The following is a 144,179-nucleotide window of genomic DNA, read 5'->3' as shown; positions in this document are numbered from 1 at the left end:
GAGCTATAGCCATCCAGGCCACACATTGACTACTCTGGCAGCCAAGCTGCTGGACCTGACAGATGTCACGCCGTTGCCCTGGGGCCTCTCCCGGATCTGTTCTCTAGAAAAGAGATTTATTTCCTTGATGTTTTAGGACAGGAAGACTCATTTCTTGGAGGCCTGCCAAGAAGGGGGTGATCCACCCAGGAAATAAACAAGACCCCTTCCTCTCTCTCCGCCTTTCGTCTTTCCTGCTTCCCCGTGTCAAGTCCTCCCAGGGCAGCTCCCCCTGAGTGGAAGAAAAGTTGTCAGGATGAAAGGGCCTTGCTCGTGATGAACAGCTGCTGGCAGGACCCATGCAGGCAGAGGCAATATCAACTTAACTCCTTGTTCCCAGTTAGCCAGGGGCAGACTGCATCCAGACTTCCGAAGACACAGCTTTGCATAAAGCAGCTTTTTATGAACAGAGAGCCATGCTGACAGACTCAAAAGGCCACAGAATTTGCCCGCGCTTTTCTTTCTTTCTTTCTTTCTTTCTTTCTTTCTTTCTTCTCTCTCTCTCTCTCTCTCTCTCTCTCTCTCTCTCTCTCTCTCTCTCTCTCTCTCTTTCTTTCTTTCTTTCTTTCTTTCCTTCTTCCCTGCTGTACAATAGATGACCTAATGGGTCCACCCCAGGAAGTGAAAGGCTCAGACCTCTCTCTGTGTGCACCACTCCCTAACTGGGAGATCCTGAACAGCCTGACTGCAGCCCTATTTCCTCATCTGTACAGAGAGATAAGGATGACAGGCATCTGCTGGCGGTGTGCAGAGACATGCATGGCACCTCGCCAGTGTCTGGAATAGCATTCCAAAGCTGTCTTGGCTTGCATGGCCATTTTCATCATTATCAGGAAGAAAAGGGCCATGCTCCTGTAAAGGCATATGTTACAGATATGTTCTATATAGCTAGAAATTTCACAGGCTGGGTATCTCTAAGGTTTCAGGTTCTGTTAAATTAGTGCATGAATGAATCTCTGCCATGTTTTCCAATGCAACAAGAGTGTGATCATTTTTTAAAGGGAAAAACAAGATGCAGCTCAAGATAACAGAACAGTCAGATGGACAGAACGGGGCACAAGTCTGTACCCTGGTCAGCCTCAGACTCTCCTTCCCCAGTATCTCATGAAGTCTCCGGCCCCATCCTATAATCATGAACAGGATAAAGGTATCAACTCATAGGTGAAGCCAATCTATACATGAATAATTAACTGTTCATTAGTTTGTAGGTGCTACCAAAACACAAAGAGCATCCAAGAAAATCAACTTCAAAAAAGAACACTTTCCTCTGGGCTCAGAATTGGAGGCTTCAGTTCTGTGGTCATCTGGTCCCATTGTCTATGGGCTGCAGTGAGGCAGAACGTGGAGGGCTGACTCTGATCATTGACTTGGCTGGATTAAGGAACTCCTGAGGCACTAGGGAATCACACCTTTGACCTTTTCCTGGAGAAGACTGACTAAGAGGGCAAGACCTTCCTGAAGGTAGGGCAGACCTACAGTCCCCATGATCTGGGGACTTGAACTGAATAAAAATGGGAAAAAAAGAAAACCTTCTGGGCTCCATCATTCCCTCCTTTCTATTTCCTGGTCCACTGAGATGTGAGCCAGAAACCTCATGTGCCTGCTGCCACGCCTGCAACCCACTCCCACTGCCATGCCTTTGTGACGGTGACAGACTATACCCCCAAATCAAAACAACACCTTCCTCTCTCAGACTGGTCCTCCTCTGTTATTGGGTCGCAGTGACAGGAAATGTGATTAATACAGAGCATCATGGAGGGAAGGGGTGGGCGAGGTAGAACTCCTGAGCTCAGCTGGGGAACAGCAGGTGGATGGGGTGAGGTAAACTCTTCAAGGGCATCACCCAACCCACCTGGTCCAGCTGGCACATTCAGCTACAGAACATCAATAGACTGGTCCTTGATGTGGTCGGTTCCTTAATTATTCAGCCACTCCTCAACAACCTCAGACTTTGGGGGACATCTATATTACTTGGAGTTCTCCATAGGAACAGAGCCAACAGAATGGACGTATTATTACAAACAGAATCCACTATCATTATCCATTATACATAACAGGAACTGAGTGGTCAATGGCTGTCTTCACACTGGAAAGACTGTGAACCAGAGAGCTGCTCGGTCCATGAGGCCAGATGGCCTAGGGGATCTGGGAGAGTTGCTTGCCTTCAGTGGACATTGGAGGACTAAAGAAGCTGGACTCAAATATCAGCATAAAAAAAGATAGCAGCAACAACACAACAGCCAGAGTGGATACATCCACCAGCAAGAGGCAAAGGCAGGCAGGAAAAGCAGCCTGCTTTTCTATAGGATCTCTTTATAGCAGGGCCTCCTGTGGTGCCTCCCACTCCAGAGGAGTGTCTTCTCATTTAGTTAATCCTTCCTGGAAACACCCCCACAGACTTCTAAGAGACCTGTTTCTGAGTTCTTCCTTGATCCAATCGAGTTGACAACTGAGTTAATCATCATAGCATTCCAGATCCAAGCCATCATATACTCAAATAATTTTGCCTGCAGCACTTGCTTTGAGTCAATTTCAGATTGGTTATGATTGATGAAAGGGTTTGGTCTCCTCAGATAACTCAGCATTGAGAGTCTAGAGCAGTGGTTCTCAGCCTTCTTAATTCGACCTTTTAATACAGTTTCTTATGTTGTGGCTACCTCCCTTCCGCACCATAAAATTATTTTCATTGCTAATTCATAACTGCAATTTTGCTGCTATTATGAAATGCAATGTAGATATCTGATATTCAGGATATCTGATATGCCACACTTTTAGGATGGTGCTATCCACAGGTTGAGAACCACTAGTCTAGAGAGTTTTGTAGGAGGAAGACAAATTCAATAGCACTGGCCCCAGTACTTAGATAAACATCTCTCCAGCATACACTGTGGTCCTGAAGCCACTGTGAACCACATCACTCCAAACGAGGATGCTCATGCTGTCTGAGGAAGCTACTGTGAAAGCCTTATCCATCAGTGGTTTTCCTAAAATGTTGTGGGAGCTGCGGGCTGTGTTCCTGCTGCCCCAGCTCCTGGGCTGCCTGGCTAGCTTATGCCCCAAAATAACAACACACAAACTGTATTCTTTTAAACACTGCTTGGCCCATTAGCTCTAGCCCTTACTGGCTAATTCTCATATCCCGATCAACCCATCTCTAATAATCTGTGTAGCACCAGTCTTACCGGGAAAGATTCAGCATGTCTGACCTGGCGGCTTGCTTCATCGTGTCTGCCCTGGCGATGAGCTGCATGGCGTCTAAGCTCACTTCCTCTTCCTCCCAGCATTCTGTTCTGTTTTCTCCACCCACCTATGTTCTAACCTATGAGGGCCAAGCAGTTTCTTTTTTAATTAACCAATGACCTTCCTCCATCACTAAAAGAGCCAGATTAAGGAGAAACAAAGTGGTTTCAAGGAAAAGCTTCAATTAGAGGGAAAATAAAATCCTAGTATTGGTTATAGTCTAGATTGCCTAACTGGACAACAATCTCCATCTCAGCCAACACAGAGTGACTGTGGAGTGCAGGGCCAGCTTGACAGGCACCAGTAATAGCAGCCCATCCCAGTGCCACCCAGGAAACACACGTCCCTTCCACTCTGGACAAAGCAACTAGACAGAAAGCCAGTGAAGCAAAATACAGAGATTCTATTCTTTCTCTTTTAGTTTTCTTTTTCTATTCTTTTTTTGTTTTGTGTTTTTTTGTTTGTTTGTTTGTTTTGAGACATGGTTTCTCTGTGTAAAAAGTCCTGGCTGTCCTGGAACTCACTTTGTAAACCAAGTTGGCCTCGAACTCACTAAGATTCGCCTGCCTCTGCCTTTGCTTCCCAAGTGCTGGGATTAAAGGCGTGTGCCACCATGGGCCAGCAAAATATGGTTCTTATCTGGAAAACCATCAGGAATAGCAAAAGCAAGCTTCCAGATTCTGTGTTTACTTTTTGATGTTTAGATGATCAAGTGGGGACTTCCATCCTGTTGAACTTGCAGCATTATCCTTACTTGTAAGGAGATGGTTGTACCTAAGATTACCCAATTATGTTTTCATGAAGAGGTTTTAAAATTCTAGAGAACTAATGGTGCTGACTCAAGGAATTCTGGCAGAGGGACTGGAGAGATAGATGCCTCAGTAGTTAGTTAAGAGAACTTGCTACTCTTCCAGATGTCCCGAGCTCTGGGCAGCTATGCCAAGCAGCTCATCTCTAACTCCAGCTCCAAGAGCTCTGTGCCCTCTTCTGACTTCTGCAGGTAACAGTAGACACACAGTGTGTATACACACACACACACACCACACATACACTCAGTTGGGGACAGATAGAGACAGAAATATACAGGTAAATAAAAAGAAATACGTCTTTAAAAAAGTCAGATTAATTTGTTTTTGATTTTTCAACATTCATGATGAGTTAAGGGAGAAATAGAAAGCGAGAAGCTTAGGGTAGGGGCAGCAGAGGAGGGTAAACATGAGAAAGAAAATATAAAGGTTTCAAATGGACCGAAAGTCATTAAGCAGCTTGTTTTTAATTAATTGATGGTTTTGTTTGGCTGTGAGTATAATGTTTATATAACGTGTTATGCTTTTCACTATATTCTTAAAATATTAAAACAAGATTATAATATATTAATTATATTAATCTATAATAAGTTACCACCACACATTCTTATAATTTTTGTGGTGATAACTTAAAAAATAGAAATTCTTTGAGATTTTCATATTTTGGTTCTATTTGTCCTCGCCCTTAGCTCTCCCCATACCTACCCTCTTTACTCTCATCTCCTTACCCACCAAACTTCAGGCATTGCCTCCTCCCCCTCTGTCTCCTCCCCCTCCTTTCTCCTCCTCTTCCTTTCTTTCCACTTCCTCCTCCTCCTCTTCTTTTTCTTTCACATCAAGTCTAGTTTATGTTTCCAGCTACTCTTGAGAGTGGGACCTGCCCTACAGTACGGTCAACCTTCTTTTGTGATGCTGTCTTACATTCGACCGTGTGCATAAAACACAGTCTCTGTGTTCCGTTTGTTCAGTTAGTTTGCTTCCACGTCTTGGCTGTGGCGTGGAATACTGCAGTGAGCACAGTAGTTCGGATTTCCCCTCGAGAGCTCAATTTCACTCTTTGCAGCCATGTCTAAAGCACACATAAGCATTTCCCCAGGTGGGAAAATGACTTTGCACAGAAGATTTAAAAAATTGTTATAGTTGGACAGAAATTACCCCCAAAAGACCGATATGTTGAGGGCTTGGTCCCTACCTGGCAGTGCAGTTGGGGTGGCTGCCTCGTGAGGGTGCTGACTTCATCGGTGGATTAATCCATTGAGAAGTTCATAACTATTACCAAACGGGCTCTTAGTAGGCGTGGCATACTTGGACGACATGTTTATGAATGGTGACTCTTCTTCCTAGACACTTTTTCTCTTTAGTTCTCTCAGTGCCAGGAAGTCAAACAGCTTTCCTATATCATACACTTATGACCTAAAAACGATGGAGTCATGAACCGAGACTTAGAAAACTATGGATCAAAATAAGTAAATATTTCATCAAAGGACAAAAAGCTAGCTAACATACAAATACTTGTTAATAAATAAAAATATTTATGTGACAAGTTATACCAAGTACCACTCACCTTCCTGACAATGGAGAATGCATCGAGGGCTCCAAGTCTCTCTGGCTCCCGCCTTCTCAGACACGGTATCTCTATGATATGTGCTTTGCCATTGCTGGAGCCTCCAAACAGCTTCTCTTTTCGTTGTTGCCCTGTGTGAATGCTGAGAGAAGCCTGCAGCCTGACCCCCTCCTAGCTCTTGGGGAGTGGAGGATGCTGGAGGGTAAAGCTGATACTGCTTAACCACACCCTAGCAGGAAACTTTCTGGAAAGGGACCTCTCCTTTCAATCTCTCCTCTCCCTGTGGCAAGAGGAAAAGCAGGCCATTTGCACATGACTAATGGAGGGAAAGGCTTGCTGGAAATGTTTAATTTGTCTGAGGCAGAACAGACACTGAGAACACAGAAGACTTAGACAGGCCAGGCAAATCAAGAAAACCTCACGCCTCCCAACACTGCTGCCTTTCAATGGGTTCAACCTGGAGAAAATAGTAAATAAATAAATGGGTAAATCAATAAATCAATAATGAATGCTAATGTTGGGATAGGATTCCATTCAGAAGTAAGAGATTCTGAGAGCAGAACGTGAGACAGCAACCCCACTGAGGCCATCCCACCCCATCTCCAAGTCTCTTCTTCCCACCTTTCCATCAGCCAATGAAATTTCACAGAGAGAACCTGAGCTCAGAGATGGGACTATTTTCTGACTCATTTGTTTTCTTCTTTTGTTCCCCAGAGACAGACACCGAGAATTAATAATCCACAGACCCTGTTCTGATGGACCAGCGGTGAGAAGATCCATATTCCTGCAGAAAACGCATCAACAGATAGTTGCAGGAACGTGGGACGGCCCATGGATAGATGCATGCCTTTGGAGAGCCTTCCTGCCCATTACACTGATTGCCTGCAACACCCATTCCAACAGTTTCAGGACCAGTATTCATGTTCCCTTTCAATCCATGTTAAATTCCAAATAGCCCTGAATTCTTATGGCTATGGGGGGGAGTAATAAACTGACTACATGACCGCTCCATGGTATGCTTAAGGGGAAAGTTTTTATTGTAGACACCAGGGAGAAAGGAGTCAGCAGCATCTGGAAGAGTCCAGAGCAGAAAGAGAAAGCAGTAGACTGAACCTGAGCATAGCAAGCGGACTGGACCTGGCCAGGGAAAAAGAGGCAGAAACGGAGTGGAGAGTGAGGAGGGGAGTGGGTTTAGAGATGGAGACGAAAGGAGCTGACAAAAGAGCAAGCACAGCCCAAACAGCAGGGCTGTGAAGGAGGGAAGTGGAGGGAGGGAAGCCCAGAGCTGGAGAAGTTTAGGGGGAAGGAGGTGGGAAGAGCTGGGTACTTGCGACACTCGAGGAGCTTGGAGGTCAGCTCCCTGTGTAGACGGGCACCACGCATAGCCATTTGCCTCTTCTGCCAGTGATAAAGAAAATAACTCCTTTGGTAGAGAGAAACCAGCTTCACGAGTTCCTGAGGCTTTTGTCTAACTGCTAGAATTTTTGGAAATGGAGTTCCCTTTGGACCTGATTGGGGGCAGGGTGCTTTCCCAGCACTGTTTATTTTAAATTTCGAGGTATGATTATTTCTTCTTGCTGGTTAAAAGAATTTCCCACCACACTGATAATGCCAGAGAATCCACGGCAATATTCAGCATTCATAATTACTAAGATGGACATATTTTATGAACATTGTAGGGCCTCTAAATGATGGAGGAGGGTCATCTGTCTATCTGTTGTTTCATTGGTTAATTAATAAAGAAAACTGCTTGGCTTGATAGGCCAGAACATAGGTAGGTGGGGAAGACAGAACATAATTCTGGGAGAAAGAAAGCTGAGTCAAGCAGACAATATAGCTCTCCTCTCCAAGACGGATGCAGGTTAAGAATCTTCCCAGTAAGCCATCATCTCGTGGTGCTACACACATTAATAGAAATGGGTTAATCAAGATGTGAAAGTTACTCAATAAGAGGCTGGAACTAATGGGCCAAGCAGTGTTTAAAAGAACACAATTTGTGTGTTGTTATTTCGGGTATAAAGCTAGTCGTGCAGGTGGCCGGGCACCCACCGCTCCTTCTACAGAGTGTGCCCAAGACACAACATCTACATACCTTCCTATTAACGAGATCAAGTGTTGGGAATTTATTAGATTGGGTTTCAGAACATATTCAACATAGTTCCATCCAGCAACTCTGAGAAGTCTCCCCAATAACAGAGACTCTGAATGAATGGCTATTTGGCACAAAAACATTTGCTCCACATGGGCACGCTTCCTGAAGAATGCTATGCTTTTTCTTTTCTTTCTTTCTTTCTTTCTTTCTTTCTTTCTTTCTTTCTTTCTTTCTTTCTTTCTTTCTTTTTTTCTTTCTTCCTTCCTTCCTTCCTTCCTTTCTTCCTTTCTTTCTTTTTTGGTGAATACATTTTACTTTATCAGAAATTATACTTAACATAATTTCACTGTAGACAATGAAAATGCTTTCACAGACTCATGATTAGAATTCAACAAACTGCATACAAAATGTCCTTTTCAATTCTGTATGTTACAGGTGTTTTGAGAAGCAGTATTTTTACTGTCTATTTCTGCAATTGATTGTGGTTAAGACCCTGGCTCCACTTTTGTCTTTATCTGACTTCAGATTTTAAATATTAGTCCCAATAACAAAATATTTTACAATATTGAATTCGCTCTCTTTAAGATTTATGCTAATATGCCAATAAAGAATGTTGATATATCTACATTATAATGTATACATACATTATAATGTATACATACATAATATATACATATAATTTGTTGGTATACAAAAGAGTTTCAAAATAGCCCAGAATGGAGTATAGCAAAGATTTATTTATTTGTAGATAAACTCACTGAGATAGTCGCGTTCCACAGTCTTCTGCATGTGCTGGGAACTGGAACCTAATCCAGCAACCAAGAGGCTTACACATGCTTTCCATCAGTAGATGAGACCACGCCCAAAGTGGGCTGGTATCTTAAAGGCTATTGGCTGAAGGAGTTTCTACAACACCTCCCCCTTTTGTCTAAATAAGAGAATTATAAGCCTAATACAAAACAATATACAATAAGAATATCAAGTATTGACCAGGGAAAAGAAGAGGCAAGAATATACATAAAAATTAGAATTACAACCAGCATGAAAAACATCAAACAATAAACATATGTTAAATGTTTCAATGGTTATCCTATGCTAAGGAGTCTAAGTCTTATATTAAGTCATAAGAGGAAAGTAACTATGACTATCTAGTCTTCAACCCCATCAAATATCTGAGAAGAGAAATAATATTACTTGAGTAAACAGGAAGTGCAATCAATCAAAAGGTGTAAAAAATGCAGAAACAACCTGGGCAATCACCCAAAGTCTCATTTGCAATGTTGGGGCAACCAACTTTAACTAAGGCCTAGAATAACTGACAGACCATTTTCAGAGGCAGGAAAATTTGAAAAACAATCTTACCCTGTCTTAGCAAGGTTTTGCTTATATCCTGCTTGTCTAGTCTGGACACTGTGGATTTTGTTAGTAGTTGAGACAGGGGCAGTTGGGACAAAGGCCAGTTTTCTCAAGAATAAAACAAGCTCCAAGTGGAGCGTATTTGGTGTCCAACATTCTCTTGGGAATAGATTGGTGCTTCCAGGAGAAATGTCTTTCATGTCAAGAGAATCCTAAGTTATTTAAAAGTCATAATTATAGTTCTTTGAAGTGTTTGAAGATTAACCCTATGTGGAATACAATCTGTATGCATCTAAAGAACCTGATTGGTGTAGCTATAAGTATGACAAACATGGATGACTATTGACTTGTAATTGTTAATACTTATATAGCTTAAAGACTAAGACTTCATATTTAAAAAATTAAACAATCTTTAAACAAATGTGCAGCAAATGAGGACAATGACCTCAAAATGTAAATAATATATAAGTATCTTGATCAGAGATAGAAATGAATACTGCAATATGATAAATATATCCTAAAAGTGCATCAATATACAAAATGTCTTCAGCAGAGGTAGAAACAGGAATGCATACAATATGACAAAATAACTTTGCATATGTGCACAAATACCATAAACAGAAATAGGGGCATATTCAATATAACAAATATAATTTGAATTTGTATCAATATATGAGAATCTATGCCAATGTAAATTGTCTATAAATAATAGCTCATAGCTATTCGCTCTATTACTCATTATCATTATTATTAGTAGTAGTAGTAGTATGAGTAAGCTCATACTAACCTACCTAATATCCCATCCCATGTTGGGCACCATGTTTAAGTGGAGACTACTTGTTTGTTCCTGGCCACCCAGGTCCCAACAATCACACAGAAACTATATTAATTACGACACTGTTTGGCCAATAGCTTAGGTGTACTCCAACCTAGCTCTTATATCTTAAATTAACCCATTTCTATTCATCTGTGTATCATCAGGAAGCTGTGGCTTACAGGAAAGGTTCCAGCAGTGGTGTCTTTCTCCTTCAGCAGCTACATAGTGTCTCTCTGACTCTGCCTACGCTATATATTTCTGTTCAGATTTCCCACCTGGCTTCACTGCCAAGTCATTGGCTAAAACAGCTTTATTCATCAACCAATAAAAGCAATACATATACAGAAGAACATTCCACAAGAGTAGAATGATGTCCACTTAAAGCTGACACAGGTTCATCCCCCACCCCACCCAAGGTTACAGACGCTTAGTCAGCTGGTAGCAAAGCAACCCTGCCATGGCTGGTAATGTGCAGGTGCACTAAGATCACCACAGTTGCAGATTTGTGAGTCAGCACCTAGGCAGTGATGGGCTATGCAGTGACGCAGCTGCCTTGAAGGGGTCCCTGCTTCTGTAACCCTTCGCCCGTACTCCTAGAACTGATCTTGGTAAACTCATTGACTTATAAAGTTGGTCTATGGCGTGTCTTGGTTTAAATGAGAAGCATTCCCCTCTGGGGTAATGTATTTGAACACCTACAACCCAATTGGCAAGATGGATAGCACAGAGGGCCTTCTCAGGATGGTGGGATTATTCTGTATAATACTGTAAAGAATATGTGTCAATAAGCATCTCATCCACAGAAAGGAGACAGGGAGAAAAAGATTTGGCCCAGCACAGGCTTTTGAAACCTCAGGGCTTACTCCAAGTGACACACTTAGTCAAACAAGACCACACGTCTTAATCCTTCCCCAAAGAATTCCAACAACTAGGGGTTATGAGCATTGAACATCTCTGTGATACACTGTACACACGCCAAGGCAGAAGGAAAGCAGTTGGCAGCCCTGGCCAGTGCTAGAGAAAGCCTATGTGGAGGAGGCTTTGGGGTCACCAGGTAACCAGAGACTGGTAGAAGCCTCACAGTTGAGGCTGACTCACTTGTCCTGAGACACTCAACGAGTGAGGATGCTTTCCTGCTTTAGGAAATCTCATGGTTCAGGTCGCAGAAAAGGCAAGGATGGTACCCTTGGCCATCTTTGGGGACGTTTGGTGTGTCTTCTCACACACGTCTGGTCATCCTTGACCAGGAAAAGCCCGGTAAGACTGGAACAGGAGTCCTTTCTGGTCCCCCTAATCCACTGCAATCCCAGCCTGGCGGTGTGATCCTGTGAGAACACTGGGGAACATTCTTTATGCCCACTTTTCACCTCAGTGTGTGGTGATGGGTTGTTGCTGCCTCTCAGAGTTTCCACATTTAGAGCTCCTTCCTTTCTTGGTCCTTCCTCAGGGTCAAGAGGACCTGAACTGTCTATTTAAGCCTCTCAAATTTGACTACAGACGTCCAGACTTCATAGAGAAAGTCGTGTCCTACCTCCCGAAAGCTCTGAGAAAGGGGAAGTACGATTTTGTCAGTGCTTTCCTTGCTGTCTATCTCTTTTTCGCCTCCACCCGGGAGGTGCTGGAATTAATAATGGACGTGACGCTGTGAGTGACTACACCTGAGTTCTGACCCCCTCACCTCCTGGTTTGGTTTTAGGAGGACACTGCTCTTCTCCAGGGCCGTGTGCTCTCCTAGGAAAAGTACAACTGTGTCCTGGTAGAATTATTCTCCTGCCTGCCGCTTCTGACTAACATGGCATAGATTGAGGGCAAGGAGAGGAATCGAGTTTGTGATATTTACCCAAGTAGTGTCAAACACTACTCTTCCTTACGCCTTGAGCAAAGGCTTTTTTCCCATTTGCAAAGAAGGCTCTAAGGGATACGGTTATATGGGAAAAATGGAGCCAGAAAGGATCCCTGCAGGGGCCCAAGGAAACCCTGTAAACCCAAGAACCCTGAAAAGGGGCAGCTTGGGTTCCACCCGTTGAGTTCATGACCTTAAAGGTCTGTGACCAGAGGCTCATTCCCAGGCCCTCAGTGTGGAAGTCAGAAGAGTACAAAGAGCCCCCTGCACTCCAACCCACTCCCTAGCTTCTATTCCTATATGGGATTTAAGAGCTCCCTCCAGTTCTCTGGGTGGGTTGGGAACATATGACGTTAGCAGTGACACCTTCATAAAATGCCACAGGTATGGACCTCCCCGTGCTGTCTCTCTGAAGGATTATATTAGAAAGAGGTGAGTGGGCTTTGGGTGACAAGGGAGGTAAGGGCCCAGCTGCAGAACGGGAGGTCTGGGGTGGCTCGGCTTGGGGACTAAGCCGTTAGCGGTCACCTTCCTCTCGGGATCCCCATAAAAAATGGTACCAGAGACTTCACGTGCAGGTAGAGAAACGGAGATCTCCAGTGATGGCCTTGGTTCTGAGGAGCAGAAGGAAGGACGGAGCTCAAGGGTCTGAGGGAAATCCATGGCCACCACAGCGCAGTCCAGTTAGCCCTTTCTGTCCTCCCAGACACAGCAAGTGTGCCTGTCCACAGAGTCCTCACTCCTAGAACCAGAAGCATGTGGGCTGATGAGCCTTTTCCTCATCTGAGGGACTGCTCCTGTGCTGGTGAAGGGAGGCCAGCCGGGCTTCTGACTCTACTTCCTGCTAACCCGTTCTTTCCTGCAGAGACATTCTGCTCTTTCTGATCCACTGGATACAAAAATTGCCAGAGGATTTTTGGATGGTTCCGGATCAGGTGACCCTGAAGAACCTTGTGGACTTCCTGTGTTGGAACTTGCCTCTTAAGTTCTACCAAGTGGAGATCCTGAAGCTCATGTCACAGCTGGAGGCTCAGGAGTCCACGGGAATGCTTGAGGAAGATGAGGAGATCAGAAGTAGGTACCTTGGAAGGTTGGAGGAAGTTCCAGTCTTGGTTTCCACCAGGGAATTCTTCAGAAGCTTTGACCTGGAAGCAGAGTTGAACAGTGTTGTGGAATATTAGTTAAGATGTGTTACATTAGTTTATGCTGTAGAATTTACATTTAACGATGCCAAGATGTGGTTTTTATCTTTTATGTTGCATCTGTTTAACTCTATAAAGCCTTGTTACCTTGCCTGCCTGAAACACCTGATTAATCAAATAAGGAGCTGAATGGTCAGCAGAGAGAAATTGGTGGGGCTGGCAGGAAAAGAGAAGAGATAAGAGAAGAAAACTAGGGAGGAGAGCAAGGAGCGAGAAAATGAAAAGGAGAAGGAGAGAAGGATGCCAGGAGCCAACCACACAGCCACACAGCCACACAGCCACATAGCCACACAGTCACACAACCATACAGCCACACAGCTACACAGCCACACAGTCTCACAGCCACATAGCCACACAGTTACACAACCACACAGTCACAAAGCCACACAACCACACAGTCACACAACCACACAGCTACACAGTCACACAGCTACACAGCCACAGTCACACAGCCACACAGCCACACAGCTACACAGTCACAGTCACACAGCCACACAGTCACACAGCCACACAACCACACAGTCACACAGCTACACAGTCACTCAGCCATAGAGCCATCCACGAAGTAATAAAAAAAGAAGGATATATTGAATAAACAAAGGTAAAATGCCCAGAGGGAAAACGTTTAGACAGCATAATTTAAGTTAGGAAAGCCGAATGGACACAAGCCACACTAGGCCGTCCATTCATGAGAAGGACTACATCTCCGTGATTTATTTGGGAGCTTAGTCATGGGCTGCCAAAGAGTAAATTAAAAAAAAAAAAAAAAAAAAAGACCAAAAGCAACTACAGGACAGCAGTCAGGATACATCTTCTTGTAGGGAGAGGGGAGTGGGGATTCTCTGGCATGGTCAGGCCTTGTGTGACACACAAGGCCAGCTCTGGGAAGGCCACCCCATCCTGGAAGCTTCTAGGCTGACTCCACTAATGGTCCATCTCTTTCTGTCCTTAGATTGCAGGTTCTACAGGGCAGCAAAATTATTAGCCCCGATACCAGATGCCACGAAGATGCAAGAGAAGCTGCGTCCTAAACCACCTTTTGTGGCATGGGGAGACCTGACACCCAAAGAGGACACCAAGAGCGCAGATTCGGCAGTAGGGGGACCAGCTCTGCCCCAGGATGGACCAGAGCAGCTTAAACACACATCAGCTGATTCAGTAGATGTGATCGTCCATATCCCAGCGCCAGGGCACTCACCTGCAGCTGTGCCTGTTGTCCCACTGCCTGATGTTGATGTTTAGTTAGAGAAGCAAATTACCTACGGAGTTCCACCTGCACACAGAAGCTCTGCTCCTCTATACAGGGAAAATGTTCACGACAATTTCATTTAACTCTTTGTTAATTTTGGTATAACTTTTCATTGTTATATTGTTGTTTAATGTTTATTATTAATAAAAGTTTTCTTCCTCATTTTAAGTCATGGGTTCAGGGACAGGATGTCTATTCCCCAGTGTGATACAATCTACTCAGGTCAACTTCTAAGTGCAGCCCAGAGCCGAACAGGTCAGTCCTGGGAGGAGGACCCTCGCAGGCCATCCTGGCAACAGGGAAAATCAATCCATGGGTATGGCAGAAAATGGACAAGTAACTGCTGGAGCACAGACTCCAGTTGATCTTAACAATCAGAACTCAGAGTCAGGTATAGGGGTTGATGCTGCAGATCAGAGAAGCAGAGCGGCCAGCCACTAGAGGGTTCTTACCTCTGTGAGTGCTTAGACCAAAGAGACGAACCTGTCCTCAGAGGTCTAGAGACTGACTGCACTGAGCTCTTGGCTCTTCCTGCCTTACTATATTTGCTAATACACTGTGTATTTGAAAGTCACTAAGAAAGAGTGTGTGTGTGTATGTGTGTGACAGACACAATAATTGTTTCATAATTTATGTACATATAAATATTAAGCAATATAGGTCATTAATTATATATAAATATATGAATTATATATTGCGTATAATTTAAATTAATTAAACATATACAGAAACACACACACACACATATATATATATATATTTCAGAACAATGAAAGCTGGAATTTCTCTGTGTTTTGCTTAGTAAAATAGACAATAATGAAAATCATTATTCAGGATAAAGAGAATCATTTCAAATAGATAAAGTTTAACTCACCAGACACAGATTTTTGAAACTGGTCTCAAATAAATACTATAGAGGGTACTTAAAATCCACAATGGAATTTCTAATTATTGCTCTTAGTAGGTCATACAGAAAAATAGACATAAATGAGCTGAAAGGCTTGATATCCATCATAGGACAGATTCACCAATGAAAGTGTACGTGTTTTTCCTAAGCACATGGAGAACAGACGGAACAATCTGTCATAGTCACTACACATAATATTGCAGGCCACAGTGACAGCATGGAAGACTCTGGCCATTGTCCTATCAATGATGAGAACTGAGTTCTTACCCACTTGGGAGGAAAAGGAGGAAGGGCCTTCTTAGCATAGTGTGGACAAGGTGGACTTGGTCAGGACTCCTCATATCACATGTGGGAGGATCACTTATGCTCAGAGACAATAACTTCATCCCCAACCTTACCAGCAAGCTCTTCCTGCCCTTGGGAAACTGGAGCTGAATTGAACCCTCCTCTGAAGCTTGCAGAGCAAGCATCTTGGCATATTTCTACCGGAAGTATGGTGTGAGGACACACCAATGTTGTCAACATTTTTCCCTTTAACCATCTTGACACCTGGCTGTCCAATGACATGAAGGCTGTGGTTCGCAACTGGGTGCAGGGGCAGCCAGTTCTCACCTTTGAGAGTGGCCCCAAAAGTAATGTTACTCCGGAACAGCCGTGACTCTGCTCCGTGTGCCTGGAATGAGCAAAATGCACGTAGCAGAACTACCTGCCTTGCAGCGATGCAGGAATGCAAAGTGTGTGGCCCAGCATAGGGCTGCACTCCACAGGCCGGCCCTGGAACAAGACTGCAGCTGTATGTCCCTAGCCACAGGTCAAGAGTGTTTCTTCACTATTAACAAGAGGTAGGATCGGCTTGTAAAATGGTGGTAACAAAAAGAAGAAGAAATTAGGGTTGCTTTACATTGTGTATGAACCTGCCAATGTCCAACAGTTTACGACGCCTGGGCAAGATTATTCTAAAAGGATGTATGACTAGGGGAAATTGAGGAGGATGAGAATAGTGAGGTTCTCAAGAAAGGCTGCCCTCATCCTGGTGCACGCTGAGTCTAAAGCAAGCATCACCTGTCTTGCTGTTGCGTCGCTAGGGCACAGAGGGATTACAATGATGACGGCATGACATTAATTACACCTCCTCGCCCAGTGATGAGGCCTAGCATGTTGAGAGATATAAAAGTCACAAGGATAACGCCACAAGAAAAGATGTCAGCTTTTGTGGTCCCGAGGGTGGGCTTTGGTATGCAGTATCGGCTGCAAAGACACTGGGAGCAATCATTCTTCCGGGTCCTTTGGATTGTGGGGGAGGACAAGGCAGGTGTGGTAAACTGTTGTGAGTCTTCCTCTCGCTCGTCTGCGCCGGCAAGCAGATGGAATGTTCTAAGTGCCCACAGTTGTTGCCTCTGCTGAGAAGACAGGGTTGAGGAATGAGGGAACAGAGTGAAGGTAGCTCACCCCACATTGACCTGTTTGATAGTCACGTGCTCTGGTTCCTTATTCGTCACTGAGACAGATTCCATCACTGGTCCTGGCGAGAACATGGTGCCACAGACGCAGTCTCCGAGGTTTCTTCCAGAGCCCCAGGCACATTGATGAGGAGGCTAGCCCTGACCCACGCAGTGGGTGACATCTCGGGGATTAGACTTAAGAGGGGTGTCAGCATGATCCTTCCTGAGCAAGTCTTTCTTGTCCCAGACCCTTGCATTCAGCAGAAAGTTGTTTTGGACTTTCTGCTTAAGTAAAAGAAACCCTGTGAATGGGACAGACCAAAGGGGAACTGCAGAGCTTGCTTTGTTAATTGGTTTAGAACATGAACTCAGACTTATTTTTATTAACCTCCCTTATTTCCTATTACTCCAGTCTGTAGTACCAAGAGGCCAGAGTGGAGCATAGAAATGCCGCTTTCTCATTATTCTTGCTGTTTAACTTTTGTCTAATTTTTTTCAACACCTGTCATTGCTTTTTTGTTTTACTTTTTATCTGATGTTGCTCCTTAGCAACCCTATCCCAGAACCTCTTCTTCTGGGAGTCCTCAGGGTCTCTAACCACACACTCTTGACTTCCTTTCCCCTTCTTTTACTGTCTGTGCTTAGCACAGTGTCTTACACCTCACCATGTGTCCTTCATTCTCTCCTCTTCACCCATAGCCCTCTTGCCGGGGCATGTGATGGAGGTTAAGGAGATGTGGGGGGCACAAATGGAAGGGTCGGAATGTGTGACCTCTCTGATTTGTTTTGAATTGTATGGTGGGAACCATTTTTCTGGGCCCCTGACTGTGAGAGGCCTAATTTTAAATCTATAACTGTGTAAAAAGCAAGTTAAACTTGAGTATATCAAATGGCTAAAATTATTGTTGAAGCTCAAATATCCATATATTCTCTGTGAATACAATGTAATAAAAGAATTAACAGGGGAAAAATTCCCATAAACAAAACAAAAAGAGAAACAATGGACTGAGAAAAAAAAAATGTGTACTTCATATAAAAGAGAAAGATATCTCCAGAATGCAGAATGCAGAAAGAATAACTACAAAGACATTTAAAAAATTAACATATATGTTATATATACTTACAAATAAGGCATTTAGAAAAAGTAACATGTATGTGTTACTTTATATATGTATGTATGGACACATAAAACATGTATGTGTATATATACATATATATAATAACATGTTACTTTATATATATACATATAAAAATAACATATGTTACTTTATATATACATATAAAAATAACATACAAACACATAAATGTAGTCAATAAACATGGAAATCAGCACTTTTTATCAAGTAGGGAATTATATTCTTTATTTTTAAAGAAACAATTTATTAAGCTGGGTGGTGGTGCACGCCTTTAATCCCAGTGCTTGGGAGGCAGAAGCAAGCAGATCTCTGTGAGTTTGAGGCCAGCCTGGTCTACAGAGCGAGTTCTAGGACACAGAGAATCCCTGTCTCCAAAAACAGAAGGAAGAAGAAAAAGAAGAAAAGAAGAAGAAGAAGAAGAAGAAGGAGAAGGAGAAGGAGAAGGAGAAGGAGAAGAAGAGAAAAGAAACAACTAATGAAATCTGAAATAATAGGGAAAGATAAATATAACCATAAAATCATGGACAAGGCTACTTCTGTTGAAGTACAAACTTGATACTCAGAATACCAGAAGAAAAGAAGGGGAGAAAAAAAGACTTTTTAGTCTTTCTAAGCCCAAATACATTGGACATCAAAATCTCCTCGAATGGGTCAGCAGCCCCATGTTTCCTTTCACAGGACACGGACAGTTAAGGACCAGTGGATCTTGATGGAAACCCTTATAGGAAACAGGAGCCACGACAAACGGAAAAGGAAATCAAGAAGCAGAATGCCAAGCAACGTGGCAGAGTGACAAACAGCAGGTTCCCCGGCACAATTAGCCCTCACAGAGTCCCACCAGCAACTACGCACAGACAAAAAGTAAACAAACAAACAAAGATCAGTCAAAGCTAAGATTAGAATCCAACCCGTGTCAGCCATGTGGCCCACATAACAGAGCGATAATCACACAGAAAGAGAGACACGGTGTCTCGCCTTGACTCATTGCTTCCTTCTTTTCTTCAAGAAGTCAGGAAATGTGACAGGCTTTTCCAGAGACTGTGGTTCCTACGGAGAGGGAAAGAACTGCAGAGCAGCACCCAGCTTTCCAAGGACCTCCTGCTTTCCACAGAAAGGCTATTCCATGTCACCTCGAAGGAACATGGTGGGAAAGGCAAGGCTAGTCCATCTGGAGCCTGACAAAAACAAAAAGAAAAGAAAAACGTTCATGAATGTTACAACAATAAACAGTTTGTTCTCTACACCTGTGTTGGCGCAAGATCCGAGCTTCCCTGCAAGAGAGTATCCCAACTACACATCCAGGCTTTCTGCTCCCCAAAGTGCCGAAGGAAGTGCCACATAGGTCAAATTGCTAGGTGGCTTGCCTTGAGGACTTACACAAGGACCCCCTATGCCCCGCCCCCACCGTGAAGAAGAATGGCCTCCACAACAAATCCTGGCAAAGAGCAAGAAGTGATTGTGTCGTACCTGGGAGTTTAACAGAGCTCGGTGCAATATCCACTCCTGCTGCTGGATCCTGCCCAGGTGAGACAGTGACCACTGGAGTTCATTCTCTCGGAGAGCAGGAACTGGCTGCATCATTCCCAGGAGGAGAAGAGCATTCACAGACCACAAACTCGCACCGAGGCTCCACCTAGGCAGGAATTGAGCCTCAGTTATACATTTTTGCCCTTGGAGCAACTCTGTCCACTCGGTGGTACTAATGGGCCCTGGAGTATATTAGTATCTGGTTTGATCAGACCAGATGAGACTTCAGCGCTCACCCAGCAGCTCAGCCCGGTGGTAGACCTGGGTCGGTGGCCTATCTAGATAGCAACTTCTGGCCAGCTGTCCCTCTAAATCCAATAACAAGCAGCAACCCAACCACCCACCTGTCCATGGCTGCCATAATCTGGCCCATCCAGAATCAATCTAGTTAATGGTGAATCTCAAAAGGGCACCCATGAAAGCCAAAACAGGTGTCTTTTTTTCCCTATAGGCATCAGTGTAGGGATAGGAGGTTATGAAGATTTAGATCACCATGGCAACTCTAGAAGAACAGAGTTCTAACCATGGCCCTGAAGGAAGGAGATGCCTGAAAGGATACACAATTCAGAACAATGTTTTAGAGGCAGGCAGATTGCTGTGAGTTCAAGACCACCCTGGGCTACACAAAATTGATCCAGTCTAAAAGAGAAACAGTTGGGCAGTGATGGCTCACAGCTTTAATCCCAATACTTGGGAGTCATGCACCTTTAATCCCAGCACTAGGGAGGTGGAGACCCAAATGGACATGACTGGGTGGAGAGAGGAATCTAAGGTGGGAGGAGGCAGGAGCTCATTGCATTCATTCTGAGGATGAAGTCTGAGGATGCATTCTAACAGTGCAGTCTGAGGATGCAGTCTGAGGGGTCGTAAAGACAGGATCACCCCTTTGGTCTGAGCATTGGTAGAGGTAAGAACTCTAGCAGCTGAGTGCTCTGCTTCTCTGATCTTTCGCCCCTAATATTTTTACTATTTTTTATTATTAAGCTTTTATTATTAAGAACAATTAAAATTCATGCTACAAGAAACCACCAAGAGACCTAATCTATACATAATAGGATCTCTGGTACAGCAGGCTTGTCTCACCTCCTTTGGAGTCAGGAGGAAGAGGGGAGCCTGGAACAGGATCCAGTGTAACAGCTGTTGGTACAGCCCAGCTAAACTTAAGAATAAAGAACTTGGAGTTTAGGTAAGAACTGACATGAGCCCACAGAGGCTGCTGTCTCCTTGGCTGTGTGAGCAAACACAAAACAAGGCAAAGGGCCCATTGAAGCCTCCCTAAGATCCACCTCTTCCTCCTCCTCCTCCTTTTGGATTTCTCTTAATTTATAAAATAAAAAAATAAACTGCAGGAGCTGGAGATGAAACCAGGAGGTGGTGTTTTCCCAGCATGCATGAAACCTTGGGTTCAATCCCAGGTACAACCTAAACGTAGCATGGTACCACTTAGGTTGTGATCACGCCGCAGGGAAAGGGAAGGCAGAAGAATAGGGAAAGGGAAGGCAGAAGAATCGGGTGAATGTCACTCTCCGGTCCACAGTCATTGAAGCCAGCCTGTCTGAAAGAAGAAATGAAGTCGGAAAGGAAAAACAACAGACACAGACAAGGCAACCAGTAAACACTGTGTGTATTCCTCTCTGAAGATGGGTGTTGCAAAGAGAAGCAAGAATGCCTATGGAAAAGCGTCTATATAGGATCTTGAAAAAAATTATAAAAATAATGCTTCTATTTGAAAAAGATAAGGACCTCACGAATCCCTAACAGTGTTCCTGGACCACCTTGTTTTGCTGCATCCAATCCTACTTCTACTCCATCTCTAAATGGAACCTTACATCTGCCACTCTCTCAGCTCCATCCTTTCCTTAGAGATGCCATAAATTCTTCTTCCCGCAGGGCTCTCTTGTGCAGTCACGCATCCTCCCAGCCTCATGGAGACTCAGACATGGGACTGAGACCTGTGCAGTTAGCTGCATGTCTGCTTACTCAGATAACTGCATGCATCCTTCCAGCCTCATGGGACATACTGAGATCTGTGCAGTTAGCTGCATGTCTGCTTACTCAGATAACTGCATGCATGATAACTGAGGCAGATAACTGTTTGCCTCACTGCTTGGTACCCAGCTCAAGACACATGTGTTGAGTGGGTGGATGCTGCCCATCCTAGGGGACTAATCAGGAAATGGGCAGCAGTTGGTTTATTCACAGATTGGTTTGTTTTGAGTTACTGCTGATGTGAAGTTTAGGGCAGTGTCTAGAGGGGAAAACAACTCGTATTTGTAAAAGGTTAGTATGTTGTGTAATCCATATCAGAATTCTGAGACTTGGTACTGAAAAAGCCGGGAGTAACTCCAAAAGATCTCTATTCCTCCCTAAAGTCTCTTGTTTTTTTCCTCAGGGCATAAATAGAAGCCTCGGGCAAAGAGCATCGAAATCCCACTGCCCGTGCATAGGGAAAAGACCCCTCCTATGTAATTGGATGTTAAAAAAGAAAATCTCTTTAAGTCAGACACAGGATTTTGGCTGAAGTTCAGCCACATACCTAGTCTAGGCTGAATTTGGGTATAGCCCTAATAATTACAGTTGCTCTTTAGAAAAAGAGCCCAAGAGGTTTACCTGAAGATTCGTTCCAGATGGGAGCAGGTATGTGGGGAGCTTGGTAATGAAGATGTAAACCGGGTGAGGCCATTTTGTGCCCCACAGCCTTCTCTGCAATCGCTCGGATGCTAGGAGAAGTTCCAGAGCCACCTAACAGACACCAGATGCTTGACCAGCCTCCCAGGCTGCAGTGTGAAGAAGGAGGGCAGAACCCCAAATCAGAATGCCTTTGCGTTTATCAATCTGCTATGAACTGTAATCAAACAGAGACAATTCTCCTTAACCCGTCCACAGTTCCCGGGACAGAATAAGGAGAATAAACCCCTTTCGTCCCCCACACTTGCATGCCATTTCTGGCTCTGGTGACATTCGTCAGGACACCCATGCCCACCCCATCACCTGGAAAGATTATTGGACCAGCTTTCCCAGAAGCTGGCTTTTTGGGTCCTATGCATTCCCAGCATCACCTCTATTCTTCCCCATTTCCATCTAACTTCACATGTGGCTTATTGTTTCCTGTAGCAGTCAGAATTAGAAGTACCAAGATACCCACGGGGGCAGAGGACATAGGACTTTTTTACCAACATGCAAAACTGCAGTGCTCTTTCTATCAGCTTCCTCTGAAATAACGGTCACACCACAGAATATATTGAAAAAAATATTTTCATTTAACTTGACAATAAGTAAATCATTTAAAATTTCCATCCTTGGGCCAGGTCTACCAATGATGGAGCACTAAGAATAATTAGTGAATGGCATTGGAGCGGGGAGTAGGGGACAGGGACAGCCTTTGGGGTCCCATGAACCTGAGCTCCATTTGTGATCAGCCATGTATCATTATTGGTGACGTGATGCATATTGTTTTGAGCCTTAGTGGAACAGTTTTAAGAGAACCACACATCTCCTATTGGAGGTAATGAAACAAATGGCTGACGTAAAGGTTACTTAACGTATGGTGCCATTAAAAACCGTTAAACACCTATGCTGATACGAAAGTAAGTCCTTAGGAGTAAACCCCAAGCAGCCCCTTCTCAACCCTTACAATCTGTTGAACTGTCTAAAACACAGACCCCTTTCTTCCTTTACGTTGTAGTGACTCACATTTCTGTATCTCCACCCCATCATGAGAGCTGAAGAATTAACTACTAATAATTAACGACTATTTGACTTGCCTCTTCTGCTTATTCATGAAACCTTGCCAAGGTGCTCTGCACCTCTGGGTGATAGATATTAAGAGCGTGCTTGTGTTTGCTGGGAGTGTCAGGATGGACACGCAGGGGAGGGCTTGGAAACCTTCAGATAACAGAGGCCCTGTGGGCTCCACAAGCTGACATTACTACTGTCTATAATCAGATGAAAAGCCTGGAAAACTGTGTGGATTGGTGACTGTACTGGTGAGTTTTATGTCAACTTGACCCAAGTTAGAGTGACCTGGGAAGAGGGGCTGAGAAAACGCCTCCACTGGATTGGCCTGTGGGCACGTCTATGGTGTGTTTTAATTAGTGAGTGATATTATAGCCCATTCGTGGTGGTCCCACCCATGGGCAGGTGGTCCTGAGCAAACCAGAAAGCGGTGTTCCCCCACGGATCCTGTATCAGCTCCTCCTGCAGGTTCCTTCCCTGTTTGAGTTCCTGCCCTGACTTCCTTCCATGACAGACTGTAATATGGAAGTCTAAGAGAAATCAACCCCTTCTTCCCCAAGTTGCTTTTCATATGGTGTTTTATCACAGCAATAGAAACCCTAATTAAGATGGCTCCCAATTCTCAGGTCATTGACTCTGACCCAAAATTGTTGCAGAATTTTCCATGGTCACATGCTAACCTTTCTAGTATTTGGGGTTGGGAGGCCTCAGAGCTGCTTGGTATAGGAATGACAGTCATCAGAAGCTGATCTCTCTCAAGGGTGGCCTAGGACAAGACCAGTCTCTGAACTGGGGAAGGACAGAGCTAATGAAGAATATTCTCTGGCAGCACACTGCACTTCGTCAAGCCCCATGACAAAATGATGAAATATCAATCAGTTTTGACCAATACAAAAAGCAATGGCTGGGATCAGAACCAGGTGTCTTTGAGACTAGCCCATGGATAGCTTGTAAATTTAACCTTCAAGGGATACCAGTTGTCCTAGTTAGGTAACTCTTAGAAAGGAAACATTTAGTTGGGGCTGGCTTACAGTTTCAGAGGTCCAGTCCATTATCATGGTGGGGAGCATGGGGGTGTGCAGGCAGAGGTGGTGCTGGAACTGAGAGTGCTACATCGTGCAGGCAACAGGAAGTCGACTGAGACACTAGGTGGTATTCTGAGCACAGGAAACCTTAAGGCCCACCCCCACAGTGACACACTTCTTCCAACAAGGCCATATCTACGCCACAAAGCCACACTTCCTAATAGTGCTACTTGCTATGAGATTATGAGGACCAATTATATTCAAACTACCATACCAATATTGTCTACAAGTCAATTTATTACTAAACTATGAAAAATGTAAAAAGTATCTATATATGATGTTTGAATGAGAATGGCCCCAGCCTGGTTGTGGTGGCGCATGCCTTTAATCCCAGCACTCGGGAGGCAGAGGCAGGGGATCTCCATGAGCTTGAGGTCAGCCTGGTCTACAGAGAATGGCCCCATAGACTCATATATTTGAATGTCTGTTTCCCAGTTGGTGGACCATTTAGGAAGGATTAGAAGGTGTGTCTTTGTTGGAGGAGGTATGTCTCTGCAGGTGGGTTTTGAGGCTGAAAAAGCCCTTGCGAGGCTGTTTCTCATGTCTTTTTGCCCCCCCCCCCCTTTCTCTCTTTCTCTGCCTGCCTGTCTGCCTGTGGATCATGTGTAAATATTCATCTACTGCTCTGGGAACATGTCTGCCTGCCACAGTGATCATGGACTAAACCTCTGAAACTGTGAGCAAGCCCCCAACTAAATGATTTCTTTCATAAGTTAGACCAGTAACTAAGATGTGTGTGTGTGTGTGTGTGTGTGTGCGCGCGCGTGTTTTCTCTATATATACAGTAGAGACAGTACATAGTACCTTTGTAGGACTCTCTATGGTGCAGGTGTAGGAGGAGGCCCTTGCTTGATATATTTGTTCTTATTTATATAATTTTGTATTAGGCTTAGAACTCTCTTATTTAAACAAAAGGGGGAGGTGCTGTAGGAATTCCTACTGCCAGTAGCCTTTGGGTTACCCACCCACTTGGGCATGGCCTCTTGTCCTACTTATGCTCATGTAAAGCACCCATCTGGCTTCTTTTCCGGCTTTGGGATTCGGTTGCTGTTCTCCGTTCCAGCAGAGGATTGTGACTTGTGAGTCTATCCCTAAACAAATAACCCGCTGTTCTTCTCAATTCTGAGCTAGTGTGGGATTTCTTTTAAGCGTCCACCTTCATGCAGGTACAGGAAAAACACAGTGGAACGATCATGTGCACTGAGGTTTGTCGAACCTCATCGCAATACAATGTAACATCTGGTGGTTCTAGAAAGACCCTGCTGTGCTCCACTGAGCATCCAGGTTTAGCCCAGGGATGCAAGCAGGCAAGGAAGAACCACGGCAAGCCGGTGAGAACAGGTGAGGAGCAACGAGAGACGAGAGCAGTTGAAAGGCACAAAGGCTTGGCCACACCTTAACATTTGCTGCAGGAGGAGAGCTAGTGGTTTTCCAAGGGTAGATATAGAAGCTCTTTAAAAGGAACGCTCACGGACATCTACTCAGTAGAGGTACTGGGCAATGGTGTCCCAGAGCAAACACCAGAATCACATGGAGGGGTTACTAAAGCACATTAGCCAAAGCCCAACTCAGAAGTTCTGATGACGTGAGTGTGGCTGAGGCAGGAGTCTGTTTCTAGTGAGTTCCTGGGTGAGGCAGGTGCTGACGGAGGCCGTGCAATGAGGAACATGCTGTAGGGGGTTCCCTGAAAGAACTACTGGTCAGTGTTTGGGATCTCAGGATAGGACTTGGAGGGCTGATTAAAAAACAAGTCTTCAGGGGTTGGGGATTTAGTTCAATGGTAGAGCGCTCGCCTAGCAAGCACAAGGTCCTGGGTTCGGTCCTCAGCTTCAAAGAAAAGAAAGAAAAACAAGTCTTCAATATCCCTGCTCTTCTTCTCCAAATAAATACGTCAATAAAACAGTAAAAAACTCCAAATATTTCAACAACATATAATATCAGAATCTATCTGTAGATGAGTTCTTATTTTATTTTGGTTTTCAGAGACAGGAGCTCACATGCAGCCCAGGCTATATTGGAACTCATTAGGTAGTACAGACTGACCTCAAACTCAGTGATTCTCCTGCCTCAGTGCCCTAAATTCTGGAGTTACAGAAAGAGCCACTATTGCCCCATTTGTAGAGATGACTTTTAAAGGTAAACATTGATCCATGAGCAGTGGGGACATCCGTATTTCTTATTGTAGGAATCAACCCTTGACATCTGTGTAAGTGAAGACATTTTATCAGAGTCTAGGCAGCATGGCCCCAGCCCGGCATTCCCACAGCTGCACTTACCACAGCGCGCATACACACACACACACACACACACACACACACACACACAAGCACACACACACGCACACAAGCACACACACAAGCACACACACACATGAGCTGCTAAAGGTACTGTTGTGGAGAGGGGAAGGTTGGGGGAATATATAAATGTCCTCCTTTCCCCTGGACCTGAGGATTCTTGTGACCTGGGGTACATGGAATCCCCAAGTTCCAAAGCCCGTAGTGAAGGAGAAGCGTACTAGGGCACAAAGGGCAGGCCTGCTAGGAGGGGAGTCTGCTGTCGTCACTGCTATGCTAGGAGGGGAGTCTGCTGTCGTCACTGCTATGCTAGGAGGGGAGTCTGCTGTAGTCACTGCTATGCTAGGAGGGGAGTCTACTGTAGTCACTGCAAGGTAGGCCATCATGCTAGAAAGTATAAGTCTTCAGGACTGGGGGCAGGAGAGTTGGCTCAGAGGTTAAGAGCACTAGTTGCTCTTCCAGAGGACCTGAGTTCAATTCCCAGCAACCACATGGTGGTTCACAACCACCTCTAAAGAGATCTGGTGCCCTCTTCTACATATGCATGTAGGCATATGTGCTTGCAGCACATCATATACAAAATAAACAAACAAACAAACAAAAAGAAGTCTTCAGGAATTCAAGAAGAGAGGCATTTTTTTTATTAAGAAACTTTATTATCTAATTTCTGTATACAACAAATATAGGAAAAGGAGGTTTCATGTCACTTTTCAAAAGTTTCAAACTATTGGGAGAAAAGTTGTTAAAAAGCCTTCTAAGTCAAGAGTCATACACAACCTTCAAAACAAATGGTGCTAATTCTCGTCGCTCTTCATATCAAAAGCAAGACATTTTAGACAACATGGGGAGGCTTTGTTCCAATCATTATGCCATTAGTATTGAGATTTTTAAGTACATAGAAGTGAAAAGTTTAAGTGCACAGCATACAATTGATATTGCTGCCTCCTTCTGATCTCCTCGGCATCCTCATGTGGACACACTCCCTGCCTACCAGCAAATCTCTGGTTGCTCAATGGTGCCGTTGAAGCTGGGGATGCAGACAGGGAGGCCTGTGCATCCCGTGTTAAGTGAGCCTTCCCACAGATCACACACACACCTCACCGCATTGCCACAGTTCCCTGCACAGTTCCTCCAAAAGTAAATCTGGCGCTCGACAGCTGACATTATTGCCCACCGATACTTTAGCAATATATTTCTTTAGCATAAGACAGAAATACACTGAAATTTGATACCACTTAAGTTCAAAAAGCAGTCTGAGATTAAACCGTATGCACACATCTTTCTTTCTTTTTTCTTTCAATGGATATTATATATTTTTAAAAGTTGGTGCTGGAAAAAGCTGGCTTTTTAAAAAAAACAAAACAATAAAATTTACAAAGCAAAGTACTTATTACAGTGTGTGTGTGTGTGTAATGCTATACTACTATAAAAATCGAGGAAGAGTAACAACCCAGAGTCTCTGGGGAGGAAGGAACTCCTCATTTATCCTCTTTGTCTACTCCAACACTGTGGCTCATATCCAAGGAACCCTGGGGAGGCCACCACACAGATGGGAGTGGACAGAAAGGGCTGTGTGTGTATCTGGAGGATGAATGTTAAGTTGTGTCAATGCCATGTGAGACCCATGTCTGTCCCTACATGGGATCCTTCGTGGTGTTGGAAAGACTCTTACTGTAGTCTGGATGCTTTGTCTTCAATCCCCCTCTTGTTTCTAGATAAAAGTGAAGCCCATCAAGCCCAGGGAAGCCCTGGTTTTGGGGTGATGTTCAGGTGACTTTTCTGTGTGCCCATGTTAAGAGCATAAACTTCTCTAGAACTGTCTGACAATGAAGACTCACCAGGATGCCAGGACCTCCAGGGGTACCCAGAGAAGGCCGGAAGCTTCCGGACATAGTGATCCCATGTTTCCTCGACCCAGTTTTTCATATTTACTGTGTCTAGGACTGCCATATGTCCCTTCTTATTGTCTTTAATGCTTATGAGGAAAGATGCTGGTCTTCATAAAAATTTAGAAACATGAGTATTTATTAAAGGCGAATTTCAGGATCAGCATTCAAAGTCACGATGCTTATTTGTGAGATACCACCTTTGTTTATCCCTGTGAAAACCTCAGGCAACCATGCAGAGCCCCTCTAAGCAAAACCTGCCATATTGCTATAAGAAAAAGTCTGGGTTTGGGTCCATCTGTTTCCATAGCAACCAACCGAGTTCACCTCTGTTCCTTCCCATTGAAAATGCTTACTCTATGGCCGTTGACACAATTAAACCAGATCAGTGTGACTTTACAATACTGATCTTAATTGTATAGCAATATAGTAATTTTGCCCTGAGAGTATTGATATATTTTATAAATATGAGTCCTACTGTGTACATGAAGCTATAGGCACAATGAGGCTAAATGGCTTGTCCCTTGTACACACAGTGAAGTGTGGATCTTGAGCCTGACTATTCTGTCTCAATGTCCAACATCTTCCCACGGGCCTCCTGATGCTAATATAGAAGTTTGGTTTAGGTGAGGTACCTGTAAGATCCTACTGACCATTTTGCACAGCATGGGATTATTTAGTCCTCAAGACTTTAAGAACACTTGGTCTTCTACGATCTTTCTCCATGAATTACGTTGTCCCTAATATTTTATTTTGCACTGGGGAATCTTCTAAAACGCTCACCCAGATGTAGGTCTCATGAGGGGTGGAGAGAAACGCTTATACAAAGGCAACAGGCAAGCATCCTTTGTGAGCTTTGGGCAAAAACAGGGTGCAGCACTTTACAGTTGTCTTACATTCCTCTATTTTCAAAGGAAAATCATATAAAATAAAGACCTGCCCATGCGGTAATGTTTACATCTCTGCGGCAACCCTCAGAACCCTCTCGGATCTGGCAACAATCTAACATAAGGAACGACTTTAGACCTTCACACCCTTTTAGTGAGAAAAACACCTTAGCTCAGAGTTTCCACAGAGTCTAGGAATCTAAGACATCCTTCCATCTTTATCATAAGGCCACGTGTCTGGATGCCCTGCCCTTCCCAGCTCTGCTCCCTGCCCCTAAGGACCAGGAAATCTCTGGTTTCTCCTTAGAAGACCAAACAGCCTCCACCGCTTAGTGAGAAGGGGTGAACCCACATCAATACTAAAGGAAGTTATATGCTGAAAGAAAACAATGCCAAGGCTGCTCAGAAGCTTGTGAAAAAGTTCCACAAAGCTATCTCCATTTGCAAGACCTACACACAGTTCATGATCTAGTCAACAGCAGAATACATGGGTAGACAAAACTTCTACAGAGAGAGAGAGAGAGAGAGAGAGAGAGAGAGAGAACAATTTCAATAACATAAATTGCCCTTATAGCTTCTGAAAAAATAACTCTGTTAAGATGAACCATTTTTGGTTTTTCAATCAGCTGTGCACTAAGACACTTTGTTCCCACCAGGCTCTTGGATTCTACAGCTCTGCTCTGTCTGCCGATGCTGGGTTGCTGTTAGCTCTGCTGCTGCCTCCTTCTGCTTCACTGCTGTCTGTGGGAGTGAAAGACAAGGAGGCCGAATTGATGCAGTATCTTTTGCCGGTCGGACGAGGTCCATCATCAAAAATGTGTCCAAGATGAGCACCACACTGTAAGAGAAAAGTGATGTTGAAGGCAGACATATGCACAGAGCAGGCTCTAGGGGAATGCACGCTACGCAGTCCGAGTGGATGGCTGGTCTGTGCAGAAATGATGGAAAGCATCCTGGACCATTTCTATTCTGACTGTCAATAGCTGCTGAGATGCTTTCAGGCAAGCTTTGTACCACATGTCGAGAATAAAAACACTGGAATTGTGTGTATCAGAAATTATTAGGAGCCACTGTATGTTGTGACCTGTGAACTCTCTCAGCCAGCTGGAAAACAACTGCAGTAATTTTTTTTTTAATTGAATTGACCCTTGATCTCCCCTTGTAAGAAACAAGAATAAAATCTCTTCCCCTTGGCATGACTTTTGGCTTTGGATGGGTGGGTTTCAGATATGCAGATGTCTACTGTAAAAGATACTGTTTAACTGGCCATGACAGAGGTGATGGTGGTTTTCATGGGCAGTAAAACTTAACATCAGCACTGGATGTTCTTGGAACCCAATGAAGCAGTGGCAAGACTCAGGAGATTTATATCATGGTCACCAAAGCTTCAAATGTAGCAAGTGGAAAGTTCCCAGCCCACACAATTGCTTTTTCCTAGCTTCTAATAGGTGGATTGACGCAATGGCTTCCCACCCACCCCCAAATGAATAAAGACAGAGAAGAAAGAGGCTATTCATCAAAACACCAAGGAAGGAGAAAGGCAGAAAGAAGGACTGTTGTATGTTGAGTTTAAAAGACTAGATGCAGTGATGGGAAGCTGTGGTAGGATTCAGTGGTTAGATCAGTGTTGGATGCTGTGACTGGATGCTGTGGTTGGATGCAGTGGTTGGATACAGTGGTTGGATGCTGTGGTTGGATGCAATGGTTGGATACAGTGGTTGGACGTTGTGACTAGATGCTATGGTTAGATGCAGTGTTGGATGCTGTGATTAGATGCAGTGTTGGATGCAGTCGTCGGACCAGTTTCTCCACAAAGGCTAGCTACTAATTAAATGCTTGTGCTAACTGTTTTGAAGCTGAGTAGAGCTCTAGATGGTGATATGTACCATATGCGCACATCTCCCACTTCTCAGCAGGGACAGAAAGATAGATGGAGGCATCAGGGTACCACCTTCAGCAGGTTTTGGAAACACAGAACTCATCATGCAGCAAAGAAATCAATGGCTGGCCTCAATGATTTCCACTGACGTATTTAACTGGTAACTATGGAGTTCCTGTTACATGCCAGGCACAGGTCCTGCATTCTGGAGATTCAGGCAACAATCCCTAGTCCCTGAGTGCTTATCTGCCAGTAGGAGACACCGACAATAAACGAGAAAACCAGTGACCCATAAAGTGTGGCCAGTAGAAATCAGCTAAGAAGAGAAGACAGAGGAAAGAGAAAATATCAAGGTATCGGGAAGCCTCCTTGGTGGCTTTGGAAACATAAGTGAAGGAAGTAAGCAAGGGAGGAAAGAGTGACAATTTAGGTAAATGTTCAATGGGAAGGGCTTACAGATGACTTATTCCATTCTGCTCATTGAGCTGCTCATAAAACACAGATTACGAAGGGTGTATGAATTCACACGGAGCTGGGGTTGAGCTGCAGTGGGGACAATGAGACAGAAATGATGGGGATGCTCTCACAACAGAAACACCTGGACTCTCAGTTTGCCCTCTGAAGGTGCTAAGCTCAATACAAAAGGGTCCTCTGGTTACTATTGAACAGCCAGCACCCATAGCAGCTTCGGCTTCACAGCACTTCTGTGCTAAAGGTGCAGCTTTATATTGCTAAAAACATATTGTGTCAGTTTATTAAAGAACTAAAAATGAACCCCAAACTGATTTGATCAATTGCCTGGAAAATATGAAACAGGCCTGAAAAACAAATCTTGCATTATTTTTATCACATTCTATGCAGGTTTAGGTAATATCAAAGATGACAGTTCAGATTGCTTTTCCTTTCTATATGAACAGCTGTGACCAAATATTCAGGGATCAGCAGCTAAGATTCACCAGGAAAATGCCATATGCTTGCCCTGTGGACACAGAAAAACACCTATTTCTGTCTGGCACGGCATTCAAGGAGCAGGCCAACAGGACCTAGTATTCTCAGTGACTGTGCACAGTTACTGATTTCATGTGCAGATCAGGTACTTTGATCACTCAGCATCGGAGAGGGGAAGCTTGCATAGAAAAGCCAGAGGTGGGGTGTATGCGCATGTGTGCGTGCATATGTGCGTGTGTGCTCATCATGTCATTGAGTTGTTGAGAGAACACAGCTTGTTGGTCAAAATAAACGATGCTGCTCCCATTCATTAATTGTCTTGTGTACATTCCTCCCTATCAAAAAAGTGTGATAAGGATAGACAGGAAGCTGGTTAGAAGTTATGTGGTCTTCACTTCCGACATCTTTTTTTTGGGGGGAGGGGATGACAGTAATTCAATCTTTTGAACTAAGTTGATTTTCAATATGTCCTTTTATTTGCTAATTAGGAACATGTCTGGATTAGACAGAAAGGGAAGTTCACTTCAAAATGTATTCCTGATACAAATAAAGGAAAAAGAGAAAAACCACCGTTAGGAGAGAACAACAGCTGTCTGCAAGCAAACGCCAGAGGTGATGTCATGGTGTCTACCACAAGATGCTCCAGAGCGGTGGTTCTCACCCTGAGAGTCACAACCCTTTTGGGGTCTCTGACTAGATATCCCGTATATCAGATAATTATGTTCTGATTCCTAACAGTAGCAAAATTAGTTATGAAGTAGCAACAAAAATAATTTTATGTTTGGGGTCAGCACCACATGAGTATCCAAGTGTGGCGATGTTAGGAAGGTGAGACCCGCTGCAGGGAAGCCTGCTCGGGAGGTCACAAACCGTAGCACAGGTACCCATGTCTACCTCTGCCACCGCATCGGTGCCTACCATCCGATGCTCGCTGTTTCTCGGGAAAGACTAACCTCCCAAGCAGGCTTCCTCTCAGGTATACGGGTCTGGGCTCAAGGGTACACCAGACAAAGGGAGTGAGCGCACGTGGAGCCCATTCGCTCCAGCTTCGAGCCCGGCTAGAGGCCCGGATGATGGATGGGAGTTGTCAGTGACGCGCTGTTTCCTTAGATGCCTGCGAGCTCTGCCCCCCTACCCCCCGGCACAGTCAATTGGAAGTGTGCTGGGCTCACTCAGCACACCTGGTAGTAACTGAAGCAAACTGATGAAGAAATCTCTGAACCCTGCTGTTAGTGATTTCGTCCCGGATGGACAGAGTTCTCTTGGTGCCCATGCAGCTCTTTATCTCTCAGGAAACGCTGCACCTGAGTGCCCTGAGTCAGACAGTCTGGTGACAGATGTGGAGGAGGTGGACATGAAGTGTGCTGGCTCCCTATGACAACAGGGAGAGACTGTGGCCTTTGCCACGGGGCCAAGGGCTGGACACCTTTTGTGAGAATGACCTCATTTTGATATAGTCTCTGTGATCATCTCAGGACATCTTCATAAAGGCCTTTCCTTAGTGATTGCCCATGCTATCTCTCCTCGCACAGGGATAGAAGGAAGTCCAGCTAAATCCTGAATTGCAGGAATTAGACACAAACATCAGAAATTAGGGATTTGAGTTAATATTGCCTGACTCTGTTTCCTTGTTTAGAGAACTTAGAATTAAAAATGTGTTTTGAGTGACTTTAATGCAGTTTTTACAAAGTGAGGGATGCCTAAGGCTGGTGAAATGGCTCATTTGTTACAGCCATTTGCCACCAAGCCACAGGAAAATCTGGGTGCAGCCCCTGGAATCCACACTTTGAGAGGTGAGAAATGACTTCTGACCCCACACACAGGCTGCGGTGTATGTATGGGGAGGGGGTGAATGCATGCATACACACATATATGAGAGATGGTAGCCCTAAGAGATGTTTACTAGTTACCATGTACCTACACCTCAAGTTAGAATACCATCTTTCCTAGAACATTACCTTCTGTCTAAAATTTTAGATTTTTGAATAGATAATTACAGTTGATTCCTGGACAGTTGGTGTGGGAGGTCCTTCTGTCTCTGTGTTGATTTTATTGGTTAATGAATAAAGAACTGCCTTGGCCTGTGATAGGGCAGAACTGAGGCTGGGAAAACAGAACTGAATGCTGGGAGAAGGAAGGCAGAGAGAGAGAAGCCATGGAGCCCCCAGAGACAGACATGCCAAAACTTTAGCCAGTAGGCCACGTGGCGATACACAGATTAATAGAAATGGATTAAATTAATATGTAAGAGTTAGCCAATAAGAAGTTAGAGCTAATGGGACAAGCAGTGATTTAATTAATACAGTTTGTGTGTGATTATTTTCGGTCTAAGCTAGCCGGGCAGCCAGGAACCAACAAGCTGCTTCCTCCAACAGACAGTTATTACATTTTCAATCATAATCAATATAATGAAAAACTGAATCACAGTAAAGCAAATGCTGGGGAATCGTGGAGTTATTAAACATCTCTCCAACTTGACCCTTTGTAGTGTCTCTTTGCCCTGCCACACACCCTTCTTCAATAGTGTGTTCTGGAGTCAGATTACCTAAATGCAAATCTCAGCTCTGCCATTAGGGCTACACAACTTTACCCAAGCAACCACCTTCTCTGGGCCTCATTTTTCCCCAACTGTAAAATGAGGAGAATAAGGCTATTGTGAGCATTAGAAAGTGATATTGTGGAGGCAATGCTCAGTGCACTTAAACCCAGCATGAGCGAGTCCCACTATCATGCTCAGACTCATTTCTCAGAGTTGGGCAAGCTGAAAACACGAGTTAAAGAAATGACGCTACGCTTTTCAAGGGAGAAGGGTCTTCACATGGAAGATAGTATACTTGAAAACCTTACCTTTTAACTAAAAACAAATTCTGCATGTATTGAAATTGTCAAAGAACAAACTTAGTAATAAAACAAAAACTAGAGATTCATTAGATGGTCAAGTTTGAACAACTATCCTTCCCTCTTGACAGTAAAAACACCACCCACTCTCTAAGAATCTTGGAAGTGCTGAAGGTGAGAAACTGGATAAAGGACAGGCAGAGGAGTTCCAAGGGAAGCCCACGCGGTGCTCACTGTGTCCTGCAGCCACCCAACGGTACCTGTCTTCATTCAATCTGTACAAAAACATCTTCCAACAAAACACTCTTGGGTACCAGTAAATGTTAGTACCCCAATCCTCAGAACACTCCTTTCGCTTGTTGGGGCAGACACAAACTGGACACTTTCTGTAGAACATGCCATGGCTCTTTCTCTGCATGGGCATGTCAGCCATGTCTCTTGGGCAGCCACAAAATACCAGTAAGTTACAGTCTCTCAGTGCATTCACTGTTTTCACTACCCCTTCAAAACATTTTCACTTTCTTCCTTAGAGGGAGCATTGATTTGGGTACAGAAGAATGGGCAGAACAAAATAGAGCATCCTTAGAAATACGGACAAAAACAGACACTAGCAGAAACACACCAAGAGCTGCCTTAGCTTGGACTCCCCTTTAACCAGCCTTGAACTAGCCTACCATTGAACTTCCACTTCCGGTGACTTCTCTCCAACCTCTCCCCAGGAAAAGCCATGTCTGAGATCTTCACAGACTATGTTTGGATCAGAGCCATTAAAGATATTACGAATAAAGATTGGGTAATAGAACTGCAGAGGCCAAGCTATCATTACATCATATGCAAGGCTATATAATGAAATCACCATATGTCCCCAAAATGCCCATTCACTACTATAGTAGATCAAATGAAAAAATCTCCCCCTACCAATCAATGACTGGTTAATATCGTTGAAGCCAATGACTGACACCGTGTTCGTCTTGCTAAACATCTAAAGATGGAAGCATCGTTCTGACCTTAAAAAGGATCCGGTATGTTTGTCTGTCCCTCTTTTGAACAGTCCCTTGGCCTGTGTTTGCAGGACAGAGCGAGCCCCCTACTGGGGACACAGGTGGGGTCAACTCACCTGAGAGCAGCTTGTCTCCACTCTGTGCATCCCATAGGAAAAATCGTCCGTGAACTCAACGGCCTCAGAGCTGATCACGTCATGAAAGGAAGGCCAACCTGGCGTGGGCCAAAAGGGAGGAGACAAAACCTTGCATTAGATTCGAGTCTCAAGGTCAATGAAGCAAAGGAGGCAAAGCCTCAGTCACGACTAATGCTGGGCATCTTCAGCCTGGAAGAAAGGGTCGAAGCCACAAGAGGACAATTGCATAGAAATTCAACCCTTTTCTCATGCTGAGGCAACAGCAGAGCCGGGCTCGTGTGTGCTTCCTGAGACAGCCTTGGATCAATGGATAGTTTCTGAGAATATTCCAAGACTTCCGAAAGCTCTGTCATCACGTCCTCTTGTCTTCAGAGTCACGAGGCTCTTAATCTTCCTTTGTGGCATTTTCCAAAACAACCAATTGATTTGGGTAATTTTTCCAACTATTTCACACTTCTTTAGAAAATCTTGTCTTTTCAATTCTCAGCTTTATATGGTTAAAAATAAAAAAAAGATGGTTATCCTATTAACTACCTCCATCTAATTTCCTTCCTGGTCTAGTGTATCTGGCACAGAGCATGTATCTGTAGGTGAACGCCTTGCTCACCTCCTAGGAAAAGCTGCGAGAGCAGATGCCCAGGCATCTAGACAGAGCGCTATTTCTCAGATAGCATCTCCTCCAGTTCCCACACGGTTTATCAGTGTTTTAGAGTCACACTGTAAGAAGCTCTTGCTGAGTAGAGCACACTGGCATAAGTATTATTTCCTCTCATTTGTTCCCACAGAAAGGAAGTGTCACTTAAGAACGGTGCTCACTTTATTACACACACCGAAAGAAAACGGCATGCACACTCCAACAACAGGATTTGCACTTTCAAACAATTAGTTCCTTGCCAAGTTCTCCTCAGAAACTTGCCCAAACTCCTCACTCCCCCACCCCACAGAGCGCAGGCTGCTTTAGGTCACAGCTAAACTTCCCAGCAGGACCTGAAACACTCCCGGTTCCTTCAGAGAGCTCAGGACTCCTACGCAGCAGGGAAGCCTCACCCTGAACACAGCTCCACTCTTCTGAGACTCCACTGCTGTAAGTAACTCACGACTCACTACCCTCTCAACCCTAAAACCACCTCCAACACAGGCAGCGTCATTTGCTATACAATGGCTGCTTCCCACATTTAGGTGTTCTTTGTTAAATCACAGAAGTGCCAGCTGCCAGTGAGGGTAAATTTCATGGTGACACTTACAGAATAAATAAATGAAGTCATTTATCTAGAAAAAGAAAGAAAATGCAGTGTATTGTCCTTTTTAAACCTTCCATAGCACAACACATTTGAAAGCAGTTGAAGGCACCTGATGCCAGTATTGGGGGGGGGGGTAGAATCTTTGGGCCTGACGTGGCAGCAGAAGATAAAAGACGAGACTCCGGTTTCCACTTCGCTAGGAACTGAGACATGGATGTGTCGCCCCTCCATGCCGCTCTGCTTTCTATACAGCCACATCTTTTGTTTATCTGCTCTGAGATTCTCCAGCATTGCTCCATGCCTTCTTTCTGACCAGGTGGTAAATACTTGAAGGCAGTCTAAACTCACGGCTCACAAGGGCTGACACAGCTCAGAGGGCAGCATGGTCCCTTAGCACCCTTAGTTACCAGGAAGCATAAAACAAGGGGATGAATGAGCAAAGCACATCACAGAGGCCTGGGGGGGGGGTGGAGAGAGAGGAGAGGGAGAGAGAGAACTAAGAGAGAGGAGAGAGAGAGAACAGAGAGAGAGGAGAGAGAACAGAGAGAGAACAGAGAGGAGAGAGAGAACAGGGAGAGAGGAGAGAGAGAACAGAGGGAGAGAGAGAGAACTGAGAGAGAGAACAGAGAGAACAGAGAGAGGAGAGAGAGAGGAAAGAGAGAACAGAGAGGAAAAAAACAGAAAGAGAGGAAAGAGAGACAGACACACACACACATCCTCCTTTCTAACACACGGAGGTATCCAGTTTAGCTTGGTCACTTCGATAAGGATTAAGCTCTGTGCACAGTTAGGGAATTGTTCATTGTGTCCATGGAGCAGTGGAAATATGCAGAACATTAAGCCACTCATTTTGCAGAACTTTTTGGGAGAGAGCAGAGGATACAGAAGCGGCGAATAGCAGAACCAAAGTAGAATCTGATAACTTGACATCAGCCTAGGGACCCCTTCTCACACCCCACTATTCCTCTACCAAAAGTTGAGTGGTCTTTCATTTGAGTACTTCCTGGAAGGCGCTGCATGCTTTATAGAATTGCTTTAATGTCCCAGGTTGATCATGGCCTGTTTCCTCTGGAAGTTGATAATGAATGAATAACACTGTTTTCGAATGTTGAGACTATTCACAGGGAACCATCCAAAAGCCACGATGTGAGCGGAGCTAGTGTGGAGGCTATATAAACTTTATTCATTTATTTCAGCCACCACAAAGACAGAGCAAACTCAATTCAAGTGATCTGGCCAACCATAAAGAAACACATTTTGTCAACCTGAGTTAAACGTTCACAAAATTTTCCAAAAGACCATATTCAAGACCAGAGAATGGCAGGGAGGGCAAAACAGTATGGAGCGCTCCAAGAAACTCCCATGTTGCTGGGAAACTAGTGATGTCTGAATGTTTGTTGTTTACTGTGCTATTAACATTGGAGGAAACACTAAAAATAAATCCATAGAGACATTTCCATATTCCTCCAATTTGCAATGTTCTTGAGCACTGTGGAAGAAGGCAGTTCAAAAATCAGATGTTCGGCAAGCCATTCAGTTCTTAATCAGTGGGAAGCGACAAGGGAAACAATTCCCGTGGCGATCGCGTTTCCAAAGAGGGTAGTGGCTACCTTCACTAATGAGGCCAACAAAGGAAACCCCCCTTTGTTTTGCTGTGTCTCTCAGAGAAGTGAGTTGCACTAGAGAGCGAATCCATCAGGAAGATTCGTCCTTAAGGACAATCAAGATGAGGAGGACCATCACCAGGAATAAATTGTCTTCTGACAGGGACCCACGGTGATGACAGCACTCTGGAAGCGGAATTCCCTCATCATGTGATAGTATTTAAAGGAGGAACTCTTCACTGCTGTAAAAGGCCTCAAAGGAAACCCTGCCCCCACTGCTAATACCAAGGAGAGTGCTTCAAAGGGTGATAGGCAGGGACTGAAGCAATCTGCGCCTTGTTGAGAAAATTATCTTGAGCAAAAGGGAGGGGGGAGGGAAGTGTGTTTATGTCAGTTTTGACATTAAAGAAACATCATCTCTCCTCCTTTCTCTGGGCTTTTCCTTTTGGTCTTCTCATCCAACAAAACATCATTTGTTTTGGATGTGTTCCATGCACTTTTTAAGTCATATGAAAACCTGTATAAACAGGGGCTCCCTCCACCCCCAGTCTCCCCTTTGTTTCTATTTGATGAGCTTGGATCGGGGCCTATTATCATTCCGTTTCAAAGAACATAAACTCTGCTTTTTAGATCGCAGCCGACGAGTATCAAGAATGTCTTATTTTTAATAAATATATTCTCCCTTGGAGGAATTCTCATCTCAAGATGGTAAACACAGCGACTACAAGGAGAAGAGGCCACTTGGAATGCAACGGTTCTGCCTCGATTTCATTCAACAATCAGGCCACATTATCTGCAATTGTATCTTAACTTTCTGTATATAAGGGGCAAATTCAGGACATGCTCGTTGATGTTTCTGACCCAAAGCAAATGATCCAAGTTATTATCACTAAGTTGTCCCTTGGTAGTCCTTATCTATACTACAACAGACTTAGTAATGATGATAAAACTAATGATCTCACCTGACCCACAATGCAGCTATACAGGTGCTCTAAGTGTTTCCTGCTCACAACCAAGAGTGGCCTGGTGCTCCTCAAGCAGTGTGGACAAAGTTTAGAGTTTGCACTTCAATTTCTTCCCAGGAAAAAGTTTCTCAGCTTCCCGGGCTTATCTCTTCCTCGTTTCCTTCAAAACGTTTTTTTAAAAAAACATTCATTGTTAAAATTAGCAACAGGTTCTAAATCAGCTGGAAGCCGATCCCATCTGCACCGTGTCCACAAACGTGACCCTTATTTTCTGCTCTTCAGAAGGATGGGTATGCAGCGCCCGCCTCCCCTGCATTCTTCCCTTGCTCCTAACCCAGTTAGATTCTCAGTAAGGTGGCTACATGATCAGTCAGTAGGTAACAGTAGAAACTTGAACAAAAATTTACTGACTTGAAAGATAATTTCAAAGATGCTATCTGAACATAGTCTAAGTCTGAACACCTAAATCCCAGTTGGTCTTGGGTGATATCAAGTAATCACGAGTTTTATCTGAGCACAATTTTGGTGAGAACTCATATTAGTGTACGCCAGGTCTCACAGCTCTCTAAGTCCAAATATTTCAAAATTTATAAGTTTGGGATTTTCTAAAACCTGAATCTATTCACCTCCCTGACCACAATTTACCTTCTTAGCTAGGCCAAGACAAATAATAACAGGTCCCCTGCAGACAAGAATTGTTTGAGGCTTAGATCCCTAATCCTCGTGAAATTCTTCACTGGAAATGATATTTCCAGTGTAACTTTTATCTCATTTTTAAAAAGGATGACTCTCCGCTCTCCTTCAAAGACCCCCATTTGGTTGCAATCTAGTCTTCCAAAAGTATTAGTAACCAGCGGAATAGATGCACGAGCAGAAAAGCACAGCGCAGACGGCTCAGCACGAGTTTTTCCTTTCCGTCCCCACCTACCTACAGCCAAGCATGATTGGGAGTTTTCCTCTTTCATTCTTTTTTTAAAGGTCCTTATTCTAATATCTCTTGATTTGCTCACTTAACCTGTGCTGTTCCAATACGGTAGTTACTAGCCACTTCCAGACAGCCACCTGTCAAGTCCTCACAATCAAACATTCCAGATGACGGCTGCTATTTAGACAGCACAGACACACAGAGAACATTCTTCCCATGACTTCTACCACTAGACAATGAGATTTCAGATGCTTTGAATTGATTCTATTACGAAAGATGGAGATCTAGTAACCCAATCTTCACTAACTGGCCCATTTCCAACTTTTATGTTTACCTCGTTTTTCCTTTAGAAACCTTACTTGGGGATGTCTGCATCTGGGAACAGATTCTAAGTTCAATAATATCAGGGAATTTGTTCTGTTCATCCCTTAATTTCTAACCATTAGCACGGTGCCTGCTAACACACACAGTACTCTCTTGGCTAATAATTGCTTATTTATAAGAATCATTTAAATTAACGATTCTTTAAACACCAAGAGAGCATGACTGCTTTGTTTACTAATATATTCTTAATACTTAACCCATGAGATATTTTAAGTGAGTCAAATAATAAGGAGAAGATATTTCATTAACAGGTTGGTGACAATTACAGGGAAAGATACTATCATGGTGTTTTCTGGATCCAGGGGAGCAGGAAGAGCCGATCTTTAATGGTTTGGCATTTCCACTGTAAAGATGAAAAGCCATGGAGCTGGCTGGTGATGGTGGCGGTTGCACAGCAGCATTAATTTACTTCATGCCATGAACTACACAAAGACATTGTTGACTTGGTAAATCTCATTATATTTAACATAATGAAAAATGTGTGTGTGCATGTGCGCACGTGCACGTGTAGGCCAGGGGTCAACTTTGGGTATCATTCTTCAGGTACCATCCACCTGATTTTATGAGCCAGGGACTGGCCTTGGTTCACCGAGTATTGGAGCATGCTTGCTGGCCAGCAGACCCAAGCAATCTGCCTGTTTCCACCTCGCCAGTGCTTGGGTCACAAGCATGAACCACCACGCTCATCTATTTTATGTGCATGTGCCACCTCAATCCGTGAAGGAGGACCCTCAACAGGAACTGAGCCAGTGTCTGAAGCAATGTTGGGGTTCCCAGTCTCCGAACTGGAGGAAAACAGACTTCATTCTTTTAAACAAGAAAGAGAGGAGGGGAAGAAAAGGAGGGCTGAGGGGAAAGGAGAGGGAGATAAAGAAGGGGAGGAGAGAGGAAGAAAGGGAAAAGGAATGTTTGAATGTGTCTGTTACTGAACCAACCGAAGAAATATACAAAATAGGCAAAGAAATTCTATTTTCCCTAGGTGATTTTTAATAAATACCAATAAAACATGAGTTATCTTTCCTACGAAAATGAATGCATTTGCCAAGCCTGCTCATTGATAATTTTAGATGTAAAATAATGTGGCCTTATCACCCATAATCACTGCAAACATTTGAGTCTATTTAATGACACTGTGACCACAGACCGTCAAGAACACAGAGGTGTCCTTTGGGCGGTGTAAACATCTGGTATCTATTCTCTTTAGAGATTAATAACGGAACCGGTCAGCACAGGCTTCACACTGATTCCTCTGAGGCCTGCGCAGCATTTTTAAATGCTCCCAAACACACACAACCTCCAATTGGTATGGATTTCATCCATGGTTTTTCTTACAATCGCAAGCTGCACCTAAGTCCTAAGCAAAAATCGACAGAGGAGCTTCCCTACTTCCCTTAGTGGAGGCAGCTAGTAATACTTTTTTTTTTTCAAGTTCAATAAAATTACTGAACTCAAACAAACAACTTCCACAAAAGGGCTGGGGAGGGAGCTTTTACTTCCCTGGCCACAACACAGCCTCTTGTTACTTAAATCATAGCTCGCGTTTTAGGAGACGTATCTTACACACATCAGTTGAAGGCCTTCAGCATGGAAGGATGTCAGCCACTTCAGGAGCCACAGCCTGGCTTGAGTCATAATTTCTAAGTGCCATTAAAAAATGTCTCTCAAACTGGGTTTAAATTTAGTGTTGACCTAATAACCTTGATCCCCAAAACATTCAACTTCACATGATCATTTTGTTTTGCTTCCAAAAGCTCTTGAGTCCAGTGAGCCGTCCATAGGAAGCTCCACAAGGAGTTTCCCATTTGTTTAGATTTTGTTAGATACACCAGACAGGAAGATGGTGATTTGGGATGACTGAACGTTATTGACGGTGTTTAACTGACCTTAGAAATACCATGAGAGCTGAAACAGGGAGATTCGAAGGGATACAGATTTTATTTCCAGCGGTGTGCACTCTAGTGTGCACCAAAAGGAAACAATGTCCCAAGTGCAGTCCTGAATCAGGAGCACTCACTACAGAGCATCATCTGACAGTGTCACCCTGGAACCTACATTCTTCAGCTTGCTGCCCATCAGAATTTCACACAATTCCTGGTTTAAATGCATGGGCCTGGTGAAAATGTTAAAACTACATTCTTGTTTTCTAAAAGGCAGCTCAGTATCAAAACCCTTCTGCTCATCTCAAATTTCTCCTCATGTTTTCTTTAACTGGTCTCTCAAAACATGCAGCTGGGCTTTTGATCTGTGTTCTATAATAGAAGAGTAAATACTACAGTTTAAAGTATCTCCTTGTTTCAGACGTATACGATTCTTTATGGTCAGCACCAACTCTCCATGTGTCAAGACACGTCACCTACTTCTATTTAAATGTCTGAAAATCCATCTTGAAAAAAATTGAAAGAGAACAGACTGTTCAAAAAAAGCTATCCAAGATAAAATTTTAAAATAAACTAATTTAGAAAAAATACATTTTGCCTTTGTAACAGACACATGACAAAACTGAAGTAATTTGTCAAAACACTAAGCGTTTCCTAATATATAAAAAAAATGTATACCTTTGGGGACCTCAGACATCCCACATCAAGATGTAGGCGTACAAGTGGCCCTGGCAGTCTGGAAGTCTTGATGGTTTTAAATCTGACCACTGACAATAATCAGAAGCTGGAAAGATGGACTACATCGCATGCAGAGCTAACCTTCGCATGAACAGGCTTATCTAATGTGAACGGGGCACACGCCATCGTGTGAACTGGCACTGGACATCGGAGACCCAAGAGTAAAATTTCACGATCTAACCATTCCCAGAATATACTCCACACCCTGCAGGCCGACATATCACTTTGTCAGCTATGCAATAATACCCGATTTTACCTACTGCACCAGGTGCAAGACATGGCCACATAGCTTTAGTGGGCACTAGAAAAACTTTTTTGTTTGTTTTTTCTCGTGGTTTCTTTGCATAGGGTCTCACTATGTAATCCTCACTGACCTGGAACTTGTTACATAAGCCGTGCTGGCCCTCTCACAGATACCCTCTTTCTTCTACCACCCACATGCTAAGAACAGAGGTGCACACTGTGATACCTAGCTAAGCATTTGCTGCAAAAGAAGCCAAATGAACCTGAGGAAAATAGTAACAACAACAAAATGTTGAGAAGCAGACTGAAGACACTGAAGGGTGAATATAATCAAATCATGTTGTTTACATGTATGGAAATTTATGATGAAACCCATTATCTTGTGCTATAATGCTGATATACTCTAACTTAAAAAGTTCAAATAAAATCATATCATACATTTTAAATACACAATATATATAATAAAAGTATTAAATTTTTCTTTGAAAAGAACGTCTATCGAGGCCTGGCAACACACACCTAAAGCCTAAGGTTTGGTAGACTAAGACAGGAGAGCCTAGAGTTCCAGACCAACCTGGGGTACATAGTAAGACCTGTCTTACACAAACAAAAAATCCTGTAAAAACTGGTTAAGAATGACCATAAAATTGATCAAATACTAATGTTGTGGGACTAGCTCTATAAGAGTGCTAAATACAGACTTTAAAATGATGTGTCTATATGTGTGTGTGCATGTGTGCACATGCGTGTGCATGCCACAGCACATGTGTGGAGGTCAAAAAACAACTTGTAGAAATCAGTTCTCTCCTTCTGCTATGTGGGTCCCAAGAATCAAACTCAGGTCAAGCAGGCTTGGTAGCTGGTCTCTTAGCCCACTGAGCCACCACCGCTCCTTATACATACTCATAAACTACAGCAGTTCAGAGGTTGCAGAGACGAACAGAGACCAGTGAAACAGAGTGACCCAGAAAGAGTCACATGCACGCATGGAATGAAGACATGGGTTAAGACACGGGAACTGTGCTGCATGTTAACAGTACATATCAATAATGGTGACATCTGAGAAAATCACAGGTAATTTTTGAGAACTCTCACTTCTCAAGCATTTATATTCTGTGTCACTAAATAACAGTATGTTGTGGCATGGAAGACTATCTTGGCAGCATTTTATAAGAACATGAAAACTCTCTGAATTTCTTTTAGTTTGCTAGCAAAACTTTCTGAAAGCTTTACTTAGCATTCACAAATACAAAACAGCACCATGGATACTGAGGATCTTTTTTAAGAATAATGAAATTAAAGGGTCTTAGTTACATACTATAAGGTGGAAAAATTCATAGTCTTAGACACTATGTGAGAATGAATTTTAATCACATTTCCCATCCTGAAAGTCTTCCTTTGGAAAAGTTTGACCAAGGTCTGGTGTTATACATGCATAAGATATATATATATATATATATATATATATATATATATATATATATACTTTTATTTAAGGATAAACTGAGAGCCAAGAGAATAGCTCTTTGATCTGTAACAGTTTTTTATTTTATTCATTTTTATTTGCAATGTTCCTTTCACGTAACTTTATACCTACCAATTAATCTCAACTTTTCACTCGGCTCCTAGAACTGCCCTGGATTTCTGGCCTCTGAGATATCATAATGTCGTTACTTTTTAAATGCCTTGTTACCACACTCCTGATGCTTTTGAAAAAGTCATACATACACTTATTAACCATAAAGAAATGCATAAATGTGAATATAGCAGACATACCTTATGTATAAATTTTTTTCCTGTTTTATTTTCTTGGCTATTTTCCCTTCCCATAGGAAACCTATGTTAACAACCTCATTATGGTTCTATTGCATATTTGCCTCTGTTCTAACAAGCCATATAAAATCATAAACATCTACACACACATATAAACATGCACACTCTATCAAAAACACAACGTTCCACCATGTAATCACATACCAAGTCACAGCAATGGCTCTGTTTCTAATCCACCCCCCCTCCAATGTAATATTTGGGATATGGGAGGTAAACAGTGTGTGGGGAGGGAGCCAAGGGAGAGCAATGAGGAGGTGAATACAATCCCACTGAATTATATACATGTATTAACATCTTATAATGAAGGGGCGGAGAGACGGCTCAGTGGTTAAGAGTGGTTGTGGCTCATTCAGCTACCCCGAGTTTGGTTCCAGCTGCAGAGGATGCAACACGCTCTTCTAGCCTCTGTGGATACTTACAAGTAGGTGTGCACACATGCAGAAACACACATACACATAAATTATAAAAATTTTATATAATTGATAAATGCTGATATAAAGGAAATGAATAAAAAATGTGGCAGATGCTCATCCTACAATAAACACCCCGACACAAAGGTTCTGTGCATGGTAGACTTCTCTTCCTAGATGCTCATCCTACAATAAACACCCCGACACAAAGGTTCTGTGCATGGTAGACTTCTCTTCCTAGATGCTCATCCTACAATAAACACCCCGACACAAAGGCTCTTTCATATGGGAGAACTCTTATCTATTTATTTTGGTCAATTCTTTATCTGTTAGGCTCTTTAGATCATAATGATCGGGCCCGCTTAGGCTCCGAACTAGTTAGTAAAATAATTAAAAACTGGATAGGCTTTCAGAAGATGGATGTGCACACCCAGCCCCTGCTGAGGGAACAAGAAGACAAAAGCAAGAGGTGGCTTACTGCATCAGGAACGTGGTCGACTCGGCCAGAGCTGCTTCCAGTGGGAGTGAGAAGGCTGGGTCCAACTCCGAGTGCTATACCAATCTTTGCTCTTGGTGTTTGTAGCTCCTCCCATGGTCCACGGTAGCCGAAATCTCCCCATTGAGATCTACGCTACCACTCTACAGTCCCTCCAGCCACTAGAAAGAATTGCATTCAAACCATTCTTGCAAAAATTCCTACAGTCATTAGTGTGAGAGAGACTGAAACAGAAATTATAGACGGCAGGCCACACTCCGGACCATTGTCAAGGAGTGTGATTGTTGACATTGGTTAGATGATATCAAATGTCCTGCATAACTCTATAGTTATGTATATTATACTATACACATATCATTATAAATGTATTATATCTTATATTGTCATATATTGCACACAACATGTATATTTATAGATATGAATCTTCTTGTTCTCCTTCTCAGGGGAAGAGACTGGGGTTCAGAAAGTGTTACTCTTTCACGAGATCTCTTTCCCGTGTCCTATCAAACACTGCCTTCAAGTCCTTGCTCCTAATGCTATACCGAACTCTTTCTGGAGCAGCTCGGAGGGTGGTCAAGCTGAGACAATCCATGATGAAAACATGAAAAACAGTAAGAAACTGTCAATGTTTCCTGAAATCTGGAAGTCATAGTCTGCCAGATGATTGCTTTTCTGGATTTCCTTTTAAATGGGACACGGAATCTGATCGAGAATGGAATCTGCGGGTTCTCAACAAACAGCCCAAGTCAGCACAGACAGACCAAACGCAGGGCCAGCCTCAGCACAAGAGAAGGCGCTCTGCCATGGGCGGAACAGTTTGAATGTTTGAGAACATTTCTGAAGAAAATGACAAGGGCTAGGGCAATGAAGGAGACTAATTTTTCAACCTTCTTGAAGAACAAGAGTCAATCTGTGACCCATTTCCCAGACCCTAAGAACAGAGTCAGTCAGGAAGGAACATTGTCAAGGAACCTAGCTGAAACTGCAAAGACATGGAATTCCATTTGGACACAGGAAGTTCTTCAGGGAATAAAAGAATTTTATGACTCATAAGATGAAAATCTCCTGAATACTCACAAAAGTGATCTAGTGAGGCACGGTCACTGGGAAGGAGATGGATGGATGTGTACGCTGTGCAGGAAAAGCTTAGGCAAAATAGGAAATTGAAAAAAAACTTGGATGTGTTTTCATTTGTAATCTTTTCTTTCTGAATAAAGCTAACTTGAGAAACCCACTTTCCCACATGGCATGGCATTCTATAGACTGCCACATTTGAAACATCTAGTATCTTAATCAAAATCCCCTACTCGCTAAAAATGTGGACAGGCACTTTGTCATCTTAAGATTACTCCTGGGACTCAGTTTTAAGTCGTTTTGAAAATTCTTATTATTCAAATTATATATTTGAAAAAACAGCTGTAAAAGCTAAAGATAAAGACTTGGAACTGATGCTAACGCGCAGATGAGAGGCGTGGAAGCAGGAGGAGAGTCGGGGTTTCCTAGGGAAATTCATAACAGAGAACTTTAGACAAGTTCTAAGACCATAATCAACAATAAGAAAGCCACCTTGACCTTAAACTAGTTCCAGTTTTTTTCTAACAATTCTAATTCAAAATTTTGTCTGTTCTATATTAAATTTCCTTCTCCTAACAGGTTGTAAAAATAGAGCCAGCAGTGGAACCCCTCTGTTTAATCGTTCCCAGGGACAAACACTGTGAATTGTATAATATGTAACTATGAATTGAATGGCAAATTACTTTTATTTAATTTAGTCTAGGGCTCAGCTTCACCTCTGAAATATCAGTCTGCTTCCTTCTATTTTGGTTTGCTTCTATAGTCCACTTAAAACAGTAAATGTTTACATTGCGAGGACAAGAGAATGTGTGATGTATTTTAACTGTCAAAAGTGTTGTGAACAACGGCAGCTGGAAGAAAAATGCCACTTCCCCGTTCCCCGAAGCCCCTGGCTGCCACGAACCAGCAGTTGCATCCTTTAATGTCCATATTAGAAGAAAGACAGAAAAGGAAAGAAATCAATTTACTGCCATTCCTGAAAACAGTATAATTTCCCCCATGTCTGCTCTCTACATCCAATGCACACTGTAAGCTAGTGTGGGGTGGGCTGGTCATTAGGCGTGAAGCTTTTTTTTCCTTCCTGTTTTCTCGTTGTCTTTGGTAGATTCTTGGCTTCCAGACACGAAGGTCTGGAAGGTCCTGGTTAATGTGAATTCTGCTCGCTCCTGCTCCTCTGTGCCTACTGTGTACATCATCCTAAACTCACCGTCAGACGGCTGTGCTGAAGGCCTAGCCTCAGCAGGCTAAACTCTGCACATGAGAGGCTTCTTTGGCTGCTCCCAGACTTGGTGACCTTCCCCTAATAAAGCCGGAGAGGTGGAGATAAACATAACTCTGCTGCTGAATGCTGTCGGGCCCTAGGGGAATATTCCGTGATAAATACTGGGCGGTAAGGACACAAATGCAAAACTAGATTCCATTGTTTAACACATTCAGTTCAAGAAACGTGGGGCACTGGATCCGCCTCACCTCACCAGCCCCGCCTACACATCCCAGCAGATCCCGCACGCCCAGCGCTCTTCGCCCACACGGAAGCCGTCTTTCTGGTTCTCCAATCATACCCACGTTCTGTATATAGTTCAGTTCTCACACTTTAGAACTTAGCTCAAATATCACGCTCACTCAGTGGGATCGCTCTAAATCCCAATCTAGATCAGTGCCACCTCCCGCACTGTGCTAGCATCCGGGTCCTTCTAGCCTTTCCGTTTCCGCCACCGTTCTTACCAGCCGTCGCCATGTTTCTTTCCTGGGTTCACAACAGAGATCGGTATGTAAACTGTCCTGATTATTTACCACCGTATCTCCTGGTCCTCAAGAAGTAAATATTTACCTTGCGGATAAGCTTAAAATTCTACTAGAAGCTGAGGTCAAAAGAAGAGGAAAGGGTGCAGCCTCACCACACCACCCCGGAAAAGGCAAGGGAAAGAAAACTCTTCCTACCAAAGAATTTGTGAGGCAGCTCTAGCCAAGCATCCTCAACTACGACCACATGAAACCGGAAGTCAGAAACAGAAGAAAGCCCAGAAAACTCATAAATATGTAAAAATGGCATGCCCCTAAGGAACAGAAAAACTGTACAAGAGGAATTTTTTTTTCTTAAATCTCAGAGAAGTGATAATGAAAACACACCAAAACTTATGGATATAGCGAAAGCTAGTGGGAAGTTTCAGAAATAAATGTCTATATCTAAAAAGAGAGTCGAGTCTGGTGGTGCACACCTGAAATCTCCAAACTTGGGGTCTAGTGGTACAAACTGTTCCCATTTCTTTTTCCAGTGAGTCAAAAAGCAAAGCAGTGTGAATACAATACACAGACACCAGCAAGAACGCACCATGTAAGGCCAATAGCTCTGTGAGACGCTTCTCGCTGGCTTGTGACTTTCTTATCTTATAGTATCTTTATGGTGTGCATGTCCTTTATGAACAGATAAATACGAGCATATATGAAAATCAAGGAGAGCAAACAAATCTAAGGTAAGATGGCAGATACCTTCAGGAACTCTTCCTCCAAAGTAAAAATGAAAAGTTCAAATTAATAGAAAACTGTATATTTGTATACATAGAATCTCATACTAAGTAAAAATTATTTAAAAAATCAGTAATATTACTTTATAAGAAGCTCACATGAACTGCCATAAAATGACAAAAGGAGGTTAAAATATAAAAATAGTAAACTCCACAGGTAAATACAGGAAAGGCAGGGATGACACAAACCTGCTGACCAGAACAAAAACATGATCAATTCTAAAAGCATCCACTGCACACGAGGGGATATTTTAATAAGCGCAGTGTTCACAAACACACGACCTTTGATGTCCTTTTACATATAACAGAGCTGTGGTTTTATAAGAACAAAAGTTACTAAAAACACACAGAAGGAAACCCCTGGTAATTCTCGCTGTAAGGGCTGTTACTGCACATATTTCAAAACAATAATAAAGGGGACAAAAATGATGTGAATTGTGTCAAGAGCCATATCGGGAGGAAACGGTCAGTGAGGGCTCTTACCTAACATGGACAAGGTCACAGATTTGATCCCAAGCACTGGGGAGAAAATAAAGACTTTCTGAATCTTCCTATCCACTTACCAACTACAACTAGTTCTAGAGCAACAGGGCAGCCAGGGCCACTCTGAAACGGCAGAAACAACACACTGAGGAGCATCTGGGAAATGCAGTATCAAAGAGACCTGATTGCCAATCAAACTTAAAGCCCTCGGCTTCTGGTCTGAGATTCAGGAGCAACTTTCTGGGCTGTAGAAAATGACTCAGGCTTTTGAGCTCAGTTCTTGACAGGTTCTTGACAACAAGGACTGAGAAGAGAGGCCCCAGGAGACATGGAGTACCAAAAGAGGGCTGAGAGGAACCACACAGAAGGCCGGTTGTCTGAACTGGGACAAGGTCAGAAGGAGACTCGCCACAAATGTGACCTGTCGCTGAACTATAATCCATGGAATGAGAGACTAATTAACTCCATCCCTCTCTGTTCTTTGATTCATTCTTGAGTTCAAGCAAATGTTCACTGAATGTCTAGCAAGAGTCACTCCCTGTGGAAGCAGGAAAAACAGTGAATGAACCAGACCAGAGTCTCCATGCATCTGTGATCACGTCCGAGAGTTACCAGCCACTAGGCTCTCTAGATACACACTGGAGTCACTCGGAGGCCTTTGAAAGTATCACCCAGCTAAGCTCCAACACCAGAGACTTTGAGACAAGGGTCACCAACAAGTCCAGGGACCTACACTATTTTAAAAACTCATTCAGTCATTCTGACATCTGAATAGGACTGAGAAAAACTGTTCAAATGAGGTAGGACCTAGCAGGCAGAGTAAGGGTGTAAGTCAATCCAGGTACGGGCAATGGGCCCAGCACTGCTGGAAATCGCTGGAGACACTCTACTCCCCAAGTCTCTGATTATCCTCTCCTCCCTCCGGCTGTAGATCCCTGGGATCCACTCCCATTTTCTTTTAGCACTTAGCTCAAATCATCTTTCTAATCCAACCTTTCATGATCTTTCATATGTAACTGACATAGCACTGTTGATAACTGTCCCAGAACGCTGGCTTCCTCTGTCTCCGCCACATTCGTTTCCAGGCTCCGCTGCTTAACAGCTGGTGCAAATCCCGTACCAATCACTTTAAACACTGCTCCAAACTCCCGGCAAGTTTGGAGCTGAGTGAAGGTCCTTTCCCTCCCACAAATGGGAAACCGATTCTTCTCATCCCAACCTGACATTCTCAATAAACTGTCTACTAAAAACTAATATGTACTATCAAGTACAGTTTAGGTTCTAACCCTGGGAAACTGGCCATGAAGACTGCTATTTTTGCATAACAAAATATATTCTAAGCTCAAAGCAGTTGAAATTACAAGCAAACTTTTGAAAAAACAGCCCATTTACCTCTTTGAAAGTGTCTGTATGTCACACATCGGCCAGGGCGAGAAGAGACACCACTTCCATGAGCCATGAGTAAAGGGCAGAGTCAGAAGAGAGAGGCCGTACATTCTAGGCTACATTTATAAAGTCACAGGTTAGAGCCTTGTAGGGGAAGCACGTTCACGGTAGCCTTGTCTAACCAACAGTGGTTTCTGAAGAACACACAACTGTCACTGATCACTTGTTCTCTTTTCTGGAGAAAAAGCCAGTCTAGCCTCCCTTTCAACCAAGCCATGTTTTAGCTGTTCGTTTGAATATTCAGTAAAATCACCATGAGAAAAGTCACCCAACACTGCCATGAGTCTACCGTTTTCCGGCTTGAGAATTTCAGGGTTCCTGTTTGCAGCAGGATCTTGCTCTTCTTGCTTTCACGTTTCAGTTAAGGTAAGCTCCTCATCGCCCAGGGCAACAAATTCCTATCACTGCTCACTTGATGGGAAGCCCACGTAAACCATCTTCCTTCTTTCCATCATCAGGAGCACCAACGTTTCAAAGAGTACCCCATGGAACAACCGGAACATTCTCAAAGTCACTGGGCAGAAAACACTCTTCTTTTGCCAAGGGAATACGTAATGCAGACGGGGCGTTAGGGAAGGCTACATATAATATTTCCCCTTTTTTCTGTTTATAAATGCAATGAATGCTTTTGTAAATTAAACCAGAAAATTATAAGAAACTATAAGAAAGATAAGAAAGCCACCATACTCTTACTTCACTGAAGTAACCACCATTGACATTTTGGTGTATTTGTTTTGCGGATTTTTTTTTTAATTCTTCATAGAGAAAATATAGTGACTTGCCCCTGTCATGGAGATTTGGAATATTTAGATTCCCTCTGCTCTCTTCCTTCTCTTCTGTCTTTCCCTTCCTCTTTCTTTTCTTCTTTTCTTTTTCTGTGATTGTATATGATTCTTTCACATTTGCCTTTGAATATTTTCTCTATAAAGTTTCTGAAATTAGAATTTCTGTATTAAACAATCATCAAATTGCTTTTCAGAAAAAAACTTGCATCAAATTCTGTTCCCATTACTAACATTTGAACTTTGTCTAACAATACTCTTGAATCCCTAAATTTTTGGGACGTCATTTAATAGTTGGTACCACTCATATTTCTATGATTTCCAATTTGTTTAAACTGGAAATGTTTACTGATCTCTGATTCAATTCTCTCTTATCTTTTTTTATAAATTTAGGCTGTTCCCACAAATAAGGTCAAGTTCAGTGTATTGTACTTAAAACCTTGTGTTCAGTGAAAAGGGGACGAGTCTGAAACAAATGAGGCTGAAAGGGTTAAGTTTTGGGTTATGCATTGTTGTTTCCCCACATTTAAAAATAAAGAGAGAGAGAGAAACTAGCGCTTTCTCTTCCCTCTACGGGGCTGATAAATCACCGTACACCACATCAGAAACCTGAAGGTAGCAGAGTGACGATTACCTTCCCATACCAGCCAGAAATCAGCACAGGCTGTTGCAGAAATACTCTGCCAGGAAGGAGAAAGCAAGACGTGCTGAGACAGTGGAAGGTGGGCACCAGCAGAGAGAGATCCACACCGGAAGGAGACTGACTGCCGGTTCCTGTGGCCTGAGACATACTTTGGCATGGTCTTATCCATTCCCTCCCTGCAAACCACCCCCTGTTACCACCCTTTCAAAGGCAGGCTGATGTGCCTGTCTAAGATGAATGCTTATCTTTAGACAAAACAGACTTCCTTCCATTGGCCATTTTATGTAGTATTTACACATAACCTCAGTGAAGGAGAAAAATGAGGGATTAGGAAAGACTTCCTCTAGGTAAATATGACAGAGAAGGAGTACACACCATTATCTGGGGATTAAACAGGCAGAGCAGCTAGACTCGCAGGCCAGTGTCCAGCACTTGGAGATACACTTGGCTACCTAGTTAGGCACCAGACACTCCTGGCCTGTTTTCACATGATGACCATCTGCTTGGATGTAAAAGGAAAGTTTTTAAATCACACTGCCTAATTTAAAACAATAATCTCAGGCCCTTTATGCTAAGCCTAATAAATCTTAACACTTTAATGAATATATTAAAGATATCACAAAAGCTGCATTTGAGTTGAAATTCATTCCTAATTTATGCTTTTTGACTAAAAAACAGGCACAATTTGATAAGGTTAAACAACTTCAAGTGGATGGTAATTGATATATTTTTCCTGTAATATTTTACTAGCTGTAAATTTTTAGGGCAGAAACAAGATAGTGGTCATTAAAAACAGAGTGTGAAAATATTTTAATCTTCAGCCATTAATCATGTCAGTTTTACCAGATTCCCCCACTAAGCTATTTAAAGTAGATGAAGGCGTTTTCTAAACCACAGGTCTCCTGTTTTCGATCATTCTATATAAAGCCATCCTACTGTCTCAGTGACAAACTCAGATAAAGATACAGAAGTCTTAGGTGTTTTGTTACCTAAACCCGTGACTTGAATTGTGATGCACCACACATGAGTTAGAAAAACATACTTAAGGAAGTTAATGCCAAGGGGGGAAAATCATAAATCTAGCAGTAAGAAAAATAAAATGGAAAAGTTGCTACCAGTAAATTTTATACACGATCCCACAACATCAAGACAAATATGTGTTTTGAAAAACCACACAAGACTATTTTCAGAGAAACTAAGTTAAAACAGAGTAAAATTGCCATGTTTAATACTGAAGTTTTTACCTGCGTCTTTAAAATGTGCAGAGCCCATGTAGGGAACAATGAAGCTGCGGCGGAGATGCTGGAAAGCACCCTGACCAAGTGGTGGACAATTAGGTTGCCATAGTGACAGATATGAAGATCCTGAGATCACCCTGACTAAGCACCTCCACTTCTGCCATCCCTGCTTTAGAGAAAAGCAGTCCCTCAGCTTTGCTTTAGCGCCATCCATTCCAGGAAAGAGTTTAGAAGAGCTAAAATATTGTTATTGTAACTATCATAGAAACAACTGCTAAATCATCTGTATAATTTACCAGGTATCGGAAGAGGACTCCTGCTTCCTTAGGGATAAGCAAACAGGTACAAAATAGCAAATTATCTGTCCGGTTTTGTTAATTAGGAAACAAACAGCAGAGAGAGGCAACATTCTTTATGCTTTAACCATATAATTTTGTTCTAGGATTTACTTTTGTTAGATGCCAAATAAGTCTAAAGCAATTCACAGCTAGCTAAGGCAATGCAGAAATCTTGATCCTAACTTATGTTCAAGTCTGTGTGGGACCGAACCTGTAACTTAAACATCCAAGCTGACCGAGCTTTCACTTGACAGCAACGTCTCCTTTTAGGTCATTGCCACTTAGGAACGTTTCTTTTTCCAAAACATCACAGCGTATACACAAAGTCACCTCTGTGGTTCTCATGCCTATACTTGGTAACCTACAAATTCTTAAGTTACATAAAGGCGCAACACTATTACAAAGAAAATTTGAGAAAATAGTTGCAGTGCATCATGTCTAAATTTTTTTGGTTTTTTTGTTTTGTTTTGTTTTGTTTTTGTTTTTCGAGACAGGGTTTCTCTGTGGTTTTGGAGCCTGACCTGGAACTAGCTCTTGTAGACCAGGCTGGTCTCGAACTCACAGAGATCCGCCTGCCTCTGCCTCCTGAGTGCTGGGATTAAAGGTGTGCGCCACCACCGCCTGGCTATCATGACTAAATTTAATATAATTCTTAAGCTTTGGGGGAACTTTTTGTTTTCAAATATATCTTCTGTCTATTGTTTCATAAATATGATAATGCTACTGAGAACATGTTTTAGCAACAATGGACAGTTCTAAGATCTAGCCATGCAGTTCTCTATAAGAACTGAAAAATCATATAAGCATACAATGAAGAAAATGAATATTCTAGCAGACAGAATATCAACAAATAAACTCAGATTTTCTAATAAATAAGTCAGTAAAAGGCACATGTCCCGACAATATCTCAAGGAAAACTGATGACCAAAAGGTAAATTGTGATGAAAAATACATTTAATTAATTCTTATACAATTGAGAAAACAAGTATGTATATTAAAACAGACTTAAATCAAGTCATGAAGTATAATGCATTAAACGGACTCCTATAAACTGGGTGGTGGTGGTGCACTCCTTTAATCCCAGCACTCGGGGGCAGAGGCAGGTGGATCTCTAAATTCAAGGCCAGCCTGGTCTACGAAGTGAGTTCCAGGACAGCCAGGGCTACACAGAGCAACCCTGTTTCAAGAAAAAGATACCATCTCTTGGTTCACTCATGTTTTTAAGAAACATTATGTGGATCTCTTCTATATATAAATTGAAAAATCATAAAACCAGTGATTGTCAAGCAATAATTTACTCAAAATATGTTCATACTTAGTTCCTAAAATGAGAAATTGGGAAAGGAATTTTAAAAATAGAAAATACTTTTTATAAAATATTTATTTTATGTCTTGAAAAACAAAAAAAATTATTTTTATCATTTTTAATTATGTCTATGTGTGCCAGGGTGTGTGTGTATGAGTGCAGGTGCCCACAGAAGCCAGAAAAGGGGATCGGATCTCCTGGAGCTGGAGTTGCAGGCAGCTGTGAACCTTGGGTGCTGGGAATGGCACTTGGGTCCTCTGCAAGGGCATTGAGCCATCTCTCCATTCCCCAAAGAACATCTAATAAAAAGTTCTTTCCTGTAGTGTAATACATAACAGAAAAGAAAAAGGGAAGCTATTTACACATAAAGAGTTTTAAAAGTCTGGCTGTGATGGAGGAAGGTCATTTGTCAATAAACAAACTGCCTTGGCCCATTTGATTGGCCAGCCTTTAGGTGGGTGGAGTAAACAGAACAGAATGCTGGGAGGAGGAGGAAGTGAGCTCAGATGCAGGGCAGCTCCTCTCCAGAGCAGACACGATGAAGCTCCCCCGGGATGGACGTAGGCTAGAATCTTCCCGGTAAGCGCACCTAATGGTGCTATGCAGATTATTAGAAATGGGCTAAATTAATACGTGAGAATTAGCCTAGAAGAGGCTAGATATAATGGGCCAGGCAGTGTTTAAAAGAATACAGTTTGTGTGTTGTTATTTCGGGGCATAAGCTAGCCAGATGGCCAGGAGCTGGGTGACAGGAATGCAGCCCGCAGCTCCCACTACATGGCTGAATATAGAGTTCAGTGGCAGGACATTTGCCTGGCAAATACAGCCTTCCTGAGGGAAGGAGGGAGAGAAGGAGGGAGGGAGGGAGGGAGGGAGGGAGGGAGGGAGGGAGGGAGGGAGGGAGGGAGAGAAGGAGGGAGGGAGGGAGGGAGGGAGGGAGGGAGGGAGGGAGGGAGGGAGGAAGGAAGGGAGGAAGGAAGGAAGGAAGGAAGGAAGGAAGGAAGGAAGGAAGGAAGGAAGGAAGGAAGGAAGGAAGGAAGGACCTAGCAGAATGTAGTACAGTGTACAACTGTAGCCCCACACTTGGGAGGCGGAGGCAAGAAGACAGCCAACTCTGAGCTACAATGAAACCATGTCTAAAACAAAGCAAGACCTAAAAGAGTATCTTTAAAACATGTAACAGAGTGTTTTAATATTATAGACAAAAATAATTCATAGCTTCTTTTATATATTCTTATTCGTTAATAAGTAACCCCTTTTCATATTAGAACAAGTTTCTAGACTCTTACAACCAAGAAGCATGTTACTGCAGAGATTCTAGAGCCCCAGGATGATGCAGCCTACTTCTGCCCAGGATAGGAATGTTCCAGTAATGTTCTTTGTTCTGTTTCCTTAAGAAAATGGCCACATCAGTGACTGACTTGGACAATGGTTTCCACTCTAGGGTAAGTAAGTATTTGCCCTCCCTACAAAAACTAAAGTCACCTGTATTTTAAGATGAATTCAAAGAACAAGTGACCATTATTTCTATGGAACCAGTTTAGTCCCAAGTACTTCTTTATAACATATCCTGTGCAAATACCTTTTTCAGTGAGTGATTTCACACTGGTGGGGTAATTTTTAGGTAGAAAACACAATTCAATATCACTTTCTTTTCTTTCTTTCTTTTTTTTTTTTTTTTTTTTTTTTTTTTTTTTTTTTTTTTTTTTTGTCTTTCGAGACAGGGTTTCTCTGTGGTTTTGGAGCCTGTCCTGGAACTAGCTCTTGTAGACCAGGCTGGTCTCGAACTCACAGAGATCCGCCTGCCTCTGCCTCCTGAGTGCTGGGATTAGAGGCGTGCGCCACCACCGCCTGAGCAATCTCTTTCAAAATTCATTCCTCAGTAGACTACCAAATCTAAATACTTTTTGAGTTAGGAAAACATCAAAAGACATGTGCATATGTGAAGGGAATTATGATATGCAGGTGGGGAATAGAAGTAAATAGATTTTTACCACATCAACCCTAAGTCTTTAAATTTATATAGAGCATTACATTGTAAACTGTGAAATCAAACCACTGAAGCTCTAACCCAAGTCTATCACTAGCTGATTGACTCACAGTAAATAACCAACACACCTGGACTAATAATATCTAATCTATTCAAATTAAATAAGCTAGTAATCATTAAAAACTTAGTACCTACAAAGTCAACATACCAAATGCTATTGTTATCTACAGAATTATGCCCAAATTCTTTGTTCTTTGCCTTGTGATCTATAATAAAATTTCTTTCAACAAAATTCTCTAGTTCTAGTGGGTGACTTACTTATTCATCCTGAAATATACTTGTTGCTAGGTCTTTGCACTTGTCCCTAAATGGCTATTTAAAATGTTCTATTTTTATCCTGAAGACCTTCTACACTTTAATTCCCTTTCTAAAGATTCTCCCAGAATTCCATTGTGAAAATCAACCATGTTGCCTTGAACCTATGGATATCATTTCTTCAATGAGATTGTAAGGTCCATTGAAAGTAAGTAGTATCACATGTCTTCCCTTGTCTTACATGTTGTAGTGGTTTGAAAGAAAGTGGCCCCCAAAGGAGTGGTACCATTGGTAGGTGTGGTCTTATTGGAGGAAGTGTGTTACTGTGGAGGCAGGTTTTAAGGTCTCATATATGCTCAAGATACTGCCCAGTGTCTCAGTTTACTTCCTGTTGCCTGTAAGATGTAGGACTCTCAGTTACCTCTCCAGCACCATGTTTGCCTGCATGTTACCATGTCCCACCATGATGATAATGGACTGAACCTCTGAACTTTAAGCAAGCCACCACAGTTAAATGTTTTCCTTTATAAGAGTTGTCATGGTCATGGTGTCTCTTCACAACAATAGAAACCCTAAGACAGAAGTTGATATTAGGAGTGGGGTGTTGCGATAGGCCAGACCAAGTTTTTGTTTGGTATAATATGGGCATTGGGAGGTTGGGTTAGGAAAGCAGTGGATGCTTTAAGTGCTGTTTAACAGTCCACACAGTAGGAGCACAGAAGACAGTGGTACTAAGAGTGATTTGAACTGTGTGGGGCTGGCTCAAGAGGTTTCAGAAAAGAAGAATTTTAATATGCTGCCTAGAAATTGTTCTTTTGATATTTTGGTGAAGAATGTAGCTGCTTTTTGCCTTTGTACAAAAAAATTTGCCTGAGGTTAAAGTGAAGAGTTTTGGACTGATTCCCTTGGCAGAGGAAATCTCAAAACAGCCTAGTATAGACTCTGTGTGTGTGGTTACTAGTGTTAACTTTAATGAAGATTTATAATGGAAAGGAGCAAGCTGAGCAAGATTTGAGTAGAAAGGAACACCAGAAAATGGAATGAAGCTAAATTTTGTGTTCAAGGAGACAAACAGTTAAGAAATGAAATAAGAGAATGGTGACCGCAGGGCAAAATCCCACCCAACTAATTTTTCCAAATTCTAAAATAAAAATTAAAGGAAAGCTTAGAGCCAGATGTGATAGTACACACCTTTAATCCCAGCACTCAGAAGGCAGAGACTAGCAGATCTCCGAGTTTGAGGCCAGTCTGGTCTACAGAACAAGTTCAAGGACAGCCAAGCTTAGGCAGTGAAGGTGACCATCAAAACCAGAAAGTTGGTGAAGATGTAATTGAAAATAGGGGCCATGTTCCAGCCTCAGCAAGCAGCAGAACTTGGCAACTGAGGCCACATGGTTCTGGCTTTAGAGTCAAGAATAGAATAAAGGCATTATGGAATCTCCCTTCAAGGCTAAGGAAAGGTACTGAGGCCAGGCTTGTGTCAAGAATGTCCCTGAACAGAGGCCTAGAGAGACCACTATGGGAATCTGTGAAGTTGAAGCCTCAGTTACCCTGAGGACTCCAAGATGTTGGAGATGCCAGAGTCATGGCATATTTGCCAAGGAGAGCGGCTAACAGGCAATGGAACCAGCCAGAGAGAAATAAATGTGTTACAGTCAACAGAGAGAGAGAAGTGTGTTACAGTCAACAGAGAGAGAGAGAAGTGTGTTACAGTCAACAGAGAGAGAGAAGTGTGTTACAGTCAACAGAGAGAGAGAAGTGTGTTACAGTCAACAGAGAGAGAGAGAGAGAGAAGTGTGTTACAGTCAACAGAGAGAGAAGTGTGTTACAGTCAACAGAGAGAGAGAGAAGTGTGTTACAGTCAACAAAGAGAGAAGTGTGTTATAGTCAACAGAGAGAGAGAAGTGTGTTACAGTCAACAGAGAGAAAAGTGTGTTACAGTCAACAGAGAGAGAAATAAATGTGTTACAGTCAACAGAGAGAGAGAAGTGTGTTACAGTCAACAGAGAGAGAGAAGTGTGTTACAGTCAACAGAGAGAGAAGTGTGTTACAGTCAACAGAGAGAGAGAAGTGTGTTACAGTCAACAGAGAGAGAGAGAAGTGTGTTACAGTCAACAGAGAGAGAGAAGTGTGTTACAGTCAACAGAGAGAGAAGTGTGTTACAGTCAACAGAGAGAGAGAAGTGTGTTACAGTCAACAGAGAGAGAAGTGTGTTACAGTCAACAGAGAGAGAGAGAAGTGTGTTACAGTCAACAGAGAGAGAGAAGTGTGTTACAGTCAACAGAGAGAGAGAAGTGTGTTACAGTCAACAGAGAGAGAAGTGTGTTACAGTCAACAGAGAGAGAGAAGTGTGTTACAGTCAACAGAGAGAGAGAAGTGTGTTACAGTCAACAGAGAGAGAGAAGTGTGTTACAGTCAACAGAGAGAGAAGTATGTTACAGTCAACAGAGAAAGAGAAGTGTGTTACAGTCAACAGAGAGAGAGAAGTGTGTTACAGTCAACAGAGAGAGAGAGAGAGAGAGAGAGAGAGAGAGAGAGAGAGAAGTGTGTTACAGTCAACAGAGAGAGAGAGAGAAGTGTGTTACAGTCAACAAAGCTGGAAGGAGTTGGAGACCTGAAGAGCGTTTTAACATCAGACATGGAGAGGCGGAGTCTGGAGTCTGTTTGCCCAGCTGGTTTTCAGTCTTGCTTTGGTCCAGTGTTTCCTCACCATGCTCCCTTCCCTCCATTTGGGAATGGTAATATATATCCTGTGCCATTATATGTTGGAAGTATGTGATCTGGTTTTTGATTTTGATTTTACAAGTGAGTATATATAAGAGATTGTATGACTCTCAGAAGGAACTTAGAACTTTAAACTTTTTAGATAAGTCTAAGACTATTATAAGCTATGGGGATTTTTGAAGTTGGACTGAATACATTTTTGCATTATGATAGGACTAAAAGCTATTGGGGACCAGGGAGTGGAATGTTGGGCTTTGAAAGAAAATGATCCTCAAAGGAAGTGGCACTATAAGGAGGCATTCCCTTGTTGAAAGAAGTGTGTCACTGTGGAGGCAGGCTTTGAGGTCTAATATATGCTCAAGATACCACCCAGTGTCTCAGTTCACTTCCTGTTGCCTGTAAGATGTAGAACTCTCAACTCCTTCTCCAGCACCATGTCTGGAGACAAACTGCCATGTCCCACCATGATAATGGACTGAACCTCTGAACTGTAAGCCACCCCAATTAAATGTTATTCTTTATAAGAGTTGTCATGGTCAATGGTGTCTCTTTATAGCAATAGAAACCCTAACTAAGACACAAGTCCAAGCGGAAGTTGGAGTAAAACATAGATCTATGTACTGTTCCATCCTGTGAGGGCATTACTCTGAGCTGGAGTTCTAAAAACTAATAGATCATAGCACTGACAGCTATATCTGTGCCAACATGTTCCCAAACTTATACTGCTCAGCCATAACTCCTAGAATCTACAAATACCTGTGTAGCCTTAAGTAAGTTGCATAACTTTCTGCAGCTCTGCTTTCTTCACTGATGAGCATGGCCCAGGAGAATGTATAAAACTCAGTAAGATTTATGAAAATATTTTTTAATGGTAAAGTACTATGCAAATATTTTCACCATTACCTGTCATGAACACCACAGCTAAAGTTAGGTTTCCTAATAATGAGAGACAAGAAAGTGCTGGACCTATTTCACCAATACAGTCATCACTGGAACCCCGTAAATATTTTATAAAATAACTGATTGAAAAGTAGGATGTGTGCCAGGCAGTGATGGCACATGCTTTTAACCCCCGCACTCAGGAAGCAGAGGCAAGGGATTTCTGTGAGTTCGAGGCCAGCCTGATCTACATAGTGAGTTCTAGGATAGTCAGGACTACATGGTAAAACCCTGCCTCAAAAATCCAAAAACAAAAGAGAAGAGTAGGATGTGTTTCGTGCCGTGGTTTAGTTGTGGACTCTTAGCCACACCCACTGCCGCACATTCTCTGTGCTGTGTATGTCAACTATGCTCCTCCTTAGAGAGGAGGACCAGGACACCTGCACTAGCAGCGACATTTTCCCAAAGAAAACCCAAACTGCAATGTTCTAAAAAGACTATCTAAAATCCTCCTAGGAGTCCGCTGTATTTCAAGGGAGGGAATCTATAGCTTTATAGGACTTAATTCCAAAGAAGAAAAAAATGAAGATATTATAAATTTTAAATTAGTGCTCTAGCAGCAAACACAAAAGCCAAAAGACCAATGAAACAGTGCTAGAAATAAGATGACTTTACTTCTGAAAAAGTCTCAGCACTCGGCCGTGCTCTGGGGCTTCCTGCCTTCGCTTCACTCCTGAAAGACAAAAGATGATGCACTATGTGCTTCTCCACAACCAGAGGCTGTCCAAGGGTGACCTGACCTCTCACACCAGCCTGGAACAGGAGAAGCGAATGAAGGAATGCCCAGGGCACAACTTACGAATGCGCATTCCTGCTACTCTCTGGTTACCCTTGCTTGGTGACCAGGGGTTGTGTAATGTCACTCTGACACAGACATTAGCACCATCAGGTTGTCCTCATAAAAGCTGAGTAGGGAACACTTATGGACTGAACGATGTAAAGAAAAGTGAATTTGTCTAAACTTAAAATATATTAGCTCAACCTTAAATACCAGAGTTCCTAAGTCACCATCTGGATCTAAAATTAGTCTTGTTAGCCCTTCTCTGCTAAAAGTACAGAGAAATCCACGGAATTCATACAATGGACCAAGCCCTGTAAGAGTCTATGAGAGAAGGAATTGTGTCTACCGTGTTCACGGCTGCTGCCTCAACATCTGGGACATAGCATGTCCAGGAGATAGATGTTGAATAAATGAATTGTTGAGCAGCCAGTATTTTTCTTGTTTCTGTTGAATGAAGTCCAAATATGGGTTTCGATATTCATACAGAGAGATTCATATTTTATTTCCTTTTCCTTCATTGTCATTAAAATAAGAAATTTAAATCACAAAATTGTAAAGCTAAAATGTATTGTCAATGTAATCATATGAGAATGGGAAATATTTTCCTTATTAACATCTCTGGAGAAGGGGGAATTGCTTAATTTGCTTGCAAGTTTAAAACTCCAGTTCTGCTCTGTCCAAGCTCTCCACCTCTTTAGCTTACTGCCTCTCATAACAACCCCCTCAGCATTCGGTGCCTTTGGGCATCAACCGATTCTATTCTTTGATTTCCTCACCCTAGTGTGGAGATTCCTTTTAACTATAGATCATAAAAGTGACACTAGCTGCCTTTTGTTCCTTGCATTTTTCCACCCTTCGGGATAATTATATTCTTTCGTGTCACTTAGGACCTCCTAGCCTTCCACACTCAGTCTTTAGTTAACAGAGCGCTCCCCGCTCCTGCTCTCCACACTAAACCACGCTCATTAGGTTTCTTAATCCTCCATCATTTGCTTTCATGAAATCTTATGCCTCCGAGGCGCCGTGTTCTCTGACCCATTTCCTTACAGCTATTGTTTGTATAGCTACTAAATCCAAGAAGTGCAGGAGCAGCAAGCACTAAACATGAGCTTATTCGCCTTCTGGAGGAAACTTTGTTTGGAATGGTTATGGGTCTTGACACTCTACCTTTTACCTTGGCACTTCGCTTTTCACCCGAACATCGCCTGAGATGTACAATTGCAGCATGAGGCTGTAGGCGGACTTCAGCAGATAGTTGTTCATTTGTAGACACCAGAATTTAGATAGGAAATAGCAACACCCTATTGCTGATTAGTAAATTCAAACTACATCTTTGCATTGCCCCTGGAATTTAGAAAAGAATAAAACCCATGTGTTTTTGCAGTTATTTTGCAAGGGCTCGGATGGCACACAAGTCCCACAATCTCACTGAAGACCTGGGTCTTTTCAACCCCTCACCCTAGTTTCGCTCCGCCCAATTCCCTGGCACTTCTGCTAAGGGCTGTATTCAGAACAGCGTGCTTCCCGTTTGATTTCTAACGCTCTAGGAGCCTTTGGCCTGTGGGCTGAAGGAGTGAACGGATTTTCCAGAGGTGCCAAGCTTTACCCCAGCAAAGATCACACTTTAGCTCTGTCCACGTGGGTTTCTGATCCTCCCCATCCAGACGACAGAGAGCAAAGCCAGAGTTCTTTCTTTAATTGCTTTGCATCCACGCACTGACCTCCAGGGCTCTGTTTATAAAGTCTATCGTGCAATGCGCTCCACAGTCCCCCGCCTTTCATAGCGTGTTTCTCATGAGACCTGGTAGACAGTAGTGTTTGATCACTGTAGTAAACTCAATGCTTGGTTTCCTCCAGAATCAACTTACATCCCTGCTTGGGTGGTGAGGTGACAAGCACAGCTTCTTGCTTCTTCTGAACATAAAAGGAAGTCTGTTTGACTCTCTTTAGTAAGATCTCCAAGTCAGCAAGCTCTGGAGCCAGAGACAGAAACTAGGAACTCGTGTTAACATAAAAAACTTTCAAGTTTCTTTAGAAAGAAGGCCAGCTCATTCTTCTCAACAGGCAAAGCCAAACTTCAGGTCAGTGAGTCATAAATCAACAGAACACATTTTTAAATCAGTGTAAAACTTAGTAAGTAGAAGTCACAGAGAGAAACAGGAGCTCAAATCTCATCCAGATTCATCATGAAGACAGGACGTTTCTGTGATTCTCAGATTAGGATGAACTCAGCGCCCGTGCTCCAGCTGCAGGGTTTCCTCATTAGATGATTTACCGGAAGAAGAACTCCAGTTGCTACCTGAGCGAGAACACTCAGAGATGCAACCCTCTGACAGATAACCCATGTGTGGCTCACACTTCTACTGCAGGCAAAAATCCTGAAAACTTACTTGCCCTCCACTCAGTAGGGCAAAACAATTTGCATTTTTTGAATACCACATAAAATATACTGTCCCTTAAAATAGTATGATGATAAAAGCAAAATTAATGGCAAATTACTAATAATAGTAAAATTCAGATGATAGTCATGTGGTGCTCCTTGAGGAATACTATACCCCCCTACTTTTAAGTATGATTGAAATTTTCAGTATAAAAAATTTGGGGGGCTGGAAAAATTGCATAGTGGTCAAGAGAATTTACTACTTTTGCAAAGGACCCAAGTTTGGTTCCCAGCACCTACACAGCAGCTCTCAACTGCCTGTAACTCAAGTTTGGGGAAACCCAACACCCTCTTCTGTCCTCTACAGGCACTACACACATATGGTGTACATAATCTCATGCATGCACACATACATATAAATTAAATAAATTCTTAATTTTAAACATTAATTTATGAAGCTAAGAAGACTGTTCAGTCAGTAAAGTTCTTGCCTTACAAACATGAAGACTTGAGTTTGATCTCCAGAAACCCACATATTAAAACAAAACAAAAACAAAAAAAGCTAGGCATGGTGGCACATGATTGTAAATGCTTGTAACCACATCACAGCAGCCTAGACACAGAGAATAGGGTCCTTGAAACTGTTGGACATCAATCTAGCTTACTTGGCAAGCTCTCAGTCAGAGAAATGAGGCTAGACATAGTGGTGCATGCCTTTAATCAAGTAAAAATTATCCCCTGGCCTACATGACACAGACACTCATACACACCACACACCACACACACACACACACTCACACACACACCACATTTAAAAATTAGCAGAAGGCTATCTGTAGGCTTTGTTTTTATAAAAACTATATAAGCAAAACTTTATTTTTTGTGATTGCTCATTTGATGTGTACTCAATAACTGATTTTTTTCAACTATGTGATGGCAATGAAAACCTTCCTTTCTCCTAAATCTTACTGAACAGCCAGAACTCTCTATACAAATGACAGATGTGCAATAAGCTCAATTCAAAAAACGGATACTTTCCTTAACAAATAATCGTATGCATGTATACATATATTTGTAAAATATGTTTGCATACATGTACATATACTTTAATATCCATTCCTCTATGGCTAGCTATTGATCATCTTATTTAATATTTACTTTTCTTTAGTAAGAGTGGCACCATTCTTCAGCTAAAGAGCTTAGTTTCTCAAACGGTACAACATTAGACAACTTTTGTATTTGATGAACAACAAAGAATCTGAACCTATTCAAGTCATACATTTAATTGTTCCAATATGTTATCTTATTCATGATATAATTCATGATAAAATTTGCATGATACAAAATACCACTGAATTAACGCCAGGTTTCCTTTGTCTGATTCCTCATCAGTGATGAGCTTAGAGGGGAAATTACTTGCTTCTTAATTTGAAAACATCTAAATTTACTTCATAGTTGAATGCAAAATCAAAGAACAAATAAACTTTTAATTCATATTTCCCACAGATCTTAAGCATCTCTAACTGTAGTTTTCAGAAACTGAAGAAAGGAGCTGTGGCTGTGGCCAGAGACCTGAGGTCGGCAGAGTGAAACATGAGCCTCTGCAGATGTTAGAGCTATTCCGCGGCACACACTAGCCTTCTGTGCATGGGCTGAGCAGCACACTTGAATTTGGATTAAAAATCTTAACATAAATTATTTGACTTTGACAATAGCAGCCTAATATTTCAGCTTTGTGCGCTATTCCCAGCTCTCTCCTTCAAAATGAAGCTAGTGGACTTTTTCATTTTTAAAAGCCACATTCCAGGTCTTGTTCTTTTAACACCAGCTTGCCTGGGTTTTGTTTTGTTTTGTTTTCATTTTTTTTTTTTAGAGAACTAAATTATATAATCAATAAGTAACAGGAATTATCTTATGATTGGTGATTGACTGACAAGATTATTAAAGCATGTAACTTTTGTGTAAAGAATTGTTTTTTTTTTTTGATTTTCGAGACAGGGTTGTGTAAAGAATTTATACTTCATCAATTTATTTATTTTTATACTTAGAGATTTCAACTATTAAAATGTTTTCACCCTGTTTGAGTCGTAAAAGAGACAAGTAGTTGATTCTATGACATCTCAGTGTCAGTCTCCATATTGTTATTACTTTGGTTTTTATCCAGAAATATTTACCTGTAACAGTGGCACACGTGATCAGAAGCCCAGAGCTCTGACTAGGCGGAGAGGCAGTATCCTGGTATTTAATTAGGTGAATTTGTTAGGTCAAATCTGCAGACTCCATTAGCTGAGGTGAGGGTCCCTCCAAACTAGAGAAGCTCATGAAGCTGCGCCCACAAGGACAACCAGGCTCACAAGAAAGAAAGGCAGGCTAGCTCTGTGGTACTTGTCAAAGGAATTCACAGCCACTGGGTTCCCTGTGCTCAACGAGCAAGCACACTTTAGATGAAGACGCAGCGGAACTCACAAGTCAGAGTGAGTTTCACTCTGCTGACCTCTGAAATCCAACAAGTTATGTTATTTTTCCTGCAAATTATTATCTCTTAGAATTGAAAACTAATGTTGATACATTAACAATCCATCAAAGGGCATAATTCCTTGGTACCCAAAATGAGACAATTTTTGTGCTTTAATTTAATACCAGGAACTCTGCAGTACCCAGATCTCAGCAAGAGGTAAAAGATGAGAGCCAATCCCAAGGGTGATGTAACTACATCCATGCTTGATGACAAGAAAACTCATGGGACGGGTGACGCTGCAGTAAGAGGCAAGTTCTGCCTCAATGGATAGAAGACAATAGCTTAAGACAGTTTTAACTTCCATCAGCACCCCCATGGAGGCAGCCTACGTCACAGACAAGTTCCCGTCTCTGTGTATCCACGCCCCCCAATCATTTGCAGAGACTCTTTCATCTATCTCAGATGCTCTGTGCATCTACAAAGTGCATCTCATGCACGTCACTGCTGTGAGCGGGAGCATGGGCACTCGGAAGATGCACGGCTTTTACTGCTTAGTTCCAAACTGTGAACGAGCCTGAAGTGAACTTGTCAATCATGACTTGAAGCAGCCCATAGCCCTGCTTTCAGGTGGGGCTCGTATTTTGAAAGGAGAATTGTCAGTCGTTTAAAATCAAAATGGTTCTTGATGTATTGAACCACTTTTCAGAGAATAATGTAAAAAAAAAAATCACTCAGAATAACATTATTAATGTAAACATACCTGAACCAGAGTCATATTTGGTTTCTGACCTGAAAAACAAACAAAAAATTAATATAAAAATTGTGAAAGGTCTGAGGTGGGGAGTTGCAGTAGTTATAGATTTTTATATAATTATCAGGAAATAAAATCATATCCTTAAGTATAAAGCTATATTTATGTCAACCATTCAATTGAATGCATATATTAATTCAGATTATATAGCAGAAAAAACTATCTTTCAAAGTCAGCTTTTCAGAGACGGGATTTTATTTTTCAAAATATCCAACCTTTCTTCACAGATAATCTTTCTTCAATAGTATTATGGAGTGATACAAAAAAGTCCGACCCATAATTATGCCTTTTACTCTATTATTAAAGATTTTCAATTCCTTAACATGAAGTAGGTCCTTAACACAGGGCAAATGAACTCAGTAACCCCAAACCCTTAATAAGGAGGAAGAAGAAACGGTTCCTTGTGGGAACCTTAGGTTTCAGATACAGGTTAACTCTGGCTGTAAATCCAGAAGCCTTTGAAGCCGCTGGTCTGGCTGTGGGAAACTGCTGTTGGTAATTACTCTCGAGAAGCCGGCGCTGCGCTGTCAAGCAGAATTAACCCCGGGACTGGGCCTATCCACACAGGCCCCTATAAGACAGCATTGTCTATATCTAGCTCTCAAACCAATTAGTGGGCATGCTCAGTCGGGTTTATATCACACATTAACAATCAACGGTATATACGTTCACAGCTGCCACGGCAAGATACAAGAGCCAAACAGCAGGAGTCCTGTTAGGACATCACATTGACAGAGAAGATTTGTCTCCTCTGTGGAAATGCAGTTAACTAACTGGGAAAGGGGAACTCTTTGAAATCATGCCACAGTACCAAAGCGGTTTTGGAAGGAGAAGTTTGCCTCACTTAAACTTGCTTCGAGAGAGCTCATCAAAGAAGAAAGGGGAAAAGAAGGGGCTTCTTTGGTAACAAAAATTTTCTCAAGTACTCTCAAATTTCACTTATTTCTAAACAAAATCAACAAATTTTCATAAACATATTATATATAAGCATTCATGGTTATATACACACAGACATAAATGTGTGTGTGTGTGTGTGTGTGTGTGTGTGTGTGTGTGTGTGTGTGCAACCACAGACTTGGTTTTGTGGGGGTGCTATGTGGTGCTATGAATTGAATCTAGGGCTTCACATGTGCTAGGCAGGCACTCTGCCCTTTAGCTCTCCCCTAGTACAGCCAATCACAGTGTTCAGCAACAACCTCTAGAATGTAGACCCAACTTCCTTCCCACACCTAGCCCTCATCTCTGTCCTTCCTTTCTATGCCCTCCCATTCCCAAGGCAAATTCATGTCACTCGCTGATATCCAGCATTCTGGGAAGCCATGCCCCATGGTTACACCATCACTGATGATAGCCTCTTGTGTGCTAATCTACTGGCATCCTTACCCACTTCCTCCCTAGACCTCGGTTAGGCCTTATTAATCTTTGTAGCCACAGCATTGAAATATACATGGAATATGCATCCAGATGTCTCTCAAGGGAAACTAATGATAAAGATATTGATAAAACATACATTTTGAGATATGAAATATTATGTCACAAAACTTACCAAGAATCTTACCTTGTCCTGAGACAGCTGGTCAATGTGTAATATATACCCATAAAATGCACATAAAACATTTTCACAAACCAATTAATCCCCTAGGCATCAATTAAAAAGTAGAAAACATTTTCATAATCCTCAGATATAGTATTAAACATTAAAATACATTGTTAATAATTAAAACATGATCATAGAATTAATATGGTCAGATTTGGGGTTAGTGGAAATTGGTCCTACGACATCTGCTCATTCAAGTTCCTCTGAGATTTTACACACTCACATGACCAGAGATACAGTCCATGTGTAATGCTACATCACAGCATCTGCTATATTAACATGTTCATAACTGCTCTTTGAGAACATGAGTAAAATAGGGACGGGAACAAGCAATCAGCAGGGCAAAAAAAAAAAAAAAGAACGCATAATATACAGACATGGGTGGCAGAAGGAGGTCAGGGGAGTCCACCATTGCAAGCACAATCCTTGCAGGCTTAGTTCTAGTAGTAGCTATACTAGGTACCAAAATACAAAGCAGAACAATGCAGGACACAAAATGGATAAAACCGTGGTGTTCCCAAGACACCCACTCTATTCCTAAAGTCAGTTCCTTCGGCAATCACCAAGGGAAGGAGTTTGGTGCCACTGCTGCTTTCCAACATGCATTCACCCCTTTTCATTTTCCAAAGTGTTAGGCACTCGACTGCACAGGTGAGATGATACTTCCATGTTAGGCACTCGACTGCACAGGTGAGATGATACTTCCGTGTTAGGCACTCGACTGCACAGGTGAGATGATGATACTTCCGTGTTGGGCACTCGACTGCATAATTGAGATAATATTTCCACACTATTTAGCACTTTCTTTTGTGGCTCATTGTGACCATGTGCACCAGGCTCCATCTCTTAAAGGTCCAGCACCCGAACACATCATACTGGGGATCAGTGCACCAGTCTGTGAACTTCTGGTGGGCACACTGCATCCACAGGCAAATCACAGGAACAGTTTACACTAGCATTTACAAACGTTTGAGTGTGAAAACAAAGATCCGGTGAACTGGAAGTCAGAAAGGGTGACACTAGGAAACTCAGCTGAGTGAGCAACAGAGTACTCACACGCCTGCCAAGCAATAGAGCAACAGTGCGTGTGCTCTACTTGGGATATTCCCACTCCCCCTGCCACCTAACCCAGAAATGTTACACATATTAGCTTCATCATTAGTTTGCTGGGAATTACCAGACCAGGCTAATTCTCTGGCCCCATAGCCCTGGCACACCTTTCTGACACTCATCGAAGTTATAATTCCATAACATATCTGTTCATATGGAGTTTCCTTATACTGCATCTTGGTGGGCTTTTAAAATATATATTAATTACATATTAATTGTGAATACAGGTAGGCTTCACTGTGACATTCCCCACACGTGTACATTGCTTTGTCTTGATACCCAGAGTTCAACAGCAACAGCAGGAACTATTAATTGTCTTCCTGAGAGCTAGTATCTCTTTCCCCAATAACAGAACTGCGGCTTCTGAGAGGGGCTAGGACACGCCCACCACTGCAGGGAAGACTCCTGTGTGAGCACTGCTCAGTGACTCCAGGAGAGCCCCGTAGCCCAGCTGAGGCCTGAGAGGTCAAGTGTCGTCCTTCACTGAAAGGAGGAGAAAGGGTATTGAGAGGGAAGACCCTCCTCAGGATCTCTGCTCCTATCCTGCCTTCAGAACGTGACTGTGTGAAGATGCTGGCTCGAAAGGGCCACAGTGTCTTACAGTCCCGAGCTAAAGGCCAAGACCACCTCAGTGCCGCTCAGTGCAGATCAGCTAAGTGAGAGGCACACCTAGAGGTATTAACAGTGCTCTTAGTCGGGAATTTCTATTCAAAATCAAATGCATTGTGTTTCTTTTAATCAGAGAATTAATAGATGATCCCTCATCTATCCCTGTACTTGAAATATTTTGATAATAATGTTACAGATACAGGCATGATACAAAATACACAAAAACAAACCACAGCCAACTTCAGTGTTTAAATACACAACCAAAATCCACAAAAACATTAAAAGGTCTGTCTATTGGCTGTATAGTTGTTTCTTTTAATCAGTCACAAATGTCCAGAAATTAGAAATCAAGCTAATCCTTATTTATTAAGGGAGCAGCAAGAATTGAGCCAAGCCACGCTGAAAACAAGATCCCTTTACAACCACCGTGGTGGACTGTGCAGTTGACAACATATTGTGCTGTGCATCTTCCACTTCCTTGTGAAATACAAAAATTAAAATTTTGCAAATGCTAGGTCTTTTGCATATATGTTATGGCTATGCACCTTGGTGTTCTTGTGGGGCTCCTAACAGTGGGAGTGGGGGTGTTTCTGACTCTTTTCATCTTAGGACCCTCTTCTTCCTAATGGGTTGCCTCATCCAGCCTGAATGTGAGGCTTGGTACCTTGTCTTATTGTAACTTGTTATTCTGTGTTTGGGTGATATCCCTGGGAGGCCTGCTCTTTTCTGAAGGGAAATAGAAGGGGAGTGGATCTGGGGGAAGAGGAGGACTGGAGTGGGGGAGCTGTGGTTGGGGTGTAATGCAAGAGAGAAAAATAAATAAAAAATTTTGCAAATATTAAAAACGAATAAATCATGTTCAAAACATAAGCCTAAATTCATTTTAAAACATTAATATCTGGGAAAACAAATTGAGACATAAAATGATGAGAAGGCAAGGAACAAAATCTACATTAAATCTACTAGGACTCTGCCTGCCGTGGGCCCTGCTCATGGGTGTCTGCCTGCCGTGGGCCCAGCTCATGGGTGTCTGTGTGCCGTGGGCCTAGCTCATGGGTGTCTGTGTGCCGTGGGCCCGGCTCATGGTGTCTGTGTGCCGTGGGCCCAGCTCATGGGTGTCTGTGTGCCGTGGGCCCGGCTCATGGTGTCTGTGTGCCGTGGGCCCAGCTCATGGGTGTCTGTGTGCCGTGGGCCCGGCTCGTGGGTGCCTGAGTGCCGTGTGCCTGGCTCGTGGGTGTCTGAGTGCCGTGTCCCCGGCTCGTGGGTGTCTGAGTGCTGTGTGCCCGGCTCATGGGTGTTTGAGTGCCGTGTGCCCAGCTCATGGGTGTCTGTGTGCCATGGGCCCAGCTCATGGATGTCTGTATGCCGTGTGCCCAGCTCATGGGTGTCCGCATGCGTGTCTGTGTGCCATGTGCCCATCTCATGGGTGTCTGAGTGCCGTGTGCCCATCTCATGGGTGTCTGTGTGCCGTGTGCCCAGCTCATGGGTGTCTGCATGCGTGTCTGAGTGCCGTGTGCCCATCTCATGGGTGTCTGTGTGCCATGTGCCCAGCTCATGGGTGTCTGTGTGCCGTGTGCCCAGCTCATGGGTGTCTGAGTGCCGTGTGCCCAGCTCATGGGTGTCTGTGTGCCGTGGGACCAGCTCATGGGTGTCTGAGTGCCGTGTGCCCAGCTCATGGGTGTCTGTGTGCCATGTGCCCAGCTCATGGGTGTCTGAGTGCCGTGTTCTGGTTCATGGGTGTCTGTGTGCCATGGGCCCAGGTCATGGATGTCTGTGTGCCGTGGGCCCAGCTCATGGGTGTCTGCATGCCGTGGGACCATCTCATGGGTGTTTTCTGAGCCCAAGGGACTAGAGATGCAAACAGACCTTCTGTCTCACCGAGGGAACCCTGTAAAGGAGCAGCCTGAAGCCACACCCCAGCTCGTCCACTTTCTATCCACTGACCCTGGACATGCTCATTCCCACTCCAGGGTTGTTTACTACCCACAGAATGTGGTAGGAAGCTTACTTTAAAAACTTCTGTGCAGTTAAGATGACTATAGGAGAGCCTGTGTCACATCCTGGTGCAGCAGAAGTCAAGCAAAAGCATTCTAAGCAGTAATACTGTGTGGAACTAACCTATGACAGCAAAAGCATTCTAAGCAGTAATACTGTGTGGAACTAACCTGTGACAGCAAAAGCATTCTAAGCAGTAATACTGTGTGGGACTAACCTATGACAGCAAAAGCATTCTAAGCAGTAATACTGTGTGGGACTAACCTATGACAGCAAAAGCACTCTAAGCAGTAATACTGTGTGGGACTAACCTATGACAGCAAAAGCACTCTAAGCAGTAATACTGTGTGGGACTAACCTATGACAGCAGCTCAACGGTTAGCAATGCTTCAGCTAAATGAGAACAGGTTGTATCACAAAAAAGAACTTGTGTGGGTGCAGTGTGAAATGATACAAGAAAGACAAAAAAGAACAGTGATGGAAATATCTGGAACTAGACAGGAAGAATGGCTGTGTTACTGGTTCTCTGACAAAATCACCTGATGGAGTGACTTGAGGGAGAGAAGAGTCACTTCGGCTCACCCGTCAGCAGGAACGCCCATAACGGAGGCCGAAGCCACTTTGTCCATGTCAGTGGGGGCTCTCAACAAGACTGCTCACATTTTAGCCAATCAGGAAGCAGACAGTTTGAGCTGGACACAGGTTTAGCCTATCCCCAGAGACCTACAATAGTCAGGTAGGTCCCGCCTCTCAAAGTCCCACAAGGTTCTCAGACCACATGACCAACTGAAGACCAAGAGCTCAAACACACGACCCCACGGAGGACACTGAATATTTAAATATAGCATTCTATCTCGATCCCCAGAAAACACCTCATAATACAAAGTGCATGCTGTCCAGCTTCCAGTTTTAACCATCCTAACACTGTTTCACAGCCCCAGAGCCCATTGTCTTTCTGAAACCATAGGCAAACATGCGCTGTGAGTCCCTGTAAAATAATATTTAAAGTTACATATTCCTAACCTACATTGGCACGTTCCTACCACAAAAGGGAGGAATAGGGCATAACAAGGAAGCTCTGGACCAAAATAAGACTGAAACCCAATGGGGCAAACGCTAAACTCTATAGCTCCATGTTCAGCACCCACAACTCTGGGCAGCATCATTTGAGCGCTAGTGGGTTAGGGTAGCCTTGCCCCACAGGGCCCCTTGGGAAGCCCGCAGCTTCCCCTAGCAGATTCTGCACATCCCTGGCTTCTGCACTACGATTTGAGCTTCATCTCCGCAGCACTACCAAGCCTGGAAGACTGGCCTCTCGACAAGCCTACAGGGCACTGTCTTAATTAGTGACTGATGTGGGAGTGAAATGAGGCGGTGGCGGGTCTCTCCACCATCACCCTAAGACCTGGTCTGGCACACTCGACCGCCAGCTCCGAAGCCTTGTGACACTGACTCCAGAAGTCATGAAGTTCTCCAGATCACGCGGAGCTTTTGAAAAGCAGAGTCGAGTTTGAAAACGCATGTCTGTAAGTTCTCCAAGTAATCCTGGGACCTGCTAACTGAGCCGGCATTCCTTTAACATGAAGAAAACCTCTCCTATTTACACTCGCGAAGTTTCTCGCCTTCCTAAGTATTCCGACTTGTTTATTTTACTAATTTTCAAAGTAACTTTTTTGCCCAATGGGGAACTAAAGGAGGTCCCTACACACTGTATGAAATTTCACATGGAAAATATTTTCCATATTACTGTAATAAAGTTATCTTTGTGGGAAGCACTGAGCTAAACAGCAAGCAAGGAGAAATCTGTTGGAAAAGCCCCAGTCCCACCTGGGAGATATGTGTGTGTGTGTGTCTGTGTGTGTGTCTGTCTGTGTGTCTGTGTGTGTGTATGTGTGTGTGTGTATCATTCACCACTTTCTTAGTGAACTTATTAAAACTACTGTTTTATTGTACAGCTCTTATCTCTGAGAACAGAGTCAAACAACGATACCTTGGGTTGCAAGGATTTGGACTGGTCAGCAGACCACCTAAAATGACTTGTCAATAAATAGACAAGTTTCATGTCGTCAGTAAAGTTATACTCCATCAAAGCCCCATGCAGAAAGACATATGAAAGACACATACCCAGAAGCCTTCCCGCCAATCTGGAAACCAGGCAGAGAAGTTCACTGGAAGGTCGAAACCTGCATTAAGTCATAGCTGAGAGCATTTATGGAGTGCTTACTATGTACAAAGCACTCTATTTGAAAGAGGAGGCCTTCTATAAAGTTGCCATAATTCAACCCGTAAAAGCCCTTTATAGTTTAAGATCAATAGCTCGAGCCTCCTCGAAGAGCAAACAGGAGTGGGCTCGTACTGAAAGAGGCAGGTGTAACGTCAGTTGGTGGTGAGTGGTGTCTCAGCTTGAATGAGTCTTCAGTCTACGTAAATTCCACACTCTGGGTGGTCTTTCAGAACATTCTCAAAAAAGGCACACCAGAGGTAGCAGTGCTAATTTATAGTTATGCAGACTATGAGTCATGGGACTGCCATTAACACTATACACTTAACTAAATGCACGGAAGTAAAACGTGCAAATCCCTAGCCGTATAATGCCAATTTTCCTTACAGCAGAAGCCGAGCAACTGGATGCCACCGAAACCCAAAGCAATTCATGGATTTTTAAGTGTTTTTGTTTTGCATACCATGCCAGCTAGTAAACATAAACCATGAGCCGCAGGAGGAGCCCGCCCCTTCCCACTCACTCATGATCATGGCATACAGGATGGATGAAGCAGTTAGTGGCCCAAAGTGGCTGTGTCTACTCAGTTCCTGGTGTATGGAGCAGTGGTAACAACGGGAATGTCCGCAAGAGCTGCAGCTTCCAAGTACGGCTCTAGGCGGTAGGAACACCAGCTAACCTAGAAAGCTAAAACAAGCCGAAACTCACCCTGGGGATGGACAGCTACTAACCTAAGAAGAGGCTGTTCCCGGGAGAAAACCCAATCTCCTTCCGAAGTTTATCCCAGGACCCTCAGTCCTCTTTCCCTCATCTTTAGCACCATCAATGTCTCCATGTCTACCATTTTCTTCATAAAAAAAAAAAAGCAAAGCATTTCCTTGAGCCCATCTTCCTCACCTCTGCAGGAGATGGGTCTTAGCTCTCTTGACCCAATCATGACCGCTGTGGTTTCTGAGATAATACTCCACTTACGTTTGGGGCTTGGAAGTCAGAGCATACCCCAGCATCGTAGTCCTCATACTGAAGTATTTTTCCAGTACTGACTCACTAGAGGTCAGATGTCCGCATCCTCCCGCATCTCCAGTCGTTCCTAGCTTTCTGGGATCCCAATACTGCTAGCATGCTCTTTGTTCTAAATTTACACATCCATGTCTACTCCAGCATCTCACAGGTCACAGTACCAGAAATACTAGCCTCAAAATAGCATGCTCTTTGTTCTAAATTTACACATCCATGTCTACTCCAGCATCTCACAGGTCACAGTACCAGAAACACTAGCCTCAAAATAGGTTTTTTTTTTTCAATTGAGAGACTGATTCTGCAGCCAAGGATTCTGAAATCATTTCTCACGGTATTCTGCCCTGAACATGTGTGTGTGTGTGTTATAGGTAGGTACTCATTTGATTTCTGTTAGTTTAGGTTTCTCAGTAAACAATTTATCCCTAAATAGAAGGCACTTTTTTGTTTGCACAGAACACAAATTAATATTTCATTGACTTAGAACTGTACAAAACTAAGATTATAATATCACAAATATTCAGAGAACCCATTTGCATGGACACTGCTATACAGACCTACATTCTTGCTTATAACTCAAGTCTACCTAAACTGCATTCTTGTTATAACTCAAGTCTACCTAAACTGCATTCTTGTTATAACTCAAGTCTACCTAAACTGCATTCTTGGTTATAAGCTCAAGTCTACCTAAACTGCATTCTTGGTTATAACTCAAGTCTACCTAAACTGCATTCTTGGTTATAAGCTCAAGTCTACCTAAACTGCATTCTTGGTTATAACTCAAGTCTACCTAAACTGCATTCTTGGTTATAACTCAAGTCTACCTAAACTGCATTCGTTATCTTCCCTCCCATATAAGGTGTCGAGCATCTAATTAGTCATTACTAAGAGCTTTGTCGCCAATCTCACAGGTGCTGACGGCTATCTCGATCTCCTGATGAGTGCTTTTGCAGCATGTGTTAAATCACTGTTGATAGCACTCAAATCAGATCTCCCACCAATGATGCATTCAAAGAAACACAGCTCTCCAAACCCCAAAGAGCAAAAAAGTCTACTCAATGCCTGAGAAGGATTCACAATGATGATCTTCAGGAAACTCAGCGAGACATAGAAAACATGATGAGACAATTCAGTGAAATTAGGAAAACAATGGATGATGGTATTAATAAGAGTAAGAAATTCAGCCAGGAAACTGAGCTGACTAAATAAAAAGTGAGGGGGGGGGGAGCAGGTGCATGGCCAGTCAGTAACGTGTACAGCCTGCAAGCATGACGACCTGCGTCTGATTCCTAGAAGCCACATAAAATAGTTGGGCATGGTGGTTCATGCTTGTAACTGGGGAGGCAGAAACAGGCAGATCTCTTGAGCCTTCTGGCCAGCAAGGATAGTCCAATACTCAGTGAACCCGAGGCCAGTCCCTGTCTCACAAAATAAAGGGGGTGGGACCTGAATAATGACACCCAAAGTTGACCTCTGGCCTACATGTGCATGCACGCACCCATGCACAAGCACACACACACACACACACATAAGGGGAAAGGGGGAGAAACATAAAGAAGATGGGGGACACCATAGAAAAACCAAACCTTCAAGTTATAGAAATAGATGAAGGAGAAGAATCCAAAGTCAATGGCATAGATCAAATATCCAACAAGATCAAGAAACAACTTGCCTAAATTACGGAAAGATACATTCATGAAGATATAAGAAGCATGCAGAACACCAAATATACAAGATCGAAAAGAAAATTTCCACAGCATATCATGGCTAAAACGATAACGCCAAGGAAAGTGCTCTGAAAGCTGCAAGAGGAAAAAAAACAAAACAACAACCACGCGTCACATGTCAAGGAAAACTTGTCAAAATAACAGCTGATCCAGAAGAACCTGGAGCAATGTATTTCAAGCCTGCCTGGATAATTTACCCAGCAAACCTTTACACAATAATCAAAGGAAAAAGAAAAACTTTCCACAATATAAACAACCTTTAAAAATTATACCCAAAAAACCAAATGTAAAGAAAATACAAGAAGCATATTTCAGGTTGAATAGAGGATTGAGCATAGCAGACAGATTGTAGAGGGAAACACAAAGCCATCAGTATTCAAACACATAATACCAATGAGAACACAGATAATACTAAAAATCAACCATACAATGATTACAATTAACACACACATTTCAATAAAAACTTTAAGTATCAATGGCCTCACCATCCTGTTCAAAAGCACAGGCTGACTGACTGGATCAAGAAACAAAACCCTTCCATCTGTTGTCTACAAGAAACAGATTTGAGCTTTAAACCAGGGTACCACCTTAGAGTAAAAGGATGGACAAAAATACCTCCAAACGAATGGGGCCAGGAAGCAAGCAGGAGTTCATTATCCTAATATCTGGCCAAATAGATTTCAAATTAAAACTAATCAGAAGAAAGAACGAGGAACATTTTATTCAAATGGAATAGCTAGCCAAGAAGACATCACTATCCTAAGTATAGGTGCACCAAAATCAGGGCACCCAGTCTCATAAGACTGTCCTATTGGATGAAAGACATAGAACATAGATTAACATCAATCCCTCTTATCTCCAAAGGACATCATTTGGACCAAAACCAGAGAAACAGCAGAACCAAGTAACACCATACATCAAATGAACTTAACAAATAATCTACAGAATACTCCAACTAAACATCAAAGAATACACATTCTACTCAGAGGTACACCAAAGCTTTTATAAAATAGACCATACCTGGGGACGTAAGACAAATCTTTATAAACTCTAAAAGATTGAAGTAACTCATTGTATCCTATGTGACCACAACACATTAAAGCTTAAAATTAACAACAAATCTCTGGCAAATACACAAACTTATGGAGATTAAGCAACTCATACTGAATGATGAATGGTCAAAGAAGGAATCCATAAAGAAAATTTTAAAACAATTCCTGAAACTAAATGTATCTGAGAACACAATACAGTGAAACCCCTGGTAAGCACTGAAAGCAGTCCTATGGGGAGATCTCTAGCTCTAAGTGCCTACACTCAAAAATAATCACTAGTGTGAGGACAACCAGGGCTGTTACACAGAGAAAACCTGTCTTGAAAACAAAAAAATTAGCACAAATAAATGACTTAATAATGCAGCTCAAAAATTTGTAAGTCTGGGAACCAAACAAAAACCCAGTCAATGGCAATAAATAATAAAAGTCAGAGCAGAAAATCAATGACATAGAAACAAAGAAAACAATACAAAGAATCAATGAAGCAAGGATCTGGCTCTTTAAGATTAACCAGATTGACAGGCTCTTGGCCCAATAAACCAAAAGGAAGAAAAAGAAGACACAAATGAACAGAATCAGCAATGAATATGGAAATGTTACAGCAAACACCAAAGAAATTCAGGATACCATGTGGGAATATTAAAAAATAAACAAACACAAACCTTCTACTACATTAAGCTGGAAACCACAACAGAAATGGATGAATTTCTAAATACAATCAAACTATCATCATTAAACTAAGATAGCCAACAACATAAACACACCCATAACAAATGAGGAAACCAAAATGATAATGAAAAATCTCTCATAGTTCAAAAAAAAAAAAAAAGTCCAGGACCAGGCAGACCTACAGCCAATCCTTCTTAAACTATTCCAAAAAATAGAAACAGAAGGACACCCCTAAACTCCTTCCACAAAGCCAATACCATCCTAATACCAAAACCAGGTAAAGATACGACAAAAAAAGAAAGGCCAGTATCCCTGATGAACATAAACTCAAAAATTCCCAATAAAATATTTGCTAACAGAATACAGTTATACATCAAAAAGATTTTCCACCATGACAAAGTTGGCTGTATCTATAAAATGCAGAGATAGCTCAATATGTACGTAAGTCAATAAATGTCTTAAATCACACAAATGGACATGATTTGACAAACTCCAACATGCATTCATGGTAAAGTCCTAAGGAATGTAAGGCTAGAGGGAACAGACCTCAACATAATAAAAGCAACAATGAGAAACCCACAGCTAAGGTCATCCTAAGTGGAGAAAAGCCTGTAGCAATCCCACTAACATCAGGAATGAGACAGGGGTGTGCATTACTCCGGATAATTTTTAATACTGTGCTCTCGGCACTATCCGGAGCAGTAAAGCAAGAGGGGGAGATTAAAGGACTACAGAGAGGGGAAGAAGTCAAACTAGCCATCCCTACTACAGGTAACATGAGCCCAAGCTTCAAAATTCCACTAGAAAACCTCCAGAAACAATAAACAATGATGGGGGATTACCATTCCAAATCTTAAGCTATATTACAGAGACATAATAATAAAAACAATATGAGACTAGCACAAAAACAGCCTTGTAGACCAGCAGAACAAAACTGAAGACCCAGGCATGAGCAGACATAAGTTAAGTCATGAAGATTTGGCAAAGATGACAAAAGCATGATGTGGAAAAGAGAAAGCATCTTCAAAAACAGGTACTGGGAAAACCGGACGTCCACACGCAGAAAGATCAAACGGCACCATTATCCATAACCTTGCGCAAAAACTGACTCTGATGGATCAGAGATGTAGATGTGAAATCAGAAAACCGAAACTGCTAGAAACAGGACAGGGGTAGGAAGGCCCTTTCCAAACAGGACACCAGTTGCTCAAGAGTTTAAGACCAACAATGGACAAGTGGGGCTTCATAAAATGGAGAAGTTTTCACATACACCTAACGAAACATTCAACTGGGTGAAGAGGAAGTCCACAGAATGGGAGAGGATCTTTGCCAGCTATACATCTGACAGAAGATTAAAATCCAGAATATATAAAGAATTCAAAAGGCAAGGCATAAAAGAAAAAAATAAGCAAATGACCCATTTGAAAACTGGGCCTGGGATCTGAACAGAGTCTTCTCAAAAGAAAAAAAATGGTTAAGAAATATCTAAAAAAAAAAAAAAAAAAATGTTCGTTGTCCCTAGAAATTAGGGAAATGCAAATCAAAACAATTTTGTGATTTCATCTTAGCCTAGTCAGACAGCAAACAAACATCAGCATCAAGTGCTGGGGAGGGGAGGTAAGGACAAGGGAGCTCTCCCTCATTGCTGATCTGACCAACAGAGGGACCAGTATGCAGAATTCTCAGAAAGCTAAAAAACAAACCCCAATCTCTCATTTGACCCAGCTATACCATCCCTTGACATCTACCCAAAATGCTAGGTCCTACACCACAGATATTTGCTCAGCCAAGTGTATTCAAAAGAGCTAGGAAATGGAAGCGACCTCCTTCAAATAATGAACGGATAATGACAGTGTGGTTCACATACACTGTGGGGAACTACCCGGATGTAAAGAAAAAGATGAAACCATGAACTCTGCAGTAAGTGGATGGGACCAGAAAAGATCACATTGAATGGGTAACCCAGACCCAGAAAGACAAACATAGCATGATTTCGCACCAGACACTCTAGCACTAAGTCTTCAGATGTGAGTGCAGGTCCTGGAGCAACTGCAGAAACCAGAAACCAAAAAGGGACTGTTGCCTGGGCAGGGGTGGGGCAAAAGAGAAAAATGGCAGGCCAAGTAATCTGATCAGGGAAATGGAAACAAAAGGGTCTCAGTAGGGAGGATGGAGAGGCGGATGCAGAAGCAGGAGGAGGATAAAATAATGGTAAAGATGTCTGAAAATGCTGCTAACTATTTACCTAAGGAAAGCCTTATAATACACATAAGTCTATGTATAAATATGCATATAGAGTTTAAATGAAATTTTCTCATCTAGGCTGACAAGCTCCCTTCAAGAGTCAAAGACCATCTACCAATATTCCAATGGTAGACATGAGAAGCCCTCTTTAGAACTGTTGCTTAGGGCTGTCCAAGAGACCCAAAACATACAGGTCCATGGTTGCCCCCAAGACATGATAAAGGTTTAGGACATTAACTCCTATTTTCCCAATCTTCAGAGAGGAGAAGGGAGCTGAAAGATACCTTGACCACCAATAAACAGTGATTTATTCAAACATGACTCCATGAGGATTCCACAAAATCCCCAAAGGACTGGGAATGAGGAGCTTTTAAACAGCTTAGTGTGGGGAAGGTTCCTGAAGGATGTGCCTAGGGAGCACAAAAAACTATGGCGTCTCCACGGGTTGTGCTGGGCAGTTAGTCTATCTGGCAGTTTACTGAAACACTCCATAAAACTTAAAGCAAACAAGTTTAGGTAAGGCAGGTGGTCTTCTAGGCTCTGTGAGCCACTCCACCGAATCAACTGAGTCACACAAACCCTAACTTACTTTTATCTTCACTTTTTTGGTCAGAAAGAGTTGCACGACCTAGAAGCTGCAACTGATGTATCTAGAAGGAGGGGCAATCGTGTGGCAGGAGCCTCCAGGCTGTGTGGTCTGTATGCTACCTCCAGGTACACAACGCCACAACTGAATTGAAACCTGTAGCCCCGGCTGCCAACCACTGGGGAACTGCTTGTTTGACGCGTGGAGAAAACCTCACACACATCTATCTGCTCATAGAAGCAGTCTGTTTCGTGTGTTGCCAAGAGCGCAGCAGCAGAAAGACAAAAGAGAAACGTGTTGGAGCTGGGTTTGCCCCAGGCCCTCATATTATGGCAGAACGATATGATTATGTTGTCGTAAGCGGTAAAATAGAACTGGGGAGGGGGAAAGCACTTCTGCTTCTTTACAATTGGATTTTCAGATTTCAGTAGAAGCGAAACACACTTCTACTGCTGTCTTTCTTTTTGTGTTCTGTTAGGGGGGTTATATTTTAACGATTTTTCTTTATCCTTAAGAATTTCATATGTGCATACAAGGGAATATGATCATATCCACCCCTATTTCCCTCCCAGGCATCTATTGTATCTCCCTCAACAATCAGCTTATTTCCATTCCAATAGTATCCTAAACATTAGGAGAGCCAACTGGTAATGGGTGTTTTGACAATGTTCATAGCCTGTTGTCAAATAGAACCAGTATCAAAAATAAGCTAGATAAACCTACTGTCCAACAAACTATATTTTCAAAGGAAACACAATTCATCATTTCCCAAGCATTTAACTTTTCGTGTTTGTCATTTACAATATAGATAGAAACCCCAACAGAAATACGACTCATTGTATGTGACTGCTAACCTGCTGTCAAATTACCTAACTCTCAAGCAATGGGGCACACCTGGAAGGGGTTTCTGGGCTAGATGTTTTGAGGGGGAAGACACACCCTAAATCCAGATAATCTGAGGTGAGAAGACCCACACTACATCCAGATAATGTGAGTTCAGAAGACACACCCTAAATCCAGATAATCTGAGGTCAGAAGACACACCCTAAATCCAGATAATCTGAGGTCAGGAGACCCACACTACATCCAGATAATCTGAGGTCAGGAGACCCACTTGGAATCTGGGCAACACCGTCTGGTAGCAGTCCGAAAGCTTTAGTATTTTGCCTGCTTGTTCTCATTCTTGGCAAGTTCATCTGTCTTGTTCCCAAGGCACTCCTCCTCTGGTGTTAGAGCCTGCTTCTTCAGGATTCCAACACAGCCGAAAAACTGGAAGCTCTCGAAGACTTCCCCAGAACTCCTGGCACTGAACAATCGCTGAATCCTTGGTCTTTCTGTTGTGAGACAGCCATAGTTGGACTATTTGAACCCCTCTATGTGTGTGATGGAAAGAGAGGGAGAGAACCCTGACTACTAAATGGTGTTACTAAATCTCTTCCCAGTTCCGTATTCAATAGTGTCACATGGGAGCTTGATACAGCCCATGTTGGAAACATGTTCACTACAAAAAAACCACCAAATCACCACAGCTTGAGCTATTATTTTGTGGATCGTTCAGATCAGTTGTTTTCAACGGAAGATAATCTTGCCCTTATGGAATATTTGGCAATGCCTAGAGAGAATTTTGCTGCCTGTGACTGGGAAGGGAGATGCTGTGGCCATCTAACGTGAAGTAGAGGGAGCTTTGAAACACCCTGCACTGCATATATTAGGAGATACAGCTAAGACCCTTGTCTTCCCATACATCTGCCTAGCTGTCTCTGCAGGGACTGTCTTTGTCACTCAAGCGCCTGAGGAAGGTCAGCCGTTTACCCCAGTGTATAAAAGTGTGCACTCTGGTCCTCTTGTTCTTTGTTATTTTTCTAGCATTTTGATATGAATGTGCATTACAATTATTTTTAACAATAACAGCTGATTATTATTTTTCTTTTAATAGAGCTCTAAATGTCTGGTCCTGGTTTGGTTTCTCCCCAGCTCAGCACTTTGCTGTAAGAATGTGCCAACCATCAGTACTGTCATTTTCCCTCCGTGGTGGGGATACACCCTTGCAGGTGTCAACAGTGCCATTGATAAAGGAAGCAAGCATTTACTGAAAGCAAGTTATGTGAGCCCTGTGGTTCAAAGAATCACTCTGGGAAAGGAGATAAGAGAGAACAGTTGGAGATGCTTGCAACAGAGAAGTGTCTGTATGTCTCTGCTACTAGTGTCTAGATGAGTCGGCTAATTCTACTAATTAAGCTATTTAACAAATAGAACCCCAAATGCCCTTTACCCATAGGAATGAAAAATATAAAATTCCTCAATCATAGCATAGTCTCTCAAGAAGTTGACAGTTATTGGGAAGAGATTTGGAAATGAACAATGTCTTCCTACAGCTATCCCTTTAAGTACAATACTTAAGAAATTTAGAATCCACATTAAAGTGGGGTTTTTAATCTTTTATAAGAAACTGAAAGTTTTTGGATGAGCTGAATCACTGGGTCAAACACTGTTTAATAAAATATCAAGTCATTGCACAACCCTGCTGATCTGGATGTGGGAGAGAGGGAAAGAAGAAAATACACAAAGAAGCCAGGTGTGGGAGGGCTGGACTCTTGGACAGAGAAACCTCAGGTCCCTGGAAGTGCAATGTCTTCATCTATAGAGTTGAACAGAGAGTTGGCTTCCTATGTGTAGCTGAACAAGGATGGATTATCACACACATGTAAACAGGAGGCAGGATTTATGGTGTAAAATGAAAACAATGTAGTTACTCTAGGTAGGAGCTGTCTCTCCAGGGGAGCAACCTCCTGACGACAAAGTCTAGGTGGGGTCTTGTGGTGGGCATTTTTGGTACACACTATCTATCAACAACCACACTCGGACCAGAAAGGAAAGATCATCCATTTCTCTAAACCTACACTGGGAAAGGCTTTGTCATTTCCCATGGGCCTAAGGCTATTACAACCTCAACGTAACTGCCCCCACATCAACTGCACACACTCAACTGCACACACTCAACTGCACACACATCAACTGCACACACTCAACTGCACACACTCAACTGCCCACATCAACTGCACACACTCAACTGCACACACTCAACTGCACACACATCAACTGCACACACTCAACTGCACACACTCAACTGCACACACTCAACTGCCCCCACATCAACTGCACACACTCAACTGCACACACTCAGTATCAGGCTTTACTCCCTCGGGGCTTCTGACAACACAACACGCAGTTCTAATAATGAAACACAAAACAAACTACATGACTTAATTTTGAGAACTCTGGTTTTGTATGTTCCTTACAGTTTATCACATAAACTTAAAAGTTATGTTTTTTTTTTTTTTACAAACCTTAATGTTTTTACAGATCATCTCCATAATTCCTGCATTTAATACAATAATGCTGTTAGGAAAAAACTTTTCCCATTTTACAAATGGGAAAGATGAAAAATCTTAACATAACTGGTTTGTGATTTTGCAGAAGATCTGTGCTGGGACAAAAAAAAATGCTGCTTCCAAATCATGATCTGGACATATTTAGGGAACAGACATTTGGTGGATTACCTCACAAGTGCTTACTGGAGCTCACGTATTGTTTTCACGAACTATCTGACTTCAAAGCCCACAAGGCAGAATGATGATAAGTTTTAATTGTCTGGCCCATGCTTATCCAAGATAAATCTGCATTCACATTGTTCTCCCGTTTATCCTAAACACTGTAATTTTCTGAGATAAATATAGGTCATTTTGACTTACGTGTAGAAATTAACACTATGATTTTGTTAATATGAGGCCAAATGACTTTCTACATATTCCTCTCACCAGAGCGCACACGTGCGCACGCACATAAACAAACACACCGTCATGATCTTGGCATTTTGTGTACACTATAGTTTCAAGCATTTTTGTACGTATATGTATATAACTTTTAAAAATTGTGGTTATGGGCCGGGCGGTGGTGGCGCATGCCTTTAATCCCAGCACTCAGGAGGCAGAGGCAGGCAGATCTCTGTGAGTTCGAGGCCAGCCTGGTCTAGAAGAGCTAGTTCCAGGATAGGAACCAAAAAGCTATGGAGAAACCCTGTCTCGAAAATAAAAAAAAAAAAAAAAAAAAAAATTGTGGTTATGTTTATATAGCACGCCCCGTTGAATTATGTCTTGCTACACTTTTATAGTTTCTATAATATGGTTTTTCTCAGTCTCTGAATAATGTGGTCTCCCTACCCACAGTGGCTTCAAGGTCAGGTATCAGTGGTGGCTTTTACTCCCTTTCTTTCCGAGTCACCCAAGAAAGTCCATCTGTGAATAGTAGAGGCGGGCGTGAGGGGTCACTGCCTCAACCCTGCGCTGCCACCGTTTGAGCAGAACTCTGCTGCCGAGCGTGCACACACTGTATTTCACACGAGCCCCCTCCCCTGCTATTATTTTATTCTAGGCCACCAGAAAATTGAAGCCGTTTTTCAGCTCTTTGCGAACACAAGCTCTTTCATGAGGAGAACTCCAGCCCAGCGCCACACACAGTGGACTCAGCTCTGCTGCCCCCCATGCATTCTTCCACCTACAGGAGACTTTCAACATGACCCTTTCGCCCCCTGCGCGACTTTGTGCCTGTGTGGCAGGGAGGATGAAGTGGTTAAGGACAGGGCTATCTGTTGTTCTCCTCTGTGGAGAGCTTGCTTCCTCTACCCCCATCAGCACTGCGCCTGCGGTCTTGACCATTGCAGCCACGGCAGCATTCTGGTGGCAACATGAACTTATCTTCAAGATGACTTCTCCATAAAATTCTGCTGGAAACTGGCTATAATTCTAGAAAAGTGCTAACCATTACCAACATGCATTTAACTCTCTCAAGCTCTACGTGCCTGCACTTCACAGGCCCCTCTAGACTACCGTGATCGTGTGTGCCCTTAAACTCACGCAAGCCACCTACGTTTAATATACTAGGCATGTTTGTGTATTTAGTTTTGACCCTGTTTGGCTTTACTTTCCCCTTTTTAGGGAGAATGGACCTGAGCTCACATATCCGGGTAGGCATTCTACATGTCCTGTGATTTGCTCAATGAAGACGGAAATACAGAAAAGGCACTTAGAATTACTCATGCCAGTTGACATCAGTCTTCTCAGAAATATAGCAAGAAAAAAAATTTAAGTGATAAATGTGAAATATAGCTAGTTACTTGCGAAAAAGTAAGACAAGAAATCAATATGTGAGAATACTATGCTTCCCTTGCCCCAGGCCTCGCCAGTCTGGGGCTAAACAGCTGCTGGCTTCTTCCGCGTTCAGTACATCTTACGGGGTGGGGGTTGGGGGGTAGCTCCAAGGGTCTTTCAAACAGAGTCGTTCTTGGCAATCAGCCACACAAGAGCTCGCCCTTTGTCCTAAATAAATATCATCTCCAATTTTCTGCTGAAGTCTTCAAGTGCGTCAACAATAAGACTTTACAAATAATGGAGATGTGTGTGATCCATTTGTTCTAGTGATGTTGATTAAAAGAACCATGTCTGATTGGCCAAGATAAAATACAAAGCATTGTATTACATAATTCCTCAACCTCTGCTTCCTTCCAAATTGAGCATTACTATTTAAAATACACTCACCTGCCAACTGTGTTCCTCATAGGTTTTCCTTGCCTAGTTCTCTTATCTATGAAATGTGTAGCTGGAGGGATTACATGATTTTAATATGAAACACTTAGGTCCATGCCAGGCATAATAACTGCTATGCAAGCATTAGATATTATTTTAATAGTATTGTTATTCTCAGTAATGAGCCTGTACTACAAAGTGAGCTGCTCAATGGAGGACTACTATGTGTACAGACAAACAAAAGTACCAGGCGGTGATTACGCATAGATAATGCCGCAATTTACCAGCTAACCTGGAAAAAGCGTCCCAATGGCTCTACTGCAAGCCTATATCCTCTTTCGACTCCCTGAAATCCACTGCACTCATTGCTATGACTCACCTCCATCTTTCATCATGCTAGCCCTTCGCTCAAAGTTTCTCCAAAATCAATCCAATCATAGTAAGACGCACATGTGATGATCAATAAGTATTTGGTGATTATTACATGCTTGGAGCTAAGAAATAATATTTCTAGGACATGGTCTTTCCACTGCAAAATTCACTTAGTAGAAGAGGGAAAGTAAACACACACACACGCATGCACGCACATGTACATACACCCATGCACAAGCATAGATAACTCAGAAGGAAGCAGTAACTGCAGTGATGGAGGAACATGGCAAGGAACAGAGCTGTGGGACCATGTTCACTGTGAATGGAGGAAACAAAGCCTGTGATGAAGAAAAGGATGTGGGCCTTACAGGATTTCAAGTAGGTTAAAAGACTTTTCTTTTAAAAGCTGCATCTCCCATTGGTCCCAACACAGTCCATCTCTCCATTCCTATTGGCCCCATTTTCTTGAAAACATACACCTTCAATCTTATCTCTAATTCCTCTTTCCACATACTCTGTCAGGATCCTCCACCAGAGAATAGCTGAGCTCACTTCGCTTCTCCTCTCCCCCTGCCCCTCCCCCTCTCCCCTTCCTCCTTTCCCTCCCGCTAGTAAAACGCAGATAACCTCCTGTCCCAGGAACCCTTGCTGACTTGACAGTCATAACCTCCAGGTACATGAGAGCATTTCAACCAGCAGCACTGCAAAAACTTACAATTGCCTGCCACTTTTCACAGTATCCCAACAAAACCATAGCTATAGTGAGAAAAATACTTTGTAATGTTATTTGATTTATTCCATAGTACGTGGCAATGTATCAGCCACAGCACAATAAAGATGGCCAAAACTACTTTCTAAGTCTGTTTTACCAATTCTCTCTCTAGTTTATCTGATGTACAATAAATTTACTTTATGAAATTTTAAAAGTTCAAATAATCAGAGGTGAGAACATTCTTGCTTCTGTCAGCAAATTTACTAACAGAAAGTCGGAAGTACCATATGAGAAATCGACCAGCTTGGTGAAAATTGTGACCATGAAGAAAAGAGGAACTGTGAGATAGATCACACGTTTGGTGTCTAAGAGGCCGTGAATGAGACTCTTGGACCCGGGAAGCAGCAAGAAAGCAGAATGTTGTTCAAAGAAGAAAATGGTTCACATTACAAGTTTGGAAATGAAGTGAAAATAACTAAATAGACATTTTTGTGAGGATATAACATATGTGTGTCCGTGGAGTAAAGGAAGATATGGGCTGGTGAGGCATCTCAGTGGGTACAGTGCTACCCAAGTGGGAGGACTGGCTTCAGAGTCTTAGGACCCACAGAAAAGCCAGATGCCATAGCACAAGCTGGCACTCCCAGGGCCCCTGTGAGAAGAAGTGGGGCAGAGACAGGAGAATTCAGAAACTTACAGGCCAGCTGGTCTGGTGTGCATAGCAATGAACAACTGGACACCTCTCTCAAACAAGATGGAGGATGAGGACCAACACACAAGATGGCTCTCCAACCTCCACGTTCAAGTAATGGCATGTGCCCTCGTTCACACACACACACACACACACACGGAGTTTTACAGAGAGGCTTGTGCATACACTGTAAGTATGGACCAGATAATGGAAATGAAAGTTTGGGAAGCATTTAGGCATTTCCAGATTCAGCACTTCACTTATGACTCCCTACTTTTTTTAAAATCAGAATATTCCTAGTTATTCTGTTCTTTTCTTCATCTCTCATCCCCTTCCTTTTAAAGAAACAACAACAAAAGCAAACAAACAAAAAAACCACAAATACACACTTGCTCGCCACTCACTCAGCAATTGCTTTCTATACTTGGTATTTAAAGCAAGAAGCCAACTGCCTTTTGAGAATCTAGCGTCACAAGTGGTTTTCAAGCTTTGGATCGGGGATCCCTAAAAAGAATATTGAAATTGCTCCCTTTCTAACTTTTGGAACATGGGCAGCTCCAGGGCCAGTCTCCTGCCATGTATACAGTTTCACCTACACCAAGATCCCTCTGTGTTTACGACTTCTCCAGTACCTGGTTCCCATAGGAAATGGTTTCTCCTGCATCCTTCTCTCCAGCCATCTCAAGTACCAAGAGCTCAACCGTTGCAGCAAGAGTGCCTCTCAGGTGCCGGGCTCCTGCAGTACCAGGGGCTTTCAGTGTGCTTCCAGCAGCAGTACTGAAAAGCCAGCAGCTCCCTGACATTCCCAGCTGCTTCCACTGAGGCACCATTCTGCCAACAGCTTTCCCCACCCCCCAAAACGGTAGTTTTCCAGAGAATTCCAAGAGGCAAGTGTCCAGTGCAACCTCTTATTTCCAGTACACTATACCAGTGTGGCATAGCCATGCATTCTCTGCCACAGAGTCACTGAAATCATGCCATCTCCTTCTCAACCCCAGAGAAAGGAAGTAGGAGTAGTACCAAGGAGGAAGGTCTTCCTAGGCCTTTCTGTTTCTGCCCTAAAGGTTATGACTACCATTCCGCTATGTCTGTATTCATGTTCACCATCCCTGTTGTCTGTATCCATGGTCACCATCCCTGCTGTCTGTATCCATGATCACCATCCCTGCTGTCTGTATCCATGGTCACTATCCCTGCTGTCTGTATCCATGGTCACTATCCCTGCTATGTCTGTATCCATGGTCACTATCCCTGCTGTCTGTATCCATGATCACTATTCCTGCTGTCTGTATCCATGGTCACCATCCCTGCTGTCTGTATTCATGGTCACCATCCCTGCTGTCTGTATCCATGGTCACTATCCCTGCTGTCTGTATCCATGGTCACTATCCCTGCTGTCTGTATTCATGGTCACTATCCCTGCTGTCTGTATTCATGGTCACTATCCCTGCTGTCTGTATCCATGGTCACCATCCCTGCTGTCTGTATCCATGGTCACCATCCCTGCTGTCTGTATCCATGGTCACCATCCCTGCTGTCTGTATCCATGGTCACCATCCCTGCTGTCTGTATCCATGATCACTATTCCTGCTATGTCTGTATCCATGGTCACCATCCCTGCTGTCTGTATCCATGGTCACTATCCCTGCTGTCTGTATCCATGGTCACTATCCCTGCTGTCTGTATCCATGGTCACTATCCCTGCTGTCTGCATCCATGGTCACCATCCCTGCTGTCTGTATCCATGGTCACCATCCCTGCTGTCTGTATCCATGGTCACTATTCCTGCTATGTCTGTATCCATGGTCACCATCCCTGCTGTCTGTATCCATGATCACTATTCCTGCTATGTCTGTATTCTTTCTAATTTCCTTTCACTTTTACTAGCAAAGACTTCCTCATCCCAACCCCTATGTTATAGTTTAAAATCCTTTAAACTTTCTTGTTCAAACAACTATGTGGGTTTTATACCTGGACTTGCTGATGATATTTTTCCCCTTACACTTTTAAATAACTTACAGAAATGTAAATAACTGCAAAAGATGAATTCCCAGTTGTTTTGTATTCTGTATACATGCTTACAGTGTTTCTGTCAAAATCTCAGATCTACATATTTCCATCAAACATAAGCGGAAAAATAAATCACGTGAACTAATTTGCAAACCCATCCTTAGCAACATATCTACCAATCAAATCAGACTTGTTTCTTTTTTCTAAAACAATGAAGTCCCCCAAGCTTTCATTTTCTATCATTTGAATAAACACACTGAGACATGTTCTCATGGCTACCGTTTAAGCTCCGGGAAGGGAAAAGGACACACAGATAGAAGACATACTAAACAGACAGTAAGGGAGACTGCCGACCTTTGCAGGCATTTGGCAGCGCTACCTCACACTAGTGTGGTTTTTGTTGTTGTTTTCCTTCGGGGAGCTCATCTTCAAAAGTCACACACACCCTTGAGCTATCATTTCACCTGATGCCTGAAGACCGCAAATGGGGACAATGAATTCCAGCCAGACTTGGGCCGGATGGAGTGTGGACCACCCCAAGTGAAGTGGGAAGACAGCAGGCAGAAGAGACATGGGAGGGAAAGCTGCAGACGCCGAGTCTCAGAAATGTGCCCAGAGAAACGGACGGTGGGAAATCAATTCCCTCAAAACTGCCCGTGCCCTGTGGCCCCTGAAGTCTTCGTGGGACCCAGGGAACACGTGTTGAACATGAAGACAGCTACACAAAGCCAATAAACCATTCCATCTCCAACAAAGAAAGGCAGGGTATGCTTTTCTCTCAGAGGAGACAGGGAAGCAAGAAGAGACAAGTGAACAGTGAAAACCAGCAAAAGTATGAATGAGAAGTCAAATCCTGTTTCCCACAGCATGTAGAAAATGGGAGCTGACAGGAATGCTCAAAGAGATGGCGCTGTGTCACGGTGAACGGTGACCGTGACTCTCACCAGCTCTTGTGTTTGGATAAGGGTTTTGCTTTCAGGGTTTGTGATTCAAACTCTCACAAGGGTTAAATCCGCCCTCTACAGTGGCTCTGTTTCTTATTTAAAACAGCAAGTTTTCCTTCAACGGAGTCCTTCAGTGAAATCACACGGTTGGGGGAGAGGTGGGGCACCTTAAACAAAAAGCAGAGGGGATGTGGGCAGCTTTTACCATTTGGGTATTAACCAGTTTAGCACGGCTCAGCAGCTATCTTAAGTGTTATGTCAACTATCGTGACATAAGCTAAGGGTGTTGAAATCGAGGATGTGTGTTTTCTGAGAGGAAACGGGTGACAATTTGAAGGGTCGGTTTTTTAACATGAAAAAAAAAACTATGTAAGAATTCAGAACAGATTGTCAACCAGCGCTAACGTGTGAGAAGCTTTGTGCAACTGCAGAAAAGTTCAAAACTCTCAAAAAAATTTAAGGAAACTACCATTTTCCTGCTATTTCAGAAATATCTGTAAATGGTAATGTCTTAAAGGAGAAATGTGGAGCAAATTAGAGTGTGTTTTGCATGCTACAGCTGTCAGATTTTTATTTACTCATTCATTCTATGAGACTCCGTCATCCTGTGTGAGACAAGCGATGCCCACGCTTCAGAAAGCCTTCTCTTCGGGGAGACAGAGGACTTCCCAGATTTTCCCACCCAGCTAAAACTTCTTTGGTCAAGATTATCCTTCGATGAGTAAGAATATCCTATCCAGACCAAGAATTAACTGTCTTGGCCAAAAGGCCTGTGTGGTGCCTGCATGACTGTGAGTTGCTGGGATCTAAAAAGGACGATCTCAGACCAATGAAAAGATAGTGTTAACCTCAAGTCTACAATATTGTTACCCGTACATAAAAATCGGTCATATGCCTCATGTCTGCTTTAAGCACAGGTGTATGTCTTCATCGTGGGAGTACAAATAGACTTTAACATGAAGACATAAATGGATTCAAAGGTATCACTTGAAGGGAGAAAAAAATCAGTAAATACATGAGCGGATCTCTGCTCACGAATATGTCCTTCATACTTGGTTTCTAAGGTGGGACAAAGTTAATGGTGAGTGTTTTAAATGTCCAAACACTACAAAATTAGCCAGTCTGTCATAGAGAATTAACCTGGAAAGTCTGTAATTACTCTTGTTTTCAGGGAGTGGACACGCACAAGTATATATACATATATGTATATATTACATATTTATAATAGGCAAAGATGGAATCAAGTTCAGCAAAAGAAAGATTCCCAGGAAATGAGCAACAAGGAGTCTGCTGTCACGTGATCCAGCCATGCCCACCAGCTCTCACTCCACTTACTTGAACAATGGTGTTCCACAAACAACACATTTGTATATTCCAGGGTCTTTGTGCTGTGTGTATTCTCCTTCAAAGGCACTGATAAAAAAATAAACAGATCATCAAAAAATATTAGCAAAGCTAGTATTACTTCTTACAGAACACATTGGTTTAAAATACATTTCTCTAGTAAATCTTTCCAGAGTTTTTGGCCTTAAAATGAGAACAGACCAAACATATGGAAAGCTGAACCATACTAATATACTTCAAATATATATAGTAAAATGTGCATATAACTACTCCAAACTAGTACAGGTAAATTAAAAATATCAAGCACCTAGTATGTGATACCTGGAATATTTTTCAAATAAAAAAAAAAGCCTGTTGTTTGATCCCCATAAAGAACATTATTACATAAGGTTCTGCTACTCCACACTGTGCAAGAGGGGACCAGAAAATGTAGCAGGGCCCAAGTTTCCAAGTGGAAGGAGTCTTATTTTTCAGTTTGAAAAGGAATATTGCAGCTTTAAGGGAATATTTTTCTAAGTTAGCAGTCTTAGAGGCGAGGAGGTCATTCGGCTAATACAGATCAGCTGTGGTCGCCCAACAGAAACGCTGTGTGCTCTGCAGCTGGATTTTATTGTCCTTTCACCCTCTTTACGAGGTCCAATTTTTTTATAAACAGAATTTTTAAGAATGACCTAATCTCTGGTTGTTTGTGTGCATTAAATCATTTTGCTAGCTGTGCACACAACAGGGTAGGCAGACATCTTCTGTGCTGAGAATCTGGCCACCGCCGGCTCCGGGCATGCGGGCTCACTTGGTCAGAGACTCCACGTCGAGGAGATTCAGAAAATAGTAGGTTCTATGACAGGAAGAGCACATTGCCTGTTAACAAGGATCCCCTGTGTGGGAAAGAGCTCTTTCAGCTCATGAATGAAAACACTAAGTTACATCATTAATAAATCTGGATCCCAGGTACATTTACAGTTTCGTGCCAAGATCCACGGTATAAATTAGACAACAAAATCACTGGGCCTTGGCAAGTTACTTTTTAGCTGGAGTCAGCTGAGAGAGACTTTAATCACTAGAAACAGTCTTGGAAGTGAACAAACTCTTTTTTTTTCCTTCCAGGATGTAGGGCGAACTTCCAAGGACCAAAGCCATGTGAGGGCAGTTATTGAAAATTTTTGACATTCCAACCACAAATGAGCCAATAAATACTTTCTCCACATGTGCTTCAAAAAGAAATTGGAGTGGGGCAGAAAGGAACTAAATCATGCTACCTGCTTTTGCAGCCAAAATGTCTATGCTCACAATGGCCACCTTCACAAATGGCAACATCCTGGCATGGCTCCATGTCCCTCATGGGTTTCCTCACTGTGATGTCTTCCAAAAAAAAAAGTACCTAAATCGCTATCACTGCCACACATTTTGTTGCAAACTAAAAATGGGCCCTTAACAAAACCTCCGTGACTTTCTATAAGATAGAACGCTCACTCAGTGGAGAAAAGCAGAGACAAAACTCAGTCTTATCCTAAACAATGTCCCTTTTCCAACCTCCTTAAAGACAGCCTTCTGCAGGCTTGGCCTTAGTCGGTTTGTCTAGGATTCTTTAGCTAACCAGAAGAAGAGTCCAAGGAGGAGGGAGCCACGCTGCTCTTGCCTCGCTGGTTTTTATTTAGCATGCTTACCTTTCAGTTCCTTTCTCCTGAGTGACATGATACTGCAGGGGTGTCAGCCGCTTCCTCAGTTCCTCCTGGGAAAAGGCCACCTTACAGTTCTTTTTATCCCGACAAGACCCTGAAATGAGAGGATGTGGAGAAAGCCATTTTAGCCTGAATCCTAAAGAATTGCTTCGGCTGGTCGCCACAGTGCAGCCTCTATGGTCACTTGTCCATGACCAAACCAGTCCCTAACAGACTACAAAACCCTACCTGAGCTGCAGCTGGTCTCCAAGTTCAAAAAGAATGCCCCTTGAGATCCAACTGATTCTTCTAGAGTGGCAACAATGTGTCAGAGCCAAGGTTTCTGAAATGTGGAACTAAAAACTCACTGGACATTTGTGTCCAGGATGACCGACATCCTCTATGCCACCTGATACTATGAAACCATGCATGTCATGCATGCATTTGTAAGTGTTCACTGTGTGTGTGTGTGTGTGTGTGTATACGTATAATGGTATATAAAGATCCATTCAATGATTTTGTAACTTGGTAGACTAGCACAAAAACATCACCATTCCAAGATGACTTAATTACCACCCTATTTATTTTTCTGTGGACCCTAAAGATATATTTTTTTCCACAGTAGAAATTGCTGTTTTCTTTGAGTCTATCAGATACTCCACTGGGTTCTATGCAGTCGTTCAAAATGCACGTTTTCTAAAGACCATATCTTACCATGTTAGCAAGAAACTTCCAGTAGACTTCAGGAGAAGGCAGATTCAAGAATTCCAGAGGGAGAGAGGAAGGAGGAAAGACAAGACAGACAAATGGAAGAGCCAGGGTGGTTTCAGGGTAGGCTCATGCTATTCTGCAGCTCAACTGGGAGGGTGTCACCCATCGGGGACCCGAATGATGAAAGGATTTGAATGTGACTACAAGCAAGGGTGGCTTTTATCTCGATGTGTGCAGACTGCCGTAAAATGTTCAGACGACACCTATTTATGCATAGTGTCTTGAAGTTAGCCTTCTTAGTGGCCTGAGTGCTCACTTTCGATTCAGCAGTGGGAATGTGTCCCACCATTTACTTCTAAGATGCCTCACGTAGAACATGAGGTTACTGAGTTAAACCCAAAGACTACCTAACGGGTTTCCCTGATTGGGGTTGAAGAAGGGCTGTCAGCTTCCAGAAGGGGGTGGGGTGCCTAGACAGATGGCAGGGAGTGGGGAAGGAGCAAACTGGAGCTGAACAGAAAACAAACTCCGGACTCCACTTCTGCTGGCCTCCCCGACCTTTGTTGGTCTCTCGAAAGAGCCTCAGGAGCAAGTCGCACATTGAGAATGGGCTGGGGTCTCCCATCTCACTGAACCCCAGTTAACAACGGGCTCATCCTGGTGTGAGAAACCCTACTGTTGTCCAGGGCACAGACAGAAATGTCTCCCTCGCTAGTATGTTCAGCCTGAATGTAGCAAGGCTTTTCCTCAAAACCTCAGGGCCCTGAGACTGGTGAGTTTCTGTTAGCCTCCCTCTAGACTTCTTAAAAAAGTTATTTTGCTTTTATTTATTTGTTTGTTAGAAGGGTATCTTTGTTAATTTTCTCAAGAAGTTCATTAATTACTAACTTAATGTGACAAATTATCATGGCTAAAATTATTAGCTCCAATGGGCTTGATAATTATGCTACGAACAATTAGAATTAAGCAAATCTGTCCAAAATATTTTGGGTTACTCTATGTTCATTCATACAAAAAGACCAATTGTGCTCCCAAAGTTGTGAGGGCTGGGCTAGCCATCTGTGTGTCATTTAGAACAAGAGAAGCAACCGCAGGTTTAAATTACATGGTATTGGGTTGCAATTTCCTAACATTGGATGCTTTTCTGCTTTTTTACCTTGAGTCGTTTACCAAGGAGTGTTCATAAAAAGTAGCTTCAAGCACAGATGCTCGAGAGTCACTTAGGCAAAGATGTTTCTCTCTTTTTCATTCCACCTCTCTCAAAAAGAAAAAAATCTCTTTTCTGCAGGAAGAGAGTAAGACTGTTGCACAGTACTGCCGAGCCAGCCATGTCTTTGTGGAGGGGAAGGTAAAACGGAGAACATCTGATGGAGGCAAACGACACAGCATGAAAGCTCTCCCGGTGAACGGAGAGTGCAGAAGAGACCTTAGTTCATAGATTAGAGATTACTTTCAATTTAAACATTCTTAAGAACAGATTGTTTTCCGCTACGAGCCGTCTCATTAGCCGTGCCACAGAGCCCCGGTCTTAATGGTGAACTGTGAACGGGCCCACTGGCCTCTTTGTCATTCCCCTTCTTATTTGGAGGAAAAGCTTTCCTTCCAGCTCCTTTGTTCGTTTTTCAGGACCCACCAAAGCCGTATTCACACAAATTTCGGAGGAATTCGCCCTGTGTCACAGCCTACAAATTATTTGGTTTTGGTGCGCTTAAAGGTCATCTTACAAATTAGCAGAATTTTCCTCCATCCTGGCTTTTCAACCTTAAACATAAACGCTGTTTCCTAACTGTAAGTAGGTTCATTCTCTGGGAAATGCCAGTAATTGTTTAAAGTGGTCAAACTTCTCACGTTTTTATTCTTTGCCCATGCTGTGTCCTTCAAATAACTAGGCTTTCAAAGGATGCCCGGTAGCGAAAGGAAGACATACACACAAGAAACAGTTACTGCGATTTTTGTATTAAACAACGGGTCTCACCACACAGTGCAATAATAATATACTTCTTGGACAACTGAAAGCTGTGTGAATGTATTAATTCTTCCAGCATAACCAGAGCTTGGCAGGCCAGAGAGAAGCCTCACTTCTGTCCTCAAGTTCGCCATTTCATCTGGAAATCTGAGAGTATTCATTGGGCGGTTCCCCTCCACTATCTCCACTTAGGAACTGTAATTTTCTTATTACACAGGGTAATTTTACATTAGTGTTATAGGACATCTGTTCAATGGCTTCTGAATTGGCTTAGAAGTATGCAACAGAGAGAGGTATCCCTTTCTCTAAATAGATAATAACATTACTTTGAAGGCCTAAGTCGGTATATACACACATGCAACATGGTACATCTGAGGGAATATTACCCCTGGTATCTAATCATAACCCATTCTCTGCGGTGTGGTTTTTATGTAACTCAGATCTATCTTGAACCCAACCCAAAGGTATTTAAATGCTGGGATATGCCGGTATCTTTTTTTATTTATATCAAGGCGTCGCCTACGCTGCTGCTGAAGAGTTGTGTGGAAACTCCAGTAGGAAAGGACTTCTCTTCATGCACACAAGAGCTTACTCTCTGAGAGCTGGACGCTCAGACCTGCAACCTCAAGGCTTTGTCACCCCCCCCCCCACACACACACACACACACTTCTGAAAAAGAGAACTTGCATGCTGGTAGTGCCTGCTTCCAACTGTGACCTAAGATGGGTGTTGCATTAGATTTGTGCCTGTAAGGGTGGCAAGTCCAGCCTAAAAGGTAGCAGCTCAGATGTCTCTGCCTGCAGTATTATACTCGTAATTATTCTCTGTAAGTATTCTCTCAGAAAAGTCCTTTTCTAACAAGTTATTTTTTTAAAAAAATAAGAAAAAGAAGAAAGTGAGGGGGGAAAACAGAACTAAAAATTCAGTTCTACTCTATCCCACGTGCATCTATCTCTAGACATAAAATTTTAGAAGGTAGAATCATGCCCATTTTACAGACACAAAAACTGGAGGCCCAGAGAGTTGGTTATAACATAACTTACTAAGGAAACAGGATTATTCCCATCAATAAAAAACTATGCTATAACTTTCTTCTTAAATTACACAGAAAATTTAAATAAAAAACAATATCGTAAAAAAAAAACAGTCCCCCACTAACAAGACAATAAGTGGAGGAGAGCAGTAGTCAAGGTGCATAAGAAAGTGACGACACACACCCCTGGCCCGCATCTGCTTTCCCGATGTCTGTTCCTTCAGCACAGGACCAGTGACAAGCTCAGACAAGATTGTCGGTGCACCCACAAAGTCCTGAAGGCCCTCAGCACCCGGTAAGGAGGAGGTCGGGTCTGTTTCCTACACGCTTAAAGCATGCTGGAGTGAGACGTTTTCTATCTCAGAGAGAAAAATCGAAAGAAAACCAAACCGAAGGATCTCTGCTCTAGGACTAAGGAAAAAGATGGAAATATCAACTATTTTCCCAAAATAATAAACAAGAGATCAGTATCTTGTTTTGGTTTAACTTCATTCAGCTAAAACAGTAAAGTCCATGCAGAAATACCTTGCTGCCCTGTTTACAGGTGGCAGAAAAGTCACGCATGCTAATTTTTACTATGAACTTTAATTTCCAAGTACACATTAGTCTGTCATGTCGGACAACTATTTCATTCCAGGCTTAGTAGTGTTAGACTTTCTAAGTGGAAGATTATAAAACTAAACGCAGACCACTTTTAGAGTCAAATGTAGATATATATACCACAAACAACGTTTGTTTGTTCTCTCTCTTTTTTTTTTAATCAAACTCTAGGAATTCGATAAAGGCCTTGAGAACAAAATTTCAAGCTACAGAGGGGAACAGTCGCTGTCTACAGACCACCCTCCATTCTAACTTTTCCCTCAGGGTAAACACAGAGAAAGCATCCCTGATGCTGTTATGTAAACCAAAGCATCAGGATGCGCTTCGGGACAGGCCTCCAGCTTCCACAGAACCAGGTCAGCACCGCTTTTCTGGGCAGCACTGGCCCAAGACTACTTACTTTTTCCTTTACCGAATCAATGCTGTTGTGCCAGCTATGGGTTTGAAGTACTGCATCAGCAGCTCTATCTGTCGACCACTCCAGCCGAGCGCCTACTACACACCGCCATTGTGCTATGTACCCCCCCCCCCCAGAGCCAAAGACAAAAGGAGACCTTCTGTCTCAGGGCTCCCACTGGGGCAGAGGTAAGAAGTACAGAGCCCAACAAAGGTAAGGAAGTCTACTATGTGGTCTTTCAGAAGGTGGGGAGTACCCAAGAAAGAAAACAAGCCTGGAGCAAGGCCAGGACAAAGCCTGTGGAGGACAAGCACTCTTAATGGAGTAGGAGGGTTGGGTTGTCTCACTACGGTGATATTTGGGCAGAGCCCTGGGGATGGAGAGGAAGCTGGCAGTGTTGACGTCTCAAGAACATTCTAAGCACATAGAGATGGCTAGGGCTAGCGGAGAAGACAAGGTGCACGTGAGTGACAGAGGCAGACGGCTTGAACGCAAGCAGAAGGACTGAATGCAGTGGCATGAACAGCAGTGCACACAGGTAAAGCGCAAGCCCTGAGGCCAAGAAACTTGACTGCTCTACATATCCTAATACGAACTCCAGGGGACTCTCAGATACAAACTCTGCACAACTACTTAGTGGATGCCTTCGGTGAGTTGAGCCTTGGAATGAGCATTGAGAAGTTCAGAAGACATCAAGGAAAGTTCCAACTCCTAAAACAGCACAGCCTAAGGTGTTTAGGGAAGACATGTGTAAAGGGGTGAACACACAGGGCATTTACACTCAAACTTCTCTCCTCGAGACTAGCCATCTCTGGCTGTCACTGCAGTATGGAAAGTGCAAATATTCACAAAACAAACGGGCAAGGTTAGGGCGCCGGGGAAGGTCCAGTAGGGAAGAAAACACCGCGGCAGCCGACTGATAGATGGGGTGAGAGTCAGTGTGTGTAAGCCCAGGCTGTAAGCGTCCATCCTGATGAAAACTCAGAAGATGGGGTACTCAGAGCTGCATCAGATAATTTTGGGAAGTCACCATTTCACCAAACAGGAAAAGGTGGAGAGATTCAGATTCAAGAGGGTGAAACTTTGGGATCTGAGAAATGAAGTAATTTTAAAACTAAGGAGGGAAATGTGAGAATATTTTGTGTTTCTTATTGTACGCTGATAGGAGCAAAAGTATGGCCAGAGGCCAGTGTCAGCTGTAAGGAGAATTAACATGACTGCAAATCCTCGCCATGACAGCCAGGCCCTGTTCACGTGGCTGCATGGTTCTCTTGAGAAGATGATGGAGGGGTTCTTAGCCTTTCAATTATCCCGATGCAACCATCACTAAAAATGCTGAATGACTGTGAGGCTAAAACCACCTTTTGGACATCTATACTTACTTAGGCATTGGAACTTTTTAATTGTTGAGCTCATAGACAGCCGTCATTTCACCAGTACCAGTTAAATACCCAAAAGAACTAGAAAATACTTTATCAACTCCTCAAAACTTAATGCAAATGCTGGGAGCAGTGATGTCCATGTTGCTGTGGACCGTGAAGCTCAGGGTTTAGGGAAATATGTAAAGCATGTCTTGGTCCTGCAAGCATTTTCAGGCTCGCAGAGCGTATGACTAAGAAAGAATTTCTGAACCTCGGCCATCATCAAGCGACAACGGTGGAAGAGAAAGTCCCTTAACTTCAATTCCATCTGATTGCATGAGAAATTTCTGACAAAGTTGGAGTTCCCTGGTTTTGATTTTTTTTTTTTAAGCATGGGTCTTCACTTGAACATCATAGCCCATAAAGAAAGAAATTAAAACCAGACAGGCTCATTTCAATTCTACATTTCACATGCAATCAAAAAGATGTGCATGCACACCACACACACACGTGCACGTGCACACACACATACACACCATATCCTCCCTATCCATCTCTCCTTCCTCCTGCTCCCCTTGTAGGTCATAGCCTGCTCAGGAGATAAAATGTAAGCACCCACTGAAAGGAGCCCACTCTTGGACTATCGTGCAGAATGTTATTTCAATACAACCTTGAGTACACTTCCTTAGAAGGAAAATAGAGTGTCTGAAGACTCAGCTTTTTCCAGTTTCCAAAACTTATGGCACAACAAATTTAAATCCAAATTTAAGTCCAATGACAAATGCCCAGTCTGCAGCTTCCACGCGGTGAGTAGCAGCTGACCGATTATCCCGGAAGAATCTAAGATACTCTGGAGGGAAAGGAAAGCTGCTCTTTTTCACGGAGCAACTCCAGAATAGTTTCTCATCAGAACTCAAGGGAGAGTGCTGGCGTATTTACCAGTCTTCCTCGCGCACCCAAACTGTGTTGGTGGATGAGGAAGATCTAAAGTGTGCTGTGTTTACTTAACTCCCCATCTCAATGGCTGTCCCCCTACAGATGCTTCCTAGATACCTAGGGCAGCGTCTTTTGGGTCTTAGCTTCAAATATACAGTAACAGCCGGACGGTGGTGGCGCACGCCTTTAATTCCAGTACTTGGGAGGCAGAGGCAGGTGGGTCTCTGTGAGTTGGAGGCCAACCTGGTCTACCTCCAAGAGCTAGCTCCAGGACAGACATCAAAGCTATACAGAGAAAACCAAAAAGAAAAAAGAAAAAAATCAAATATCCAGCAACATTTGTTAAGTAAGTGTGATAAAAAGTATGTTTAATGGCAGACTAAATGTTTCCCTTTGAAGCTTTTCAATCCTTTACTGTTCCTCTGAAGGCCCACATCCAAATCTTCTCACTGTGACTAGCATTCAGTGATTCTCTGGGTATAAGATTATAAGATCACTTGATCTAAGGATGGCCCAGAAAGCATTTTACCAAACACTGACTCTTAGGGAAAAAATAAAAAAGCTACCCTGTTGTTCCTCTAGGAGAGTGAAAAAGAGAAGTTTCCATGGCCAAATCAGGTTAGGAAACTCCACGGTGCGGTCCATCTCTGAGATTCTTACGGCAATGTATGTTTAAAGAGTGATACACCATCTATGGTCCACTAGAGAAACTGTGATGTGTTCTTATCACAATATTTGTCTCAAAGATTTATTTCTTTTTATTTTATGGACATGGGTGTTTTGCCTGGATGTATGTTTCTGTACCACGTGTGTGAGGTGCCAGCAGAGATCAGAAAGGGGCATCAGATCCCCTGAAGTGGAGTTACAGAAGGCCGTGAGCTGCCATGTGGGTGCTGGGACCCCAACTGCAGTCCTCTGCAAGAGCAGCCAGTGTTCCTAACAGCTCAAGACATCTCCAGCCCCCACCACTGTGGTTTCTCAGCTTCATCCTTGTTATATTCAAATTTCTAAAATACAGTAGTATGTAGTTTTGTCTGATGATTGGTTTACAGGGCAAATAACAGAACTAGCATTCCTCATAGTATAAAGTAGAAAATGAAGAACTTCTAGACAAACGCCCCAAGGAGAAGTGAGTGCCCGAAGAGGTGACTGATGTGCTCACACATCTTGACATGAGCCAGGACCCTGAGATTACCGCTTTCCTCCACTCCTTCATTCTCGGCCGAGCCTATGCTTCCCGCCACCTAGCACTGACTCAGCTCCCACAGCACATCCTCTGCCTCAGCACCACGCAGCACTAACTACAGCTACCTAATCCCACACAGTACTAACTGCTCTGTGTGAAATCCAGTCCTCAGAAGCCCCCCGCCACATGGTGCAGAAGGCTGCTGGGCACTTGTCGGCCTGTTCCTGACTCCATAGTTGAACAGAGGAGGTGTCTATGCAGACTCATAAAAGCATCACTAATATAATTCTTTTCATCCCATAGTCAATAAAGCATGCACCCTAAGTGGACATTTTTTAAGAAAAAAAATCAGAATGCCCCTTCTGCAAGAACAGAGATCTTGTCACTCAATGTGGTACTGCTTTGGTGCGTCAAACAATGTTACTTGTTCACTGATAGTCATTCACCAGGGCACAAGTGCGTATCGAGTGCCCATCACGTGACAGACACGATTATAGTACAAATGGAAAGTCACTTACACAGTCCAAAGTCTCAGCCTTTCCGGCACTTTGTAGTGTCCAAGAATTTTCTGCAATAGGAAATACTTTGCCTGGCCAGCCCACCCCCGTCCCCAGACTAATTTGGAGGTTTTCTCTATAGGTTTTGATTTCCTCCTCTTCCTTCTCCTTGATAGCAAGGAATTGAGGAGCTACACAACGAGGTTTTGAAAAGTCACAGCTAATATGACACTTCAGAATTCTAATAATAATAAAACCGTTACATAATTCTCAGCTTATAGATGAAAACTGGAATATAAAGTATAAAAGGAAACCTCTGGGGGCCAAAGGCAAATTGGTAATAAAAACAACGCAGGAAGGGACAACTGCTCTGCTCCTTCTCAATACCTCAGTACCAATAGTAAAGAGAATTACCTAAAATCACACAAGATATATTAAAAATTAATCAAATGGAATGAATCATTCTGAAGCAATATGTATTTTTGGCAATAAAATAAAACCCTACAAAATAAAACTGTAGAAATATTTACAACTGTAGATTTTCTTGGCTTGCTTAAAATCCAAATAATCTATTAATTTAAAACAATATGCCATTCTCTGCAAACACATGGTTGAATAAAATAATCACAAGTAGTGTTAAAGGAAGTGTGTGTCATAAAAGTTAATAAGTTTAAGTGTATAAATATATAACTTACTAATCCATTAAAAATCTGATAAATACTTTTGTAACATTTTTTAAAGTAATTGATACAACTGTGTCCATATTGAATGTAAATAAAGGGGAAAATTAAGGACTTTTGAACAAATATTAAATTTTCCAATAAATTTGCTTTCAAATGCAGAGCAACAAAATATTTAAATATAATTTATCACTGCATCTCAATAATCTAGTTTAAATAACTTTAAATTAAAATATATCTAGCAAAAACAACCATGGAAATTTGATCTCTAATTGTTTCAGTTTGAACTATGCACTGGAAAAGACAGATAATAAAAATTCCCAGGTATGATCAGTATTAACTAGATGGGAACTTTACAGAGTAACCTCGGGCCCAGCCCTTCACCATGCACATCTGTGGAGGGTAAGAGGCCGGTCATTTTAGCAAAGCCTTCTCTGGTGTTCTTTGTAATATTCCTGTGAGCATGTTTAGATACGAAGACACATCTATGCAATATCTTCAAATTCATGCTGTGCTCATTGTCTCGTCCTGTAGATTGCTGAAGCTGGGAAAGTTTTATCTTCTTTACAGTCATGGTTATATTTAATTTGCCTCCAAAACCTGAGAAACGTCTAAGATTTTGTTCATGCGTGTCTTGATTGTTTTACTGTGCTGTGTATTTTACAATTACTAATTTATTTGCCATTTAACAAAAATTTAATAAAATCCACATTTAATAAGTCATATGCCCAACACCTTACATTTACACAGACATGTCGTTCCGTGACAAATCAGCCTGGATGAAATATGTATTCTCTACAAGTAATTTTTAAAACTCATACCACATACCAACTTTTCAGTACTCACGCTTGATTATAAAGCTACTAAAATATTTTGCTTTTAAAGCATAAATCTATATCAGGGTACTCAATAATCAACATTTAAAATATATTTTTTCTAGTTTCCTAAAATATTTCATTCATGCAAAAACTGATCAGTGCCTCACATTCAACATGTCTAATAACATTTCAAGATTCTATAGAAATCCACACCATGGCAAAACAAAATGTATAATTTTCTTTAATTCTTGGGTGGTCTGCTGCAGAAAACTTAGCTGCATATAAAGCTATAAATTACTGAGAAAGCAGCTATTTGGTACAAGATAGGTTAATTTATGAAAACTTGTTTTAGTTTGCAGAAAGTCTACATATGAAAGACATTTCCAAGAAACGTCCAAGCAGAGGGAGTGGGGGTCCTTCTGAAAACGGAAGGGGCTTTCACTCGACATACACTGTTGGAACATAGTAGAGGCGGGGACAAGTCTGGTTTGCAAATCCATATGTTCTTAACTGGGTATTCTTACATTCTTTCACATTTTTACGATGCACCTATGAGTTTAAGGCTAGGCGCACAAGCTGTGCAGGGATGGAAGACTAGTGCCACCTACTGGACAGTGTGCGCATCAGTCAATCCACCGGTTTCAAAGGCTTTTGTAAACTATAGCGAAATTTGTGTCGGTTCTTAGTTCTCAAATAAAATAAAATAAAAACCTCCTGGCCTGTGAGGTGCATAGCATGTGTGATCCTGCATCAAGTATGCAGAGCTGCGCACACACACACACACACACACACACACGATGCACACTCACAGCATGAACGGGCCTGCATCAAGTCTGCAGAGCTGCACACATACACACACACACAGTGCATACAAACAAAGACAGACAGTCTTTAAAAATGTTAAGTAAAGGTAGGCAAGATGAATATGTTAGAATAGTGAACACACAAGACAGCACTCTACAGTAGAGAAACACGGGCCACTTCGTCCTGGTCCATTTCAAATGTGATATGGTTCCATGACTGTCAGAGAAAAGGCTCACAGCCCACTCCCTAAGGAGCTTCAGAACGCCGAACAATAGAAAACTCAGAACTACAGCACTGTGTTCACAGACAAAGGTCACAGGGTGTACGTGTCTTACAGGAGTTTTCAACACCAACAGAAAATGTACCTGTCCCAGTGGGCAAGCTGGTTGTTCCAAAGCAAGCTGGTGCTACTAACAAACTACCGGCAGTGTTAACAGAAAATGGTGCTTTTTGCTTAGAGATGCAGTTATGCACATTTGTGGGAAATTTTGTTTAAAATGTATGAATTAAAGCCCAAACATGCTAATTTGCTCCTCAAATGAACCAGAGTTCTTAATTCTGATAGTATGCACAAGATCTGCTTCTCCACTTCAAACAGTTCCTATTCCAACAAACTCAATTATTTTATAGAAAAAGGCAAAGAAATCACAGATTATATATGCATATATGTTGTAGTTATATATTTGTGTAGTTTATCTGTGTTGTCATTTTCGTTATTTAACTAAAAACGGTGCACTCTCTATCTGAGACACCCCTATACTGTAAAGACGCAGTCAAAGGAGAGCAAGCTGCTTCCTAAGAACGAGTCTGGAAGCACATAAGCTGTACCCTGTCCTTCTAATCTCCCCCATGAGCTAATCTCAAATGAGTCTTTACTCTCTGCTAGAGTCCTGACCTCAGATACATATAAACCTTCCAGATGTTTATTATTCATCTAAGCGATGCTTTCTAGACCCCAGACGCTGTGTCACGTTGGGAGTCACAGCCCTGACTCATGGAGCTCTGCTCACAGAGAGGACAGGCTATGTCTCTCCAGCCCCATTTTCAGAATGTGTCTCTGGGAGGTCTAATGTATTCACTAGCGTGCCACGATATATCTTCATAAACAACCCAATAGTCGTGTAGAAGTGTGTTAAGCACCTCCAAAAAGGAAGTAAAATCACAGCTGCATACTGTGTACACGGTATTAAACTGTGGCTATCTGTAACTAGGCCTTTCTAGACAGGCGTCCCTAGTTCACTAAAACCACCCTGATATCTGGTCTAGGCTACCACACACTACCTAACTTTTCTCTGGTATTCAAACTACGTATGAAATTCTGCTGCCGGGTCCTCCTGCGATCAGTGACCAAGGACTCTAATGCTCAAGTGCCACGCAGCAGACTTTCTCTAAGTCTGGACCGTTAGTAATTCATAGGGAGTTTTAAGGTTTAATTCACCTCAAGCTGAAAGTTGAAAGTGTAGCTAAGAAAACAAACACACACAGAGTAGGTTATCTAGCTCTTCCTCTTCGCTTAAAGGGGAAGAGGAGAACGAGCCCGGGCAGGCTCATGGGTGTGCTCGAGGTCACACCAGCTAAGAGCAGAGCACCTCAGAGCTTCTGCTTTGGAATACTTACAGGAAACTGTTGTAGGGAATCACCAGGGAGTCCTGCATGAGAAAAATCACCTTTGATGACAGACACGAGTGAACCGGAACTCATATGCACTTAATAAGAGCTAAGTTAAAATCACTCTTTATGAAAAAATAAGAAGAAAGGCAAGCCGGAGCTGAAGATGGTAAGTCATTTTTGAGACACAGCCTTCACCCAGATCAGCTCCGGAACAACCAACTTAGGAGCCTGTTCCAATTAGTTTGTTCTTAGTTCTAGAATTATTTCACATTGGGTTATTATTCAAAAAAAATCAATGCATAATTCAATATTCAACCATTATTTAAAAATTAATTTGTTATTTAATATCAAATCATTATTCAATATTCAAAATTAGTAGGGGTAAGAAACCAAAATCTTTTTGATTTACAGACGTTTCTTTTGTAATGGGTTTGGGCCAAAGAACAGCGATTTAAAGCAAGAAATGACACCTACATTTGAGCTCCCTGTGCCTCCCATCTTGCTGTCTTTCCTTCTTTGTACCAAGTGATAAAGGCTGGAGTTTTCCTCTCAATCACATTCTTAAATATGAAAGTTCAAATAGTCTGATCATCGCTGTTAAATCTGACAACTTCTTCAGCATCTCCGTAGCTCTAAGTGTGAAATCCCAGTAGAGAAATGGATAATAAATTCATTGTACTTCAAACACTAATGGCCCTTGAAAATTAGGGAATTAAGGAATAGTCTAACCAAATCCTTTGCCAGTAAAATACATCTGTAAATGTCTGGGAAGAAAGATAGAGAGTTTCTCTGGGCTTTTGTCAATACTGGGTGGTAAGAATAAATGAAATGTGTATTTACAGAACTTGGATTCTGGTACAGGACAGCATAAACACAAAGTGAAGAGATGAGGTTTAGATATAATGAAAAGGGGCTGGCAAGATGGCCCAGTACGTAAAGCACATGCAGCCAAGCCTGGCATCCCGAGTTCAGTCCCCAGGAGCCCACAAGTTGTCACCTGATCTCCACAAGTGCACAGCGGCACATCCATAATGCACACATATGAATAAATCAATGTTTAAAAGATAATAGATCGAGATGTTTATTTCTCAAACAGCATGTATTTGTGGTTCCCATTAAAGTAAAAATAATTAAATGGAAAATTATATATACTTAAATTTTTAAAAGTCTATTTTAATAAAAAAATATAAATCCAAATGGATATAAACATGTGGATTTTTGTAATAAACCTAGTGAAAACATCTATGCCGTGCAGTACCTGGTGTTTTTATATGCTAATCCATTTAACTCTCACAGCAACCATTTCGGGTGAAACCTATTATTATCTTTATTCTGAAAATAAGGGAGCTAAGACAGCTAAATAGTAAGAGTCAAAGCCAGATTCCAACCCCAGTGAGTCTGAATCAAGAACTGCTTGCTGAATGAGCACTGTACTGGCATGGTTTGGTCCTTAGCAGTTTTGTTGAATTAATCCATGAACTGTTTTGTTATCAAAAGTTAAAGCTGTTTGTATTTCACTTCAACAGCTTTGTTAGGAAACACTTTCCTGGCCGTTACACTTTGAGGAATACGCTGCTCTTTACAAGCTATTTCTGTAAACACTCAGCCTCCAGTCGACAGAAGACCCACCTTACAGAACTATGCAGCAGGCTTTCACCCGAGGCAGTGTTCACAGTGAGAAAACGATTCTGCACAAGCCTAGCTGCACATTTGCGGTCCAAGTGCTGTACATATTCACAGCAATAAAAACTCTCAGAGAGCATCAGACTGCCGAGGATGAGGCTTGATATCCCCCGGGCTCAGATATAAAGCAATGGGTAAGCTGGTCACTTCCACACCTGCATGGCCCATAGCCCACCCCATCTGCACATTTACTCTTATCTCCCCTGTGGAGACTCTCAGCCCCTGATGACACCACGCAGCCTCATCTACTCCACCAGATGAGGGCAGGGCAGGATAGGGGGCAGGGAGAATGACGTCAAAGGTGATTGCGGGGTTGGGGGCACCTGCGGGCGTTAAGCTCTGTTCAGAGACGAGCATGAGCTGTCATGTAGAAATAACAAAGTCTAGTTTCTACAAATGCCTTACCTGGCGCTTGAAATCAAGTTGCTGTCTCAACCCCTCTCACAGCAGTGTAGAAAAAGCCAGCCCTGGCCTTCCTCTATACTCCACCAACGGCATCGATAAAACGCCAGTGCCAACTTGGGCTCCCTAGAACGCATTGTTCTAGCGCTCACGACGTACCTCGGCTTTCTCTCTCACTTCTCCCATTGCCCTTGCTACTTCATGTAGTGCCAATAACCCCACTCCTGGCCAGGGAGATTCAGCTCAAGCGTCGTCTCCTTTGTGTGGTCCTGTTAAACTCCAGAGACCTACCTCCCTTCCAATACTTGTTTCCCTACACAAGACAGCTAGGATAACTCTGCTCTGGCCTCCGACTCTACCCAAGACACAGACACATCCAGCTGGCCATTTCCTCGCATGGTTAGAAGACCCCATACAGTTTTATCAGTCTCCTCTTTACCAAAAACCAGTCGGCTTAGCCATTTTTACCATCATATCCTCGCTGCTTAATACAGTGCCTGGTGTGCATTGAAGACTTAGTAAATGATTAATAACATAGCTAAATCCTCTACCCAACATATTAAGAGATATATACAGTGATACATACAGTGATGGGAGTATAAATAGTATTGATAATCATATTCATTGAAATAAAACATTTAACCATTGTGAATTTCACGATAAAATAAAAGCATTGACTTGAATGATAATTGACACACAGTAGAATATTGAGCTTCTGTGCTTCATTGGTTTCAATGTTTAGAATCACATTTTTAAAAAGCACAGTTGTTCTAATTTATGAGCCAGTTTGAAACATGCTGTATTAGTTTTGATTCTTGTTAAACAGAAAATATCTTCTTAAGTACAATCTAAGCAACACAATTACCTTAAAGTTGTTCATTTTAGCTTTTTTTTTTCTATAGGAACAGCCCCATGTGGAGTGAGAAGCATGGCATTCGCTTTAACAAGATGAATGTCCTACTTTGTGTGACTCGGGCAGTTTCTCCTGAAGACTGCACTGTGGTTTGCAGATGTGTGCTGTGCACTAGAGAACAAGAAGATGCCCTGAGATACTAGTGATGGGTGGATACTAGGCAAGGAAACTGGCCGTGTGTCTAGTACTGAGAAGTCTGTGGGAATGAGTGCTATTCAGAGTGCTAGTTTATAGCCAATTTCCATCTTCACATCAGCATCCAAATAAAAGAGATGACATTTAGTACAGCGTGATGGTGCAGCAGTCCCTACAGCAGAAACACCCACTCTGCCCAGTGCCCAACTATGCAGAGTACAACAAGCAGCAACCTGAGGGAAGCCCACAGGCTCGCAGGGCCACTGGCTGGCTCTTTGTCACCAAATGCAGCAGGTTGAATGCAGACATCACTGTGATATCTTCAGCAACAAACCGAGACGCAAAACCAGGGGCAAAAGCTGAGTAGGAGAAAAGAAAAAGAAAACAAGAAACAACGAATTAAAACATCACAAACGTTAGGCACATTCATTAAACAACTACAGGCTTTTGGTTTACAGCTAAGTGTATGCAGTGCTAACCAACTGCCCATGGCTGGGTCCAGGTGCCAAGCCGACTCTCACCGTCACCTTTAATTCCCGCGGTACGCTGAGGAGACAGGTTTTATCCCCAGGACATCTGTGAGGGGAAACTGAGGCTCAAAGCTCAAAGACACAAACAAATACAGTTTGGAAAGAGCGAGGAAACACTCATCTGAAGACAGAGCCTTATTCTATCCTTACACACAGCCTTCATTAGATGCAGAAACCCATATTTTAAGATAAAAACAAAAACAAAATCCTAAGGACAAGTGAGAGGCTTCACTCCACAGCCATTATATCTGAATAAAGCATACGGAGCATGTACTGCCATCCGGTTGTATGATTTACGCTTTCTAAATAAAATTCTGTGAGTAGCACTCGTGACCCAACACTGAAAGGAGTAAAAACTACTTTACTAAGGTCTCTGGAAATGTAGAAGAATCTCAGAACCATCTGATGTTAAACTTCAGACAAAAGTTCAGCTTGCAGGGTTTCCGTAAACATCTGCACTGTCGCAACCGGTGAAGATTAGTTCAAATGAGAGTGGAGGACACTCGGTGGTTATCAATTTCTGGTGTTTTATTTAAAATTACCATGTTAAGTAACTGTAACTGCCAAATGTCCAAAAACGGAATAAAATTAATATCTTGCTCATTTCCTGACCACGACCACCTCCATTCCTCACCCCAAAATAAAAGTCTTTTCCTGGACTCTCGTGACCCCCTTGAAGAGCAAACACATAATAAACAGTAATATATTTGACCAAATCGCTCTGGACTATATCTGACGGAAATCTGCTTGTATTAACATGCCTGAACTCTGACTTCCACAAACAAAACTCTCTACAGAACTAAAACATTTTTGTGTTCCTAACTGGAGGCAACTTGGAGGGAGAGGGAGGGTAAGAATCACAGTGCGCAGCCTGAGAGAACCGTTAGACATAAATAAACATGTCGTTTTCACGAGCGACTGCAGGGCGGCAAAAGAGTGCATGCCTTTGGAACAGACTACCGGCTAATAAAAGATCAAAGGTCTATACCTCACAACGCCATAAATAAAAATGGAGGTTTTTTCCATGAGACCCTTCCCCATGAGGAACAAAGTATGTGCGGTAAATGTAATTACTTAGCAAACCTGCAGCCTAGCTGTGCTCCCACAGCTGACCATAAAATGTCTTCCTATTCTATTTCATCGACCGCTGTACCAGGCAGCCTGGGCGCCTACGGATCACTGTGGCCATCTGGCTTGTGTCAAAGCCAGCACACAGGAAGAAAGGCAGTGACGTCACTCTGCAGGTCAGGCAAAGAACAAAGATGCCTTCTACAATTAAAAGCCAAGGACTGCAAACATCAGAGGCTCAATGGGATTGCAATTTAACAGTCGTCCCTGCTGCCTCTCTCCTACCCAAATGTGAGAGCGCCATCTAGTGGCAAGTTGGCTTTGCCCAGTCTGGGGGTTTAAACTGTTTTGTTTGGCTTTGCGGTTTTCCAGTTGACCCTGGAAGGGCTACACTAGTACCAGTGACGCTCCTGGCAGAGCTACTGCTGGAGCCACCTGGCCTTTTCGTGCTGCAGAATGAAGAACTACAACCTGCCATGGTGCGACTCACTTGGAGATCTCTCCAGTAACGACTTCATAGGTTGGAAGCTGGTATGACCCTAATTTTATGAATGCTCACAAGAACGTTAGAAAAAGCCAACAAACTAACAGAATGCTTGTGAACAGTACAGTGTCTGCGAATATGTTTCTGAGCCATAGGTTGGGAGGCGATTCTGCAGAACGCCACCTGTGGCTCAAACCCACAACCCCTACTTCCGTCAAACCAAAACTATGCCTCTCATGCATGAAGTCAGAAATAAGTTTTCTCTGGAGCACAGGAACAATATTTTTGTGCTGAATAGAGAGAGCGTGTGTTTTACACTTGCAGTGAAAGACACAATTTGCTGACAACAGATACACAATCTATACTCCGTTTTCAGAGAGCTGCGTGTCACTCTGGATTATGTGAGCTATGCAGCTAGACCGCCTGGCTAGCACCCTGGCAGGACCGTGACCACTGTAGAACCTGGGACAAGTGACTTCTCTTCTCAGCATCTTGGATTCCTCGACTCTAAAATAACCACTAAATAAATTAGCTAAAAGTACCTCTAACATGCCGGGCGGTGGTGGCGCACGCCTTTAATCCCAGCACTTGGGAGGCAGAGGCAGGCGGATCTCTGTGAGTTCGAGATCAGCCTGGTCTACAGAGCTAGTTCCAGGACAGGCTCCAAAACCACAGAGAAACCCTGTCTCGAAAAACCAAAAAAAAAAAAAAAGTACCTCTAACAGACCTGGCATATGATACATGTTCAGAAAAGTAAGCTGATAATATTATTTAAACATGTCAAATCATTGCCATATTTAATATTGCATGAGTTAGGAGAAAGTCTTGGAAATAAGGTTTTTCACCGGTACTCATCACCTCCCAGCTCTTACTCATCTATCTAACCCCACAGCTTCTTTTCCCCTTCCTCACCCCACCCTACCCCGTCCTATAGTCCTGCCGGATCAACTGCTTATTGTGTCCCCCAAACAAGTCCAGTGTTTCCCACCACCTCCAGGTCCTGGCTGCAAGTCACTACTCTCTGCTGCCACCCCTAGCAGCCAGCCACTGGTCACAGCTCAGCTTTCCCAGTGCTACCGGGGCACCTGCCATACGCTCACCTCTCCCACGACAACTCTCGTGGTGGTCCTGGTCTGTTTTCATCCTCTCCTCTTCTAGATCAAGCAGCTCTTAAGGGCAGGGAGAAGTGCCTGCCCACTTTCACATCCCTCTTCCCAACACATAACAACAAAAGCTCGTTCGCTTACTGAGCAGAAGACTCAATGGAAATGACCAACCTGGGAAACTGGCTGTTCGGGGCCCTCATTTCCAGTGTTGCTGCTGCCAGTTCCCTTGTGACAGTGCTTAGAGGAACTAAAATCTGTTACATGTGTACAAGTGCTAGCAGCTCCTTTAAGAGGGAGACTCGTGAAAAGCATCGTCACTTAAAACCAAAGATAACTCAAATGCCTACCTTGGTCAGAAGTAATGCCTTCCCATGTCTCTACTGCCTCAGAATTCTCACGCCCAAATCATGACTATAGTCAGATTGCTAGTGTTTGGGTGTGGGTCCTCCCCGACTCCCCCTTTTCCTTTTTGCCCTAACAATTTGAGCAACGCACTATACCAAAGAGAGATCACCATCAGGGATCCAGAGGACTTGGCAAGTTGATAATTAGTTCCAGATAGAGCCGACTGTGCCAGTGGACTTAAGAGCCATGCACCCTAAAGGTCAGATCCCTCTCCAACAAATGCAAAGGAATGTATACATCAGTGGTTTTCATGATAGTCAAATGTCCTCCCCAAAACCGCACGAGTCAAGAGGACTGACAAATTTGGATATTGCCAAGGACAATTTTTTAAAAATGTAACATTCAAACCTCACAAGGACCTCAAGAAAGAAAAGCCAGGACAGCAAGAGCAAAGAAAGCAGTCCTGGCAAAAAGAGCAGCTTTGACAGAAACGGCTCAGCCGAGGGGAACAGCATCACCTCACGAGTCTTCCCGGTTCACGCAGAAGAAACTTCACCGTGTCAGCTCCTCGGGGCCACTAATTAAAATGTCTATAAAATTAAAGCCATTGTTCTCATCAGCACAGGCCTGACACAGACTTTACTTGCACAGGGAATGGGTAACCCCTGGACGGGAGAGATGAGCACCCCTCTGCTAACGAGACGATTCTGGGGTTGCACAGAAGGCTGGCTTTTAAGAATCCTCACTCTTCCAAACCTTTTTCAAGGTAAATGATTTTAAGACGTTGCTGTGGAATATTATTTTAAGATGTGTTATATCTGTTTTATGCTGCGGAATGTTTGTTTAATGATGTAAAGATGTGTACATTCTTTCATGTTCCATCTGTTTAACTCTGTGAAGCTGTGCTACTGTGCCTGTCTAAAACACCTGATTGGTCTAATAAAGAGCTAAGCAACCAATAACAATGCAGGAGAGAGGATGAGTGGGGCCAGCAGGCAGAGAGAATAAATAGGATGAGAAGTCTGGGAAGAAGAGATCAAGGAGTGAGAAAAGGAGAGGAGGACTCCAGAGGCCAGCCACCCAGCTACACAGCAAGCCATGGAGTAAGAAGTAAAGAAAGGTCTACAGAAATAGAGAAAGGTAAAAGCCCAAAGGCAAAAGAGAGATGAGGTCATTCAAGTTAAGAAAAGCTGGCAAGAAAGAAGTCAGGCTAAGGCCAGGCACTCATAAGAGTAAGACTCCATGTGATTTATTTGGGAGCTGGGTGGTGGGTCCCACCAAAGAGCTAAAAAAAAAAAAAAACCAAAACTCAACTACAAGACATGGAATATTTTATATTTTACTGTTAGACTTTCTCTTCCTCTGCTTCCTGGACCACCATGAGAGGAACTGAGCTGTCCCCCAGGCCTTCCCCACTAGGATGGACTGTCGTCTTTGAAACCATAAGCCAAAATAAATCTTTGTTTCCTATAGGAAAGAGGGAGGGAAGGAGCAGCGGGAGGGGACATGGAATTTTAAGTTACTGAGTTCTCCCCAAAGCAGTCTTATGGGGGGGGGATGGATCACTGGTGAGTGAGAGGCACAGATACAAAGCTACAGTCTGTGCTCTCGGATTTGTCCTAAGTGGGAATATAACATGGCCAAACTCTGAAGAGAACGACTCCCAGTTTTTGAAGATGAAATGGCTGGAAAATACCAGGATTTGGAACAATTAGGAAGATGTGTAAAGGAAAACTCAACTTTCATTTTTCTACAGCGATGTCCTCACATTCTTAAACTTTTTTTATCTCAAGATCCTTTCCACACCAGAGAATCAAAGGAGTTCAAGTACGTTTGTTTATGTAGTGATATCTGTCAGTACTTACTACAGTAGAAATTATGAGTGAACAAACTTAAGAATTGGTGACAATAAATGATAATAAATAACTTGCAAAATTACTATTTTACTTTTTAATTAAAAAGCTTGAATAAATTTATAAAAATGGTATTTTAGTAAAAATATATTATCCAAACAAAAATAGAGACATAATAGGAAGAATTTAATGTCCTTGGAATTCTGTTTGATACCTGCCTTCACAAAAGACAATTTTGTTCTCATTTGTGCTTATGCAGTCAGTACGCTGGGTTATACTGTTCTGGTTGGCGTTCGTATGGAAAGCAAATGCACACACATAGACAAATAGCGAAAAGGGAATGATGCTTAAATAACCTCTCCAGGTAACTCTGGCTAGTCTTCATCATCACTAGGAGATCAACAAATGATTGTCTGAGATGACGTCAGGGAGCCTTCTCATACTGCTGAATTAAGATCTGCTCTAGCTTGCATCTTTTCGAGAGTTAATTTTTCCCATGTATTGAAACAGATTTTTTTTTCTCACATAATATAGTTTGATTATAATTCCCCCTCCCTCTACTCCTCCCAACTCCTCCCCTCCTCCACTCCCATCTGGACCCACCCCCTTTCTGTGTCTCATTAGAAAAGTTTGGAGAACACCTCATTGACCAGAAGCCACCACTTCCTAGCTGTAAAAAGTCAGATGTAAGAAGTCTTGTTAAAAAACTGCCCTTAGGCTGGGCGGTGGTGGCGCACGCCTTTAATCCCAGCACTTGGGAAGCAGAGGCAGGAGGATCTCTGTGAGTTCGAGGCCAACCTGGTCTACAAGAGCTAGTTCCAGGACAGGCTCCAAAGCTACAGAGAAACCCTGGCTCGAGAAACAGAAACAAAAACAAAAAACAAACCAAAAAAACTGCCCTTAGGAGCCAAAGCTTGTATAGTCAGAGGCTGCTCGTTTGTTCCCGACTGCCCAGATCCGAAATAATTACACAGAAACTTTATTATTTAAAATACCGATTGGCCAATAGTTTAAGCATATTGCTAGCTAGCTCTTATATATTAAATCAACCCATTACCATTATTTTATATTTTACCACGAGGTGCATAGTTTACCAGTAAAGTTCCCAGGCATCTGTCTCCTTTTGAGGTGGCTACAAGGCATCTCCCTGACTCTGCCCACTCTCTCTCTCTCCATCTCTGTTCGGATTTACTGCCTGGCTTTACTCTGCCGAGCCATTGGCCGAATGCAGCTTTATTTATTAATCAATAAAAGCAACACATATGCAGAAGGACTTGCCACACCAAGTTTGATAACCAAGATTTTTTTCAACAACTAGATGGAATTATAGTCTTCCATAATGTTTCTTTCATTTCTTGATTTTTGACTGTTTCTAGCATAAGAGAATGAAGAAAGATCTAGTGCGTACTGGTGGACGTGCAGCCTACGCTGTCTGCTCCATAACTGTCTGACAGTCTCGAAAGGACTATCTGAGCATGTTGGCTTCCGTCACGTCATAGAGAGGAAGAACAGAAGACAACCACACCTTTTATCTTGAAATCATTAAAGCTGATAAGACTTACTTACAGGTCAGCCAATCAGAAACCAGAAGAGGGCGATGTGTCAGCTCGACTACTGAATTCACATAGCAAGACACGGGTATAAAAGGTGAACGGATACTGATATCAGCAGGGCTACACCGGGTCCCAGCGGTGTAACTAGCAGAGAATTCCAGGCATGCACTCAACTTCTCCTGAGTCCATTCTATGAAGTTCCTTTTGTTTTAGGGCTCCTGACTTACCAGGAACACAACAGAACACGCCAATTTAGTCATATTCTCAAACTGATGCTTTAAACCAGTGGTCCTCTACCTATGGGTCACAACCCCTCAGGGGCTGCCAAAGACCATTGGAAAGCACAGATATTTACATTACAATTCGTAACAGTTGCAAAATGACAGTTATAAAGTAGCAACAAAAATCGATTTAAGGGGGCTGGAGAGATGGCTCAGTGGTTAAGAGCATTGCCTGCTCTTCCAAAGGTCCTGAGTTCAATTCCCAGCAACCACATGGTGGCTCACAACCATCTGTAATGAGGTCTGGCGCCCTCTTCTGGTCTGCAGACATACACACAGACAGAACATTGTATACATAATAAATAAATAAATATTTTTAAAAAAAATCGATTTAAGGTTGGGGGGGTCGCCACAGCATGAGGAGCTGTATTAAAGAGTCCCAGCAGGAGGGAGGTTGAGAACCCGGTGCTCTCAAACTCTTTCTTCCACCGCACATAGCTGTGCGGTATTCTACAACGGCCAGTGCTGTCAGGAAGTAGCTTCTACTTTATTTATGTATTTCTGCTGGATTTTTTCCGTCCTTTTTACAGGGGTTTTAGGGATCTGAACTCAGACCCCTAGCTCTTTTTCTTAATACAGAAAAAGCATTGAGAAGACAGAAAACCCCACACAAATCTTTGAAATAAGGCCTCCCTGGCCTTTAACATAGTCTTCAGCCGAGGCGGGCCTTAAACTTGTGATCCTCACCCTCCTGCAAAGCTGAGGTGACAGACAGTTCTACAGCACTGCACCGGGTTTAGTCCTGCTGTTTTAATCGCTTCTTTTCAGGGTTTTCTTATGTGGGAAAGTTTTGGGTTTTCTATTTCTAGCCCTGGAGTTCATACTAAACCCTCACTGGCTACATTTCAGGGAGGGGCTTTACTCTGAGTTTTGCAAGTCTCTTCTGTAAACACAGAGCTTATGACGTCAGCCCCGCTAAGTTCATACTACAGACCCCACAGAACGGAGGAGCAGAGTTTCCTGGCCGCATCATGTAGGGCTGATCTCCCTTAATTTTCTGGTTATTGTTTTTTCCTCCCTTTGCAGAAATTGTGCCTGATCTCTGATGCTCTTTCTTTGTGGTTCCCAAAGTAATCACGCCCTGAGTTTAGGCCTTCGGCTTCCTCTGGGTTTCTGACATGCTTACTCTCTTCCTTATGGAACCTCCCCCTTCCTTACCCAGTCTCCACCTTCCAGAAGCTTGTAACTTCACCCACCAATTCTTGATAGGGAGCTAGGAGGCTCTAGGGCTAACATGGCTCAAAGCATCAATGCTGCTTTCTGCGGGCTTCCAGATAGCAGTAACATCAACCTGTGTTTGCACCGCGTGCTTTTGTTTACAGGGGCTTCCGTAGTTTTATCGCCTGTTTTACTTAGCATCCTTTCAGTATCTGCGTGTACACATTCCACGTGATGATCCATGATAATCGGATTCAAGCGTCCAAACGCGAGTGTGATTCTCTGAGGTAGTTTCCCCGACTGCCATTCACTTGCTCTTTCTGGCTCTCCATTTACCAGGATAGGCATGCAGCTCCTGCTCCCGCCCCCTTGTGGCGGAGGGAGACCCTGCGACAGCTCCAGCAAAAATGAAAACAGTGCCACTTCCGGGCCTCTTAACTGGTGTGAAACCCTGCAGAGCTTGTTTTTCTTCCAAAACAAAATCCAGCAGAGCTCTCTAATTAGATGAGGGCGACTCTGCTAGCCACGATCTGGAATAGGGAGCAAGCAGCAGCCTGTCCATCCGGTCCACAGTGAGCATGCAGTACAAACAAGAACTAAGCCTTCAGCATCTCCAGCCACTGGTGTTTGTGACTGTTTGTTCCAGAAAGAGCTAAAGTTCAGGTAATAACTTGTTTGAAGTTCCATGGCAGCAAGTGATGGAGCCAGAAGAAAGTTTATTTTAATATCTATTAAAAATGCCTTGGGGCTGGAGCCATAGCCCAGCAGTTAAGAAAGAGAGTGTATTGCTCTTCTAGAGTTTAGTTTCCAACAGTCAGATTCCAACTTCCTCCGTGGCACCAGCCCCTCCGTGGCAATCAGATACCACAGCCTCCATGAGCACCTGCACTGGTGCGCACCTACCCACATACACATAATTTAAAATGCTAAATATATGCTTGTAACCCTCAAAAGTATGAATTCTGGTGCTCCAGATATTACTGTACTTATTTCAGGAGACATAGTCCAAAAAGATGAGAAGTCAATGCCAAGGACAGGGGAGCAACACGGCAAGCCCATAGCGGCTCTCCCATTGGTCATCCTTCTGTTCTAAATATCACAAAGGGACTCTTGCTTCGGTTGGAAGAGAGGACTCTCCTCTTACAGGAACACACTGAAGACCAGATGGATGTTGTTTAGGCTGACCACACTGAGTTAAAACTGATCCAACCCTTCAAAGAGCAAGGTGGTCACTCAGTGGTAAAAAAGGAATGACCAAACGAATGAAATCCTCTATCCTAAAGAGACTGGCTGCTCCCTGGGCACTAACCACATCTACTGCAGCTTCAGCTGCATTGTGCTGATTCAGCAAATCGGAGTCTGCACACAAGTCCATATGAATACAATGCTCTCATTCTAACCATCGATAAAAATAAGAAAAAACAATCTCTTTGCCGTGTGTGTGTGTGTGTGTGTGTGTGTGTGTGTGTGTGTCTTCTAGTGTCCCAGAGATAGTTACCTCAGACCTAAGGAAAAGCAATCGCAGCAATGGCTCACTTTTCTTAACCTAAAAGTAAGCAATCACACACACACACACACACACACACACACACATACACACAACGTCATAACAATATAAGCTTTTAAAAATAACCTGTGGGCAGATATTTGGCTGTTTCCGAATGTACTGCAAACACCAGCAGCTTTGCACATCAAAACAAAAAGGATAGAGCAGCAAAGAGAACCAGAGGGAAAGTGAGAAGAAAGCGGTGAGCGTGAGGATCTTCACCCCACAGAGCACAGAGGGGACACCACTCACCGGAAACCCCCCTTCCTGCTGCAGATCACAGCGGAAGCCTCTGGAACGTTAGCCAGACATGCAGCCATGTGTCTTGGCCTCCCTAGCCAGGTCGGAACATGAGACTAGACTGCAGAAAGGAAAATGTGATCTTTCAGACAAACTCTAAAGACTGAGCCACTGGCTTTCAATTCCTTCTTCCCTCCCGGGACATGGTAACAGTTCATGAGCATTGGTGAGCCCAAACAGGAGCTCCATGATGAAGGAGGCAACGCTAAGAGGCCATGAGAGAGACAGGTGCCAAGTTTGACCTAGTACCTGACGGAACTAGGCTTTGGTCTATCTAAGTCACCCTGCTACATCTATCTCTCCACCACAGCCTGGCCTGGGGCTTCTCAAGAGCCCAGCGAGGAGTGAACACTGAAAAGCGAGCAGAGAGATTGCAATAGACTGCCAACAATGGTAGACACATACGGAAGCAGCGGGGGAGGAACCCTTCTCTTTCATGTCTCAATATTATCCAAGTTTGAAAAATCAACATATGCTGCTATAACTATATCAAAATTATGACAGCAAGCATCAAAACAATAATGATTTAAAACTCTGCTTCAGAGGAATGAGACGGAGGCAGGTAAAGCTGGAGGGTTATTGCTTAGTATCCTTGTACTAAGAATCATTGGCAGGTTTTTTTCATAAAACCAAAATTTATGTTTGAGACCCAAACAGTTGTTCCAAACAACCATTTCATATAAAGAAAACCCCTTCCTGATGATGGCTGAATTGGTTCTATAATTCTAGGCCTGGGGTAGAAGTTACAGTATTCGTGTCTATCTGTCATTGGCACCTTTTTTGGGTCAATGTCTCACTATGTAGCCTCAAATTTGTGAGGATTACTGAAACAGGAGGATTACTTTGAGTGCAAGGCCAGTCCAGGCTACATAATGAGAACCAGGCCAGCCTGGTCTACATAATGGGTGCCAGGCCAGCCTGGTCTACATGACAGGTGCCAGGCCAGCCTAGTCTATAGGGTAAGATCCTGTCTCAAAAAAAAAAAAAAAAAACAAAAACAGAAAACCTTAGTTCATTTCTTTCTTCACTAATGGATTATTCTTTCTAAATTTTTGTCCCAAGGTATTCCCATCTACCATCACTAAAACCACAAACTCATGTCCTTGATTCTACTTCAATGGCCGCTATCCATGCAATTGATTCAGCTGTATTACCATTTCATTCTAAAATGCATCCCTGACTTTCTACCTCTCACCTGGAATGGAGAACAAACAGCCTGCAGCTAGTCCTGGACTTTTGATCCCCTTCACATCCGCCCTGCTGCCTTCTGCACAGGGTTTGCCTCACCCATGCTCAGACACTGCTCAGAACGCTCCAAGCCCCGTCACCTCCTCCAGAGAGAAGTGCCGCCAGTCTCTCTCCTCCTCCTCTGAGACCGAGCAGAGTCATTACTTTTGCTGCTTGCAGAATTTCAGCCCTCAACATACTCCGGCACATACCACCTCCCCAGCTCAGCCTCCATTATTTCTAGTGCCTCACTTGATGCAAAGCTCCCAGAAGCAGCCAGCGTATACCAGTCGAATGAATATTATGTCCTGATTACAACCAACTGTTCAGTTCCTCCTAAAATCTTCCCTTTCCTGGAGATCTCTATAGCTCGTTAGCTTCCTTACCTGCAAAATATGGATAATAACTGTTTTTCATTAAAGTTTGAGATAAATGCAACATTTATAACACTATATAGGACAGTGCAGTGAACTGTACTTTCCAGAAGGAGAACAAAGAGGAGGAAGGGATGGGAGAGGAGGAAGGAGAGGAGGAAGACGAGTGAGTTATGAGTTACAGAATTTAGTTAACTTAGTTTAGGATATGGAAAGACAGGGTCATTAATACTTAACTTCATAGAGATGATTTTTCCACTTCAAGAATTATGCTTTACATGGGATAAAACCGGACTCTCTGAACATGGCGGACAATGAAGGCTGATGAGAAGCCAAGGACAATGGCACTAGGTTTCGATCCTACTGCATGAACTGGCTTTGTGGGAGCCTAGCCTGTTTGGATGCTCACCTGGACCTGGATGGAGGGGGGGGGGACCTTGGACTTCCCACAGGGCAGGGAATCAGGACTGCTCTTCATACTCGAGGGGGAGGGGAAAGGGAGAAGGAGAGGAGTGGGCGGAGGGGGAGGGAAATGGGAGACTGGGAGGAGGCAGAAATTTTTTCAACAAAAAAAAAATTTTAAAAAAGAGAAAAAAAATTAACAAAAAGAATTGTGCTTTAGTGATTTTTCAAAAAAAATCTCATCTTTAACAAAAAATGAAACTTCAAATTTTGCAGTTGATTGTTTCAGTCAATTCTGAGTGATCCAACTTCATGCATGCAAAAATCAAAGAGCTGAGCAGCTCTTATCAGCTCCAACAGAAGCTATAAATTAGAGCTGCAATGTGACTGACTGTCACTCAAAGATAAAGTTTTCAAGGACCAAAAGAGAATTTTGCACATGACCCTGAGAATTATCCACAGCACTTGAAGTCTTGCATTTTCAGCACTAATAACCTTGTGACTGATAGTAGTTTCTCATCAAAATGCCAGTAAATTCCATTGTCCTAGGCCCCTCTTCAGCACAGAATGGTGGTGACCTTTTATATATCCATAATATATTATGACTTACAAGCAGCTTAATCAGTAACAAATCCAACCTCCTTATTATGCCCTTTGATAATTTTCTTTTTAATCAAATGTTTTTGCAAGGAATATGATAGTTTTTTATCAAATTCCATTAGGCTTAGGAAACAAAATAAATATATCTTTCCTTGTTAAATAAGTAGCAGCTCAAGGACGGTACTCTAGGCTATGAATGACACCTAATGATAGTTATGATACATAAGTCAAAATATCACTAATTTAAGGTTGACAAAATTAAGATATAAAGTATATGGTAATATGGTTGTTTAAATAAGAATAGCCCCCATTGACTCATAGGTTTGAATGCTTGGTCACAAGGGTGTGGCACCATTAGAATGTGTGGCCTCCCTAGAGTAAGTATGTCACTTTCCAAATGCTCAAGTCAGACCCAGCATCTCTCTCTCCTCTCCAGCACCGTGTGTGCCTGCACACCGTCACGCTTCCCACCATGAAGATAATGGACTATCTAACTCTGTTAGCAAGCCCCAGCTAAATGCTTTCCTTTATAAGAGCTGCTGTGGTCATGGTTTCTCTTCACAGCAATAGAACATTGACCAAGACATGTGGTAATCAGTAAATACAACGACTGTTACATGATTAGATGGAAATAGTCCTTAAAAGAAGACCATAATATAAAAACAACAATAATGCAAAAAATCACTTTCAACTATAGGCTCTATGTTAATTAATAAAAACATAACAGGAAAACTATTCCTAAGTTCCTCCCATATAAGAGTTAAATGCTATTTTACTTTTAATGTAAAAGTTAGATTGGATGAGGTTTGCTGGTATTTTTTACAGTCATAGAAACTAAAATAACCTCTATAAAAGATGAAGGCAAACCTAACAGAAGACATGCTACAATAAATAAGCACTAGGAGAAAGACATTACAAAACAAAAATAAAATAAGTGATTTTAATGAGCTTATTGAAACAGAGACTCGTGTAGCACTACAAAATAAAGAAATGACAGAGAAGGGTTTTGAAGAAGAGGAGGAGGAGAGAAAGGGAGACTTCGTCTGGTACACACAGGCACAGATAAAAGAGAAGCATACATTTCCAAAGAGCTCTTCACTCATAGCCTGGAGTCAGATTCGCCACTGCCACCAAGGTGGAGAAGAGACTATAAAAACAGGAAAACCTGCACCCAAGGCTCTTCTAAAAAGCTTCTGGTGGGTAGACTGCAAAGAGGAAGAATGGGGGGAAAGGCCAAATCCCATCTCACGTCACATGGGATCGCTGCTTGCAAGTTCGTGAGAGCCCAGCACATTCCTTCCTACCCGGTTCTAAGGAGGCAGAAGAAAGGTTACAGCTCAGCCGCCCTGGATGGAAAGTACCAACGGACGCGTGCTCCGTCCAGACCCAGCTGCTAATTCTAGGCACTGGCACTGCAGTCTCCTCAGAGGACTCAGGAAGCACCTTCGTGCTGACTCTCAAAACTGGGAGGTACTAGGGGTGCTGCCACAAAAATTCAGGATAGTGTTCTGATCAAAACCAAGAAGCTCCAGCAGCAAAACAACCCCTCTTTTCTAGAGCTCGCTTCAGCCCGCGGCAGCCCTCCTCCTCTCTGTGAAGCCAAAGCTCACTGGTCTCCGCACACACCACAGCAGAGCTGCTCTCATTCCTCAACTTGGACAAGCCCGTGTTGCATTCACCCCTTGTTGTACTTGACAAACTGATGAGGAAAGCGAAACAAGACCCCATGGTCCCCGGCAGCTCACCTGTTGGTGCCATGAAAGCTAAGGTTACTGAGAGCAGTAAGGATCACACGGAGACAGAAAGGGGACACAGACCTGCAGAACAGAGGGAAGGAATGCAGGCTGGAGACACGAGAAATGCTTGCTTGCTTCACTTGACATTTAACAGTAAAGGATAAGACTGTCGCCCAGCTTTCAAAGAAGATAGGGGTCAGGAGTATGCTTTGGTGGTGTTGCTCTTGCAGAAGACCTGAATTCAATTCCCCGCACCCACAAGGAGCCTCATGGCCATCTGTCTGGAGGACCTAACACCCTCTTCTGATCCCTCTGCACATCAGGCATGCACACAATATACATAAATACCTGTGGGCATAACACTCACACACATAAAATTTCAAAGAAATAAATAGTATCTGGTGGCCAGGGATGAGGAGGAACATGTTTATGTAGCACTTGCGAGGCCCTGGGCTGCATCCCCGAACCCCATAAGAAAAGAAAGAAGCGTCTGGAACAAAGCAAGTGACTCGTGGCAAGGAGAGAAGAGTAACTGCCACTCCCTGAAGGCAAAGGGGGAGTCTGTGGCTGAGGCTCCAGTCCGAGAAGACCATGAAGTTGGCAAGGGCAAATCGTGGAAGCCATAGTAAGGATTTGGAAAAGGAACAGACATTACTGAAATTATTATTACCAGATAGGCATATTTAAATATCAATGTGACAAAAATGGAAACGGGCAGGAGTCACACAGGACCCAAGGCAGCCACGATTTCTAGGGCAGCCGTCGAGGCAGAGGTCGGCTGTCGGTGAGAGGTAGATATTTTAAATCAGGAGACCACAGTTTTAACTAGTGCAACGGTAAAAATGATAATAACATTTTCTAATCTGGGGAGTAAGGAGGAGGCCAAAGTTCAGGTAGAAAAGGAAGCTCTGGTTTTGCCATGGTCAGGCTGCCCAGGGCAAGGTTAAAGCTCAGGGATGACAGAGAAGGAAGTGAACACTAGGGAACTCAGCTGATGGGAAGATAACCAGGGACTCCATCTAAATGCAGACAGGAACTGAAGCCAAGAAGTAAACAAGATTATTTAAGGAGATGTCTTAAGCGAGAAAAGTCTGAGAGCTGAACTGTAGCTCAACTCCAGGTGAGCTATTCTAAAAGGAGGGGGCGCTAATCTCAGAAGGGAGAGGTCACAAGATGTTGTCCCGGGACGACTATGATGGCTGTGACCTTGCTGGCAGAGCTTTCTGCGTGGTCACTGTGAAAGCAGCCCTGCTAAGTAATTCTCATAGCTGCTTTTCTGTGTCTGAAACAAAATACCATGACCAAGGCAATTTATAAAGGCTTAATTTGGGGCTCATGGTTATAGCAGGTTAGGGTCCATGACCATCACAGTGGGAGATCACGGCAGCAAGCAGGAAAGCATGGAGTTGAAGCAACAGCTGAGAGACACTGGGAATGGGGTGGGCTCAGTGACACACCTCCTCCCGTGAGGTCACGCCTCCTAGTCCTTCCCAAACAGTCCTACCAACTGGGAACCAATCATTCAAATATATGATGGACATTCAAACCACCACGCTAATTCATGTCTATCCCTTTCATTTCACGATTAAAACAATCTATAAATGTGGATCACACTAATTCACACCTATCCCTTCCATTTCACGATTAAAACAACCTATGAATGTGGATCACTCTAATTCACACCTATCCCTTTCATTTTGTGGCAACCTATGAACGGTGGGTACACGATCACCCCCATTTTGCAAGTGGAAGAACTGAGACATGGGTTTCATCAATCAGGCCAGAAAGCAAGACAAAAGAACTGCTTCGGGAATGGGAATGGCTAGTGTATCAAACAACCTGAAGTCAGGAAGAGAAGAAGCAAACGAAACCCACTTGGTGGCTTCCATAGAGCAGTTCATTTCAAGGAAGTCATACCAACAAGGCTTCTCCTGTGGCCCCTTCTCTCCTAGTCCTCATCAGGACCAGTCCCTCTCTGAACCAGTGACAGTCCCTCCAAACTCTGCCGCAGACAGCAGCCAGGATGTCTATTTAAAAGTGAAGCTCAGGCTTCTGACCACCTGTCTAACATCCCTTAGCCACTTCCATACTCAGCACAGCTGAACGCTCCGAATGCTCTAAAAATCCAGTAATTGGTGGGAACTGTCAGGAGATACAGTGGAATGAGAGCCAAGTACAGAAGTTGTCCTCCAACCCCCACACACCGCTGCTGACACGTGCGTGTGCACAGTAAGTAAATAAATAGGTAAGTATGATCAAAAGTGTCAAATCCTATAGGGTCTTGCCCTACTCTTGATTCTCAATGCCAAGTGCTCTCTCTTGCTCCTATCACAAAATGGTCTTGACTTTTTTGCATCAGGACACGGCAATTTCAAACCAAGAAGAAAAACCTGAGGATGTGTTGCAAGGAGAAGGGGCCCCTTGTTTGTCACCAAGGATGTGGCCTGTCTGTCTCTGGTTCACACTGTATCCCTAATGTTAGAAGAATAAATACATATTTTGGGGTGGAAGCAGAAAAAGAGAAATGGCAAGGAGATAAAGAATTTGTAAACCAGTTTGAAGAAGAAATGAACAATAATGGAACAAGAAGCCTTGGGTTGAGTGGGGTCAAGGATGAGAGGGCAGGGGAGACGAGGGAAAGGATAACAACTCTACAGACCTTTGAAAGGCCAAATGCAAACCTACTACTGTAGAAGCTTCCTCAAACAGATATATATATATATATATATATATATATATATATATATATATATATATATATAGAGAGAGAGAGAGAGAGAGAGAGAGAGAGCGCTTAAATGGAGTTAGCCTACAAAGGCAGTACAATGTCTCTCCCAAACACCACAGGCTACCAAATTAAAAACCCAGTGGAATGCCATGGATGCCCGCGCCCTGCAAATACCACAGGTCACTGGGACTGCTGCTGGTATTCTCCAGAACATTGCTAAAGACATTTGAGTCATAGAGCATGAAAAAAATGACATTGGTATTTACCTGGCAGTTTTATTCCTACAGGTGCTGAAAATACTACCTCTGTTATCGACCACCAGGGGGAGGGGTGGGGGAGGGGCCTTGCTCTGCTGTGAGCCCCACAATCTGCAGCAAGCAGCCTAGAAAGAAACGCCAGCCAGTGCAAGAGTGGCACAAATTCTATGGCAACAACCAACCGCTTTCTGATCGGATTAAAGCCCACTATACAAGACGGAACTCATGTTTAGCATCTTCATCCAGGCCAAGAGCCGGTGACTGGGGCAGATGGCAGGCCCTAGGGGAGAACGGACCACTGTTATTTATTTATTTTTTTTTATTTATTATGTATACAATATTCTGTCTGTGTGTATGTCTGTAGGCCAGAAGAGGGCACCAGACCTCATTACAGATGGTTGTGAGCCACCATGTGGTTGCCAGGAATTGAACTCAGGACCTTTGGAAGAGCAGGCAATGCTCTTAACCACTGAGCCATCTCTCCAGCCCCCCCAGACCACTGTTATTGTGCTAGATGAACACAGTGTGAAACAGCCTCCTATGTGCTTCCCTCTAGCTCTGGAGATCACTCATAGCTTCTAACACAGAAAGCCACATCGGCACCCCAGAACCTCCTCCCAAGGTTCCATCATTGTGGAAGAAGAGGTAGAAAGACTGGGTGGACTACTACAGAACAGTGCTGCTGCAGACAGGGCAGCACAGGGAAGACTACTACAGAACAGTGCTGCTGCAGACAGGGCAGCACAGATGCTCACACGTGCACATGCATGCACACACACACACATGAGCGTGCATTCATGGCAGCTATGACTGCGCCCCCAAGACCTGCACGAGATCAAGCCTGCCAAAAATCTCATATTGAGTCAGGAGGTGGTCGGTGCACACCTTTAATCCTAACACTTGGGAGGCGGAGGTGGATCTCTGTGAGTTCAAGGCCAGTCTGGTCTACACAACAAGTTCTAGGTCAGTCACACTACAACCCTGACAGAGAAACCCTATCTCAAAAAACAAAAACAAACAAACAAAAAACTCTGATGTTGGACAGGGAAAGGAGTCGCAATGTCCTACCCCTACCTGAGGAGTCATTGAAAACTGAGGACCACCAAGAAAGAGTGAGTCCCTTTTCTTCAGGGACACAGTCCTGGAGAGGCTACCTGAGCACCAAGTGAACTTAGGGAGTTTAAAACAGAGCACATAAGACTGGGGAGAGAGAGTGGTAGAGGGGGAGGACAATCTGTTACACACACGAAATTCTCAAACAATAAAAGGAAAAAACATTTTAATGCTCCCTCCCCCCAGCCAAAAAAAGTTAAATCACAGAGGATGCTGGGATAAATGGACCGTGTTTTGTGGAAGAAATCTGAGTGTGTTTAAATGAAAGATATTAGGAAAATTTCTCAGAGCTAGAAAAAATGTGAGGTTATTTCTTAAAAATCATAAGAAAACAGTTCCAATTTTTTTTATTTCTAATTTTATCTTTAAATTTACTTTTTAAAATACTAAGTTTTGTTAGGGCTTTCACTCCTTATGCCAAGATTTCCACTTCTGTAACCTGAGGTTAGCATAAAACCGGTTGTTTCTGCCCCAACCCAGAGCTTTATTTTCCCCTTTGGTTATTTCATGCTGGAAGGAGTTAACAACTATATATGCCTAAGATGTCCTGAGCAAACTGTGAGCAGGAGGAGGAGGGCAGAAGGGAAAAGGGGAGGAAAGAGAGGAGTGGGGGAAATGCATGCATAGCTCAATAAGAACAATAAAAAAGAACACCAGCCGGGCGGTGGTGGCGCAGGCCTTTAATCCCAGCACTCGGAAGGCAGAGGCAGGCGGATCTCTGCAAATTCGAGGCCAGCCTGGTCTACAAGAGCTAGTTCCAGAATGGGCTCCAAAGCTACAGAGAAACCCTGTCTTAAACCACACCCCCCAAAAAAAGAACACTAAAAAAATCCAATTATATACATGTCTGATGGATGAAGCAAGTATCACTTGACAGATGTAAGCTGCCTGAAAACTCCCAAGGTATTAACTAATTCATGTAAGATCATACAAATCCCCTTTTTAAAAAAGAGGATAGGTGTATTTGGGGCTGACAAGATGGCAAATCAGGTGGAGGGTGCTTGCCACCAAGTCTTAAGATCAGAGTTTGATCCCTGAAGTGCACGGGGGAAAGAGAGAATTAACTCTCTCAAGTCGTCTTCTGGCCTTCACATGTGTACCATGGTGTGTGTGCATGCGTGCGTGCGTGTGTGTGTGTGAGTGCGTGCACACATGAGCACACGGTGGGGGGAGGTAGGGAGGCATACATACAAACACAGGCACACACCAGCACACACCCACAGAAATGAATGTAAAACATTTTAAAAATGCTGGTCTTTTTTTTTAATGTATGGTACATAGCAATATAAAAACACAAAAAATGTTTCAGAAGAAAAAGTCAGACACACATTCTACCCAGCAGACAACAGTATCTGGATATAAAGTACCAGAATGTGCAGAACTGAACAGTGTAATTGAAGCTACCTCAGTGGTGGAGGAACAAAAACAGCGTGAGTTTACACTCTTCCTGGGGAGAAACAAAAATCACAAAAGTTCAGGCAGAGGAAGATGTGACTGGCGACGTCACACAGACAGCTTTGACATTCCATTGTGAGGCTGTACGGGGGCACTCAGATTTTTAAAAGAAGATTCTGTTTGCCTTATATAGATACCTCATTTGCATACTCTTCTTGTATGTATGAAGTATTTCCAAGTAACAAGAGAGCACAGCTTACTAATGCACCGGAGAGGAGAGGCTCTTCACAGTGCTCACGGGTCATGGAAGCAAAGCGTTGACTGCTCTTTCTTTTGTTTTCTTTCCTTTAACCACTTTTAACATTCAGTCTACTTTTAGGATGACCAGAGGGAAATTCTGCTGGTTATCTACACTGTTAAAAGAAGGCTTTCTTGGCCTGCTGATGGTGGCACACATCTTTAATCCCAGCACTCGAGACTCAGAGGCAGGCAGATCCCTGTGAGTCTGAGGCCAGCCCGCTCTACAGAGCAAGTTCCAGGACAGGCTCCAAAGCTACAGAGAAACCCTGTCTCAAAAAGCAAAAAGAAGGGGGGGGGGAGGGGGGCTTTCTCCTTTGAAAAAACAGGCATCGTTTCTAATGCCTAATGCTATTACTTCAGACAGGGCATTCGTATGACACTTCTAATATGCCTGTAATCTATCTTCTAAATAGACACTAAATCTTTTAAAAGGTTGTGTGACATTAGCTGCAGATCAAATTCCTGGGCACTGCTGGAAACCAAGCTCAAACATGAGATCTTAGAGGACATTGCAGGCAGTTCAGCAGCAGGGTGAAGCTTCGAGCATAACAAGAGAAACATAATTCTGTGCAATTTATTACCCATGCTATTTCCAGTAAAAGTTATGGAAGCTCCTGGAAGACCCCATACAACCCACAGACTAGAGATGCACACAAGAGATATCACAGAGTAGCAGCTAAGCTCATTCATTCTGCAGGTATGGAAACAGGAGCATAGGAAGGTAAACCAGCTTAAGGAAAACAGGCTGGGAGGACAGTCTCCCAACCGCCATCCACTGGTCCTCTCAGGCCACGGCATGACCCCCTCAACACTACTGAGTGATAAAAAGAACCTGCAGTGTTTCAAATTGTTCCTCTTACAGGTGAGCATCTTCTGCCTTCAGCCCACTCTCTTCCTGGCCCACTGAGGCAGTCTGACACATTCACATCATGAAATCAGAGGCTGGAGAGATGGCTCAGCAGTTAAGAGCACTGGCTGTTCTTCCAGAGGACCCAGGTTCAATTCCCAGCACCTACATGGACAGCTCACAACCATCTGTGACTCCAGTTCCAGGGAATCCATCGCCCTCTTCTGGCCTCCACAGGTACGGCACAAACATGGTGTAGGCAAAATATCCACACACATAAAGTAAGATAAAAAACTGGAAACCTAATAAAGTTTTTGAAAAATCAGCAGCAAAGATGACAATGAACTTTCCTCTTTCAATGACTGTGAACTAGAAGTCCAAGCCCACTCATGGCTTCTCACCCGCCCTCCTGTCTAATCGGGACTAGGTCCCAGGAGACAGGACCCCACTCTTCCTTATTAGCACACTGCTAATCTCCCTAACTCCAACCAAGCCCAGATTCTGTGACACAGAGCACAATAAAAAAAAGGAAGAATAAACATAAAAATAAGATGGACTGATACAAGGACTATCTTACATTCCCATGTGGCATAGGCTTATTCTCAATAAGGACTTAAATTCAACACATATACTGAAGTACTTTTACTTCAGCCACTAAATAAAATAACCAATCCAAGAAACTCTAGGAGCTCATTATATTATGTACAGCAACAGCAGACAGTTATGATCAGTGAGTGCTGTAAGCGTGCCAAGCAAATTCCATCTTAAAATCATATTACAGACCTAGGAATGAAGCCTGAAAACACAGATTTTTGAAGTATACTGACTTAGTCTCTTCATCCTCAAGATTATTTCATAACCCAGTCTCAGCCAGTACATCTCCTGGCCGAAAATAAAAGATAAAATAAAAACAGGTGGCCGCTCCTGTGAAAGGATTTTGAGGAATTTCCTTTGGTTCAAAAGTTGAGAGACGATGACCCAGGGGATGCAGAGTCCAGGACATCCCTGGGAATACCCGCAAAGCCAGAAAGTCGTAACTTTCACGTGTGCTCTCTGCGAGCATACGTGTAGGCTTTATATTCAAAGCTGAGTTTCCGGACTTTACAGTAGCGCTCTACTGTTGTGCGCTCTCTCTGTCAACGGCCAGAACTGCAGAGGTTAGCATATGGGTGTGTTCTCGGTGTCTTTCCTTTAAAGATGAAGACATCATTCTTTTTGTTTCTTTTTTATTGTTTTTATTGAGTTATATATTTTTCTCCACTCCCTTACTTTCCTCTCCCCTCCCCTTCTACCCTCTCCCATGGTCCCCATGCTCCTAATGTACTCAGGAGATCTTGTCTTTCTCTACTTCTCATCTACATTAGATCCATGTATATCTCTCTTAGGGTCCTCTTTGTTGTCTAGGTTCTCTGGGGTTATGAACTGTAGGCTGGTTTTTCTTTGCTTTATGTCTAAAAGCCACTTATGAGTGAGAACATATGATAATTGCCTTTCTGGGTCTGGGTTACCTCACTCAATATGTTTTCTAGATCTATCAATTTGCCTGCAAATTTCAAGATGTCATTTTCTCTGCTGTGTAGTACTCAGTTGTGTAAATGTACATTTTCCTTATCCATTCTTCTGTCAAGGGGCATTTAGGTTGTTTCCGGGTTCTGGCTATAACAAACAATGTTGCTATGAACATAGTTGAGCACATGTCCTTGTGGTACAATTGATCATCCTTTGGGTATATACCCAAAAGTGGTATTACTGGGTCTTGAGGAAGGTTGTTTCCTAATTTTCTGAGAAATCGCCACACTGACATCCAAAGGGGCTGTACCAGCTTGCATTCCCACCAGCAATGCAGAAGTGTTCCCTTTCCCCCACAACCCCTCCAGCATAAGTTGTCATCGGTGTTTTTGATCCCAGCCATTCTTACAGGTGTAAGATGGACTCTCAGAGCTGTTTTGATTTCCAGAATAAATCATTCTTACTACTATGTTCTCTACATAAACCTGTCACTTCCCACATGTGAAGACCAAAGCACTGTCTTTAAAAACTCAGAATCAGGATATACTACTAGTCTGGAAGCTGGACCCTGAGAACACACATTCCAGTCCACCATTCTCTCTCTGGTTCACCTTCAATCAACTCTGGGTGTCAACAGTCTCTACAATTCACTTAAATAAAGCCTCACTTGAAAGTTATTCCCTGAGTGACATAAATGATACTAATTATTATAATAGTGTTAATAATAATTCCATGTTAGATATTGCAGTAAGCAACGTCCATCTGTAATTCATGATGTATCCCACCCTCCCTGGTTGGGAGTGTAGCTCAGTGGTAGAGCACTCATCTTGTGTTCTGGAGGGCCTGGGTTCAATCTAACACCGTGTGTGTGTGTGTGTGTGTGTGTGTGTGTGTGTCCCATGTCAACAGAGCTGAGCTGCCAGCTCTCGTGTGCTCACTGTTCTCTGTTCTTGTCACCTTAAGTCTGAGACTCTGAACCTCTATTTCATTCTGGACAAAATATGTGTTGTTGGTTTTTTTACTCTTTTGGAGGCCCGCCACCCAGCTCCCAAATAAATACAGAGAGACTTATTCTTACTCATGAATGCCTGGTCTTTGCTTGGCTTGTTTCTAGCCAGCTTTTCTAACTTAAATTATCCCGTTTCTCTTTAATTATGTTTTGCATGTGGGCTTTTTACCTTTCTTTATTCTAAGCTATCTTTCCTTCTCACTCCATGACTGGCTGTGTGGCTGGGTAGCTGGCTCCTGGCATCCTCTTCTCCTTCTCCCCTTCATTTTTTTTTTCTCTCGAGCCTAGATTTCTCTTCCTATTTATTCTCTGCTTGGCAGCCCCACCTATTTTTCTCTCCTGCCTTGCTATTGGCTGTTTAGTTCTTTATTAGACCAATCAGGTGTCTTAGACAGGCAAAGTAACACAGCTTTACAGAGTTAAACAAATGCAATATGAAAGAATGCAACACATCTTTGCACCATTAAACAAATTGCCCTCAGCCTAAACAAATGTAATCTTAAACTAATATTCCTCCACCACAACAAAAAAGGTATTCCCTGAGCTTTGCCTCAAACATCAGTGCACTGTCCTAGAGCTTCTACAACACCCCACAATTGAATACTTGGAGTAGACATACCAGATAGCCATGTTTCTCCAGGATAGTGGCCAGGGTGGCTAACTCCAGGGTACAGAAGCTATGCAGGCGACAACAGGTAATACAAACAGGGCTCAGGTCCTACAGCTTGTTTTGTTTTGTACACAGCGGAGTGGTGTGATTGTCAACTTCACCATGTATTTTAGACTAAGAGGATGTCAGAAAGTATTAGAGATAAATAAGCTGACCATGGCAACGGAAAGTACCCCTAAGACAGAGTCAGCAGAGAACTGAGAATACTCCATTCTGTCTCCACTACCTGCACATCCTTTGGGGGACGATAAAAGGAGGGTCTAGGAGGGATGTGAGACAGAGCGTGTGTCCAGAACTAACCCAGTAACTTAGAGTCGAGTTACGAGGACGGTGGGAAGTAGCCCGCTTTCAGCCTATGGCGCTGCAGACGCAGCATCTGGCACCTAGGCCTCCTCTGTGTCATATCAGGAATTAGAAAAACCACGTTCAGTCAGCCAAGCAGCTCACAGACGGATGCCAGGCAGGGCCGAGGGGACCTCTTTTAAAGCCCTATCAAGTTCTGTCTTCTTTAGGGGGCTGTCCCATATCCCTCCTTGCATACGAGCCAGCCAATGTTCTCCTCTTGCCTTCCCTGCCAGCTCTCCTCATTCACACATGTTTGATTTCCAGCCCTGTTTCCTGCCCTCCAAGCCTCAGCCACACACGATTCCAATACACACTTGCACAGAAAAGTCCTATCAGCTCCAAAAAAACAGAAAGGATCTGAAACTAATGCTCATTTTGTTCCATTTACAAACCTGTTCTGAGTTCACATTCTCTCGGTCACCAAGGCTTAGCATGTTCCCAGCAGCTTTGATCTACCTTCTTTCTCAATACCCAGGTAAAGGTTTCAGCCCAATGCACCTCAGCAATGCTTCCCCCACCCCACTGCCACGCCCTAGTTCAAGTCTTCATTTCTTGAAAAACCTCTCACGTTGCTTCTTATTCACCCAGTCGTTTCCCTGCCAATTCGACTCATCCCGTGAACTGTTAGAAACACAACCTGCATTTCAACTCCAATTGTGACATTTCAGGGATCAAGACACTCCAATTTCATGGCTTATTAGGCCAGTCCAAATCTCCAGGCCTAGCATGACGTGTCTTGCATGCTCTGAGCCAAAACAAATTCTCCACCTCTTTATTCTCACACTCTTCCTCTTTGTAGCTACTCCATTTTGTTTGCATGCATTCTGTGCGGTACAATGCCATGCGCTCAACCAAAGCCGATCCCCTCCCACCTGAGCTTGCTGTAACCTCCCCACCTGCATCACTTTAGCTGATGGGGAAACTGCATATCCTTCACATATTCTTCAATGTCCACACAAGAGTGTTCATGGAAAAGCTTACAAAACCTAATAAGCAAAAAGACTAAGAAAGAATAGTGCACCTGTGTTCCAATATCAAGGAGGAAGGTGGCGGTGGGTGTGGGGGTTTCAGAATCAGCAAAGCTGAGACTATGCATGCCAGAGCGCTAAGAGCCTTCTCAGAATTAAAGGCAGCCCACCAGCCAGCCACACAGTGAATACATACAGTCTTAGGTGGCACACGCTTTTATAGACGCTAGCGGAAGATTCAATTAGATGCAGAAGGATTCACAAAATAGGATTTGACAAGAGGCCATAAATAACCACGTCAACCACTATGAAAAGGAAAGGTGGGGCAGCAAGCCAAACCTCTTGAACTCAAGCTCCCTAAATTATGTCTATTTCGAATGTCTCTACCATTTACAGACTCCTAATGAATTTACATAAAGAGCCACTTGGACTCAACATTTTAGTTGGTGGATTCCTGAAAAGTGGCAATGGTGGCCTACAGAAGGAACAGAATGATGGCTATCACACACGGTTACCACCATTCTGTCACAGGCCAAGCTCCTAGTTCCTGAGTGTGACGTGCACTCAGTGACTCCCCGCAGGGTTCCTCCTCGGCATTCCTGCAGGAGGAACTGCATGAGGTCTAGTGCCCACTAGGATGTCGTCCACTCTGCACACTGCAGTCAAGAGGAAATGCCCGGCAATGTAAAGACTAATTACCCTGGGCTGACGGTGGTAGTGCAAGCCTTTAACCCCAGCACTTGGGAGGCAGAGGCAGGCGGATCTCAGTGAGTCCAAGGCCAGCCTGGTCTACAGAGCAAGGTCCAGGACAACCAGGGCTACACAGAGAAACCCTGTCTAAAATATATACATCACATGAAAAGGCCAACTCAAACTCTCTACATAACACTATAATTTAAAAAGTCTGTGGGAGAAATCTAGACCAACTATGTGACCCAAACTGTATTACCAGGATCTTCTCCTCAGGAACTAAGATTGAGCAAATTTAATTAGCTTTCTGTCTGTGGGGAACGGACACAGAAACAGAACAAGAGCTGCTGAGAAGCAGCACGTAGCCGCCGGGGAACATTATTTTAAGCCGTGTTGCTTTTGTCTGTGCTGCATTTGTTTAACTCTGTGAAGCTGTGATTCCTTGCCTCTCTAAAACACCTGATGGTCTAATTAATAAAGACCTGAACGGCTCGTAGCAAGGCAGGAGCAAGGATAGGCGGGGCCAGCAAGCAGAGAGGAGGAGAAAGGAGGAAAAGGGAATAAGAGAGACCAAGGAGAGGAGGATGTCAGGGGCCAGCTACCCTGTCAGCCACCGAGTAAGAGTGAAAGTAAGATTTACAGATGAGAAAGACAAAAGCCCAGGGGCAAATTTAATAGAAGGGAAAATTTAAGAAAAGCTGGCTAGAAACAAGCCAAGCTAAGGCCATGAATTCATAACTAAGAATGAGCCTCTGTGTGTGGTTTGTTTGGGACCTGGGTGTTGGGCCCCTCAAAAAGTCAGAAGAGTAAAACATCACACAACATGTAAGTGTGAACAGCAAAGAGCAGACACAAGAACAAAAGCAAAGACAGCCAGAGAAGAGTGTAGCAATGAAGGCAGGGGCAGGGAGAGTGCCAGGCTTTAGTTACCGTTCATAATCGTAGGCCCTAATAAGGTCGTCTGCACTTGGCTTCCAATGGTCTTCCAGTACATTCCTTTCCCCCTTCCTTCCTTTTGACTAAAACTACTCCAGGTTTATTTCTGTCACTTGAAACAAGTAGTAATCAAGATCGTCCACAGTCAACTGACTCATCCCTGCTCTCCTTTTTCTACATTCTCTTAAAGGCTTCCGAAAAAATTCCAGAAAGTTGAGCAACTGAATACACGCACAGGGAGCAAGGACCACAGTGGACGTTCTACAAGGACCACAGAGGACGTTCTACAAGGACCACAGAGGACGTTCTACAAGGACCACAGTGGACGTTCTACAAGGACCACAGAGGACGTTCTACAAGGACCACAGTGGACGTTCTACAAGGACCACAGAGGACGTTCTACAAGGACCACAGTGGACGTTCTACAAGGACCACAGAGGACGTTCTACAAGGACCACAGAGGACGTTCTACAAGGACCACAGAGGACGTTCTACAAGGACCACAGTGGACGTTCTACAAGGACCACAGTGGACGTTCTACAAGGACCACAGTAAACGTTATACAAGGAGAATGAATTATGACCCAGAGAGAAAATAAAGGGCGTTCAAGGCAAAGTTATGAGACCCCGGGACAGCGTTCAGAAATTCTACTAAAGATGAAAAGGCTGCCGTCATCATACCCCTATCCAAAGGCACGGTGACCACGACAGACTAGGGGATGGGACCAAGTCTTCTGAGAGGCAGGGTTATAACGCAATGCCTCAGTCTAGGGGATTTCATTTGGAAGATTCCCCAGGTAACTAGCAACAGGCGTTCCAAGGGCCAGGAAGTATTGAGTGTACTCTGGTGTTGCCTCTGACCCAAATACCAAAAACAGAGTTATCAGATTGGGCCAGAGGCTTCGGTTTACCTGCAGAGAGTAGGCAGCCATTTGCCAGAGACAAAGGCAGCACTTCCTGGTTTTAAAGGAAGGGGCTCTGGTCAGGTCTGTGCCGTCTATCAAGCCAATCCTGAGGGCAGATGGGACCCCAAAGCTGAAGCCACGCCCCTCGGACCTGACTACCTGTAGACCAGTTTGACATGTGGAGCAAGCCACAGACTCACTGGCAGATGTTTGAAGGAATGAAGTGGGTGGCTCTGCAGGGTTATGCAAACACAAAGAGTAACTCGGAATCCTGTAGTTAGAAGGCGTTTCCAGAAAAGGCAGCTAAACTTTGGAACTGAAATCAACAACCAAATCTGCAACTGCAATGTCAAAAAATACATATTTATAAAATATATACAAAATATAATATATATAAATATATGCTCATATATATGAGAATAAAAATCAAAGGACTCTGACTAGTTATGACGGAGCTCAAAGGCATTATTTACCAACTTTGTTTTCTGATGCTTTAAAACCTATGTTTGCTTGTTACGTGAAAAATACATCGGAAAAACTGATGGATTCTATTTTGGGGTAGTTTTTAGACTTTTTTTTTTTTTTTTTTGACAGTCTGACTATGTAGCCATGACTGGCCTAGAACTTGCAATCCAAACCAGGCTGAGCTCAAAATCACAAAAATCTGCCTGCCCCAGCCCCGAGAAGGTGTCCCAGCATGCTGGGCATTAGACATTCTCACTACTCTTGTAAAAGTGCAAGGACTTCTGATTAAAGCATTGGAACAAGTACACAAAAAAGTTGAAAACAGGACTTCGATTCAAAACCTAAACGACACTGTATGCGGTAATCGTGGCAGACAGGCAGTTAGGCACCATGACAAAAATTCAAATGGCAAAGAGCTACTGTATTTAATATAAAAAATATAATCCACATAGGGAACTATTAAAAGCATCAAAAATTTGATTGGTATATCAGGTAGGTACAAAATTTTAAAACTATGTTTAACAGTCCAACTATAAACTCAGTGTTCCAAAAGCTGGCAAAAGGCCACAGTACAGTTGATTTTGGTCTTCAAAGTCTGCTTGACCACAGGCAATAAGCAAATCAACATATCAGACATACAGAAATAATCACTCATATGGTCCCTTCAGCACAGTCTGTCCCTTACCATACAGGCCAGGTTTTAGAAATCCACGGATAAATTGAGGAGTCAGAATCTGCTGACTCCCGAGAAGGACTTGGGAGTATGAAAGTGGCTCCCGGATCATGAGCCTATGAAAAGGTCCTTTCTGAAGAGTCATTCAGGAATGAACATAAAACTGCTGTCATCCCTAACCTTTTAACTGTCTGTAGTCAGTTCTGGAAACAACTTTGGGTTTGTTTGGTTTGGTTTTGGTTTTGGGGGGACAGGGTTTCTCTGTGTAGCTTTGGTCACTTGCTCTGGCCTTGAACTCACAAAGATCCACCCAGCTCTGCCTCCTGAGTGCTGCAATTAAAGGCGTGCTAACCCTGCAAATAGTTTATGTGTAAAATTTTATACATAAAACTACTCTTTAAAAACCTTTGTCTCTCACGCTGCACAGGGTGCAGTCAACTGCCAGCCAACGTGTGTCCCAGTTAACCAAATCTCATTGACGGTTCAGACCACCGATATCAAAACAGCAACCAATTAATATCTCCCAAGTTATCCCAGTTCTCAATAATTAAAATGTTTTGTCGTGCCAGACAAAAGAACCAAGCCGTGACTAGTTGACCCTGTCCAAATTCAAGAGCCCCTGCAGCTCCATATTTCCCTCAAAATCTTCCCTCACGCTTCAAATAATTGGGTTTTTTTGACACTCAAGGGAGAAAAAAAAAATAAAATAAAATAAAAACTTCCCAGTACTTTCCACATGATTCAAAGAAAATTCTCTTAAAACCTTATTGTTCCGCCTTCAGAATTACCTCACTTATCACATAACCTACAAAGGCAGGAACAGCACTTTTTTATTCTGATAGTTTGACTTGAAATAGCCCAATGGAAAAGTTTTGTTTTATAAAAAAAAAGAGATTCACATGCTTGTTTCCACTTGAAAACAAAACAAAACTGTTACCTGCTCCTCTGGGGTTCTGCTGGATTTGGGCCTAAGAGATGCCAGCCCCGCCCGGCGCACCCCTCTCCCCGGGATGAGGACAGGATGTGGTGGTGGGGGGGTTATCGCGGGCCTGGTGGCCTCTCCCACGTTCCCACGCCCCGGCCCGTTATCCCGGCTGCCGCTGACAGCGGAGGCCCCAGCGGAGCGAAGCGGAGCGCACCCGCCCGGAGTGCTGCAGCCCACGCCCCCGGTCACCCGGAGGAGTCACCCCGGGCGGGGCCCGCTCGGGGACAGTGGCTCCCGCGGCTCAGGTTCGCGGTGGGGTAAGGTGTCAGCGCGGCGGCCGGCTGGGCTCGTGGCTCCCGCCTGACCTCGTTCCGCGCTGTCCCCCGGTTGGACGCGTCCCTGGGAAGCCACCCGGGCTCTGCGGCCGGGGGATGACGCTGGAGGCTGGGAGGCGGCGAGGGCGCTCCCGGGATGGGGGGGGAAGGGGAGTTCAGGTCCCAAGCCTGACTTCGGAGGGGTCGGAGGGCCGGATGGGACAGGCGGGGTTGGCAGACTCACCGGGCAGTGTGCTGGCCGCGGCCGTAGCCAGGCAGAGACCGAGGCAGAGCGCGAGAGGGAGCGGGAGGGTCCGCCGCACACTCCGGGGCAGACGAGCAGCCGCCGCTGTCCGCCTCCCTCCTCCCTCCCGGCTCCGGGCGACAGACGGGGCGGCGGGAGGCATGACGGGAAATTCCTGGGCACGGGCGGCCGAGTCCAAATATGAGCATAGGAGCCGAGCGAGGGAGGACCGCGGAGCGCGCCGGCCGCGGACGGGGCCCGCTGCCCGGACCGCGGCGGTCGCCAACTCCCGCCTCCTGCGCCGCCTCCACGGCCCCGAGTGCCAGCCCTGCGGGGGACCCGGGACAGAGCCCCCTCGGAGTCTCCACCGGAGACCCTAGACAGCCGAGAACCTGTGGGATGACGTTTCGGGATCAAAGTTCTGGCCTGTTCCGAAGATTGAGAGGTGCCAGTTAAGGTGTGACATGAGCGCGCCTAAGTGTACTGAACCCCCATAATACAGAGAACCACCGCCTGTTTCCCTGGGGGTCCCCACCACTCCAGTGTGTGTTGTGTGTGTGTGTGTGTCCCCAGGTGAAAGGGTCCTCCCCAC

The 144,179-nt window shown here is 43.2% G+C and overlaps 1 protein-coding gene across 2 annotated transcripts; it reads right to left on the bottom strand.

The window, feature by feature from the left end:
* Nucleotides 1-26,982: 26,982 nt before the first annotated feature.
* Nucleotides 26,983-143,759, bottom strand: Msrb3 (methionine sulfoxide reductase B3). Of its 2 annotated transcripts, XM_057758217.1 has the most exons (7): nt 143,588-143,759; nt 112,966-113,091; nt 97,006-97,114; nt 95,333-95,410; nt 68,809-68,837; nt 35,890-35,987; nt 26,983-29,945 (listed from the first exon to the last, which is right to left on the bottom strand). In XM_057758217.1, exons 1-7 carry the CDS (start codon nt 143,748-143,750, stop codon nt 29,775-29,777), a joined length of 774 nt encoding a protein of 257 aa, XP_057614200.1. In that variant the 5' UTR covers nt 143,751-143,759; the 3' UTR covers nt 26,983-29,774. The 2 variants fall into 2 exon arrangements, with proteins under 2 accessions (XP_057614200.1, XP_057614201.1); XM_057758218.1 differs by lacking the exon at nt 112,966-113,091.
* Nucleotides 143,760-144,179: the final 420 nt, after the last annotated feature.

The sequence above is a fragment of the Chionomys nivalis genome, chromosome 25 (assembly GCF_950005125.1).
Source record: "Chionomys nivalis chromosome 25, mChiNiv1.1, whole genome shotgun sequence".
Classification (NCBI taxonomy): Eukaryota; Metazoa; Chordata; class Mammalia; order Rodentia; family Cricetidae; genus Chionomys; species Chionomys nivalis.
This window is presented reverse-complemented; position numbering and strand designations above follow the sequence as displayed.

What these genes read in the sequence shown, in the direction of transcription:
- Msrb3 (XM_057758217.1), bottom strand. Translation starts at nt 143,750, where the DNA reads ATGCCTCCCGCCGCCCCGTCTGTCGCCCGGAGCCGGGAGGGAGGAGGG. An exon ending in AGCCTGTGGGCTTCCCTCAG is followed by an intron (nt 97,115 to 112,965) that starts GTTGCTGCTTGT and finishes CTCTCATTTCAG; the next exon opens with GGTCTTGTCGGGATAAAAAG. An exon ending in TGGAGACAAGCTGCTCTCAG is followed by an intron (nt 29,946 to 35,889) that starts GTGAGTTGACCC and finishes TTTCTCTTACAG; the next exon opens with TGTGGTGCTCATCTTGGACA.